The sequence below is a fragment of the Salvia splendens genome, chromosome 9, assembly GCF_004379255.2.
Source record: "Salvia splendens isolate huo1 chromosome 9, SspV2, whole genome shotgun sequence".
Lineage (NCBI taxonomy): Eukaryota > Viridiplantae > Streptophyta > Magnoliopsida > Lamiales > Lamiaceae > Salvia > Salvia splendens.
In genome coordinates this window covers 21,966,157-22,088,052 of record NC_056040.1, presented here as the reverse complement: position 1 = coordinate 22,088,052, position 121,896 = coordinate 21,966,157, and the positions used below count along the sequence as shown (strand labels likewise).

Here is a 121,896-nt window from a genome sequence, read left to right as displayed (position 1 = left end):
CAAATGAGCTTTGATCGTAGTATGAATGAGCAGCGAGATGTTGTAGATGTTGTAGATGTTGCTGATGTTGGGGTTGGATTGAATGATGAGGTTGATGCTGCAGATGATCTTGCTGAGCCAAGGCCACTATCTGAGACAGAGGCAGACCCCGATCTCAGTGATGGTGATGGTGCTGATGATGTCGGTGCTAGTTCTGATGATGAGATAGTACCATGTAAACCTGTTATGCAAGGTGAACAACCACTTCCGGAATACAATCCTAGTGGGTTTAGATTCTTTCGTGAATTACCAAGTCGTCCTTCTGGAGTATCGGATGATGTGGGTGGTAATGAACACAGCCTTTTGTATTGGAATGAGAATGAGCCGCATCGGATTGTGTTGGGAACAAAATTCGATTCCAAGCTACACGTGAAGACTGCTATTACTATGTGGAGTTTGTGGAATGAAAAACAGTTTAAGGTTGTCGAGAGCAAACTAAGAAGGTGGCATGCTGTATGCAAATTTCCAGCAGGAACGACAGTAACAGGGGCAGGCATCATCAGCACCACCGACGCTGAAAAGGCGAGGGAATGTAAGTGGGAGGTTTCGGTTACACAAAGGTCGCATGACGATATGTGGGAAGTTAGGAAGTGGAAGAATCGACATACTTGTATAGGCCATCGTGCTAATAGAGATCATGCTAACTTTTCATCCCCAATGATAGCTCTGTTGATTCGACATCATGTGCGACAATGTGCCGATTTCAAGGTCTTCTCCATAATAGCTGATGTTCAAGACAGATTTGGTGTGTTAATCAGTTATAAGAAGGCGTGGTATGCAAAGAGAAAGGCTATAGAGTTTGTATACGGTGGATGGGAGGAATCGTTTAGGCAGTTGCCAAGCTACATGTTTGAACTCCAGTCACAGAATATGGGCACAATTATTGAGTGGAAGCATAACGATCTGTTGAGTCAGAGGCGTACAATGGTGTTCAACTATGTTTTCTGGGCATTTGGGCCTGCAATACATGCGTTCCAGAAGGCCGCACCGGTTTTAACAGTTGACGGGACTCACCTCCGAGGAAGATTTAAAGGTAAGTTGCTTGTTGCTTGTGGTTTTGATGCTAACAAGACATGCTTGCCTATTGCATATGCGGTGGTGGATGAAGAAACCAATGACAGTTGGTCGTGGTTTATGGATCATGTCAGAACTCATGTGGTGAAATACGAGCGGGAGGTGTGCATTATATCAGATAGGCATAAAGGACTCTTGAATGCAATGGAGTCTGAAATCATGACAAGGGCCCCGCAGATACACCACAAATTTTGTTTGCTTCATGTTAGGGCAAATGTGTTGAAGAAGCACAAGGGTCCCAATGTGAAGGCCATTATATGGAAGTTGGGGGTAAGTTCTCAGGAACGTAAATTTGCCAGAAGACGTCGAGCACTATATGATGTCAACAGTGGTGCGGTTCGAATGTTAAATAGGATTACAAAAGAATGTTGGTCACTGTGCTACGATGGTGGACTTAGGTGGGGGGTGGCCACAACAAACATGTCGGAGTGCTACAATAACGTCTTGAGGGGTGTGAGAGAGTTGCCGATTAGAGCGTTGGTTGATTTGACATTTTGGAGGACGAAATTACTTTCATACATTCCGAAAGAACGAATCACATTCGAACAAATTGTTCAAAACAAATTACTTTCATACATTCCGAAAGAACGAATCACATTCGAAATCTATCTAGATGAAGGCGTGAACTTGGTCGGAGCTTTCCCTTTGTTCTTCCTTGTTGACAATCCCCTTAATACATTGTGCATAGCCCTCCCAATCGCACTTGATGAACTCTTCATAGCTGGTCGTGAGGATCCCTCGGACGTTCGTCGGAATATTACTTCGTCTTCTTCTTCCCCGCCGACTTCTTCTTCTTCCCCGCCCTCTTCTTCTTCTTCTTCCCCGCCCTCTTCTTCCCCCACAGGATCAACAAATTGATAATTTTGAAAGTATGAATCACGCCCTGGTTGAGTTGCACCCCAATCAGACCCACCGCCAAAGAACGAATTACATGATGCCCGTGCTCCCCATTGCGAGGGCTCGTGGCTTGCACCACTCAACTGAGACCATCCTGGGGGATCGTGCTCCGGACTCAAGGGCTCTGGTACCGCATAATCAGGTTGCGGCGGTTGCTGCTGCGACAACCTATGCTGTCGTGTAATCCCGTGTCCTCCCGTCCGGACACCCGGCAGTCCATGACGAAGAGAAGTTGGTGGGCGTGGCGGCATGACCACATTTCGCCGTTGCGATGTTGGATACTCCATCACATCAGTATGGTCCGTCGTACGAAGCGCCTCAGCAGCCATTGCACGAATCTGCCGTAATCGAGGGTCTGTGTCGTGTTCAGAGGTCAAATGCCATATCCCCTGAATGGTCTCGACCTAGATAGCACAAATACAAAATCATTACAATCAATCTATACAAACTTCAAACTAAATACATTATAATATAAAAAAACATAACATACCAATTTCATCATAGAAGATGCTGACTCGTTCATCCCAACCGTTGACTGTGTCGCAGGTTGAACTAGGTACGACACTGTGATCCTATTGAACCACGCCATATAGCCCGGATGAATGCTACCATCCATGGTCATCGTGGCATGATCAAAATTTGCTTGGAACCTGTGGTGTCTCAAATCCCATTCTTCAATGTAGAATTTATGTACCTTAGCCCAATCGGCGCCCTTCCTCCCACGGCGGTGACTTTTAGACAGATGTCCGGCATTATGTAGCATCCTATCACAATACTGAGGAATACGCTGGTAGCGGTTGATTTGTCGGCAAACGCGTCCAGCCTCGTGTGCCTCGACAAATGACCAGCACACCAAATATGTGTCGCACAAGTAGGATGTGGTCGAATCAATGCAGTAATCGGGCAGGATACAATCTGTATATGGTGTCCACAGAAACTACAAAAACATAATATCATTCACACAATTAATTTCATACTAGATTAATTCATTAGCTAAGCTAAGAAAAATAAATTTCACCTGGCCCGGACGAATCAATGATAACTGATCACGATAATGAGCTACTGAATGTTGGGGCGCATTTCCAATTTCAGTAACTCCGTGCCACCTACGCGGAATATTAATATCAAAAGTTACCCAAAAAAATACATAATTAAGTACGTTACTTAAAAAAAATATTACTTGGCTCCACACGGGGTATACGGCGTGTGCGTAGGCGATATCAAGAAGGCTGGCCTCAATGTAGGCATTCTTTCCCACGCCCACAGCTGCAAGAGAACCATAGGGCCACCCACATCTCTTCTCTGTCTGCCTGCAGAAGCTTCGCACAAATAATGATACAGGTATGCTAAAGCAGCACTACCCCAACTGATATTAGCCACGTCTTCCGGATCGTCAAAGGCATTTATCCACATAAAGGGGACCTTGCACCCGGTAGTGTCCGGTAAAATAAGCCCCCCTAACAAGATTAGAGCATGTATACGTGCTCTTTGGACGTATGCATACTCATGCAGCCCATCACCCAACGGCATAGTCGCTTGGTTGATCAGAGACGTCATCAACAACCCACCGTGCTTCGTTTCAGTTTCTGCGTCAGGTATCCATCCCAACACATCTCTACACTTGCTGGGCCAATCTTCATATCCAATAGGGTAGTCACAGCCAGTGAAAACACGACCGGCTGCTCTCAAACCCCACAGGTTTTGCACATCCTGTAAGGTTACGATTACCTCACCAACTGGAAGGTGGAAACAGTGGGTCTCAGGCCTCCATCGCTCGATCAATGCAGTTATTAGGTCATTGTCCATCCTTCTTGGCCTTCCACATTCAATCACACCTCTGAACCCCCAAACATCAAGCCAATGCATCACATCTTCATGTATTGGCAGTGCCCAAACCTTACTCTCCGTCCTACGAACTCTCAACACATTTGTTGTGCCATTCGCCAACAATGAGGCTGAAATATGTTCGTTTTGATGAAACAGTACGGATGGATCCTCAGGTCCATAACATAACTGTTGTTCAGAACTTGCAGATGCCATCTACTTCAAAACATTCACCCAACATATAATAGCATAAGATAACTAAAATTTTCACATTTTTGCACAAGAATATATCTATTTTCTGCACTTTGTGTATATAATTTCAATTGAACCACTTACTTCTACAATTGACCCTAAATTCATGTGAAACACACAAATACGCAACAAAACAACACAAATAAACAACACACTAACAGAAATCGTCCGTAAATTGAGCAATTTCATATAAACCCTAACTTTACTAAATTAGGGAAAACCTCCATAACTTCAGCAATTATTGATTTATGTAGCCAAATGGATGAATAATTACCGAAATATGTTTGGTATTTGGTTGAAATCTGTCGGAAAACGCCTCAAATCGCCGGAAATCGTCGCTGAAATCGCCCCTCCTTCGCTGCACGCTGCGTCGTCTGTCAATTACGAGCATTCTGCCCTCTTAATCCCGATTTAACGACGCACAAATAATATACGTCTTTACTGAAAGACGCATATATATTGTGCGTCTTTTAGAAACGACGCATAACAGTTATGCGTCGTTTATCGACGCATAATCTATATGCGTCGTTTTGTATAGACGCATATTATTTGTGCGTCTTTCAGTAAAGACGCATAACATTTGTGCGTTTCATTAATAACGACGCACAAATGTTATGCGTCACTCACTGTGCGGGAATTCATCTATTGCTCTTCATTAAATTGGAATTAAGTTAACATGCATTCACAAAAATAGAATTTTGCCACTAATACACATACTGATTCATAGTAATCATTAGTCATGAGTTTATTTAAATGGCGATTAAGTAGGAGCCTACGACAAATTTCAGAATTTCATTTGCGTCAGGTTCAATTATATTTTATTTAACTATTAATATTAGTAATAAATTAATGAAATATAAGTAAATTGTTATTTGAAATTATAGTTAGAGAATTAGAGCTTATCAGTTGCAACTGGGAGTCATCAATTCTAGTTATAGTTTATATAACCAAACGTTTATCAAATTCGGAAAGTCACTATATTTAAATTTATTAATCTCAATTATAATATACTAATATTATACAAAATAATTTTGAAAAAATAATTGAAAGTCCCTTTGCATTATTTTAAAATTATTTTTAGTAGTATACTATTAGTATATTATAATTGATGTTTAATAATTTAAAGAATAATTGTCATTTATATTTTAATTTTTGGTCGACTTCTTATTGTTGATCTCATAAATAAAATTGAAATATGAATTATAATTTTTAAATTTTTATTAATTGTCTCACAATGACATAAACTAATTTGACAAAATCAAATATAATAAGATAACATTACGTTGTGTTTTGATAAAATGATGTCATTATATATTTGGAGTGTTAATTAAAATATATTGATATATAAAAAATGATGTGGTTATATTGCTATATCATATTTTTGATTTTGTCATATTACTTTCAAATTTCACCATTATGGGACAATTGAAAAAATTGAAACGTTATTTTCTAGTTTCAAAGTTATGGAAATGGCCAAAATTCAATGAAAAATAATTAATGACAATGAAATTTGAAAACAAAATGAGTTTTCGAATTTGATCATTTATATTCAAAAACAAATTAAACATGAAATTAATACTCCCTATTGCAAATTGCAATGAATAGCTCTAATTATTATTTTTAGTACTCCCTCTGTCTCGGATAATTCGTCTCACTTTGACCGGACACAGGTTTTAAGAAATGTAATGAAAAATGAGTTCAAAAAGTTAGTGGAATGTGAGTCTTACTTTTATATATTAGTTTTATAATAAAATGTGAGTAGGAATGAGTTAATAGAATAAGGGGTCCACTACCAAAAATGGTAAAAGTGAAATGAGACAAATTATGTGGGACATACCGAAATGGAAAAATAGGACAAATTATCCGCGACGGAGGGAGTAATAATCTATTGTTATTACATTAATATATAATAATAATAATAATAATAATAATAATAATAATAATAATAATAATAATAATAATAATAATAATAATAATAATAATAATAATACTAGTTAACATAATTCCAATGATCAAATTTTAATTACTAAAAATTAATATTCAACAAATTATTACTATTACTTATATAAATTAAATCACTATTCAACCAAATTAATAAATAATATGATTTCATGAAAGGTAGTATGGACGGTAGAACTAGTAGTGCAACGTTAACTTAAATCATTGATCAAATAAAACATTGATTGCATCACCAAGTGTAAGATTAATTAAAAAAATTAAGGAAATGCAGTAATAGAAAGAAAACGTCAAACTTTGTCAAAGTTGAGGCAAAAACGGCACCGTTTCATGGCACAGCAGCCGTGCTGTGTTCGCCAATATTAATTAAGTCATACAGTGGGAACAATCCAATCTTGTGGAAGACCATCTGAGTTTGAATATTGAGACTTCAACTTCACCAATAATTTCTGCAATTGATTTATTTGGTAAGATTATTTTGTTGGACAAACAGATGTCTGAAATATTCCTCAGATTTACCCCAAAAAAAAGCAGAAAGTATAAACAAATGCCACTCTATTATTAATCATTTTTTATTGAAACCAAAATATTGTAATCATGACATTCTTCTTGAATATAGAACGTATTAAGTGTATGATGTAAAGTTTATTTTCTATTTCTCCATGTTGTATTCATAGAATAAATTTGCTTAAAAATGATCACTTTCTTCGGTCCAAAGGTCATCAGGTCCAAATTGAATTCGAAAAGGGTTATGCACTTCTTTTTTTATTGATTCCAGTCAAATATCTTATGCAGATATTTCTTGAATGTACACAAAAAGAAAATAAACAATAGTAGTAATATAAGGGCACCCGCGACGCGTAACGCGGGTGGCCCGTATTCCGTCACAAAGGGACGGAATGGCGGTGTGACGCGTTGCAGCACCCCGTCTCGTCCCCAGCCCGTCCCCGGCCCGTTCCGCGTTCCGTCACGCCGTGACGGTTGGCGAGACGTCTCGCCACGCGCCGAGGCGACGTGGCGCGCTCCGGCGCCATGCGTGACGCCCACTCGCTGGCCCGCGAGTGGGCATCGTCACGCTGACTCAATAATTCATTTTTTTTTAAAAAATCGAATTAAATAAAAAAATTTTAAAAAATGAAAAACGGTAATATTACCGTTTTTTCAATTTTTTTTATTTTTTTAAATTTTTTTTACTCTATAAATACTCCTAATTCATCCTCATTTCACACACAAATACACATATATTCTTCCTAAATCATCTCCATTTCCTCTCCAATTTTCATATAACCTCTCATCACAAAATATCCAGCGACGAAAACTCTGGCGGTGGCGGCTCCGGCGGGTTCGACATCAACACGTTCGGCGACTGGGGGCATGTACAATGTCCTCGGTGGTGGTTTCGGTTCGTCGACGCTGGGCACCTAGGGTTTGTCGACGCCGGGGGGTACCAACCACCCATTTTGATGTGGATGCATACTCCCGTCCCCCCGCCCCGAGGTATTCACAGGGATTATCTCATATTCGGGAAGATTATTCCGTTGATCCCACTCCGGAAGAAGGCCGAGGCGGGGGAGGAGGCCGAGGCGGTGGAAGCTCCAGGGCGGAGGCGGAGGCAGACGAGGAGGAGGATCTAGGCCGGCATCCGTACGGCCAGAAAGAAACGCTGGAGGTGTACAACGCCCGGATCAGCATCTCCCCATCGTCTGGAATCAACAACCCCGGAAGTGCTTCTGGGAAAAGGTCACCAAGGCCTACCACGAGATTAAGCCGAAGGGGTCCCGCCGCCGCACATATAAGATGCTCCGCGCTCATTTTGACTGAGTCGACAGAGAGGTCAAACGATTCTACGCCATCCACAAGAATGAAGCGGCTCATTACCAAAGCGGAGCCACGGGAGCCGACATTCTGAGGTCGGCTTTGCGGGTCTACTTCGACGACACCGACAAACAATTCAAATATGTCGATGTTTGGGAGGTCGTCAAGGAGGAGGAAAGGTGGGTCGGCGGTGTCCGGTCCAGCTCGGGCTCGACCTCGAAGCGCACGAAGCACACGGCGGGTGGCCAATACTCGTCTGGTAAGGGCGGTTCGGGCAGCGGGCCACAAGAGTTTGCCTCGCAGGAGGTTGAGGCCCCGGCAGACGATGCCGATGGGTCCTCCCGTGGGCGCCGTCGGCCGCAAGGGAGAAATGCGGCGAAGACGACTAGAGGGAGGAGGAGCCGAGCCGAATCAAGCCAGGTGGGCTCGGCCTCAGGGGGGACCCTCGAACTCCCTTATGTCCATGTACATGACCGCCACAATGGCGGACACTTTCCGCATGACGCCTCCCCAATACCAAGCCTATCTTAACGGAATTGCGTTTATGGCGACACAACTTGACATTCCGCCTACTCACGGCTTCAGTGCACATCCACTGCCTCCGGGGGATGATTCGTCGACGGAGTAGTTTTTTTTATTTTCTACAAAATTGTATTTTAAATTATGTCATTTTTATTTTTTTAGGATTTTAATTATGTATTTTTTTTTATTTTTTTGAATTTTAGGTTGTATTTTTATTTTATGTTGTAATGTTATTTTATTTTTAATGAAGTGTGTTTTTTAATTAAATTTGGTTGGAAATAAAAATAAAAAATGAAATTGAATGAATAGTAATTTAAGGGACGGTTAAGTGATGGTTAAGGGACGGAGGGTTGCAGGTTCGTCCCTAAGTTAAGAGAGGGAGTAAAAAAGTACAATGTGAGCCATAAATATTAATTTAAAGGACGGTTAAGTGAGAGCGTTGCGCATGCCATAAGAAACATTATGTACATACCGTTGTTAGTTGTTACGCTTCTAATTAATACTCCCTCCGTCCGCTATTAGGAGTCTCATTTAAGAGCGACACGGGTTTTAAGAAATGTTAAAAAAAGTGGGTGGAAAAAAGTTAGTAGAATATGTGTCTTACTTGTATATATTAATTTTAAATGAAATATGAGTGGAATGAGTTAGTGGAAGGTAAGACCCTATTACCATTTATAATAAAAAAGAACCAATACTCCTATTCACGGACGAACTAAAATGGAAAAACGAGACTCCTATTCGCTGAGAGAAGGAGTAATGGTTTAAATTAGCATAAAACGTTCAAGAAATTTGGGCTCCTCAGATTTAATTGAGCTGTCTTCTTCTACCCACTCTCCTATCGCCACGTACGCATGCCCACGAAACATCTCGTTGTTTCCTTCTCTTGCACTGTTATCTTTTCTCTCACGATTTTCCCATTTTTGTTCTCTATCCCCACATCAATATTTGCTCTTTTTTTACTTCTTCTCTCTCTCTCTACATTTATTTGTCACAGAACCTTCTGGAATTACCACACAACCTTGGCGCTTTCCCTCTGGAAAATTAGATTTCAACCGAATTAACGCCTGCAAGTATAATACTATCCGGTTTTTGTGATTGATTTAGCTGCGTTGTTTTTGTTGCCTATGAATTGATGATAGGTTTTGGTGCGGTGTAGGTGGGCGGCGTTATGGCTCTGCCACCAGGGGATCGGAGCGGCAGCGGTGAATCGACGGCCGGCGATGCACCGCGCTCTCTTCCGACGCCGTTTCTCACAAAGACGTATCAGCTCGTGGAAGACCAGGCGATCGATGACATCATCTCCTGGAACGAAGACGGATCTGCTTTTATCGTTTGGAATCCCACGGAGTTCGCCAGAGATTTGCTGCCAAAGTATTTCAAGCACAATAATTTCTCCAGTTTTGTTCGCCAGTTGAACACCTACGTAAGCTCGGATAATCTGGATTTGTTGTTCACCTGTGTGTTTTCTGTTGTTGACGATTAAAAAAAATTGTTGAATTTAGGGATTCAGGAAGGTTATGCCGGACCGGTGGGAATTCTCTAACGATTGCTTTCGGAGAGGCGAGAAGAAGCTATTGTGTGATATTCAGCGCCGGAAAATTGCTCAGTCGTCTCCGGCCGTAGTGGCGGCGGTGGCGGCGGTGATACCAACAATATCCGCGCTAAGGACGGTGTCTCCGTCCGATTCCGGTGAGGAGCAGGTGATTTCTTCCTCCAATTCACCGGCGATGGCACGCGAGTTTAGCGGCGGCACGTCGGAGCTGATCGACGAGAACGAGAGGCTGAGGAAGGAGAACTCGCAGCTCAACAAAGAGCTGAGCCTAATGAAGGATTTATGCAACAATATTTTCGCTCTGATGTCGAATTACAACAAGAGCGGCAGTAGCAGCAGCAGCGACCAACAAACGCAGCTTTCCGTGGCTGAGAACTCGATGAAGCCGTTAGATCTGCTTCCGATGACGAAATTCTGCGAGGAGATCCAGACGGTGGTGGCGGCGGCGGCGGACGGCGCGGAGGAGAGCCGTATCAGATCGGCTGCGGAGGAAATAAGCGCGAGATTGTTCGGCGTGCCAATTGGAATGAAGCGCGGGAGGGAGGGGGAGGGGAGTTCGGAGATGGATTTGCAGCTGCAGCAGCCGTTGGGTGATATCAAATCTGAGCCGATGGATGAAGACAGCAGCGGCGATGAACGGAACTCGTCGTGGCTGACACGGAGCAGCTCGCGAAAGAAATCGGAAGCTTCTTAATTGATGCATGCTAGCTGTATGGTGTGCTGCGCCGCAGAGGATTAGATCTTGGTGTAGAGGCGCGTGTATGTATTAGATGAGCCACGTGTGAAACAGACACTCGTGTCTCACTGTGGAAGGACCTCAAACCGGAAGCTTCCTAAAGTAGTCCCTTTTTTTGTATTTTATTTTAATAGGCTACTGTTACTAGGGCTGGCAATTTTCGACACGACACGATAATCTGACACGAATCCGCACGAAATTATTGGGTTATGGTCAAGTCTTATTGGATCCGTGTCCTTATCGGGTTGACCCATTAAGAACCCGATAATTTCGGGTTGGGTTCGGGTCGGATGCGGGTCGGATACGGGTAACCCATTAAGAAATAATATTATTATTTTTATTATTAATTAAAAATATATATATTACTTTAATTTTTTAATTTCTTATAAATTAGGTTTAAATAGTATAAAATGAATTTTAATTGTGTAAATTAGGTTAAAAATTAAGGTTTAATCGTGTAATATTAGGTTTAATCGTGTAATATCAGGTTCGGGTTGTTATCGTGTCGTGTCAACCCATATTATATCGTGTCGATAACGGGTTCGTGTCGGGTGCGGGTCGTGTTCGGATTTGAAGGTAGCAGGTCGGGTTCGTGTTCGGATTTACAGTTTCCTTAACAGGTCGGGTTCAGGTTAGGCCTTATTGGGTTGGGTCATTATCAGGTTGACCCGATAACAACCCAATCCGCACGATTTGCCAGCCCTAACTGTTACTGTACCAGAGTGTCTGATTTAATTTAAATTGTTCATTCATACTGAATATATTTCTTTCTGATTAGTATTTTATTTTTGGTATCTTACCGATAAGATAGTACTCCACTACATTAATAAAATATTCCCTCCATCTCGTTAAATGCCATTTTATTTTTTTAAAATAAAAATAGTATTATCCCTACTTTTTCTTTTATCTTATTTGATTCGTTCTTCAATAATTTACCAAACAACACTATATAAAATAATTTGTCGAAAAACAAAGGTTTACGAAGAGAGTATATTATAAGAAAGTTTATCATCAATTTAATTATGGTATTTTTTGCACGAGATTTAAAGAATTACTCTCTCCTTCCCCAAATAATATGCACTTTAGGTACGACACAAATTTTAATGCAAAATTGGTAAAATAAGAGAGAGATAGAGAGAAAAAGTAATTAAAGTAATTGTTAGTTAAGAATGGTCTCAACTCATTAGAGAGAAAATAGTTTTCAAAATTGAAAAATGTATGTTCTTGTGAGACGGACTAAAAAGGAAAGAGTGCATATTCTTATTGGACGGAGATATGAATATTTTAAGGTAAAATGAAAAGAGAATTAAAAGAAAAAGAAAAAAAAAGAAGTAGAAGAGAGAAAGCAAATAATTTTTTTGCTAGAGAAAGCAAATAAATTTTTTGCTAAACCAAAAAAAGTAATTAATTTAGGACAATCCAACCAGGAATATAGAAATAGTTTGGAATGGATGGTTTATATATATAAATATATTCGATATTCAATATGTATATAGTTTATAAAATGTATAATTAATGATGGTATATATACATGGGATATTCAAGATGTATATAGTTTATAAAATGTATATTAATGATGGTATATACGTGGTATATTATAAATTACGGCACATATCATTTTAGTATGTATGTTGATGTTGGTGTATACACGATATATCATAAATTACTTTATATAGAGTAATCTTTAGTAAATGGAGTATCATATAATTATTCATAAGTTCTACACTTAAGAATGGTTCTATCTTGATCACAATCCTATATATATATATATAAAATTGATATTTTTATTATTTTCTGTTACTATAAATTGGATATAATCAGTGTTTCGATACTTATCACCCTAACCCTGACTTATATAATTTTATGGCTAACCAACCACAACCAGTCCACGGTATTAATTGGTCAAATTTTTAGCACAATATTAAATGCCACATTTAAGACCAGCATATTACGTGCTACTTATTCTCATCTTTCCAGAATTTTCCTAATTAAAGAAACACTGCACTAGATAAACAAATTTTAACTCAAATGTTGATTAGCAAAAACTTAAGACTCAGTCTCTGCTATGACTGGTTGCTATATGGAGTATATTTAATTTGTCTTGGTCCGACCTTAAGGGGTCGTTTGGTTGTACTGATAGGCCATGATAGGGCCGCCTATCGGAGGTATATCAGCCGTTTGGTTGTACTGATACTACTATCTCGCGACCCGGTAAACCAATCAAGATCCGGATGAAATTTAAGATTGCTACCTGCATTTCACCTATAACACTGTCCAGGTCCTCCCCTCCAATATTGCTCAATCTCGCGAAGCCCGTTTGGTGAAATTCGGCCAAGTCACAATTATACTCCTTCACTCCACCGTTTCAAGCCCCAGCTCCTCAAAGAGAGGTCGGCCATCGATTTTAGGGTTTGCATTCAATTTTGTATGAAATTTTGTTAGCCCGTTTGGTAATCATCGTTTTAGGTAATCTGTGAATGATTTGCAGATTCGTCGACCACATTTGGTGATATCGTAACCTGGGCTCGATTTTGAAGCGATTACCCATGGCTAATGAAGAGGAATCGCGCAAGGTACACTAAATTCCCAACTACACAACAATTACATGGATGCTTGAAAATTTAATTCGTCTTCATCGCCGATTTGGATTGTGTTTCAATTGTTTGTGCATGTGTGCTTGGGAATTACATACTTTTCTAGATTGATATGACTTTCTTCCAGATTTGCATTTCTCAATTTGTATGTAGGGCTTGCTAAAATATACTTCCTCCCAGATTTGCATTTCTCAATTTACAATCTGTGTGCAGCTTGGCAAGATTTGTAGTTCTAATGGAAAATTCAGCTGAAATGGTTGTTAGATTAGTTAATGGGATGCACATCTGAGTCAAATTAGTGCTTGTGAGTACTAACATCTACTACTTGAATAAATTAATACGCTAATTACTTAATCAAGACAGAAACATCTAGTTAATGAAATATGTTCTGGGCCCGTTTTAGTAACAGCATAAGTACTCATTTCTGGATTTGAAATATTAGAAAAAAGAGAGCAAGGTAATTTGCTTGTTCTACTTTTTCCATCAAAACATCTTGATTTAGATGCTGATAATTTGTTCTTGAACATCTCCATCTCTCTCTCTCATTCCCCTTATCTACATAATCAGTATGCTTGAACTGCATTTTGGAGATTGCATGTCTCTCTCATTCTTCGAAGTTGTATTATATGGTAAATCTTGATTAACCTATGACTGAATCATTAATGAGGCATGGTGGCTTATTATGCAAATGGATTATTGGATCCAATTACTCTTGAAAGCCTTCTCATTTTAACTAGTTATGAATCCTTTTTGAATACTTTGAGGGCTTAGTTATAATCAATCTAGTTTCGATCTCTACTAAGAGCTTTGTACAATTGTCTTGGTTGTATGGACTTCAAGCTTTTGTCTAAATTTGTGTTTACCACATTGTGAATGAAGGATTTGACTTTGTTTAGTACTAAATTGAGTGGGTGTTGCATTGGTTTCAATTGGAAATAGCACATTCGTGTTGCTGCATTTGCACAGAGTATTTGCTGACCTGAATTTCGTGGAACTGATGTTTGTGAGTCTGTTTGATTGTCTTAGTTAGAGTAACTGGATTTGCGTACAACTATTTGTCTGTGTTCCTTCTCAGGTTGGAAGGAGGCGTGATGAGATGACAACCGTTTTGATTTTACTTGAGGAGTTATTAAGTAATCTTCAAATTAATTTGTTGCTGATATCTCTCATAATCACTCTAATTGGACCAAATACTCGCAAGCGCAAACGTTGGTCCATAGAGGATCCAACCCGAATGCTCGATTCAATTCCTGCTCATGTCAAGCAGTTAGATAGGCTTGTCCGTCTCACAGATCGGTCTTGCGTTGATAATTTACGGATGGATAGAAACACATTTGGCCGACTATGCCGTATACTCCGTGATTGTGCAGGGTTAATTGATCAAAAATTTGTCACTGTTGAAGAACAAGTTGCCATGTTCCTATGTGTTCTATCACACCACAAGAAAACTCGTATAGTTGGATACGACTTCATGCGATCCTCCCACACTGTGTCGAGATATATACATATTGTCATCCGTGCTGTGCTCATGCTTCACAACCTGTTTTTGGTGAAGCCTAGTCCTATAGATGATAGTTGCAATGACCGGCGTTGGAGTTGGTTTAAGGTTAGAATATTAATTCCATTTTCAGTAAGCTCTTCATTAATGCGGTCCTTATTTATATGACCCATTCATTATATTTTCAATACTATTCAGGGATGTCTAGGTGCCTTAGATGACACGTATATCAACGTAAGAGTGTCTGTTGCCGATGCACCACGGTATCGAAACAGGAAAGGCCACATCACAACCAACACTCTAGCTGTATGTGACCCGCATCTTCGTTTTGTTTACATTTTACCAGGATGGGAGGGATCTGCGGGGGATTCCAGGATTTTGCGCGATGCAATAAGCCGACCATTGGGACTCAAAGTGCCAAAAGGTGATTCTCTTATTTAATCTCATAGTTGCTGGTGCATATAGGGTAGGGCGATGTAGTTAACAGTTTGGAAGTGTCATCGTTCACTTGTTCAATCCATTACAGGTTGTTACTATCTTTGTGATAATGCATACCCGAACGCCGAAGGCTTTGTGACGCCATTTAAAGGAGTCCGTTATCATTTGAAGGAATGGGGTCCTGGTACACAAGCACCTCAAACACCCGAGGAGCTGTTTAACTTGAGACACTCCAAGGCTAGAAATGTAATCGAACGATCATTCGCGGTCTTGAAGATGCGATGGGGTATACTCCGTTCCGCAAGTTTCTATCCGATTGAGGTGTAAACAGGCTTGATTATAGCATGTTTCTTACTTCACAATTTCATTCGCGATCAGATGGCGGTCGATCCGGTCGAGGAGGAGTTGGGTAACCACGACGACAATGGGGATGAAATAGATCAAGAGCAAGCGCATGTTGATCATATCAACAGTGTGGAACCTTCAGCTGAGTGGAATAAGAAAAGGGATGATCTGGCAACCGCAATGTGGGTCGAGAGACATATCATGTAACCGAGGATATGCTGATGTTTTCAATGTAATTCTTGCAATTTATGCCGTTGATATTCATACATTTGTGTTGTGTTGTATGTCCAGATATAATGGTTGCTTAACTATGGTGCAACTTGATATTTCCAGCAATTCATTTTCATTTTCACTTACATATGGTACAATGGATATTCATACATTTATGATGAGCTTATTTTCATTTTCTTGTTCGAATAAAACCAATTTCTTTTAAAGATTGGCTTTATTCAGAAGGAGACATTCTGTCAAATTCCATAATACTATATTATTGATGACAAAATGGATTTATCTTCCAAATTACGACAAATTTGAAAGCCCTTGTGATTTTTAATATTCAATTTATCTCCTCAAAGTATCATTTTATGATGCAAAAGTATCATTTTATCATCCAAAAATCTAAAACTATCATTATTAAACAAAAGTATCATTTTATCATTTGAAACTATCATTTTATCCCGTCAAAGTATCATTTTATGATGCAAAGTATCATTTTATCATCCAAAAATCTAAAACTATCATTATTAAACAAAAGTATCGTTTTATCATTTGAAACTATTATTTTATCCCGTCAAAGTATCATTTTATGATGCAAAAGTATCATTTTATCATTCAAAAATCTAAAACTATCATTATTAAATAAAAGTATCATTTTATCCCGTCCAAGTATCATTTTATGATGCAAAAGTATCATTTTATCATCAAAAAATCTAAAAACTATCACTATTACACAAAAGTATCATTTTATCATTTGAAAGTATCATTTTATCCCGTCAAAGTATCATTTTATGATGCAAAAGTATCATTTTATCATCCAAAAATCTAAAACTATAATTATTAAACAAAAGTATCATTTTATCATTTGAAACTATCATTTTATCCCGTCAAAGTATCATTTTATCATCCAAAAATCTAAAACTATCACTATTAAACAAAAGTATCATTTTATCATTTGAAAGTATCATTTTATCCCGTCAAAGTATCATTTTATGATGCAAAAGTATCATTTTATCATCCAAAAATCTAAAACTATAATTATTAAACAAAAGTATCATTTTATCATTTGAAACTATTATTTTATCCCGTCAAAGTATCATTTTATGATGCAAAAGTATCATTTTATCATCCAAAAATCTAAAACTATCATTATTAAACAAAAGTATCATTTTATCATTTGAAACTATCATTGTATCCCGTCAAAGTATCATTTTAAGATGCAAAAGTATCATTTTATCATCCAAAAATCTAAAACTATCATTATTAAACAAAAGTATCATTTTATCATTTGAAACTATCATTTTATCCCGTCAAACTATCATTTTATGATCCAAAAGTATCATTTCATCATTCAAAAATCTAAAACTATCATTATTAAATAAAAGTATCATTTTATCATTTGAAACTATAATTTTATCCCGTCAAAGTATCATTTTATTATGCAAAAGTATCATTTTATCATCCAAAAATCTAAAACTATCATTATTAAACAAAAGTATCATTTTATCATTTGAAACTATCATTTTATCCCGTCAAACTATCATTTTATGATGCAAAAGTATCATTTTATCATCCAAAAGAAACTGTGAAATAAAAATTTAACAAAAGAAACTGTGAAATAAAAATTAACTTTACAAAAGAACAAAAAAGAAAAAAGAAAATTGGAGAAAAGAAGAAAAACAGAAAAATTTAATAAATATGTATGCACTATATTTATTGCTTGCCTCCATCTTTATCAACTACCTCTCTATACCACAGTGAAAAAAAAACCAGGTCGGCGACCCCTAAACATTAGACTTGACGTTTATCTACCGGAGTAATTTCTCAACCAATCCAATTTAATGTCGACGGAGGAAGTAGTGACGGGTGATTGTTGTATATAAGGGGAAGAGTGCGACCATAGCTTCAACACCTTTATCTGAAAAAATGAAGTCTCAAATCCCACCCCAAGCAACGTTCTTCTATCGAGGCAAATGGAATCGAGAGATGGATACTTATTTGCTTTCGATATTGATCGGCATGAGGAACGGCCGGGATTGGGAGGATGCCAATCTGCCAGCCGAAGTGCTGCGCAATGTTCAAGCACTCATTAACGCTCCCTTTGGAACGGATCTCTCGACCGAAGACATAGCTGTCCGTGTGATATAGCTGAAGGGGCGCTACATAGCCTTTAAGAAAGTGTTGGCCACCACCGGTGCTAATTGGAAAATGGAAGACAAGTTCGTGCATGCTGATGACTCTACATGGAAGCTAATTTTCCAGGTTTGTACTAGTGAATATGTCATTCTATCGCAATACTTCAACATTTGTACTACATATCATCACACATGGTCGTTAACGATGTCATTATACAGAGGGATCCATCGGCATGCGCTTACTACCATCGGGACGAGGTGGAATTCTGCCTTCTCGCGAGTTTGTTTGGCTTAACCGACATCAAAGATGAGTACCCTCGCGAGGTGATTACACTTTCCGATACCACTGAGGTCATCGTGCTAACCGAGACCGTGGAACCCAACGCACCAGTTCGCGTGTGTATGTATCAATCCCCTGCCGATTCAGATGAAGTTAACTCACCGATGCCGGGCCCTTCCACACGAGTACGCCGCAAGCTGTTTGAAGTTGGAGCTCCATGCTTCGATGGAACGACATCTTACAAGCCTCCTAATCGCTATAGCCCCGCGAACAAGCATGTCCTCGCATCACCCAAAGCTTCATCGTGCACATCATGGAGTCCATTCCCGGCTTCACGTAAACCAGCCCCGTAGGTTCATGATGTTGTGTGTATGTCGAGGCTCATAGTGTTTTGGTTGTTGTGCACTTTCGTATTTGCTAATATATGAAGGAATTTTAAAAAATATTTTGGCTATGGATGATGCATCAAGTGGGTTAGATGATGTTTTAAGGCACATGTTATGTCACGACATGTAGTTTTAGCAATGTATTAGTCTATGTAATGGTAATTAGTAAGTTTGAAGCTTCAGAGGTCTGATTCAAATTGGAATTTCACTATGAAGATAAAATCCAAATGCACTCCTTAGAAACTATCATTTTATCCAACCAAAGAACTCAAACAATCAATTTATCATGCAAAAGTATCATTTTATCATTTGAAACTATCATTTTATCCCCACAAACTATCATTTTATGATGCAAAAGTATCATTTTATCAGCCAAAAATCTAAAACTATCATTATGAAACAAAAATATAATTTTATCACTGAACCTATCATTTTTACCCACTGAAACTATCATTTTATTCCCCGAAACTATCATTTTATCCAACCAAAGAACTCAAACAATCAATTTATCATGCAAACGTATCATTTTATCATTAGAAACTATCATTTTATCCCCTCAAACTATCATTTTATGATGCAAAAGTATCATTTTATCATCCAAAAATCTAAAACTATCATTATGAAACAAAAATATCATTTTATCACTGAACCTATTGTTTGATTTTGCTTCTTTTTTCACTCTAGTATAAATAAAGACTCCATTGTTTAGCATACCTCAGACAAAGTAAACCCTACTGATTGGAAAGAAATGGGGGAAACATAGTAATGCATAGGAATATGAGAGTGCGCATGAAAATGAACCCACTGATACTGGCAGAGTATTATAAATGATGGGTTGCCAATAAAAGTTTGGGAGGTTAGAGTATATCATACACATTCACATAATACATAAGGTTCGAATGGTTTTAATAGATACAAAAAATGCTACAAAAGAACAGAGTTGTGGTCAAACATATACCATCACCATGTGTAAGTGCTTTGACAACTCTACAATAGTATCATTGATAAAAAAAACTCTCATGTAGTTATCCAAAATACAGTACCCCGTACGAAACCTCCATGCCTTCTTCGACTAAAGCATCCCATCAATCTCCAGTAGGTCAAAGACAAAGGCCCCCCGAGCAATCACTGACAATCCCCGAAAGAGATCCAGAAGCTCCTGCTCCTTCACTAGTTTCTTTGATATATAGAATTGTTGTTTCAAAGTGAGGCCAGTGATGTCTTTCAGTTGATCAAAAACTTCAGTCCGCTTAGTACTAAGATCAAAGTCATAACCAATCCTAGTTGAAATTTCTTTCAAGCGGTCATTTGTGTCAGTGTGGATCTGACTCATCAGTGAAAGGACTCTATCAATCTTATCCTCCATCTTCCTTTTTCCAACAACTTTCTTCTGCACCTTTGGAGCTACCACATTAGCAGCACGTGCCCCTGACCCCGAGCCAGCAATAGCCCCTAAACCCGAGCCAGCGCCAGTAACAGCCCCTGACCCAGAACCTGCCCCAACCCCAGCACCGGATCCTGAACCAGCCCCAGCTCCTGAGTTCGAACCAGCCCCAGCCGCAGCTCCCTCAGTAGTGGACTGGCTCTCGTCTATCATCTCTGCGAGAACACCAGGGGGGAAGGCTTCGTCGGGGAATAGCTCCTCAAAGGTCATGGGATGGGATGTACCAGCCTCATCGGGAATGTCAACTTTATTTCCATAGATTTTTTGAACTGCATCTCCTAGATCTACAACCTTCACACCCTCAGCACGATCATTACCAAATACCTCTTTCCAGTCTTCTATTTGAGGCCAAGCGTTGTTCCTCATGTACCTTGCATTTGAGTCTTTCTGCACAAAGTAATCGTCACAACTATTATAAACATATCTATCAACTGCCTCTTGACAAACAATTACATTCAATCAACAGGACACATTTTCAACCTAATCAGAGATGCATTATTATGTAAACTAAACTAGCACCAACCTTAACGAATTGTGCCCATTGTTCATCGTCACATTCTATCTTGTACTGACCATCCGAATTAAAGCCAATACCACTATGATTAAGCATCATCTTGAAGGAGCCATAGTTTCGCTTCCAAGTAGTCATCTTCGAATAGATGTGGGGGTGAGGGCAGATATCAGTATTTGGGAATTCACGCTTGATCGCCTCTTTGATACGAGTTAAATACCCAGCTCGATATCCATTATCGCACCTCCATCCATTCGCTGTCAACTCCTTCAATGTTGCCATGAGGATCTCCTCCTCGCGCACGGATCAAACGCGCCTCGACCTGTCCGATTTTATGGTCTTGTTTCTACCCAACTCATTGCTACCTGCAACTCATAGTCAGCTTAACAACAAAAAACATATGCCACTCATGTGATGTAATCGTACCCTCTGGTATGGGGATACCTTCATCATCACTACCTCCCATCTGTTGGGATGCCATTTTACACAAGTGGAAGGATCGTTGAAGGGGGACTAATATTGCACCAAAGAATGAATTAGGACGAAAACGAATACGGCAATGAATACAGAAGAAAACGATCTATGTATTATGTATAGCAACTATGCGATGAGCTAATTGTGAATAAGAACTTGAATCATAAATAAATGAGGAAGCTCCAAACAAACTTAACGCAGATTGTGAAATATATTATGTATAACAAGTATGCAATGAGCTAATTTCCCGATTACGCCCGCTTAAACCCACAACAAACACAATAAAATACATTAGTTGAACAAACTATCACACCAAAATGAAGGAAAGTCGACAACAATTACATCGATGTTTCACAAATGTGCCACGATACCAAAAAGAGGAACAACCTAATTTTATATGAAACATTTAACAGCTTTTGTGCGACGAAATCGAAAGAGGCACATCCACATTTTATATGAACCTTCGGGAAGGAGGGTCGAGGGAAGGAGAACAACACAAGACGTACCTGAGTAGGTCACGACGAAACGGCGGATGGTTGTCAATCTTCCCGACACAGTAGCTGCAATCGGCGAAGTGGAATGTTGGAGAGAAGCGCGAAATCAATAGACAGCAGGCGGGCGATTCTGCTGTGCCAAAATTAGAAATAGGGTTTGCAAGGATAAAAAAATCACTACAATAATCTTAGAATGACAAATTTGTCCATTTTTTTTTATCAGCAGTTTCTGCAGTCCAAACCAAACATAATATAAGCTATCATGGGGTTGCTATCGGTACAACCAAACATCAAAGTGAGATACATATCTTACTACACTATCATGTAGAATCAATGTGAGGAGGCTATCTCATATAACCCTGTCAGTGCAACCAAACGAGCCCTAATTATTGGATTGATATGAAATCATCCGCAATTAAATCGATGATTAACTTTCTTATATAAAAAAAATAAATTGCATCTAAAGTCATGAACTTTCAAAATAGTTTGATTTTTCACGTGAACTTTAAATGTTGCATGAAAAGTCATAAACTTTATCGGACTGTGTAAATGTCCCATCCGACCCGACCTGATAGATTTCCATCACAAACTTATCCTATGTGGCGCGCTGTATGCGTGACTTGGCAAATGACAAATTTAGGGTTCAATTCGAATTGTGGAATTAATGTTACTTTTATGCTGAATTCGATATGTGGAATTTGATTTGTATGTTTATATCAATTTGTATGCTAGATTTGATTTGTATGTTTTCATTTGTGCTACTTGTATGTTTGTGATAAGTTCAGAGTCAGAAATTGCAAAGATAGAAGAGAAATGATTAGAATTAGTGGAGTTTTGCCAAGTCACGCCCTCGGCGCCACGTAGGATAAGTTTGTGTCGGAAATCTATCGGGCATGGTCGGATGAGTAATTTACACAATTCGGTATTTTTCATGCAACATTTAAAGTTTACGGTAAAAATCAAACTATTTTGAAAATTAATGACTTTACAGACTAATTTTACATGCCCATTTTCTTGAGAGTGCGAGATTAGATATTGACTTGAACCTGGACAGTTTGATATCTGGTCCAATTCACCAAATTTTATTATTACAAAAGTGTGTAGTTTAAGTGATAAAGTATGATTATAAAACAATTCAAATCGTCAAATAATGAGTTTGCATTTGCTCAACAATAATCGGTTTGCATGATTCCACCCACACATGATTTAATTCGAATTTATCAACCCAAAATTAGGTAGATTATTTATCTTTAATAATAGTTTATCCGTCTGTTAAACATATAAACTTTTGAATCAGCACGAGTTTTAATACAAAACTGGTAAAGTAAGAAAGATAGAAAGAAAAATGTGTTACTGGAACATGAGATCAGCCTCATTAAAGAGAGAAAATTTTACTTAAATAAAAAGTTTCTATTTTTACCGGATAAATCCAAAAAATAAAGAGTTTTTTATTTTTAAAGGAAGAAGTGAGTGCATCAATAGTAGTAATATTTATATTATCTATCAAATCAAACACATCTTTTACCTACAACCAGATCACAACTATTGTCCCTAATACAACAAAGTACAATCATAAGAGCATCCACAATAAAGATAAGTTAGTAATAGTATGGCCAAAAACTTCTTCTATCACATCATCATGCCCTTCTCACAGCCTAGCCACTGCCCTATCCAAGCAACAATCTAGCAATAGGCTAGCAATAGTCAAGCCAACGCCCTAGCCCAGCAAATAAATTGATAAATACGAAATTAAAATTGGACAAAAAATGGAGAAAGTGCAAACATAATTCAATAAAATAAAAATAATAAACACAGTACAATAAAAAAAGTGCAACGAGTCGTATATTTAGAGTTGAAATAGATAAAAATTAATTGCGGGCGTTAGCCGATCGCTCGCCGCTTGCCGTACAATAGGCGGCGAGCGATCGGCTAACGCTCGAAGTGTGCGCCCGCCGCCCGACCTCTCGCTCGTCGCACAATAGTGGACTAACCACTACAAAAAAATCGCTAATTAGTGGAGGAAATATCCGCCACTACATCTCATTTTTCCGCCAGTAAACCAGTTAGTGGCGGAACAAAACCGCAGCAATATCTTCGCCGCTAAAATATGTGGAGAAATATTTTCCTCCATAGAAACGTAGTAGCGAATTACCCACGGAAAATAGTTCGCCACTAAAAATTTAAAATAGTGGCAGATTTTGGGAGCTATATTTAGTGGCGGAACTTGTTTCCGCCAAGTTCCGCCACTGAGAATCCGCCACTATTCCGCCACTACATATAATGTTATTTAGTGGTAGAATGTATCCGCCACTAAAGTTTTGTACAAATTTTGGTAATATTTATTTTATTTTTTATCCACCCTATTAAGATAATTTTTCAACAAATCAATAGATTCATAATAAAAATAACTATAGATACACCAATACTCATATATTACTTAGAACATCAACGTTTAATAATAATAATATGAGCATCAGTGCAATTCTAAAACTTAGTTAATAACAAAATAGCTAAGCATGTAGCTTCTATCTGCCAAAAAAGTGGTGGGACCGTTTTTGGCAAATTTATCATCTACAATCTTGTTCCTTCCTAATATAAGAGCATCAACTACGATGTCCCCCCACCGTCCCTTAAACTACTATTTGAGAGTTCAACTGTACTTTATTCCTCCATCTCTTAACTAAGGGACGGAACCTGCAACACTCTGTCCCTTATTCCGTCCCGTAAATTACTATTCATTAAATGTCATTTTTATTTTTTTTTCCAACCTAATTCAATTAAAACAAACACACTTTATTAAAATTAAAACAACATTAAAATTCAAAAAAATAGAAAATGGACATAAGTAAAATCCTAAAAAAATAAAAATGACATAATTTAATTTTCTCCGCCAAAGTTTTCCCAAATGTGCTCAATTAGATCCTCTTGGAGTTGGGCGTGGGCGCTAGAGTCGCGTGTCCTTGCCCGAATAGACAATCGTTCTTGTATTGACGGATGCGCTCCACTTCGCGTCGATCTTCTTCAAGTGATTGTCCATTAGTTGACGCATTTGCTCAAAAGGATCCATTTGTTTGAGTTGATTTAAGATGAAATTGGAGTGGTTATAGAGAGGATTTGAGAGGAATAGATGTGTGTTTGTGTGTGAAATGAGTATGAAATAGGATTATTTATAGAGTAAATAAATAAAAAATAAAAAATAAAGAAAATAAAAAATTAACGGTAACATTACCGTTTGAAAAATAATTTTTTTTTATTAAAATTCGAATTTAAAAAAATGAATTATTGCGTCATCCGTGACGACGCCCACTCTCGGGCCAACGAGTGGGCGTCACGCATGCATCGGGGGCGCGACACGTCACCCGGGCGCGTGACGGGACGACGCGTCCTTTGTCTCGCGACTACGGGCTGGAGACTGGCTACGGGACAGGACGAACGTTGCAACGCGTCCCGTGGCGGAACCGTCCCTCCGAGACGGAACGCAAGCCGCGCGCGGGACGCTTAGTGGTTGCTCTAATGAACTTGTCTCTTTCCTTTCCAAATCTTGGATCATCTTGTTCATCTTTGAGCCACCTCCTGAAGCCACACACATATACATTAGCATTAAAACAACTTCCCCTAAAATCCTGAAATCAACCAAGTGGATTATCTTCCCACATGAATCATCGATCCCATCTTCAGTTACAATAACAATTAAAGTTATATCAAATGTGATTGTGAACCCATTTCAGTTACAGGTGGCAAACTAGTATTTAAAATAAGTAATATACCACTTTCAAACTGAATAAAGTTTTTAACTACATGCTGCTAGAAGTTACAATATATGTAAGTTCAGCCATAAAACGCTTATCCAAGCCATATACCACTTATAAACTCATATAGCTACAGAATCCTCCATTCACACAAACCACCCATTTCTCAGAAATATTTTTTTAATCCAAAACACAAAGTAACTTTTATCAGACAAATCCAGCAACTAAATCCTAAAACGGAAACAAATTATTCGATTTTTCTCTTCGATTTCATACAGGACAGAAAATTAAATAATTTTCTTCGAGGAAGACCACAAACTCAGTCAAATTTCAACAAACGCAAGCCAAAATGCACTACATTTTAGAGTAGCATGTTGGAATCGTGCTTAGTCAAATATTTTTTTGATTAATAATAAATGTTACAAGACATTTAATTTTGTAAAATTAAATGCAATAGCGTCGATCTACGTTCCGAGTAGATGACCGTAGTATATTTATTTTCTCAAATCCGATTCCCGGTGAGTGAGAAATAATATATTAAAATTGGTCACAATAAAGCTAGAAATGAGCTATGTGAAAAGACTAAGGGATTAATTAACTAGGTGTTAATTATTCCACATCGGGATGATAAACTTCTTTGATGAAGTATTTAATCAGATGAATTATCATGTGTAATAATTATCGTGGAGTAAGACGGTTGAGAGAGCCCACACGCGCGCCGCCGCCGCCCGCCTGCGAGCAGCGCATCGTGCACCGTGACCCGTGCACCGGGTGCCGAGTGCCTTGGATCTTGGTTCTTGGCAATTGGTCTTTGGGTGGTCTTTGGGCTGTACTTTGGAGCTAGTCGTTGAGCGTGGTTCGTGCCCCGCTTGTTCTTTTTAGACCAACCCAAACTCCAGGCTATCCCCGACGGGACCTAGTCCACGTCATGGTCCCGCTGGACCTTAACGCATGACGGGAGACAAAAGGTTCCCGCTGGACCCCGACGCACAACGGGAGACAAAAGGTCCCCTCTAGACCCCGACTTACAACGGGAGTCAAATGGTCCCCGTTGGCATGTCCAGGTGCCTCGTGTCTCTTCAGCTCCCACTGACTAGTGCACCAGTCAGTAACCCCCGGCGGTTACAGTCAAACCATCATGGCACACATGATGGCTGTTGACTCCATCAATGCTCCTGCGGGTGGACTTGGCCTATAAATAGGCTGTCACTTCATGCATTGCACACAATTAGACACACAACACATTTGAATAGCTCTCTCCCTCTTCTGCATTGTCTTCCCGTCGAAGCTCTGCCCTCGCCATCATCTATTTCGCCGGAGCTTGTTCCGTCTGCGGTGCTGCAACGAACAAGACGAAGCCGTTTTATCTTTGGGGACGTCACGCCAAACCGAGAGCACTACCGGGGCGTATCTCGTCTTGCGGAAAGAGGACTCCTCAACTCGGCTTACATCTTTACGGTTTATTATTTCAAATTCTTCTTTGTAATTTCAATTCAGTTTATTCCGTTTAATTTCTCCATTTTTCATTGGGTTGTATTGCCCGGTTAGTGTATCTTTGTATCACAGTTGATCATTTTTCAACCAACAATCGCAAGACGAGATATACTATCCGTTGAAGAAGGAGATGGGACTATAAATTGAATCTAAAACTTTCGAAACTAATACCTTAGCGTGGAGATGGATCCCGTCACTGCGTTCCCCGTCGTCGCTTTCCCCGACTCCAACACCGACGTGCCCACCGTTCCCCGCTGGGTCCTCGTCGGGTCCCCGCCATGACCACGACTTCCGTCGAGTCCACATCATTACCATTGATTACCCAAGTGCCTTGAGCGATTACTAACCCGTTTGGGTTGACAGGTCAATCCACCTTTGGTGGCACCGATGGTTCCTCATTAAGTGGTTCCATGGGATCCTTGATAGGATCGAGTGTTGGACCTTTTGAGGTCAACACGGGTGTTGGGGCCTTCGGTACCAACACGAAGAAAGACGGTTCCACTTTTTGTGGTTCCGCGAGATCCTCCAATGGATCGTGTGTTGAGTCCTTTGGGATCAACACGAGTGTTGGGGCCTTCGGGGCCAACACGCAAACTGACGGTTCCACTATTAGTGGTTTCTTTAGATCCTCTAACGGATCAAGTGTTGAGTCCTTCGGGGCCAACACGAGAACTAGTGGTTCCACGTTTAGTGGCTCTATAGAATCCTCTAATGGATTGACTGTTGGGACAGTCGGGTCCAACACGAGAGTTGATGCCGTTGGGATCAACACGACTGATTCCAATGTGGAGGAGAGACCTCATGAATGGACAATGACAGGGAAATTCTACGGGACGTCTCCCGTTCCCATGGATAGGGTCGTTGGGTGTGTCCCATTGGTCTCAAGGGACGTCTCCCGTTCGTCGGGAGACATGGGAGACGTTTTACTCCCGTCCGTGCCTTAGAAAATGTTGGTACATCGACACGGGCGTCACTGCCCACGTGTGTGCCGATAGAAGTAAGTTCTACACTTACAAGACTGTTGAGGGGAGGAAGCTCAACATAGGAAACCAAGTCTCATCCAAATGTGTCGACTTTGGAGATATGGTCCTCAAGATGACGTCCGACGTGACAATCACTCTAAGGAAGTGCTACATGTCCCGGACATACGCAAGAACATAGTTTCTGGATCAATACTTGTAAATAGGGGTTTTTTAACTTGTATTTGAATCCGATAAGTTCTTTGTGTATAAGTGTAGAAAATCCATCGGAAAATGTTATGTAACCGATGGTCTATTTTAAACTAAGTTTATCGGCTATTCACTGTGTTTGAAAAGCCATTGGTTAATAATGAAAATGCCAATACGTCCTCCTATTTGTAGCACTATAGATTAGGACATGTGAATCCTAATGCTATAAAAGTTTAGTAAACTTGAATTTACTAAATACGAAAGAAGTCAATATCCAAAACAAATGTGAGATTTGTCTTGAGGCGAAAATGGCTAGATTATCGTTTCATTATATTGAACGAAACATGAAACCCTTTGAAAATTCACATTGTTATATGTGATTGAAAATTCGTGCAAACTAGAAGTGGTATAAAGTAATATATCACGTTCATAGATGATTGCACAAGATATTGCTATCTTTATCTTTTAAGAAGTAAAGATGAAGCAATTGAAGTGTTCAAAAAAAATTATAAGAACGAAGTCGAGAATCAACTTGGATTGTAAATCAAAATGATTCGAAGTGATAGAGGTGGCGAATACGTAGCCCTGTTTGACGAATTATGCAACGCATGTGGTATAACTCATCAAATGACTACTCCATATTCACCACAATCTAATCGTGCTGCAGAACGCAAGAATCAAAATCTTAAATAGATGACGAATGCCTTATTGATTAGTTCAGGGATGCCCAGAACATGTGGGTGAAAACTGTTTTGACAGTCATCTACATCCTAAAAAAAATATCACTCAAAAGTAAGGATGTCACTCCTCATGAGTTGTGGAAGAGAAGGAAGTCATCCTACAAATATCTCAAAGTGTGGGGGTGTTTGGTAAAGGTGATGGTTCTTCTGCTCAAAGAAGTTACAATTAGTACTAAAACGATTGATTGAATCTTTATTGGGTATGCACTTAATAGTAGTGCATATCGATTTGTTGTCCACAAGTCTGAAATACCGACTGTGACCGTGGGAACAACAATTGAGTCAAGAAATGTTATATTTCTTGAAAAATATATTTCCTCGCAAAGATAAGGAAAATATTACACCCAATTATGAGACGAGAATTGAGGATGAAGCCACTAGTTCTTAATAAGCAGATGAAGAGCCAGAATCGCACAAGCGAACAAGGCCCGATCCAAACGATACAATGCTAAGACGTGGTAGTAGGGTCAGTACACCAACGACATTTGGTCCTCACTATAATGCTTTTATGTTGGATGAAGAACTAACATTAATAAAAGTAGCCTTTGCTGGCCCAGATAGGCTGCATTAAAGACAAACTGTTCAAAACGAAATTGATTCAATTTTGCTAAACCACACTTGGATGTTGGTTGATCTACCTGAAGGTGCTAAACCTTTAGGATGCAAATGTGTCCTTAAAAGCAAGTTTAAGGCCGTTGGAACAGTTGACAAGTTTAAATAATGATTTAATATGAAATCTATATGGAATAACCTAAAAGTTTTGTAGTACCTGGACAAGAGAGAAAGGTTTGCAAACCGGTTAAATCCCTCTATGGATTGAAACAAGCGTCGTTGCAATGACACTTGAAATTTGATAATGTGATGTTATCAAATGGATTTAAAATCAACAAATGTGACAAATGTGTCTACATTAAGAACACTGATAATGGATACGTTATAGTGTGTCTCTACGTTGACGATATGTTAATCATGGGTAGTAACACCTAAATGATTAACTATACGAAAACCATGTTAAAGAGAAACTTTGACATGAAAGATATGGGTCTAGCCGATGTGATTTTTGGAATGAAAAATTCTAATACAAAGGACTCATCTTGACACGATCTCATTATATTGAGAAAGTACTAAAGAGATTCAACGCCTATGATGGCATCTCGGCTAAGACGCCTATAGAGCTCAAAGTTCACTTGAGCAAGAACAAGGGCAAGCCCGCTGCATAAGAAGATTATGCACGGGGCAATGAGTGCATTATGCATTTGACTAATTGCACTAGACTTGACATTGCTTGCATTGTGAGTCGTTACACGAGCAATCCAAACAAAGAGCATTGGAAAGCTCTTGTAAGAGTTTTGAGATATCTCAAGTATACTCAAAATCATGAGCTACACTTTTCGAGATACCCCCGGTACTTGAAGGGTACTGCGATGCAAATTGGATATCCGATAACAAAGACTCACTTTCAACAATTGGATATGTCTTTACTATTGGGGGTGGTGTTGTCTCATGGAAATCCACGAAACAGACATCTATAGCCCGATCCACTATGGAATCTGAATTCATAGCTTTAGATAAAGCCGCGGAAGAAGCCGAATGGCTTAAAAAACTTCCTTGAAGATATTCCATGTTGGTCAAAGCCCGTGCCTCCAGTGTTAATTCACTGTGATAGCCAAGCCGCTATTGAGAGGGCAAACAGTGGCTTGTACAATGGTAAGTCTCGACACATTCGTCGACGATATAATACCGTGAGACATTTGATCACAACAGGGGTGATTACAATTGACTACGTAAAGTCATTGGATAATCTAGCAGATCCGCTAACTAAAGGGTTAAATCGTGATCAAATGAATAAATTGCTAGAGGGAATGGGTTTGAAATCCACAAACTAAAGAATTGTCATAGTGGTAACCCAACCATGATGACTGGAGATCCCAAGAACTAGGTTCAATGGGAAAACTAAGCTATGAGAGTTCGTGTGAAACACTCATCTATATCTATTCCCTAGAGAGCAATAGAGTGTTGTAAAACTTGCCTAGTGGTGAGGTTCAGTCTATGACTTTTAATGATCCCTAAAGGATCTCGTTGAGAAGAAGTTCTCAAGGAGACTAAGTATGGCAAGATAACGAGGAATCACCTATGTAAGTGTGAAGTGGGGCCGCTTCAAACAATACACTTATGAATCCAAAGTGGTGTCTAAGGCCTTAAATGGACACAAAACGTGAGAACGGATGAGGTTGAGGTGTTTAAGTGTTAACATCATTGTCTCGGTGCACGTCGTGGATGAATAGTTCAAAGCATCGCGCTACTAGTTCGCCTGTGTATCCGATGGTGTTGACTATGTTCAAAGCCAAAAACTACATATCCTTATGCTTACATACCTCTTGAGGGTTGAGCTTGTGTCTGCATACATATGCATTTGGCAATTTCCACTCATGTGGGGGATTGTTGGAATCGTGCTTAGTCAAATATTTTTTTACTAATAATAAATGTTACAAGACATTTAATTTTGTGAAATTAAATGCAATAGCGTCGATCTACGTTCCGAGTAGATGACCGTAGTATATTCATTTTCTCAAATCCGATTCCCGGTGAGTGAGAAATAATATATTAAAGTTGGTCACAACAAAACTAGAAATGAGCTATGTGAAAAGACTAAGGGATTAATTAACTATGTGTTAATTATCCCACATCGAGGATGATAAACTTATTTGATGAAGTATTTAATCAGATGAATTATCATGCGTAATAATTATCGTGGAGTAAGACGGGTGACAGAGCCCACACGCGCGCACACGCGCGGCGCCGCCCGCCCGCGACCCGCTCACCGTGTCCCGTGACCCGTGCACCGGGTGTCGGGTGCCGTGTGCCTTGTGCCTTGGTTCTTGGCAATTGGTATTTGGGTGGTCTTTGGGCTGTTCTTTGGAGCTAGTCGTTGAGCGTGGTTCGTGCCCCGCTTGTTCTTTTTAGACCAACCCAAACTCCACGCTATCCCCGACGGGTCCTAGTCCACGTCATGGTACCGCTGGACCTCGACGCATAATGGGAGACAAAAGGTTCCCACTGGACCCCGACGTATAACGGGAGACAAAAGGTTCCCGCTGGACCCCGACGCACAACGGGAGACAAAAGGTCCCCGCTGGACCCCGACTCACAACGGGAGTCAAAAGGTCCCCGCTAGACCCCGACGGTACATGGTGTATCCCGTTATGTAGCATGTCCAGGTGCATCGTATCTCTTCAGCTCCCACTGGCTAGTGCACCAGTCAGTAACCCCCGGCGGTTACAGTCAAACCATCATGGCACACATGATGGCTGTTGACTCCATCAATGCTCCTGCGGGTGGACTTAACCTATAAATAGGCTGTCACTTCATGCATTGCACACAATTAGACACACAACACATTTGCATAGCTCTCTCCCTCTCTCTGCATTGTCTTCCCGTCGAAGCTCTGCCCTCGCCATCATCTATTTCGTCGGAGCTTGTTCCGTCTGAGGTGCTGCAGCGAACAAGACGAAGCCGTTTTATCTTTGGGGACGACACGCCAAACCGAGAGCACTACCGAGGCGTATCTCGTCTCTCGGAAAGAGGACTCCTCGACTCGGCTTACATCTTTACGATTTATTGTTTCGAATTCTTCTTTGTAATTTCAATTCAGTTTATTCCGTTTAATTTCTCCATTCTTCATTGGGTTGTATTGCCCGATTAGTGTATCTTTGTATCACAGTTGATCAATTTTCAACCAACATAGTCATATAAAGAATGAACAAGAAAAATGGCCATAGATATGCAGATATAAAAATGATTCAAGTAGCAAAATCACAACTAACCTCCGCCACATTCTGCATCCTGTTCACGTCCTCTTCCAACTTCATTCTAAGCTCACGCTCTTCGTTGAGATTTTGTTGCAATTATTTGGCATCCCCTGGCTGTGATTACGACACATATTTGATATATAAAAATAGAAATATTCAAATTGGTGCTGAAATTTGTGATTAATAATACTTGAATCCTGCCATCCAGTTGGTGGCTTTGTGACAGCTACAGCAACGGAGATCCTACAGATTATCTTATTTATGAGAATAATACCTACGGAAACCTATTTCTTTATTACACCAGAATTAGACTAGGCCAAACTAGAATATCTTAGAATTAGCACAGTAAACTAAGTATTTAATACTCAAACACATTACATAATCCATAAAAAGTCCTAACTTTAGGAGGTCCCTTGTGAAATGATTTCAGTAATGTCTACATAAGTAGATGCAAAATGAAAACACTTGGAAATATCATGGCTTTGATAAAGATTGTTCCAATAAAAGATGTAGCATCTCAGACATAATATTTATATAACAAAATCAATTAATGAAAGACTGCATAAAAAACTGTATGATACCCCCTAAAACTCTTAGCTACAACCACACAAGTTCAGGGAAAGGGAGAAAATTTCACACGGATTACTATGCGGAAGAATCACGTTGCACCTGCTTCCACACGAGAACACTTATAATTCTCTTGGCATACCATCAGCGGGTTTATAAAAAACTAATTAATAATGAGTAAATACTAAATAGAATCTTGATTGTAACAAGAAAAATAATGAACTAATTACCTTGTTTCTGAGAGTTTGAGAACAGAATACTTAAGTTTCTATGTTGCTGGAAGTATCATGAAGCAAATTATCTGCCACCTATTCACATGTAGCATGATCATGAAAATTCAGACAAATGCCATTTTTGAACGGGTTTAATTTTTCAGTAAAAAGGACCAGAAAGTCGACTAGTGAGAAACATTGCGGCCTTTGATCTTTTACAGAGGAAATGCTACATTAAGGAGAGGTAGCAAAGAAGTAGAAGGCATAACATTAATTTCACTTTTTCTACTGATACCTCAAGTACTTTGCACCAATAGCTAAGGCATATGGGGCATCTGTTCAAGAAAACACGATCTCAGCTCATAAACACAAGCTTAAAACAGATATGGATTGTCAGAATCACAAGACACCATGTTTAGGAGGATTCTTCTTACCTTGTTGTCGTAAAGAGAGGTGGAAGATGAGGTTGTGCTATGAGAGGGAGCAGGATCTCTTGTTTTGTGTGGATCGGGATAGTGTGAACCAATTCTGTTGAAAATGCTACTTGAGCTGCTGTAAGGACTGTATCGATTGCTGCTGGAGTTGCTGCCACCTCTCGCTGAGGAAGGCGGCCGCAGAGCAAGTCTGCTCGGATCTTGACCTGTCTTCCGGCTGCTCAAAAACAGACAAAACCACTAATTAGTACACTTTCGCTTGAAGGTGAAATTTATCATGATGATCATGTAGGAAAAAAAAATTGATCTAAATTTGGAGTATGCTTTGACAAACACTTAAAGCAACTGAAGTCTACATAAGTGATCAATCAAGTAACAGTTCAACAAGATATTATTGTACCATGCAAATCCCAAGTAAGATCCATTGGCCTCAATTTTCATCTATCTATAAGAATCGGAAGTCTCGGTTCAAGGGTGAAGCAAATACCTTAACTGGATACACAAGAAACTAGAAAACATTTTGAGTTGTGCACCACATTATGAATTTCTAAGGAATCTAAATTACATGACCTCAACTGAAGTTGACAAGAAAATTGCTCAAAGCAATGAATACTTGCATAATGAAACCCAAAAAGATCTCAATCCATTCCTGAAACAGTTTACACATACAACATATTCCATAGAGCAACAGCTTGATATTTAAAGCCAGAATGAATCACACAAAAAGTGGCAAAGTAGAGGCAAATCTATACTCAACAAATTCAAATTGAATTGCATTTTGAAACATTAAATGACAAAATGCAGACACCAAATGCAAACCAATAAACATAACTATGACAATCACTAAACACCAATTGCTTCAACAATCAAATGGCACGGGTTGCATGACTATCCAGCTCAATTTCCACACATAAATTGAAAGAGATTTCAGAGGATTCGTCTGATCAGATCATCAACAAAAAAAGGCAAATATCAAGTAGTATTTGACTAGTAGGTGACCTGAAAAAGGCAAATATTAAGATGTACTTTAAGGTTTAACACAAGTGAACAAGCAATCAGTAATCTTGTCTACAGAATCAGTCCTATGGCCTTGCCTTGCCTAGCCTAATTGCCATGCCCATTGTTCTTTTTATACACTACTGTATTACCTAAAACAGCACAAACACATACCACATTAATTAAACCTTGGATCTCAAACTCTGCAGGGGATAGACACGAAGGAGGAACTCATATACGTAGCATAGCAAAACAGCAGCAATGAAGGGGAGTAAAACAAATAAATTCATAAAAATACATCAGAACTCAAATGTGATATAGAGGATTACAGAAATGCAAATAAAGAACATTGTCGAAGCCTACTTCCAATGGCTAAATTCAAACCTCTAACAAAGGATTACAAAAATAGCGAGAAGAGGCGGGGGTATGGTAAATTGATTACCTGGTGGCGACGGCGGTGGTTGTTGAATGCGAGCGGACGACGGCGACGGAGCTGGAGCGTGAATAGCGAGAATTCCGCCACTATTTATAGTGTTGGATAATCCTGTCAGTACTACTGGCGGAAATAGTCCGCCACTGATTTCCGCCACTAATATAGACTTTTTTTTTGTAGTGAAGTCACGCCTGAACCGCTAGCTGGTGGCTAAGGCGGACGCTGTCCATTATTATGGATGCTCTAACCACCTCAATCTAAATTGCATTTATGGATGCTCTAAGCATCATGCCATGCCTCCTCGAGTTCATCTTCTCATGGAGACATGGACAATCTAATTCCAGCCTATTTATTTACAACGCATTTTCGTCCTGTTTAAACTGACATATTCCTTACTCGTACAAAATCTTAGGAATTGTTGGTTAATGTGTTGAAATAAAGAGAGAAAATATGGTGTAAGTATTAAATGGAGAGAAATAGATAGTTGAAAATTGTAATATAAAAAAGAAAATAGTGATTGAGTGTGTTAATCGAAGATTGAAAGTTATTTTATTATTTTCTAAAATAGAAATTTATCATTTTATTTTACACAAACTATATAAGAAAGCGTATCAGCAAAAAATTCTTTAATTTTGGATTAATATTGTAACTGCAAGGAAAGCTAAATGATTCATTTATATAGTTAACATACAAAAAATCAAAACCGGCCCAAAAAATATGTGATGGCCGTAAAATTAGTGGGTACTAGTTAACCTTTAAACAATTTAAAATACAATTTTACTTAAATCCGTGATCAGATTATACTAGATAATCGATAGTGTTCTTCTAGAGATCATCTAGTTAGCTATACCTAAATTTATGTCTAAAATTTGAATTCTACCAATACTTGTACCATACATTTTTAAGTACAGATTAATTATCATACATCATTTTTTGGTTTGTTAGATAAAATAATCATGAAATATAGTCAACTATTAAGTTGTAAGATTATTTTAGTTGAATGTAATGATTATGACTAATTATCACATGATTATCCACCCAGGATTGAATTGTGAGATTAAATCTCATGAACTATACAATATATATTCAATCATGAGATATAATCTTACAAATTGAACAGTCTCAAAACTCACAATTCAATCTCATGAACTATATACAATATATATTTAATCACGAGATATAATCTTACAAATTGAATAGTCTCAAAGCTAATTAGTATTGTGCATCTCAAGTATTACATAGTATGAATTATAATAAACTGAAACGCTTGTATACTTTGAAATTATAATCCATGTACAACAATACAAGCTCTAAAAAGTTAAATGATTAGAGGAGCTGATCAAACGAAAGCTTGGACGAAATGGGGAATGGTCTTCAAGTTTGGCAGTTTTATCTTTGAGTAGGCTGTCTATTTTTATGCTAGTGTTGGTTTGTTTATTCGCTTTGGTAGATTTGTTGTTGGGGCTTTTTTTTTGGGTGACCTTGTCCTTGTTTTTAGGTTTGGTTTTATTTTAACAGTTTGGCTTTTGGTTCTTTTTATTTTTTATAGCAGTTTTTGGCTTGCCTTTCTTTTAGACTTAGAGCATTTTTATTTTAAAAAAATGTACTACGATAAACTGGTCCGATGGGTTGACATTTCTTTTCTGTTATTGCAGTAAGTATAGAAATGAATTTGACAAGCACTGTTAAGAAGCCTAGAAGGTCATCAAATTAATTAATTATATTTAATGACTTTACATATAGGGTTTGCATTGTTGTGCTATATTCTTTTCCAATTTAAAATTACTAAACAATGTCAACCTTTTGTTAGTCGCCTCTTTAATTAACAATTAGACTACGTATACTTGTACGTTTCGGTTGCTTCCTGTTGACTGCTCTATCTCTTTAACACACGAGTTATTATAATACTATCTATGTGATTAACCATTTTAACTTTTGAACTTACATTGATGTATTTGTTTGGCAGCCATAAGAGTTCACATGTGGCATTTTTTTATGGAATATGCAAATAATATATGCCGCAATCATCGTACGTATTCTCAATTCAGGCATCTAAAAATCCATCTATTTTAATTATCGAACATAAACGCAAATTTTGTTTTTTTTATCTATATTGATTTATATTCTTAAAACCCGAATCATAGCAAAATAAAGAATAATCGAAAATAAATAAAATATTTATTTTATAATAAAATGTGATTGTGATTATTTAGTGGAGTGTGACTGTGTAAGGTCCAACTCACTAGAAAAAACGATGTTTAAATTGGAAATATCTTGAATTGGAAAGAAAGATATTATTTTATGGATGTAAAGAGTAATACTTTATGGACATCAATTTTTATAATTTCTGTTTGGACAGCCTATGGCCTAAATTTCTCAATTGGGCTTTCTTGAACAGGAAATAATTTTTGTGACATCGACAACTTCGGACATTTGTGGCACGTTTGTGGCATTTTTTGTAATGAGAAGTGCATTTCCCTAATTTTTTCAACTCACTTTCTTTTATATTTATAAAATTCGTGTCAAGTCAAGTGAGACTTTAATTCATGGACTGAGGGAGTAATATCGTCATATCGGCATGTTTTTTTTACTCAATTACTTTTTAAACAAACATTTATTACTCAATTACTTTTCAAACAAACACAAATATGGATGATTAATCCACGGGTGCTGTTAATATTTGAGTTCTCTTATAAATTTAATCTTCAAAAATAATTCATGGTGATCTAGTTCAAAGAAATAAATATATATACGGTAGAGTATATAGGTGAAAGGTATTTTGAGTTGAACGTTTAAATGGGAGGAGAAAATTGCTTGTCTGCCAGTCTGAGTATGATGATTTGCTTGTGAAACTACTACTATCTTTGAATTAATCTCCCTTGAAAGTAAATACAGTACAAATGATGTGAGGACTTGGTTTGACGATGAAATTTGGGTGTTTTTTTAAACTTTGTTTTGCAGGTTAATCAACGAAGGGAGATCGATAAATAGCTATATATTTAGAACACCATGGAAATAGGACTCCTATTGGCGGATGGAGGGAGTAAAAGACAACCAATCCCCCCTCTACTAAAAAAGATGGATTAGAAGAAACAACCCTCAAAAGTCATGCAAAACAATGACGATATTCAACTATTCTTTATCTTAACTAAGTCAAATATTTTGTATTATGAAGTGTAACTGTATTCAGGTTTTATTAAATTTATCACGAATTTTAGAAAAAATAGAAAGATATTTCCATAACTTTATTGTTAAGTCCAAACTCCAAAGGATCTAGCCTGCAAAATCCAAATAAAAAGTTGTTAATTGGAATAATTAAAGAGAAATCAATGTCCTACTTTTTATGATTATATAAGATATATTTATATTTTTGTAAAATTTTATGAATGCCTTACTATCAGACAGATCAATATTCATATTCCAATGGTATATTTATAATTTTATTAGCACTTATAATATTAAATATAACACTTAAATGTGTTGCGGATTTGAATACACATGATAAGCCAACGTTGCACAACACAATATTCTTCCTTATGGAGTAATTTAATTGAATCGAATTTAGGCCTGAATAATGTCACACACATTTTTCCTGAAAAAACAGGCCCACAAAATATACTGCCCTTATTCATTACGCACATTCACAAAAACGAAACAAAAAATGAAAAAGGCATATTTCTATTTAATAAAAAATCCATGGTAAAAGTAAATATTTTCCATTAACAGACACATACAATATGCACAAAAAATAATCCAAAGGTCGGTTCCAATGCACACAAAACATACTGTTTAAAGAATAAATTATCAATATATATCTCTACAAGTGGAAACCACATGATTGAAAACCACATGCTCTATTTGATATTTAATTGATCAAAGAATTTCCATAAAATGTATTTTCATTCCAATTCAGGCAAAGCATCCTTGCAAGGATAAGACACTTCTAATCCTTTTTCTTGGAATTAATACACGTCCCAACCTTCGATGATAAGATTTAATTTAATTTAATTTTTCCCCTTCTCATGTGTATTGTATTTACTATTTAGAGAAGCACCTCAAAAGTTGAATTCCCATTTGCTAAAGATATTATATTCTAGTGCCAGAAGTTTTATTCCAGATTCTCCTCCAGCCAATCACCCAGTGACATTTAATATTTTATTAGATTGCTTCAGATGGCAAACTCCCAATTTTAATAGGAAGGTCAAAATATCACTTGCAACAAATCAATAGATGTCACCACTTGGACTACTCAATCACAGGAGCCTATGAAAATTCAAGATTTTGTCACATTAAGTTTGAGTAATAATTAGGCAATCTCTATTCAACTTGTATCCACAATTCTTTGTAAAGAGAAAAATCAAAGTAAAAACTGTTGATGGAATAGAGAGTTGATAAAGAAATTTGTCAATTAATTAAATATCTTAGAGTTCATTCCTTGTAACTAAGAAGTGGAAAAATTGAAGAAATGGTCTATTGCATCTGACCCCATCTCCAAAACTTGATTAATTGGCATCTTAGTAGCAAAGTTCTTTCAGACATGTTTTGTTCAGCACAGACATATCTTTTTTGTTTGCATGCAGAGATTCCTAAGAATTATTTCAACTTCAAATTTTATCCCTCCACTCCACTATAAAAAGGCCCCTCGCAACTTCAACATCCCTCACAACACCAACAACAACAAAAAACAAAAAACAAACTTAGCTTCAGCTACATTTCTGAATTCTTGCATAATGTCGAGGGTGCTCGATTCTCTCTCGGTAGGCAGAGTCGTGGGGGAAGTCGTGGACAGCTTCGTATCTTGTGTGAAGCTGATTGTAACATACAACAGCAACAAGCAAGTCTGCAATGGCCATGAGCTCATGCCTTCTGTCATTGTGTCCAAGCCACGAGTCGATATTGGTGGAGAAGACATGAGGGCTGCTTACACTCTTGTATACCACCAATACCATTACATATCATCACACTTTCTGTGTGTTTGTTTCTCACATTTTTATGCATGTTTGCATGGGTTTTTGTAGGTCATGACTGATCCAGATGTTCCAGGCCCTAGTGATCCATACATGAGGGAACATCTCCACTGGTTTGTATCATTTTTTTTTTGTCAAATGTTTTTATGTTTAATAAAGAATAGTTGCATTTTATGATTTCATTTTCCTTTTACAGGATAGTTACAGATATACCAGGCACTACTGATGCATCTTTTGGTATGAATCAATCTCAAACCTCAAACTGACTTCATTTTTGTAGCATAAAAAAGTTGCATTTCCAAGATTTGTTAATTTGTTACCAGGGAGAGAGATTGTGAGCTATGAGGCTCCAAAGCCAGTAATCGGCATCCATCGCTATGTGTTTGTGTTGTTCAAGCAGAGAGGCAGACACACTGTGAGGCCGCTGGCTTCAAGAGATTACTTCAACACAAGAGGATTTGCATAAGAGAATGGCTTAGGATTGCCTGTTGCTGCTGTCTATTTCAATGCACAAAGAGAGACTGCTTGCAGAAGAAGATGAACCTTAAATCCTTCAATAAACAATCATGGATCAATAACTGTTATTCTCTATGCTTAAATAGTACACACCCATGTTCTGCTTTTAGTATTATATTTTCATGATTTCTGACAATTAAACTAAAAATAAAACCTTTTTGACAAGGTTATTTGGTCCCCACCAACCTTTTTTGATGTGTTTAAGGTTTCTGTTAATCTTCATAAGAATAAGATACACTTGTACAAGACTTATATGTTGTTGTGTAGTGTGGTCCCCCTCATTTCATGACTCACTACTAATGATCTAATGCTATCACTGTTTTGCTTGTCTTTGTTGCTTCTACTAATTCAAAACTCTTTTTACTTTCTTCACATATGACGTGTCATTCTTTCACTCGCCATGTGTATTAACATTTGAAAACAAGAATTTCTGCCCTAAAGCAATGAAACCACTCTGCTGCTGTAATCATATCATTCACCATTTCTTGACATACAGATTTTTTTCAAGCTCCTATGTTTCTAAAGCAGCTATCTGGTCGAGCTTCGATCTCCGTTTGGTAGAGTAGGGTCCGCGGCTCAAATTAAAGGCATGAAACAAGTAGACGTAAGTTGAGATTGGAAACCGCTGCACATTTTGGTTTGCTTCAGATCTTGATAAAATGTTATTGATCTGAGCATTGCACTGATGCTGCAGCTTCTCCTACTCCATCTTCACGTGCTCGTTCTTGGGTATCGTTTTCTCCTTCGTTGAATGTGCACAGAGGCAGAGCAGATGGATACCTTCTGGTGGCAAATATTCGGTTTGTTTGTAACGGAGAAGAAAATACTAACCCCTTAAGCCATATATCCCTCCTTGGAGTGAAAGGGTGAAATGATTTTTTACTAATAAGGATGGAAGAGAATTGAGGAATTTAAATGATGGGCGTATTCCTATCCCTCATTATCCTTTACAACCAAAGTGAACACAATACAAACTACCTACTTATGCAATCACTTGAACATATAAGTTATAGGATAATAATCTAGATTCTACAAATATGAAGATAGAACTATACCACTAAATTTGCTGGCGATGGAAGCTATCCATGCTATGTCTTTCTGAGTAAATGCATAGTCGACTCCAGAAGCCAACAGGACGAAGCCCTTCCTCGCCTCTGTTTGGCTCGAGCTTAATTGACGAGCTTCTCGGATAGGTTGCACAAGGAGAGACCTAGTACCCACAGGAACCATCTCCTTCAGCTCCGAATCTGGATTTGCAGGCATGTCATAAATGTAACTCACTTGACCATTTGTAAACCAGATTCAATGAAGATAAAAATCTCATATATAGAATAAAAATGAACATGTTTAACTGTCCCTATAATTATTATTATTGTTCTTTTATTTTTGAGATTCTCATGGCCCTGCTGAGTGGAAAAACAAAGAAACTGAATGAATATTCAGAGAAGCTCTATCTACATATCATAATAAACATTACAATTCAATGTTTCTCAGCGTATAACAAATTGAAAGGCGGCTAAGAAAGATGATAATAGTAAGCTCGAGTCCTTGACATGATAATGTCTCAATAGGTGCTCGTCACAGATTAATAATTATAACAAAAAACTGCGAGAAATTTTATTTGTTACTTGGTCTTAAATGTGTAATGGGATTCACAACCTAAGATTATTGAATAGTATGAAAGTAAAAAAGAAATAATTTCGATAACAGATAAAATTCTTCATAAGGTTGCCATGAATGCACAGAATCCACAAATGTTTTGCACCAGATATATGGTAAGGATGTTGAAGAGTAAACTCCCTACTCAAACATTGAAATAAGTGAAACATTGAGTTAATCATCTGGTAACTGTGTTCAATGTGAACACATTTGGCCTAACAATACTTCAATAGAATTCCTTGAAATTAGATAGGTGAAATCCCAGGCAACCACTTAACCCTTTTACCGAATATTCATGAGTATGACCTTTTCATGTACCAAATGCAGCAATACGAAACCAAAGAAACTAAACTTCTACCTGCTGACTGTTGGAGATACATGACATCCTTTAACTCAGACAACCCAATCTTTTGTGTCTGCTTCCGGAACCAATCAGGGATGCTTTCTTTAGGCATATCCTTAGGCACACTCCAATAACCACGCACACATAAAGCATCTTCAACTGAAATGAGCTACAACATTTATAGAGTTAGGACCCTTAGAAACGTAGGCGCTCAATGCCTCCAACTTTAGTTTTAATACACTATAGTCAAGGGCTTGAAAGCACACCACTGATATTGAGTTTGTATTACGCAAGAGGACGTATGTTCCCCAAGCCAAATCTTCCCTCAATCCAGGAGCGATATCCCGTGACATGGCAAAGATTTGGTCCACACCCTCAGGTATGCTTTTTTGAGTAGTTGGAGAAGCCCCCTGCATAGCCAAGCTTACACTAGAGCATTATAAATGAGTTCATCACACTCGCAACCACTTCTCTTGATAGATAAGCAAAGTACCATAAACAATAAAGCATTAATACAGCAAACAGGATACTAACAAGTGCTTAATAGCAAAACTATGGCCAATGTGTAGAATTTGCTCATTTCAGACCAGACAAACATCAAAACCAAAAATTCGCGTGATACCTTGAGAAATCTTCCGAGGTACGGGACAAGTGCAGAAAATGATGCAAGAGAAAGTCCTAATGCCTCCGTCCTCTACAAAATACCAAAGAAAAGCAAACACACAATATTAGACCATATAATTACCATGAATATAAATAGGGGGAAAAACAAGAAACACATTTACAAGCTGAGCTGAAGTGATGGATGAAGAATCGGAGCCCAGGAAATGATTCAACGCTAGAAGCGCCCCAAACCCATATCCAATGTATCTGGGCAAGTAAGATTCATCCAATCCAGGTATTCCTTGAAAATAAAACAACAGGAAAATACAATAAAAGAAATGAAGAAAATTAAGAGTGGAAGAGGGAATGGTCATAATTATATACCAAGCGTGAAGCGAAGAACTGAGAGATTAGGCTGCTGTTGATTCTGGGAGCAGCAGATTGATGATGATGATGATGATGGGGTTAAATTTGAAGGGTAGTTGCGTTTGTGAATGACGCGAGATGTTAAGGGATTCAGAGAGAGGGCGGAAGTAGTGCTGCTACTCATTTTTTTTGCTTCTGCTGTTTGAGATGAGACTTGAGAGCAATATGTTTGGAAGGAATAGGATAATTCTTTTATTGACTCAACGGCAATAATACTAAGGGCGTCCACTATGGCACGGACGCCGACCGCCGCGCCGCCCCCCCTTCTCGCACAGCCGCCTCACCGCCGCGGCGCCCGCATCCGCCCCGTTTCCACACTATAGGGCGCCGCGGCCATCGCCCCACCCATTCTTCCTCCATTCACCCCAGCCGCGGGCTCGCCCCGAACGCGGCTATCCCGCGTCCGCCACCCCCACCGCCCCCAAATGTTGTCCGCACACCTTCCCCACTATAGCCGCTCACCCACCGCCCGCCCACCGCCCCAACCCGCGGCTATAGCCGCGGGCGTCCCATAGTGGACACTCTAACAAAATTAAGGGTATTTTCTTGGGGGGGCTGATCGTGTATAAAATAATACATCACGATTAGTATTTCGACAATTGAACTTTGGAATGTTCTTTTGACAAAACAAAATGGCTTATTCATGCCCAAACTATTGCGTTTTGGCATAACACAATTTTGATGTTATATTTCTACAGCTTATATACAAAATCTCTTCTTATCAATTATATTTATGTTTCCCATAAAACTGAAGGATTTTAAGGGTTCACAATCTTAGCTAAGTCAATTGATGATGGGTAGGATTCTCATTACACCGCTAATTGCCATCCAAATTAGAGAGTCAAGATTTCAAAATGCAGGTTTCCCTCTAAATCGGATTAAAGCCGTTAAGATGTTCACTCTGATTAGCAAGATTCATCTATATCACTTCCACTACAGCTCTCATCCTCATCTGAGTAAGAAGCATCCACCACATCATCTAAATCTCTCCCAACATCCCTTGTATGATCATCCAGTCCGTCCCTCCTATAGCTCGCCAACTCAGGCTCCATCCGGGCTTTCCTCGGACTGACAAGCACGAGCTCAGCCAGCTTCCTCCTCGCAAGATACAGCTCATTCGGCTCCACCAGCTCCCCTTTCCTATACGCCTCCTTCAGAAACACCGTGTGCAGCTTCCCGTGGTTCCCTCGCGTCGACAGGTAGAAGATCCCCTGCTGTTGCAGCACAAACTCCTTCAGCTTCTTCGGCAGGTCCATGATCATCCTAAAATGGGCTATCCTCTCCAACGTCATCTTCTTCTCCACCGTCAGCGCCAGCAGCTCGTGGATCATCGCCACCGCCCTCTTCTCCATCCTCCGCTGCGCCTCCAGTGACCGCAGGTCGTACCCGGACACATCCTCGTAAGGCGACCAATACGGCAGCCTCTGCCATTTCCACATCGCGATCTTGTAATACTTCCCAATTTTGAACCCCGGGGGGAAATTCACGAGGAACGAGAACCGGATTTCCTCGGCGTCCACCCCTTTCTCTCGATATTCCCTTTCCCTCACTCGCTCAATTTCACAAACAGTTAGAGTGCAGTCCCTCTCCACCAGCTCAATGTACTTATTCCTAGTCTCATCAGCATCAAACAACCGGAAAAATTGGGGGTGATTTAAAATAACCGACGATTCGAAATCATCCGGCAATCCAAACTCCTTCCGCGCAATGCGGATGTGCTCCATCCTGACGCGGCCTGTTTTCGACAGCATGAGCAGCTTCCTGATCCGGGTGACTGCATCCGGTATCTGGCGGTGGAGGGCGGCTTTTTCGAGCTCGATCTGCGCGGCGGCTTTCCGGGTGAGGCGGCAGTAGAGGATCCGCTGAACCGGGTGCTCGAACACCTCGAAGACGTGGGGGAATTTGAGAACGAAGCGGCCGGATTCGAACTGCTTGAATCCGATTCGGCGAGAGATGCTGTCGAGGCGGGAGGCGGAGATGATGCCGTTGGGCTGCGAGAGAATGAGGTCTTGGAATTTGAGGACTTTGCGGACTTTTTTCTGGATCTCCATATAGTCATCGTAGGCGTGGTCACGAACTCGCACTTGTTTTTTGGGGATGGAGGTCGACTGCGAAAATAATCGGGACGCCGTCGTCTTCGAGGTGAGCTGCTTCACAGATTGCCAAATTATGGATCGCATTTTAGGGATTAGGGTTTTTCTGATGGGGTTTTGAGAGAGGTCGGAAATTCCTTGTATCTGCTGTGGCTGAATATGGTCTTCGCGGCAGCACTGTATGTATGCTGTGTACAAAACGCAAAGTTTTACACATTAAACGACATTTAGACCCATTCACTGCTTTTTTTAAACATATTCATTGGTATACTAAAATATGCTACTCCCTCCGTCCCCTAAAATTCGTCACCATTTGACCCGGTACGGGTTTTAATAAATGTAATAGAAAGTGGGTTGAAAAAGTTGGTGGCATGTGGGTCCTACTTTTATATATTAGTTTTATAATAAAATGTGAGTGTGAATGAGTTAGTGGAATGTAGGGTCCACTACCAAAAATGGTAAAAGTGAAAGGTGACAAATTTTTAGGGACGGACGAAAAAGGAAATTTTCCGGGACAGAGGGAGTACTACTATCTGTCCTTTTCTCATTCTTAGTAGTCGTATTATTTTATTTTTTGTTATAGTGTGTGATATTTAATCTTTATATTCATAACCATTTTTTAGAGTTGATTTTTTTTCTTGGTTTCAGCGTATTTATTTCATCTTTAGGGAATTGTTTGCTAATTATTGCAGTTTTAAGTCATTTTAATAATTACTGCACTCTTAATATAATAAGTCAACAAAAATAATTAAGAACTTAAAATTTAGTACTATAATAAAAATTCTAATAATGAGAAAAGGAGTCGATGGCATTTTTTGGTATACCAAGATAAAATGCAAATGAATTAAAAGTAATAGGTTATGCCAACTGTTTGAATTAAAAGTAATAGGTTTACATTAGAAATATTAAACCTAATTATTAAAATGACAAAAAATCAATAAATACTACTGAACTCAACGAAAAATCAACTCTAAAAACAGATTAAGAATATATATTAAACATAAAATATAACAAAAAAATACTACTACATGAATGAGAAAAGGATTAAATAGCATACAGTATTTTCGTATACCATGACAAAATGATCTATAAACAAAAGAACAATAAAACAAGAAAAGCTTAATGGCGTCGCCCGGACTCGAACCGGAGACCTTCAGTGTGTTAGACTGACGTGATAACCAACTACACCACGACACCAGGTTGTTTTCTACTCTGAGATACATTTCAATACAATATTTTGATTAGGAACTTTTGACCCTCTTAAATTACTCCATTTAATTGAGTTTCAAAACGTCATTTTATTACCGAATTAGATAGAGAAAGTGAAATAAGCTTAGTGGAAGGGGAGGAAACGATTTTATATGTTACCGGACTCCATTGATTACTTTTTATGCTGAATAATATGGTGGTAAGCCTAAAGATTTAAAGTTCCTCCACGTTCAAAGGTATGGATTGATCATCCTCTAACCTCTAACCATATGGAGTAAGTATACTTGTATTGTTTATACAAAACACTAGATAATTTGCTTAAAACTTGTTTCATCTGAAGCGACTCAAATTCATTTCTTTCAATATTGATTAACAAACAAGGCAACCTTTTACGATACTTGCTTCCCTCCGTTACGAAACACCTATTCTGACATCTTTAAGCATAAAAAGACGCTCGAATATGCACAAATTTAGGATAGAGAAATAAATTTGTAGGCAAAAGACACACAATACCTTGTTCTCCAAAAAAAATTAAGATGGTAGTAAATACAAAGAGGCAGTCTGTTTGAGTCAATACTCGAACCACAACCCCACTAATTCTCGACCACATAGGTTCGTTCTTGACTCAAATTCATGCCCCATCACTCCAAATCAGTTGCACTGCAGCCCGCCTTTGATACCCTGGTGTGTTCGAGCGATGAGCGACTTCACCGTGTTCACCGACTCTATCGTCAGCTGCGCCGCAGGCAGGTTGCTTACCAGTATCTGGAACCCGATGCTCAGCAGCGACCCTCCCCCGCTGCTGTTCCCGCTCTCCGGGAAACAATCCGGAAATATCGCGAATCCCGAGGGCAGGATAGGCACCCCAGAAGGGTCCCCACCGCTCATCACCGCGTCCATTTCTGCAGCCGGGACAGCAGCATGAACGACCACCGCTCCCAGCGCGTCTCCGCTAGTTTCTTGCAAGATCAGCACGTTGCTCTGGTTCGCGTCTGCGCTAGCAGCAGCCTGGACATATATACGAGACAAAATGAATATAAAACAGAACGACAAGTGGCGCGGGATGTGTTTTTTCTTTTTTTTTAAAGAAAACTCACACTTGTTTGGAGAATGGAGATGTAGTTGTCGGGATCGTGGCCCTTGGGGAGACGGAGCATGGATCGCATGGGGCCGTCTTGAGATAAAACATCCCAGTGGCTCCTGGTTTTCTCATCCTGTAAGAAATCGAGCAAGTGCTGTGGCGACACGGGCATCCACTCGGTCGTTGAGGCGCTCAATATGACGCCAGGTGGCGCACCACTATTACCAGAGCTCTTCCGCGTCATCAGCTTGGTGTTGTCCACGTCCTGGACCACCTCCCACTCGTCTACAGTAGAACAGATGCCAGAACAGAATCCACGCGTCATTCGTTGCGCCAGCTTTACGATGCCCTTTTTGCCACTAGGAGGGACTACTGCAATGCAAAAACATATGAGCATCCACTTCTCATTCCCTCGTAAAACATCTATTAAAGTCATACCCGAATTATCGCCACCAGACGACATGATGGAAGCAAAAAGTTCGCATTGCCTATGCAGATTGGACAGCCACTTTTGGGCACCAAAGGCGATCCCGGACCTCAGTAATGGCCGGTACAGTTGATGGGTGATGCGCTCGTCGTATTCAGTGTGCTCGATCCACGTCACCTGAATTAGCATTTTCAAATTAAGAAATACTACAATTTTCCATATATTGTAAGTACTCTTCACTGAGGAAACCAATTCCCAAAGGAGATTCCACAAATCTCAGAAAACATAGCTATGTAAATCAGTTGGTTTGTAGTTCCATAAAACCGATATTCGCATCCTTAATTATAGTGCACTTCATCTATATTTACTCAAAAAGGTCTATCACAGAGAGTTATCGATATTAGTTAGAAAAAATCAGATCCGGAAGCAAGACATCGAAGGTTGTAACCCAAATACTCAAACAACTATATACAGTATAGTAGTGAAAGTATGGAAAAACAAGTTATCGACTCGAATTACCTTGGAATAGCCCTTTGGCGTATCTTGCACAATGCAACCGGAAGGGAGTCTGCGGCAATGGACAGGGACATTTCCAGTTATAGCGTGCAGTAAAGAATCGACAGAGATGTCAACCACAGCCCACATGTCCTCTCCATGCTGCTTGCAGAAACGAATGAGCTTCACTTGGCGGATAGGAACCAACGGTGAGGGAATTTGGAACTCGGCTTGCATCTGGAAAACAAACATAGATGTTATTTCTTTTTCCCAATTTGTTTTGCTGGACAGGTAAGGTAAGAATAACAAACCAGTTGCAGCATTCCATTTTTACTTCCAGCCATCCCAGGAGAAATTATGTCAAGAATCGAGGCACTCCCGATGTTCCATGGAAACAATTCTGTCCACTGCTTCTGCACATGGTTAAGCATAGGAAGTAATTAATAAGTAAACATTACTAGGAAAATAGAATGAGACGGCATCAATAATTAAAGAAATTACCGGGTCCATCAATGCCTCCACAAGTTGCATGCTGTTGATCATCACATTACAAGTAGCTCTTGTTGCTTCAGTTACAAAATGGTTGGGCTTTACACCAATGCAAGGAGAAAACATCTTAGAGTACTCCTCAAGATTCAGAGATTCTTCATTTCCTTCCAAGCTTCGGAACCAAAGAGGGCTGTCGAGCTGGGCTAACTTTATCAGCTCATTAATCCCAGCCATTGCAAGCTCTACAAATAACGATTTATCGAAAGGAGCACTTAAGTTGACCATATTCATGGGAGGTCCATTAGGTGGCATGATGGGAAAAGAATTTGACATCCTATTGCCAAAATCAAGTCCTAAAGGAATCCCAGTCCCGGCATCCAAAGAGTTCAATCCACAAAATCCATTTCTGCCAACTGAGAGATCCAAACTTGAGCTGCTCATTAATGGCGGCGGCATGGAACCATTAGTCCTTCCCAAGAACTTGTCTCCTAGGTGGTGCAGTCGGCTGAGTTCATCCTTCAACCTTGCATTCTCAATCATAAGATGGTGCTGCTCGATAGGCACATCTCCAAGAATGGCCGGACTGCCACAGTTCTCACACATCGGGCTTCTCATGGCTTCTTTCATGGCAATGTTCTCGATCCGGAGCTTGTCATTTTCTTGTTTCAGAATTGAATTCTCATGCCGCTCTAATTGAGTCTTAATCATCACAGTTATATCAGTAACGCACATCACTAAGCGATTCTAATAATAAAAACCAACATGCTTAGCATTGAAAAAAAAAGCTGAACATTGGCAAATTACCTTCATTTGTGTTCTTCTGTTCTGAAACCAAAACTTGACCTGCCTGCCCTCCAAACTCAGTCTCTTCCCGAGCTCTAATCTCGCTTTCTCATCAGGATGCGGATTATCCTTAAAAGAACTTTAAGTACAAATCATTCGGAAATTACTAAAATTTTGCATCATACATATACTTGCAATATAATTCAAAGCAAACAATTAGAAAAAGCGAGCTAAGCTTACGCTTCGAGTTCTTGAATTTGGAATGCAGTGTGCCTATGGTATTTTTTCCTTTTGGAAGCTTTATTATGAGTAGGATTGTCATCATCACCCGATGCGCCTTCAAAGTTGTCGCTGCCGGATCTACTCTCGAGCTCATCCTCCCTCATTCTGCCGATCAAACCACCCTCATGACTCTCCCCCAACAAGCCCAACCCCCCAAGATTCTCCATCTTGGGCTGCCTCCACAATAAACATAAACACATCACAACATTAATGAAGTGCAAAAATAAGCATATTAAACATAAAAAATTGATTCTTTCACACACACACAAACACATTGGGAGAGAAAGAGTGCATACAAGGGCAAGAGAGAGGGGAGGAGAGGAAAACATTTGCATAGAATTTGCAGCAGTTGACATAACATTGTATAAAAATAAGCCATCAGCAACCATTTTCTCTCCACTACTCTTACTAGGAAATCCCCCAAAGCTCATCACTACTAAAAATTTCAAAAAAAAAAATGTTTCTCTCTCATACCCTCCTCTCCACCATAAATGAGTTTGTGAGCAGTAAATAGTTATTATAAGACACGCAAAAATCTAACTCCTCAGCACCACAAGCATTCAGTGTTTGCCTACTGAATGGATGAACTTATTCACCAACCAAAACCCCAGAAAATTTAAGAACACCTAAACGGGGTTGGTAGATGACAACGGAGCTTCCTCACACACATAAAGATCAAAACTTTATCTTGAAACCCTAATCAAGTTCACAGTTTCTAGGTTTTTGACTATCTAAATACAGACGAAAGCGAAGTATCAAGGGCCCTCATTTCATTTCACATTTAAAAAATACGGCAGACTTTTCCAATCGAATCTATAAACCCCGTTATCTTTCTTATTTCTAATCAAGCACCACTTTATGAAAAAGCTTTTTCCCCCGATTCTGAAATCTGAAATCTTGGGGGCGAAGTATATTGAACAAGACAAGAAAAGAGAAAAAGTACACATAAAAAGACAACCTTTCGGTTGTGTGAAAACTCCAAACAAGAGAAAAAAGTCCAATTGAGTGCGACTTTCACAGTTGAAGCAAAACAAAGCAATATCAAAATCTATAAAAAACCAGAAAAATACAAATTCTCAGAATCGCTTATTCCTCGAATTGAATAATTTATGTCGATTTAAAAATGGTTTCTTCGCAGGTTGAGAGCTGACTTACAGTCACAGAAGTCGCACAACTTAGTCAATCAACTATTTCTCTCTCTACCTTTTTTTTCTTACATACGAACATATATGAGTGTATATATATATATATATGCTGCCCTTCCCAAGATTGAATTGAATCTGTTGGAGAAATCCAAACACGGTTGCAGAGGAAAAATAGAAATTTTTTTAGTAGAATAAAAGAACGAGAGAAAGGGCCTTGAGATTGAAATTTTGGTAGACCAAATTATTGGAAAATAAATTGGGAGAAAAAATGGAAATGAATTTAAAATAAGGCAATCGCGTATGCAAGATTTCGAGATGGGGCGGGGTGGGGTCCATCTATTACCAATGTACGTGTGGAGTGTCTGAAATTATCTCCCCACGCTCTCGATTTGGCGCGTGACACCCACTCTTTAAAAATTCATAGTATTTCGGCTTAAAATATAGAGTGATGCTAAATAGCCATAATGTGGCAGGCCATAAAGAGTTAATTTAGTCCATTTACATGTATAAAAAAATTAGAATTACCGATATAAACTTATATACGTGTGAATGGACTTGTAAGTTGATACTTATCTTTGAATTCCATTACGTAAAACACATTAATATCACGAATTACTGTATACGTTGAGCAACAATCAAGAAATGACAGTAGTAATAAGTTGAGCAAAAACTATGAAAGAGCAACACTAACATGTTGAGCAACATATAATGAAGATGATATAAAAGTAAAATCAAGTAGTATTAAACCAAAAATTTGAAAAAAAATTAATTTTTTGTTATTTAATTAATTTATGGCTGGTTATAATGTGGCCGCATAGCTTTATTCTAAAATATATCGCCTACATGCATAGAATTGGGGAATAAATGAGTGATTTTCGAGTGTAAAGATTTAGCCGTTTTTGCATCTAGGATAAACAAGGACATGATGTTTTGGGATATTCCTTTTTTTTAATGCACATGGATGTTATATTAGGAGTAACGTAGATCTTGATATCATAATTTAGGAAATGAAATTATGATTACAATTTATTGTTATATGTTCGCAATTATTTTGCATATCTACTCACATTTCATATTTTAAGACCAATATACCCATTTTCAAACTCATACACGAAAAGTACACGATACTGAAATCTCAACATTTTTAAGTATATTTTTAAATTCTAAATATTACTAAAATTTTAACATATTTGTCATGAAATAACAGAAATATATAGTATCTAGCTACGGAATTCACAAACTATTACAAAACTTAAAAATTGTCTTAGATGTTAATTTAGGCAACATTTTTGCATCCATTTGTCATCATGTAAAAGAGAAACAGCACAAAATCTCATTTTTATTAGTATTATAAGTAATATATTACTAATGACGTTTTTTCCCTTAATTTTCATGTACTCAATTGCAATTATATAGTCAAAGCTCATTGATGCTCAACTTAGTTTCCCTTTGTAATTCGGATGATGCATCATCCCTTTCTTACTTTTTTTTTTGAAAATGCAGTGATAATAGCTTTGTTATTTGCCAATCATACACCAAAACTATAGCAATGATCTGCGCATTTTGCTTCTTGGACCTTTTCCCATATAAATTCATTTTTCTTACCTCAATCGAAGTTATAAATAAAATACATTGTACTAGAATAAAGATTCTAAGACTAAAAAAATTAGGTATTTAATTTATCAAAAGCTAATAATGAAATACAATATGGATATGCGGAAATTGAATCTTAGTTAATTTGATCATCAATATTTGTATAATTAAAAATGTGTTTGGTTTTCAATGCTATAAGATAGGAGTACTTACTTATGTTAATTGCACACTTACTAGTACATTCCTATAATGCATCTCCTATAAAAAAATGCCTAAATATATGTTAGTTTAGAAATTTAATTACTCTGGAAATGAACATTGGATTCTTTGGATTTTTCAACACCAATTAAATTGAGGTCATTTGTTAAAAAAATGGAAAATTGTAATAATGTTATTTTTCTTTTCTGGGTGTGCTTCCAATCTAATGAGTTAGTCCATCAAGTCATCAACACGTATTCCTAACTCCTAACTTCTAACTTCGAATCTGCATAGCAAAAAAGGAAAGTCTCAATTTCAATGACTCAAGACTTTTGTGTCATTTAAGAAATAAATTATTTAGAAAACATACATACATGCATTCATAGTTTTTGTATAAATCCATATTTACTGAGATCAATATTCACTCCTAAGGGCAGCCAATCATATCTTGAAATTTTTTTCTTAAATCAACACATCAAAGTTCCGACATATTCTGAAATTTTACTTGGACTTTGTTGAACTAACCAGTCATTAAGTTCTGATTCGATCTTAATGAATGCTCTTACAAATTCGTAGTATTAAATATAAGAAATATTATATTTCTAAAATATGATTTCCAATTTATTAAAATATTTTTTATTTTTAGTTTATTAATATAAACTTTAAAGTAGTATTTAATCATATTTGAGTTAAAACATATGTACTATCTTAAAATTATCATAATTAAATGTTTTACATCCTATAAATAAGACTAATTTTCATCAATATGTATTGGATTAATCATATAATTATATCGATAATATCCCGATTAGCCTGTGGGACTAGCATGAAATCCGAACATTTTGAGTTAAGATTAAAAATTTATAACCCGATAAAATCACAAACCTGATTAGCCCACACTCAATTAATCCATAACCTGAGGGGTTTGGCCAGAAATCCGTTTGGCTGATTCGATTGACATCCTTGTATATAGTAAAAAGAGTACAACTTCTTTTTTGTCCAAAACATATGGTCAAATTACGAATTTTGTCCATAACATTCATTTTCAGGTTTTCGGGTTCATTACATACGAAAATCGCTCTCGGTTAGGTCCTTTTTGGACGGCTCCGTTAAAATACGCAAGTCAACCGTTACTTAGCAAAAGTTTGACTAAATTAAATAAAAAACTAGATTATTAGTGACTAAATAATTTGCTCATTATTTTCTTAAAAAACACCAATTATCTTTTTTTCTTTAAAACCAATTATCTGCCTTTAACTCTCATTTTCAAAAGAAGAAGGCAAAGCATCGTTCTCACTTTCAGGGCGATACATTCCAACTCTTAGGCGATCTTCCGGTGATTCGAGGCGATATACCATTGTTCCAGCCATGAGTTGGGAATCGGCGTCGCGAAACCCACCTGAACCTGAGAATGAAGGCGAGAAGGGTCATGGTTCGTGTGTAGCTAACCCTAGTCCCGAATGTGGGTTGGCATCGTCGAACCTTAGCCCCGTCGCGGAAGTCGAAGTGGAGCTACATTCCGGTAACGACGGGTCTATGTCAAACCCTAATTCTTCGAAGGCTGACCGACGACCTCCGACTGACGCCGATTTTCCCAAAGTAGAGAGGAGGACGAAGATGAGACTCGACCGCTCGGTTTCTCTTAAGCCGCCACTTCCTCCGAAAGAGAAGGCTGCTGCTTCTTCTTCGAAATCCAATTTGAGTTCACCAGTTGAAATCCTCAGAGATAAGCCGCCATTTGAAATTCCAGTTCCACGCCCTCGAAATCCACTTCGAGAAGGTTAGTTTCGAACTGAGCATATGAGTTATTCGTGGCATGTAAAAAACTAGGGTTTGCAATAATTGGAATAGATTGAATTGTGGTCCCATAGAATATGTATGTAAGTGTGGTCCCACCGAATATAGATTGAATTGGTGGTGGGGAAAACAAGTGGATGGTCTGGTTGTAGGGAAACCATACGACAAGGATGAATTTTTTTGTCTTGATATGTGTTGGACTAATAGGGTTTGTTGTGTATAAATGTTGGACCACTTTATGTTTTTATTGTTTACTTATGGTTGATACCTTTGCTTACAGATGATACATTCACTACAAGGATCCATTACAATGGTGTTATGGAGACATTGGAAGGGGGTGGAAAGCGGTATGTAAATGGTGAGTGTGATTACATTCATAAATGCGATATGGACAAGTGGTCAAAACTGGAGGTTGATGATGCTCTGGAGAAACGGGGGGTAGATGTCAGTGGTTTGGAGTACTTCTACCTGTGGCCAAGGATGACCTTGGAGAATGGATTGGTGCGGCTGTTTGACAACCAGTCTGCAATTGACATGGCAAATTTAGGAGTCAAATATGGAGTCGTTGATGTTTATGCAATTCAGGTTGGGGGTATGGTGATTGATGCTCCTGAGGGGCCAGAGATGCCTATGAGTCAGTTAACACAAGAGAAAGTGCAAAATGAAATGGAAGAGGATAGATGGGACTACAAAGAGAATTTGAGTCCGGTTAGGGTTACAGGAACAGGAGCAAGAATGGAAGACGAAGAGTTTGATGATGAGGTTGTGGCCACAAAGAAGGGAAAAAGAAAGGTTGATGATGTTGACAGCCATTGGATTAGACCCGAACGATCAGATATTTCCCATTGCATTTGCCGTTGTAGCCGTCGAGAGTACAAAGACGTGGAGTTGGTTCCTGGAATTTTTAGTCAAAGATTTGGAAATCAATGACTCAAGAAAGTGGACATTTATATCGGATAGACAAAAGAATTTTTAGTCAAAGATTTGGAAATCAATGACTCAAGAAAGTGGACATTTATATCGGATAGACAAAAGGTATATATACTCTGAAAGTTATCATAATCACAGTTGCTAATTATGGACTTATGCATAATTTACTATGTTGGCAGGGGTTGATCAATGCGGTACGGAGTTGCTGCCATATGGCCGAGCACCGCTTCTGTGTTTGGCATATACATAATAACTTCCGGAAGGTGTTCACCTCGACACCGTTGAAGGACAAGATTTGGGAAGCTGCTCGTGCGACGACTGAATATGCCTTCGATAGGGTCATGGATGAAATCAAGCAAATAAACTCTGGAGCACACACGTGGCTGACCACACATACTTCGAAGGAGCACTGGAGCCGAGCCTTCTTCGGTTTTGAGGCCAAATGTGATATACTCGTGAATAATATTTAGAAGACTACCAGGACGGCCTAAGGGATCAAGGATGAAGTCGGTTCAAGAGCAGGCCGAGATACGCAAAGCCAAAGCAAAGACAACACGATTAGCCCGTCGCCTTGTTGAATTCCGAGAGGAGGATGATGGGGGGAAGAAAATGTCTAAGAAGGGCCTGATGGCAGATTACAGTTGCCGTCTTTGTGGTGAAAAAGGACACAACAAGAGGAGATGTCCCCAAGCCACTGATGCTGCCGATGTGCCTAATGGTATTTCACTAACATTGACTCTTCTTGAATTCTGAGTTTTTTATTTGTTGTGCTATAATCTGTTCACAAAATTAGTTTGATTCATTGATTATTGTTTTGTAGAGCCAACTGTGAGAAAGAAGCGGAATCGTGTTGAGGAACAACCAAAGTGCAGTTTGTGCCGCCAGCCGGGACACAATAGGGCACGTTGTCAAAGTACGATCGCGAACATGCTTCACGAAGGCGGTGCCTCGTCCTCTAACCCTCTCAACAAGAAACGTGGTTCATCCTCACTCACTCGGAAGAAGAAAGGAGGGAAGAAACAGATTGATGAAGAAAACAGATTGATTTAGTGTGATCGGTTTTTTGTCATGTAACATATATATTGAATACTTGCTGGTTTTCTTGCCTGTTGCTGGATTGTTGGTTTTTGGATTTAAGTGTTGTTTTGTTTTGGTATGTGAAGATGTAACCAGCTGCAAGTGTAACGTAACGTTTGTTTAGGACTAGTTTGAAGTACTTTATGAATATGAAGGATGGCTTTCGCATGTATATTTTTTGCATATTTATGCCCCAAATTACAAACCCAATTTCGAACAAGAACATGTTCGAATGCCAAAGAAGAAGAAGCAAGCAAGCTAGCTCGCAAATGCATCGAACTCAAAATACAAAATTCAGACAAAACTTGGATTTTCATCAAATTAATTCACCATACAAAATAACCCAACAATAACTACAAAACATAGAGCATATACAACAACATACACTAATTTCTCCAATTTTGCCTTCATTTCTGCTTTAATTTTATCCAACATCAACTCTACAGCCTCAATGTTTTCATTAATTTCTGCTAAAACCAACCCTAAATCAAAAGCAACAACTGAGGTTGACAAAGAAGAGGCTTCGGCTTGATTAATGTCGCTACTGACGATTCGGAGTGCCGCTACCTCCTTACAAAAGCAGCGCAGGGTCCTAAATCGAAGGTCGCGCCAACCGCCGTTGTCGCCGGAATTGCCGCTGGAAGTCGACCGATGCATTTCAAACGGTTTGTCGGTGTGTTGCAGGGATGGGGGAAACCAGATGAAGAATTAGGTTCTTCGCTGATTGTGTGGGGAAGAAAGAGAGTAAGAGTAATACAAGAACAAAATGTTACTGTTTTTTTATTTTTTAATACAATTAATAAATGTTAGTGTTTTTTAAGAAAAAAAGATAATTGGTGTTTTTTAAGAAAATAATTAGCAATTATTTAGTCACTAATAATCTAGTTCTTTGTTTAATTTAGTTAAACTTTTGCTAAGTAACGGTTGACTTGCGTATTTTAACGGAGCCGTCCAAAAAGGACCTAATCGAGAGCGATTTTAGTATGTTATGGACCCGAAAACCTGAAAATGAATATTATGGACAAAATTCGTAATTTGACCATATGTTTTGGACCAAAAAGGAGTTGTACTCATAGTAAAAAAATGTGTCGTGTGTAATAAATTCATTTAATTCTGCCAAGTTTAAACAAAGTGATCTTGTGTTTCTAACATGTATTGTCCTCCAACAAGAATATGAGCAATATTAAACTAATAATAAACAAGAACAAAGTTTTTTCAACAAAAATCGACACTGCCCATTTGCTATATATATATTCAAAGTTTCCAACACAACAAACGTTAGAAAAAGAAATAGATAGAATTAAGTAGGAGTATATACATAAAACTAAAAAATAAACTGAAATAAATTACTCACTAAATGTTTGCAACTGGATTATACTAGTAATTAGTAGGAACGAGCCAATGCGTTTTAAAACATCAATGAAATACTCAGTTAATTTCGATTTTACCTGATTAACGATTTCTCACGACTGCTAAGAATTGAAATCGAATCAATAACAGCAAAATATACCTAACCCTTAATACAACAAACAAATGAAAATACGAATTAACTAAATGAATGCGTAATTGGCATCTCTCAACATCAAATATAACCTGAACAAGATTATATTATAATAATGTATAAATTCGTTCATATTGATACGCAGATCCCATATTTTAAAAAATAAATAATCTATTAGACTCTCTGTTGAAAATCACCACATCTTTCCGTGCATTGTTTATTTTTTTAGTTAAGAGCATCTCCAATAGCTTAGGACGTCAAATAGCCCTCAAATAGCCTTCACACTGCCACATCATCAGCACTACAATTCTCCTGCCACATCAACTGGACATCAAATAGCCCTCACATAGCCTTCACACTACCTATCCACATCACTAATAACAATTATATAATTTAATTTACAATCGTAGCAACATACAGAATTTAATTTACGAGACAAATACGGGAAAATTGAATAATACTATTAAAATTTTTCATTTCGTTTTTAAATCAACAGAATTGAAATAATTATAATCAATACTCTTAATTAATTCAAAAGGGTATCAGCCCAACCCTTCTGGGCCCAAAACAAATAATTAAGATTGGCCCAATTGCTTTAAAACAAAAATCAGCCCCAACACCTTTAAAAAAATCCTTCCATTCTCGGTCAACTCCTTCTTCTCCACATTTCCACTTCCATTCTCCATTAAAAAAAGTCGAAAAATAAAAAAAAAATAAAATAAAATCGGACGCTGTCGGCGTGGGCACGCCGATTGTGACGCCTATTTAGCCGACGCCGATTTCGCCGACGCCCAATGGTTCGGCGTCAGACCGGCGTCGGCGAAAAATCGGCGTCGCGGTGGTGACGCCGGTTATTGGAGATGCTCTAAATGAATCAAATAAAACTGCACGTGCACCTGAAATTGAATAACGAAAGATTAGGTTGAGGCAAGTCAATGGCAAGATTCAAAATCCGATTAACAAAAATGACATTGAGAATCCATCCAAAATCCAAAACGTTTTAATCATTAGAGAACTATTTCATATACTTTTTTTTATTTCTTCTTTTTGATATGTAAATAGTTAATTAAGAATCCCATGCACTAAGTGACATGTACTTAGTGATATGGAGTAATATATTGATAGAAAATATTTTACTTAATTTTAAGTTTGTTTATAGGAACAAACTAATCTTATTCTTCAATTACTATACTAAACATAAACCTATAAGAGGTATAGAAACCAAAAGCTCAATTTAAATTTAAAGATACGTTACCTCTTGTATACGTGAAATGAACGTATAAGTTATAAGAGACTTGCTTAGTCAATAGTTCTTAAGGCCATTCTAAATAAGGCTGGATATTCTGTTTGTCGAATTTTCGGCCTTATTGCAAGTCTCAATTGTTAGTGAACCACTGATGAATTTAGTTGATGCGGCGTCTTTTTACGGCGCTATTGCGGGGCATATCTACTGCAGAATCGGTCGAAAATCTCCAAAAAAAAAAAAATTCATTTATATTTAATGCGATTGCTACTCTATAAATATCTCTACTTCACATGTCAGACAATATTAATTTGATATTGTCCGATTTGGACCAAACCAACACAGATTTGTTTTTTAAGTCACTCCCAAAAGGCCTCAAACTAATTGAGATTGGACAGGAATTATATACACCTTCAACTTCCCTCAGATTTCCGAGGTGGGATAGATTTGTACTCAACATCACACTTCATAAATTATCTATCTACACTCACAAAAAAAAATCCTGACGGGTTGTCAATGTTCCCCGGCTGTCCCAAAATGCATTTTTTTTCTTTCTATATTCTCTTTTTTATGCATTTTAAATATTATGTAGGTTTTAGTATTGTGCTTTCAAATTTTGTTATTTTATCATTTTATTTTATTTGTGAACTCTAAAACATGAAAAAGGGTAAAAATTGGTGAAACAAGTTGAGGCTGATTTTGGACTGATTTATTATAGGCATTGGGCTAAAATTAACAGGTGAAAAATGAATTAGTGCTGATTTTTGGGATATTAGGATGGCCTAACAAGATTAAGAGATTAGAGATGGTTATAGAAAAAATCGCTGTTGCTGCTTCAATAGTTGTCAAAGTTGGGCCAAAATGTGCCATCAATGCATGGGCCTGTACAGCTAATATACTAATTTTAGCTCCCTTGCCTATTATTCTTTTTTCATGCAATGCCGGCCCATTAATTAAATCTTTGATAAAGAATAACAAAACAAATCATAACACTTACTCAGAAAAAAAAACAAATATTACTTCCTTTTCATTAAAAAAATTTGGAACGAATCAAAAAATGTTAGGGCTTATTTCACAATGAGTGATAAGGAGAGGTTATGGTTGTTTGCTTGCAAGTTTTAAAAACAGTATACCTTATTTGGTAATAATAAATGGCTTGGTTCAAAAAGAAAAATTTTCACACAAAGTTAATCCGATTATACTTACAATAATTTTATCCTATGTATTTGAACCACATTTTCAATCATTGGCCTATAAATTGAAAAGAAAAAGGAGATTTTGGTATCATCCAATCGAAAGTAATCAGTTCAAATGTGAATTATTTTGGTCTCTACTGAATTATGATTATATCAACTACCACAAAACGGATTTTGCCGCATGTATATTTACCAACGGCCGAGATATTTCAGGTGCATGTTAGCACCGGGCCTACCCAAACTTACACGTCATCACATTTAGAATATTTCTACTACCTTCTTTTATATCTCCATCAATATCGACATATACCTTTTATTTGGTAGTAAATTAATTCCATTTACTCATTAAACCTTTTATTTGGTAGTAAATTAATTCCATTTACTCATTAAACTTTAAATAGTAAAGGCCAAAATTGGTCCTGAACATATAGTCATTTTACGATTTTGGTCCTAAACATTATCTTTTAGATTTTTTTGGTCCTGCACATATGGACATTTGATCATTTTGGTCCTGCACATATGGAAATTTGATCATTTTGGTCCTCCGTCAACATTTTCGTTAAAAACTAACGGTCAACATTATCTTTTGGATTTTTTGGTCCTGCACATATGGATATTTGATCATTTTGGTCCTGCACATATGAAATTTTGATCATTTTGGTCCTCCGTCAACATTTTCGTTAAAAACTAACGGTCAACGGCCGATTTTTGACTAAAACAATGGGTTGGGTCGGGTTTGGGTTACACGTTAAGAAAAAAAATAATTATTTTTTATTAATTAAAAAATTATAAAACTTTAATTTTTAGTTATTTTTGTTGATTAAAAATATTATAACGACTAAAACATGATGTTATTATACGATTTAAACATGATATTACACGACAAAATAAAAAATTACCAAATTAAAATAATCATTTTTTAATCAAAATAATAAAATTAAAGTATACTAATATTAAATCTATATAATAAAATTAAATAATTAAAAAATTATTTTTAATAAAATCTATACTTTAATTTTATTAATTAAAAAATATTAATTAATTTTTAAGAATATTATGCTTAGATTTTAACGAAAATATTATGCTTAGATTTTAAGAAAATATTATTTTTTTCTTAACGTGTAACCCAAACCCGACCCAAACACGACCCGACCCAACCCATTGTTTTAGTAAAAAATCGGCCGTTGACCGTTAGTTTTTAACGAAAATGTTGACGGAGGACCAAAATGATCAAAATTCCATATGTGCAGGACCAAAATGATCAAATGTCCATATGTCCAGGACCAGAAAATCCAAAAGATAATGTTGACCGTTAGTTTTTAACGGAAATGTTGACGGAGGACCAAAATGATCAAATGTCCATATGTGCAGGACCAGAAAATCCAAAAGATAATGTTTAGGACCAAAATCGTAAAATGACTATATGTTCAGGACCAATTTTGGCCTTTACTCAACTTTAAAATATAGGACGATTCTTATTGCTAAAGTGAAGTTTATTATGTGAAATTAGAAGGATGGCTTTAAGTTGCGTTGGTGTGAAGGTCATGGATAATAATGAGAGAAGTGTTAAGTTTGCTTATTGTTAATTTGATATGCATGATGGTTATTTCAATTGCTATGTTTTATGGTCATTTTGTTAAATATTTTTTCGTCAACTCGTTCCTTTTGGGTTCTATTGTGTATGAAGGATTTAAGCTTGTTGAAATTTGATATCATTTCCTGTTTTTAATCATATCAAGCTTGTCAATTGAGGATGAATTCTTGGGTGATATAATGGAACACATGCACCACATTAGTATGCCAATTATATGCCAATTTGCTTCTTCGTAATCATATGATTATTTGGTTTTATTTTATTGAGACGAGGATGGAAAGAAACATGTGTCTGAACTACTTTTGTTGGGGTTGTGCAGCTAAAATACGCGAATTACAAATCGATATATTTATGTCATTATGAGATTAATTTATTATTAATAATAATTTAATTATTTTTTTATTTTGTTTATTCTTATGTTACCAATTATGTATTGAAATATGTGCTTTTCAAAAGCCTGTATATTAGTAGAAACGAAGAGAATATTATTTATAGAGATTAGAGGATGAAATATTTAAAACAAGAATTTAAAAAATTCGAATAATCTCGAATATTTCGTTATCACTATTCAAAACTATGATTAAAGAGTAGCTTTGGAAAATATAACCACACTAGTATAGAGATACCTCCAAATCTCGGCCGTTTTGTTCCCATCACATTCTAATAGACTGGGCAATAAAATTCAGCCACGTCATCAAGTATACCAGAGTATGATGAATCAATACATAGGTGATCGACACCTCATACACAGCAATGGCACAGTCCACGTTCTCTCTCCCTCTCTCAAATGTTTAAAACCCACTAATCCCACTTCACTGCTCAAATTTAACACGATTACTACCCAAATTTAACGCCAATAAATCCCACAGTTTCACTTTCATAATTCAATTAGTACTTGCTCCTTATTATAGAGAGAGAGAGAGAAACAGAGGAAGCTGAAACAGAAGGTCTGAGAATGAGCGCGCAGGACATCGAGGGGAAGGGCTCAGCAGCAGAAACCTCGTACGCGGTCGAAGAGAGGGAGAGGAGCTGGATATCATGGCTGATTCCGGTCTTCGTGCTTGCCAACGTCGCCATGTTTGTCCTCCTCATGTATTTCAACAACTGCCCCAAGCATATCAGGAGAGACGACGGCAAGTGCGTCGCCCGCTTCCTTTCCCGCTTCTCCTTTCAGCCTCTCTCGCAGAACCCTCTGTTCGGCCCTTCTTCTTCCACGTAACTCTCTCTCTCTCTCTCTCTCTCTCTTTCAATTACTATTGCTTTTCTGTTTCTGCTGTCAATTCTTCTTTCCTGGGTCGATTAAAGATCAAATTTTTAATGTTTTGTGATAACATTTTCTCCATTTTTGGAGGGAAATTTGTGAAACAGTTGATTATTGATGGCTTCATCACCTTTAAATGCTGTGTGGTTTTGTTGGGTGAAGAGGTTGGGCGTCCCTTTCCTTTAATAAGAAAATAGAAATCAACAACTCTGTTGTCACTTTGCCCAACCACTGTTTCCTCCTCACTAACTTTTTTTGGTTGCTACTGCTCATATGATTGTAGCTTCAATTATTTCATAACCTATGTTTGAAGATGAAAAAAGTTGAAACTTTATTCAATAATTGATGATGCTAGTCTAAAGTAATAATGTTGTCATGCTTATACTATTGGTATTGATGAAGGTTGGAGAGATTGGGGGGTCTTAGCTGGGAGAAGGTGGTGCATCAGCATCAAGGCTGGAGGCTTATCTCATGTATCTGGCTACATGCTGGTCTATTGCATTTGCTTGCCAATATGCTCAGCCTCGTCTTCATCGGCATACGCCTCGAGCAGAACTTCGGATTTGGTAACTTATGTTTATCTATTGTTTCTATATCTGATCATCTGAAAACTAAGAAATCTTGTATTTGTCTTTTTAGTACGAATTGGCACAATCTATCTGTTATCTGGATTTGGTGGGAGTGTGCTTTCTGCTCTCTTCATAAGGAACAGTATCTCTGTTGGTGCATCTGGTGCACTTTTTGGGCTTCTCGGGGCAATGCTTTCCGAGCTCATCACAAACTGGTCTATATATACCAACAAGGTCGGTCGGGCAATCTTCATGTTTTTCTTGGTTATAGTGCTCATGTTTGTCGATTTTTGCAGGTTGCAGCACTGTTGACTCTTATAGTGATAGTGGTGATCAATCTAGGCCTTGGGATTCTTCCTCACGTCGATAACTTTGCTCATATCGGTGGATTCCTGACGGGCATTCTCCTTGGATTCATCCTCCTTCCTCGTCCTCAGTTCGCGTGGCTGGAACGCCACAATCCTGCTGCTGGGATTCGTGGCGTGGCGCCCAAATATAAGGGGTACCAGTACGTGCTGCTCGTTGTGTCTGTGGGGCTACTGATCGTGGGGTGAGTATCGACTACTCTAGCTAGTCTCATTTTTTGCCTTGGAATATCGCAGGCATTGTATTGATGCGTGTGGTGTTTAAAATTGCTCAGGTTTAGTGTTGGAGTGGTGATGCTGTTCCGAGGGGTGAATGCGTACGAGCGATGCCATTGGTGCCGGTACTTGAGCTGCGTCCCAACCTCGAAATGGAAGTGCGACGGCATTTGATGTAGTGATTGTAGATGGGGACATGTGTGCTATGCTGTTTCTAATTGTTAGTTTGTTTTGCATATTTGTTTCCCAGCCTTTTGTTTTTCCTACAGACATGGATTATAGCATGCTCTCTTGTGTTAATTAATTCATTTTAGTTACTCCTTCACATTCATATGGCTGGATCTTTTATCTTTACCATTTCTTTAATCCAATCTCTAATTTCATGATCAATCACAGTCCTATATAAATTAGAAAGTACGGAGTGTAACTTTTTAACTATCTACAAGAATTGTCATGATCATTTTTAGTTGCATCTCGTTTGTATTATTTAAATTATAATTAGTTAGGGATGTCAATCGAGTTCAAACCAATCTGTTTGGATTGTGAGTTATTTGTTAGATGTCATTCGAGTTATAATTTTTTTCAGTTATAAATTGCCATTCCTAACTCCATCGAGTTTAAGGCTAACCCAACGTGCCAATCAAGCTCGAAATTCTTTTTTCTAATACTATTGATTAATTATATCTAAAATAAGTTAATTATACTTACAAATGAGTGTTGTTTTGCTTCGAAAGTAATGTGTATCTTATAGAGTAACAAATATACATTTTATTTTTTAAATTTTTATATACTCCCTCCGCTACAACAAAAAGATCGGATAAAGGCACTTTTAATGCTATTAAAGATGCTAATTTGTGAGTCTAATTATACCACTAATACTTCATAAATTGTCCTTATTGTTGGTGTCCCAACTAAAATTAAGGAATACAAATAGAAGCGTCCTAAAAAAGCAAAAAGATTAAGATAATTTGTCATCAACTTAGATACCCTTTCTTTTGCGTCCTAAATTAGGCTTATTTTTAAAAAATTCTAAACGCTAGTAATTACGTCTCAATTTTGTATTCTTAAAAGATTAAGTTTTTTGCAGTGCTTCGCCGTAAGAGTAGGAGTAAATCAAAATATGTTGTTATGTACATTTGAAAAAAAAAGTATAGCATATACTAACCTTTTAAGGTTTGGAAAGTAATGAACAAATACTGGCCAATCTATGGGACTCCGGTTATTTTGGACTATTTGGTTTATGGTCATTCGGATTGTAATTCTTTTTTCTCCCAACCCTATAAAATTATTGAGTTAATCAAGCCAATTTGTATTTTTTGAATTGAATTGACATCCTTAGACAAAACTGCCCATGCATAAAAAATACGTAGAAACAAGTCATTATTTAACATTTTAACCGTAGGTCAGTATTAAAGATCAAACTCAGAAATAATCTAATTAAATAATTTATGTAGTTTAATATGTGAATTTCACCACAGTTACAGTTAATTTAATTTGATATAGTATGTCAGTTTCACCACAGTCAAACAGCTTTGGATCAAATCAAGTGAACCCTATATATTTAATACATTATCGCACTACACTACAAAGAACCAAATCCGACATCAAACCGTAAAACATTAGACAATACAAGTTGAGTGCAAAGCAAAAACTGAACAATTCTATTTCAGTTGTAAATAAAGAAAAAGACACAACAAATGAAGTAAATAATCATGTAAGAAAGTATAGATCAGAGTTGAACTAAGAGGCTTTAGATCAAAGTTCAACTCTGAGCTGGGGCTGTCCAATACAACTTCACTCCAAACAGAAGCTTCTCTCTCTCCAATGGCCCATCTTCATGATCCACAATCCTACTATCCCAACTCAATGCATCTGCAATCCTCTTCACCTTCAACAACACATCCACATCGTCTCGAATGATCAAGCCTCCTTCTGGTCTCAATATCCGATCCATTTCCAACATTATATCTTCTATTTCGCACCTAATAACATCAATTGCACTTCTTTTTTAATAACAAAACATGACTTAAGAAGTAGCTTGCTCAAGAACATAAATGCTATACTTACCTATCTTGGTAGAGGCTGAAAACCGAATCAGCATGAATGAGATCGTACGTTCTGGGATAAGTTGACATGGCTTCACACCTAAACCAAAAAAAAATCGAAAAAATCTCACACAATGTGGAATGGGAAATACTATGAATGAGATAGATCACTTGTGCATATACACATACCAGCTCTGGTAAGTCCCAACCAGTCCTCGCTCGTAGATGGCGCCTAGCGTGTTGGCCTTAGCCTCGACTGGAACAATGTTCATCACCCAAAGTGGATCTTGGACCAAACTAGCAGCGAATCCACCCAAGAAGGCGTTCATGTCAAGGACGTTACGGTATCTCCCAGCCTTCCCAAGCTGGTTGTTGATGTTCTTGTAATAAGCAACTCGCTTACGCCATAGCTCTGTATCCTTGTGGAAGATCTCAGGTGTAACTCCATCAACACTCCCCCTGCTAATCCTGGGAGGCACAGCCCTCAATCTACGCGGCCATTTCTCCACCTCGCCTCCTGCTACTTCCCCTGCATCGGACACCTCAGGCAACGGGGTCAGGCACGTCTCCAAGGCCGTATACCTGCAGACATTTCATTCAGACAAACATTAATTCAAGGCCTTGAATAAGAGCAGAGGTGTATGTGGATGAGATGACGAACCAGGCTTTGTCCGGATCCTGTACAGGGCAAAACAAAGAGCTCTTCTTGGATTTCTTGCAACTCAAATGATTGAGAGGCTTTTGCCATATGGAGATGTCACTTCTCTCAACCAATTTATTCCAGCATAAACTCCTTGTAACATTCTCAATCTGCATCTGCTCCGCATTGAGATCATCCATTGTCCTCTCCCACCCTCTCCAGTATTTCTTCCAGTTGATTGGTGGGCCCGAGAGGATCCAGTATCCACCCGGCCTCAAAACCCTGTCTACCTCCATCAAGTATGCCCCATCTATTGCAGAAAGCAAATGAGATTGAAGTTGAAGTAGACTACTAAAGAGAGAATGATGTACTACCATGTTGGCCCCATGGGATGAGGCAGCGCGAGCAATGAGCCATGTCGAAGGCTCGTGAGGGGTAAGGGAGCCTCTTGGAGGCAATGACACCAATCAGAGCAGGAACCCCGCGCTCCAGAGCAAACTGCACCTGTGCTTCATGGGTATCCCTCGGTGCAAACGACATCGTCACCACGTTCCGTGATAGAAGATACGCTCCCCAGCTTGCAACCTGCAGTCATAAACCATACATCATCGCTATCACATGATTATTCAAATCTAGTTAATTAGTTGTGATTGTTTTTGATAGATACATGAAACAAACAATTGATGTGTCTAAATAGAGGTGCCTGGACAAAATTGCAGAGGCAAATCAAAAACCCAAAAATGTATTCAAAAGTTCGTTATGTATTTACTGTCCACCTCATCCACACCATTCTTTTGCTGCCAAATTTACTCCAATTGATAATCACAAAATCTCACCACATAAAAACCAGAATAATTTTACAGATAAACTAGACTTTATTATACGAAATCAAAGCAATAAATGTAATATATAATGCCAGTATGTAAAGCTGGTTTTCCCATCCATTTTCAGCAAAAAGCATTTCATCACGTAACACAATTCCGGGTGCCAAATTTCAAAGAAAATCCCCAAGTCAAAATCAATCGCAAACGTCAAAACTTGGTATCAAAGAAAAGCATCCAAATAAAAAAAATAATGATAAAATGAAAATATTACCCCGCAGCCAGTGTCGATAGCGGTCCGGATGGAGCCGTCTCTAAGATTGATGAGCTTCCCGATGTCGTCAATGTAGGCATCCGCGCCGTTGGGGAACATGGTGCCGCCGCCGGGGAAGCGGAAGCGGTCGCCCTCGAAGCGGATCCAGTTCTGGACGGCCTTCTCGACGGTGAGCTCCTTGTGCGGGACGTTGGCGTACCAGGCGAGGTCGCGGCTGAGCGGCCACTTGAACGGGTTCTGATAGCCGTGCGGCGCCGGGATGCGGCACTTCAGGAGCTCCTTCTTCTCCGGGCAGTGCCGCTCCCGGTATATCAGCCTGCTCCGGTCGAACCTCAGCGACCTCTCCTGGTCCTCGCACGGCGTGTACTCGGTGTATTTAAAATCGCATGGCGGGAACGCCTTGACGACGTCGCCGCTCAAAGCGACGTCGTTTTCAGCCGTGTGGTGTGTGGTGAAGTCGAGCTTTTGTGGTACATTGGATTGGTTGGGTTCTGGTTCGGGCTCAACGGTGGTGGCGTTCGAGGTGAAGCAGTTGACGGTGGGGCTGGCGTTGTGCCAGGCGCCGAAGAGGTACGAGAGGGAGCAGAGGATGGTGAGGAGGGCGAGAGGGTATAGTTTGGATCGCTTGATTCCGCCGGTGGTTACAGTTGTTTTTGAGAGAGGGGTGTAGTGTGGGCTAGAACCCCCCATTGTTATGTTTTTGTTTTTCCAATCTCCCTTGTTGATATCAAGTGAGTTTATATGGAGTAGTAGTAGAAATAAGATGGGTTTGCTTGTTAGGGAGACAAGTTAAGAATCAAGTGGGCCCTGAGAGAGAGGGAATGTGCATGTCTTCTATCATACTTATGGGGGATTGGTAGAACACACTTTTGTTGATAACACTACTCTGAATAATGAATAAAATTGTAAAATAAGGATATAAGAAAAAAAATTTAATATGACAATGAAAGATGTTATTGTGTGCTATGTTTTATATAGGTTGAAAAGAGTGAATTAAATCAGTATTAACACAAACCATGTTTTCCGTTGGAGTAATTTTGACCATGTAAAATGGAAAATAAATCTAGCCTTTTTTGGTAATTTATTGATGCGGCATTCGCAAAATCAAATTAATAGCTGTCTGCTTTCTGATCTTTATAATTTTAATAACACTAATGTGCATTTTATTTGAATATGACATTATATTAATGAAATCTGAATCACATATGAAAAATCATTAAAATACTAGTACCATAATTAGGTGTGGAGAGAGAGGGAGATTCTACCTTTGACAAAAAAATGAAGTTTGTATACAGGGGCGACGCTACTTGGGAGGGTAAGGGGCAAATGCTCCTCCCTAATATATTTTTTTATATCATTTTGTTCTTTCATTTTTTTATTTTTTCAATTTTCTTTATAAATGTCCCATCTCGAACTATTAAAATTTCTTTATAAAAATATATTTTCCCCTTCTGAGTTTTGTATAGGATATATGATGAATAGAAATGAAAAGGAAGAATATGTCATAACGTCAACGAATGCAATTGAAATTAATTTTAAGAGAATTAATTAGAACAAATTTGTATTCAGGTAACCGGAAAAATTGATGACCGGGAAAGAGGTGTGGGCCCTACCTCACCTCCGCTTACATATAATGGAACCTTTTCATTCCCAAACTAGTCTATGTAAGAGCATCAGCAATGGCACGGAATTCCCCATGGATTTTTTTTTAAATTAACTTCTATATAAGGGATGAAATTACAAATAAACTCATATACTATAGATAAGAAGAAATTAAAACTGATGTCAAGAGGGCTCGAACTCGGCACCTCATGCAATAATGTCTAAGCTCCTTGCTACTAGAACAAAGGCTCTGGACGTCATACGGACTTCCCATTGCACTGCCACGTCATAAGGACTTTCCACTGCATAGTGGCGGACATCCCGAATAGGACTGGCAATTTTTGATACGACACGATAACACGACACGGACCGGCACGAAATTAACACGACACGAACAAGCACGTTCAGAATTTGGGTCCTTATAGGGTCGACCCAATAAGAACACGAAGATAACGGGTTGGGTCGGGTCGGGTTTGGGTTATACGTTTAAGAAAAAAAATTATTTTTTATTAATTAAAAAATTATTAAACTTTAATTTTTAGTTATTTTTGTTGATTAAAAATATCATACTTTAATGTTAATTAATTAAAAAATATTATACTTTAATTTTAATTAATTAAAAATACTATACTTTAATTTTATTAATTAAAAAAATATTAATTAAAAATTTTAAATTATTTAATTTTATTATATAGATTTAATATTACTATACTTTAATTTTATTATTTTGATTAAGAAAACAATTATTTTAATTTGGTAATTTTTTATTTTATCGTGTAATATCATGTTTAAATCGTATAATAACATCATGTTTTAGTCGTTATCGTGTCGTGTCAAGCTAACTTACTATAAGAACCAGACACGATAACAGAGAATTGACTTTTTTTCTGGGTACACGATAACACGCACGAACCCGACACGAACCCGTTGGGTTGGGACACGATAAGAACCCGATGATTTCGGGTTGGGTTGGGTTGGGACACGATTAGGTTGGGTCGATAATGGGTTGATACGATAACGACCCAACCCGCATGATTTGACAGCCCTAATCTTGAAGGACTTCCCATAGGACTTCCCACAATTAAAAAAACCACAAATTCACAAATTAAACAATTTCCGGAATTAAACAATTTACGGAATTAAAATTTCGACACAAATAGGGAAAAAAATTCCATTAAATAAAAGAAAAAAAGTACATTTCACCAAATTTTAAAAAAAACATTTTAATAGTTAAAAACTATATCAACGGGTACCTCTCCGCTGCCATACTTCTTCAATAATATCGTTATGGAGCCGAACATGAGCTTGTCTTTGGCGCATGTCGGCAAATGCACGGACTCGATCGACATCATCATGGGGTATCCCCATGCGTACATTGCCAGTGGCCACGCCGTGGCTTGGACCCGCAGCACCAGCATCATCATTGGTCCAATCAGTCAGTGCTGGAGCTTCATCTTCGACAATCATGTTGAGCATGATAATACATGCGTACATGATGTCGGTGATGCTGTCAACATACCACAGCTGTGTTGGACCCTTCACTGTCGCCCATCGAGCCTAGAGCACACCAAATGCCAACTCCACATCGTTGTGCGCTGCCTCCTGGCGACCCGCAAAATATATCTTCTTTTCACCTGCTGGGCATCTGATCGTCTTCACAAAGACGGGCAACATAGGGTATATCCCATCCGCCAAATAATAGCCCATATTGTGCTGGTTACCGTTGGCGACTAAGTTGACGGCTGGACCAACGCCCATGCACTGCTCGTTGAAAAGTGGCGAAGACTGGAGGACGTTGATGTCGTTGTTAGACCCGGCTACTCCAAAATAGGCATGTCAAATCCACAGCCGGTAGTCAGCTGCCGCTTCAAGGATCATCGTGAGATTCTTGGCCTTGAAACCAGTAGCGTACATCCCTTTCCAGGCAGCGGGGCAGTTCTTCCATTCCCATTGCATACTCTATGCTGCCTAACATCCCTGGAAACCCGTGCTAATTCCCGTGCATATCCAGCAGAGCCTGACAATCTTCGGGGGTAGGCCTCCGAAGATACCTATCCCCGAATATCTCCCTAACGCCCTGACAAAAATACTTCAGGCAATCGCGGGCAGTCGTCTCGCCGATGTGGAGGTACTCGTCGAACATGTCGGTCGCGCCTCCGTATGCCAGCTGTCTGATTGCGACAGTGCACTTCTGAATTAGCGTGTGGCCGGGTTTACCAGCCGCATCCTCCCGCACCCTGAAATACCCGTATCGACGCTCCAAAGCACCCACGATACGCAGAAAGAGCGGACAATGCATCCTAAACCGTCGCCGGAATAGGTTCTCCCCAAACCGTGGCTGCGGCGCAAAGTACTCCTCATACAACCGAGCGTGGGCAGCGAGGTGGTCCCGGGGTATTATAGTTCGACGATGGATGGGTCGAGGTACCGCCGGCGCCAAGGCCGCTTGTTCCTCCATCTCCGCTGATTCCCGCACACGTGCATGAATCAGACTCATCATGTGTTCATAATGCCTACCATTACCACTACCAGCCATTCCGGATATATAAAAGAAATGTAGAGAGAGAAACTTGTTAAAACAAGTGGTGCGAATGAAATGCAGTTCAACGAGCCGTATATATAGAAATTAAAAAAAAATTTAATGCAATAAACGGGAATTCTGCACGGACGTCCGTGGGAGTCAACGCAACGGCGGACGTCCGCACGCCCGTTGCGACGGAATTCCACGTAACGCCGCGGAACTGCGGTGTCATCAGAGGAATTTCGTATCTGTGCATACCATGCACAATGGCGGACGCCCGCCGCGGAATTCCGGCACGGCGGTCGAAATTTCGCCGGGACGGGCACCATTGTTGATGCTCTAATGTTTGAATTTTTGGTGCGAAATTTATTGGCGAACATTCAAATTAATTTAACTTAGTTTTCATTTTTCTTGCAAAATTACGTTTCTCATTGTGTTTTTGCATTACTCAATATACATCTATATCTATACTAATATAAGGGAGACTTGTTTGGAAAATTTACTGGGCTCACATTTAAGCGGGAAATGTCCTGAAATATTGCCACCATCTTAGCTTATTTTTTATTATCTTATTGTAAAAGTCACTTTGTTTAATGTGAATCTTATGTGTGATTAATTATGTGTGGACCGATCACTCCATGTAGGGTTGCAGCCTACATATTTATGTTAGCCTTCCATAGGCTTGATATAAAATACCACCTATTTCTGTTAGCCTTCCATAGGCTTGATATAAAATACCACTATTTTATTACAATATATCTATTTTTTCTTCTTCCAAAGCTGTGACTGATTCACTGTTAGTTTCCCATGACTTTTGTCTGTGAAAAAGAAAAATTTGATATGTTAAATACATATTCAAAACCTTTCATTCTTATGAATCAAAAGACATGTCAGAAATTTATTTTTTAAATGAAATCCAGAAACTGTAAAAGTATTAATTACCTTGACGCAATTGTGAAAAAATACTGTTTGTCATCCAAGATTTACTTCCCATTGCAATTTGTCCCTGAAAAAAATTCTGTAGTGTCAAGATGTGTCAACACTAAATTTAGATATATAAAATTGCATACGGTAGGCAATATATTGATCCCTAACTTTCATTTCTCTGGGTCCACCATTAAATTTGAAAGGATTTCAAATTCTTTTCTGCAATGAAAATTCAATTTGTTTGTATCATATAAAATATGATAAGCTTTCTAGTTACCACCAAAGATTAACATCTTTAGAGTTGTTTTTATTGTTTTGTATTCGTAATGAGTCCTAAAAAGTGGCACACCATTGTTAAGTAATTATGATGAGTAGTATTCAAAATTTTACTCAATTTAAGTGATCAGCTTTTGAACCATTTGTCAGCTTACTGCATTTGTAATATTGAACACAATACATTGATCATGATTATGAGGAAAACTCTGAGTAATTATAAGTTCGAATTTATTGGAATTTATTGAATAATGAATATGAAGGGTATGTGTGATAGAATTAGATGCACTTATAAAGGAAAGATGTCATACCTTTTTTTATCGTCTTCTCTCTCTTTAATCCTACTCCTTTCTGTTATAATCATAGTGTAGACTTCAAGCTCCCATGCGTGCTATGTAACCTATGTTCATCTATAATCATTTTGTAGATTCTGCTCTTTCATCTTCCTAGGTTGCTTCTCTCCTTTTCTGCACATATAGGCGACTGATATAGTATTATATTTGTCTAGGATTTGGTTTTGTTTTATTTTCAGTAAATAAGCCACATTTACGTAGTATATCTGCACATGTTCATAATATGACAAGTTCTGTGGGCCTTAAATGAAGATTAATAGTTATAAACTTATGTAATTAAATGGGTCTGCTTTGACCAATTTTAATAATAGAACTGTGTATACTAAAAAATTGGCTGATTTATGTGGTACATACTATTTTATTATATTCTGGAAACTAAATTGTTTTTAGTGATATATTTTTATTTTGCTATATATTAATGATTGTGTTTTCTAGGGAACCTACAATAGTTTCTTTGATATATTTTAAAGAGTAAAGGCCAAAATTGGTCATGAACATATGTCCATTTTATCATTTTGGTCCTAAACATTATCTTTTGAATTTTTTAGTCCTGGACATTTCAAATCGGATCACAATTGGTCCCCCGTTAACAATTCCGTTAATATTTAACGGTCAACGATTTTAATCACAATTTTGACCAACTTAAACAATTTTTAATTATTTAATCATCAAAAATATTTTTTTAAATAAAATCATAAATAATTTGATTATTTAAAAATTGTTTAAGTTGTAATAAATAATTTATGATTTTTTTATGATAAACACAATTTTGACCAACTTAAAATATTTTTAATTATTTAATCATCAAAATTATTATTTTTAAATAAAATCATAAATAATTTAATTATTTAAAAATTGTTTAAGTTGTAATAAATAATTTATGATTTTTTTATGATAAACATTATTTTGACAAACATAAATAATTTTTAATTATCTAATCACCAAAATTATTTTTTTAAATAAAATCATAAATAATTTTGTTATTTAAAAATTGTTTAAGTTGGAATAAATAATTTAATTATTTAAAAATTATTTAATTATTTCTAATAAATAATTTATGATTTTATTTTAAAAATTTTTGATGATTAAATAATTAAAAATTGTTTAAGTTGGTCAAAATTATGATTAAAATCGTTGACTGTTAAATATTAACGGAATTGTTGACGGATGACCAATTGTGATCCGATTTGAAATGTCCAGGACCAAAAAATTCAAAAGGTAAAGTTTATGACCAAAATAATAAAATGGGCATATGTTCAGGACCAATTTTGGCCTTTACTCTATTTTAAAATGGCATGCACGACTCTTTTTTACCCTATATATACCCTTCCTAAACACTTCTACAATCATTCATCTACCTTTAGTCCTTTACTACTTCAGATATCTTAGTATCATCAACTGTAACTAATTCTCTCACAATTTAGGTAGTTCTTTTTCTATCTAAACTACTCCACTATACTTTTAATCATAAACTGACTGTTGTTTAGTACCTTATTCATGTTTTCTCAGCAAGCTGACTTCTATTTTCAGTAATGAGATTGTTGTTTACCTTCTTTGACAGTTCGTATTGCAGTGAAGTCCTGTCTTGCTACTTGATTTTTCAAATTTTGTACCTTGATACCTGCATAACATACGGTAATGAGTGAATTATACCTTTTAGAACTAGGTCAAGCGGAAACCCTTTACATTTATCCGTTTTTGTATCAGTTTTGAACTACGGTTTGAGCTTTTTCCGTTTTCGAGACTGTGGATGTCGCGAACCATGGATTTGTTTATGAAATTAGGAGCGAAAACCATTGTTAACTGAAATAGAAAATTGTAATAACAAAAAATGAAGAATCTATCTGGAATTCATGAATTTGTGTCGAATAATTAAACTAAAGTGAAGATTTGTTACCTTTCTCGCACGATTCCGGTGAGCGAGGCAGTTTCTTCCGATTTTCCGTAAGGTTTGACGAAATCAATGTCGCCCACCCCGCCGCCTTATTCACCGTGTCAATGCTTCATTCACCGCGTCGCAGATTTCGTCGTCGGCGTGTGGGAGTGTGATGCGATCGTGGAGTCGCCGTTTGTGTTCGTCGGTGAAGGAAGAGTTAGGGTTTGCTGTTGGTGGCGGCGGATGAAATGAGAGAAAATCAATTTATATGGTCTATCATAGGGGTTAACTATTCCTAATGATTTAATTATCAGATACTCCCTCCGTCCCGGACTACTCGCACATTTCCTTTTCGGCACGAAGATTAAGGAATGAGTGTATAGCAAAGTCAACAATTGCGGCTGTAGGTGATAATTTTTACTAAAAATGGAAAGAGTGCAAATAACTTGGGATACTCAGAAAAGAAATAAGTGCAAGTAGTCCGGGACGGAGGGAGTATAAGTTAAATAGTTTAATCATAAGTTAGTCATATTAATTTGTAATCATTTTATGAGGCCAATTCGAATTTATTAGGTAATGACTTACTTTTATATTTTCTTGGGCCATTTTCATTGAACAGTTTACAAAATTAATTTATTTTGTAAACTTTTAATTATTAGTTTTAGGCTTACAATTATTTTCTGTTGAACTATTTTATTGAACAAAAACATTGTCAGGCCTGTAGTAATATCTGTATGAATATGGGCCAGATTTTCAGTTTATTTTTGGCCTATTATTGTTATATCTAATAATCATATTTTTTTGCTATTGTAATTTTGTTTAATATAATTTCTTTGTAACTTTTTCAATTTATACTTATTTTAATTTGTTCCTATTTTAATTGAATTTTTTTTCTGTTCTAATAATATTTAATTTTATTTTGTGTAGCTAATGTGGATGGATCAATTGAGAGTCTCATAGTTATAGTTGGAGACGTCGTTGAGCAACATATTTCATGTAATTTGAGTGAGTAATGGATTGTGCAATGACACTCTATTGATAATTTGAAGATTAGGTGACTATGTTTTTTGAAAGCAGAAGTTTTGGATGGTCATTATATTGGTCATAAAGTGTTAGTTCCTCGAATGTCTTTGATATCATCTGATCCAAGGTTGTCAATCAAATTTCAATAGCGGCAGTTTGCCTTGGTTGTGTCATATGCAACGATGATTAATAAAACTCAAGGTCAATCTGCAACGCATCACTTTTTGAACCCTAATTTTCGAACCCTAAAATTTTTGCATTAAATGTTTTAATGCCGTGAAGTATGTGGATTAATTGACGAGTGAATTAATTGCTTAATTTTTATGTGACCTAATTGTGCTTTGGAGTTGAGTTTTGGTTTGAATAGTCAACATAGTTGGAAAAATGACGTGGCCGTTGAATGGTCAATATCGTTGAAGACGTGACGAGAATGTGGAATAGTCAATCTTGTTTAATTATGACGTGACTGTTTGAATATTTGATGCGGGGTAAGATATATTGTGGTGAATTATTTTTCTAAGGGTGGGTGAGATTAAATAGGATCATCAATAATTACCTTGCCCTTTTTATTTGAAACTTTCGACCCCTACCTTATTCCTAGGGAGATTTCGAAAATTCCCTAATTTAAGGGAAGAAGGAATTGTTTATTATATATTTTCATCCCTTATTTATTCCCTTCCATGAATAAATATAAAAATTCTAACAACTCTTACCATAACTAAGGAGATCTTGCCATATCCTATTTTTATTAGGATTTGAATTTAATTCCTTGTGGGAGAAGGAATAAAAAAAATCGCCTACTCCATATATTATTGGGAGGATTATTATTTTTATTATGCTCCGTATTATTTTATTCTACTCCGTGAAATACCAAATTAAATCATAGGCTAATTAAATAGCCTAGATTTCGAATTCCTCCTTATTCCTCTCCAAAAATCACGCCAACTACACTCTGCCATATCTTTCAAATCTTTAATTTATTTAATTAAAGATATTATGTTTTGCACTCTACAAATACATGAGAAACCCTAAACCTAGGAATTAAAAAAAAGTCTCCCTCCCTTCCTTCTCTCTCCCACACGATTATTCTCCTCCCTCTCTCATTCTCCACCCATTCTTCACCAATCCCTTGTTCTTGCATCATTTTGGAGTTGGAGATTTCAGATTTATTGAAGAATCGAGCCACATTTCGCTTCTATCGATTGTTTTCGCAAGGGAAAGGTATACTTGAATCATCTTTCTCACCCTTACCTTTGAATCCATGTTTCTTGATTCCCTCATGCATATAATGAGTGTAGGAATCGTAGATCTAAGAATTTAATCGGGTGGGAAGAATGATTTCATGAGAAAAGTGTGGATATGCGTTTAGGTATGTGTATGTGTAAGATGGTGGATGGCTTGTTGGTGAATGATATGTGAATGTATGAGAACATGGTTGTGAGATCCTTTTGAAGCATGAATATATGTGTTTGAGTGAATGATAGATAAACCCTAATTCGAAATAGTGAAGCATGAAAACTGTGGTGTTTGGACAGTAGATTCCGATGTATGTTTGACTGACCAAACGATCTTATTTTGGCACGAATTTTTAACTGAGTAAAATTTGAGATGTCCTCTGTGTCGTGTATAAATTTCAGCCTCTTTTGACGAAAGGTGAATTTTTAATGAAATTTTGAAGTCAACTGCACAGTTCTGTCAGAATTTATATTCTCGACCAGTGAGTTTCGTTTTTGATTTGACCGACCTAAACATGTGATTTTGATGTGAAATTTTAACTGGATGACCTTTGATGTGTATACTGGGTTTTGGTAAAATTTCAGCCCCAACGGAGGTCGGATGGATTTTTAATAATTTTTACAAAACGACTGCGCAGTTCTGCCAGATTTCTGTTATGTTTAAATAATACTTGTTGTCAAGTTTGAATGAAATACTTGATGCATATGTGTCTAAGGAACGTATCTTATGGCGAGGTTATGTGTTATACGTGGAGGTATACTATGGTGTGTTTTCTTATATTGGTAAACGTTTGGGATGGGTGATTTAAGAAAACGATGAAAGGAGCGATAGGACATGCATGTTTTTGAGTCAATGATTGAGACTGAATTGTGTTACACATAATTTAAAGGTGATAACTCGCGTTCTCAGCGTGATAGCAAAGGGAAGGAAGTACTTGACATCTAAGCAGACGAGGTGGACTCTCTTTTAAATAAGGACGAGGTCCTAAATATTTTTTAAGCGATGGGAATGAAATTGTGTTTATCATGCCTTATTTGAATTTTTTAACGTACCTATCTGATATGGCTTTATGCCATTATTATCTAAATCGAATTCGGGTCCTCGTAGGGCCGCAAACCTACTTGGACTAGTGTACACCTATGGTAGACTGTGTGCTGGCGTACGGGCTAGTCGGTCTAGTGACTTGGTTTGTGGCCACATTCCATGTCATGTATTGGCAGATATGGCTAACGTCTATGGGAAAATGACTGATCAGTCGACTTTTACAATGAGAAATGATTTTGGTACCTCTGGCCTTTCTAAAAATAAAACTCCGATGGATACTTGAAAAAGGCATGATAAATAAATATTCTTTTGATTAACTGTTTTCGGCGTTAAGTCCACTGAGTATTATTATAGTACTCAGCCCTGCATGTGTTTTCCTTATGTGCAGGTTGAGCGGCGACGAGCGGTTGACTGTGTTGAGTAAATTAATTAAATTGATATAATTGACTTGAAACTCCTAGTGTCGTCGTGTCTTCACACATGACTTCACTTCTCTCTTGGATGATTCCGCTAAAATATGATTTTCTTATCTTTTGGTTGATACTGAAACTATTGGATTACTGTTTTGGATTATTTTGAACCTTGCCCTTTTGACCTAAATTATGATAGTCACTCTTCATTGTTTTTTTTTTTGTTTTTCTTTCTTCATTGCTAAAGCGCGACCTTCTTTTCTTATACTTAATTGTTCATTAAATACTTTGGTCAAACCTCTTGATGAAACCCTAACCTATTGTCCTTGTTGTATTTAAGTCCGTTTAAGTCGCGATCGCCGCATTTATTCTACCCTAGAAGGGCGGTCGTGACAGTTTGGTATCAGAGCCTCAGTTCTTTCCGCTCTGGACCCAAGAGTCTTGTTGAGTCAAAGTCTTTTCATGTGTAAATTGATAAATTGATAATCGTCGAAGGCTCAACACCACGACTCGTCTCCGTCCAACCACGAAGAAAGAGGTAAAAATATTTTGTGAATTTTCGATTGAATTACAGAAGTTTGGAATTTTCGATGAGAATTGAAGCTAATATGACATTTTAGAAATTTTGCTTGGAATATGAAATAATGAATATGCATGGATATGAAATTGTTATGTACGTCTATGCAAAAAAAATGATGAATGCTGTTATGCAAATGAACTTGTATTTTATTCGATAAAGAAAATTGGCAAATATGTGTTAAACCTATATGAGTTGGATGAATGAAGTTTTATATGATTGTGATTATTCGATTGCATTATGAGACAATATCTATGAGAGTGAACTTGAGCATGCTGCTATACCTAATTGTAAATCGTGTGTGAATGAAATTTTTATTTGGGATTGCATAATTCGCGTGAGATGGTGAAACGCGAAGTGTGATTGCTATTATTGGACTACACTATGAAACAACTCATATTGGAAACGTTTTTCTCTTGCAACCTTACATAATTACAAATAGTGCGATGAATGTAAAACTTTATGATAATAATGAACGTGGAGGTGTGAAATGCCTAATGCGAGGCGAGCAACCTATGGGGAGGTCGGCGTACTGCGATTCAACGAAACGCGAAAACACACGAACCTTTTTTCCTCGAAAATGAAATTTCATTCATTCTTGATATGATACTATCCTCAGGTTTAGGGTTTAGACCTCCGCTTCATCCACCTGCGCATAAGATCCCGCCGGGTCAAGCCCGCCGGTGGAAGTACGTTATGATGAAGAGCCGCATGTCGCTCACGTTCCTAGGAAACCAAGGCTTAGGGCACGTACGTCTAACCCATTGGTCATACACGGAAATGTAGAGGATAGGCGCGCGATAACCCCTTCACCCCCACATGCTGGAGGAGTGGACGAGGAAGGGTATGAATTGGATATGGAAAGTGTTGGAGAATCCGAGGACCCGGAAGAAAACATGAATGGAGTTGACTAAAGATGATAGTCGTGGAATACATTGTTTTGCTTCCCCCATGTTTTAATTGTTTTATTCGACTTTCACCATTTTCGCCATATTTGTTTTGCTACCCTTCTACCGTTTTGCGTTTGATACTAAGACCTTGTTGAGGCAACATTTTGATTTGATATGCCATGGGGAATTTTCATCTTTTACCACCTTATGGTGCAATAACCTCTCATTATGTCTTTTTCATTGCCATTGTGAAATTTGTCTTTGCTATCTTATCCTATCATCACATTACGTCATCCTATTATACAACCATCTTTCAATGCCTTCTTGCGCCTTATAATTCGCTACTCAGTAGCACAACTGTCTTTGTGACATTAATGTACAATTGTCTCTTTTGCTAATGAGCAATGACCCTTTTGTCATCCTATGGCGCAACCGATCTTTGATATGATAAAACTTTGACACTGCTCTCTTGTTATCCTTCTATGCGATGGACTTTTGATATCTTGTGTTGCGAGAGCATTCCATCTTCCTTCTATACAATTGTTCCATGGACATTGGTTGTCAACTGCCACATGACTATTGCAAATTTGGAAAATAATTCATGTTATGATAATTCGGAATGCCGCCAGGGTGCAATAACCGAGAACCGACACCTCAGCCAACGAATGAGGAAAACGTGACGCAACCGATTCCGCCGCCACCACCTCCCCCACCCCCAGTCGATCGGGAAATAGTAAAGCTTTTCCTAGAACAGAAGCCCGTTTTCGATGGAATGGGAGAACCGGCCAAGGCCGAATCATGGATACGCGCACTGGAGCGAATTTCTGCAATCCCAGGATGCAATGATCGAGAACAGTTAAGTTGTGTGAACTATCAACTAACCGACGCTGCTGACTTTTGGTGGGACACCAGGATGAAGACAATGCCCCGAGACCAAGCAGAAGGAATGACTTAAGGCTTCAAGGCGGAAGTGTATAGCAAGTACGTGCCGAAGAGCTACCAGAAGGCGAAGGCGTCTGAATTCTACAATCTAACCCAAGGACGTATGACCGTGCACTCAACAGCATGACACGATACGCACCTGATCAAGTCGATACTGACGAGAAGCTGTCTGATAAGTTCCGCGAGGGACTAAGGCACGAGATAAAGATGTCGTTGGCTAGTCGTGGGAGACTCACCTACACGGAAGCATTAGCCCCTGCACTAGATATTGAGGCAGCTATGCCCAAGGAGAGGGTGAAGGATAACACTACTTTGGCACTACCTCCACCACACCACTCTCGAGAGAAGAGGAAGTGGGAGGGGAATAGGACCCCATACGACAACAAGAGGTACCAGCCCACCCAGAACCAACCACAGTACGGGGGAGGGCAAAACTCATCTTACAGAGAGGTGACTTCCGACCCAAGCCACCCCAATGCAATGTGTGCTCCAAGTACCATTTTGGAGAGTGTAGAATTCAGAACACCACTAAGTGCTTTAACTGTGGGAGAAACGACCACTTCTCTAGAGAGTGTCCGAACAAGAATGTGTCAATGGGGTCGAGGCAGAACACTCAAGGATCCCGCCAGCAGCCAAGGGCACCGCAAACGGAATCAAGGGGAAATCACGATCAACCTCCGCAGCAACAACAACCTTACCGCCCAAGACTTATTCCACAGGCTAGAGCATATGTCTTTAGTCAGAAACAACCCAAGATTGAACAAGGGAGTCACGAGAATGGAAACCTGGCAGGTATGGGAAAAATCCTCGACACAGCCATTGTTGTATTGTTTGATACGGGCCCATCGCATTCTTTCATATCTAATTATGTGTGGACACTTTAAGTTTGCCTGCTTACAAATCTAAACATAAAATGATGATGACCTCACCCGTGAGAGGGGTAATAGAGATTTCTCGAATATGCTCGAACGTAGAAATGGTTATGGGAGAACTTAAGTTAGTCTCCCACAACCTACAAGTCATGGCAATGGGGGATTTTGACATATTTTTGGGAATGGATTGGTTAGCTGCGAATTTTGCTACTATTCGTTGCAAGGAGAGACAAATATCTCTGCAAGCCCCGGGGAAGGAACCCACCATTACTATGGAATCTCGATGAACCGACGAACATCTATCATCTCCGCGCTTCAAACTAGTACGATGGTGAGAAAAGGGCGTCCTGCTTATCTTATCTAGCTACAAGGGGAGGAGAAAGGAGAAAGGAAAGTGGAAGATGTCGCCTTCGTATGAGAATTTCCAGACGTTTTCCCCGAAACTTTGCCTGGACCACCGCCAGATCGACAATTGGAGTTCACAATCGACCTAGAGCCAGGGTCGACGCCCGTGTCCAAGGTACCTTACCGAATGGCACCTAAAGAGTTAGAGGAACTCAAGATACAACTTCAGGAGCTTATGGACCTGGGTTTCATAAGACCCAGTGTCTCACCGTGGGGCGCTCCTGTGCTTTTTGTCAAGAAGAAGGATGGGTCGATGAGGATGTGTATCGACTATAGAGAGTTGAACAAAATGACCCTAAAAAACAAGTATCCACTGTCGAGGATAGATGACCTATTCGATCAACTCCGGGGAGCCGGTGTGTTCTCAAAGATGGACTTGAGGTCCGGGTACCACCAATTGAAGGTCCGAAGGGAAGACTTACCGAAGACCGCTTTCCGCACAAGATATGGTCATTATGAGTTCGTTGTAATGCCGTTCGGATTGACGAATGCACCCGTAGTATCCATGGATTTGATGAACCGAGTATTCCACCCATACTTGGATAAATTCGTCTTGGTCTTCATAGATGACGTACTTGTCTACTCAAAGAATGAGAAAGAGCACGAGGAGCATCTGCGAATCACCTTGGAGACGTTGAGGACCGAGAAGCTATACACCAAATTCAGCAAGTGTGAGTTTTGGCTGAAAGAAGTCAACTTTCTTGGTCACATTGTGTCGGCAGAAGGAATCCGAGTGGATCCCGCCAAGGTTGAGGCGGTACAACAGTGGAAGGCCGAATTGCCACCTTGGTGGTTGAACCTAATCTAAGAATGAGAATCGTTGTAGCACAACGGATGGATACGGAACTTGGAGAAATTCGAACTAAAGTGAGAACTGGCAAATCTAGAAGCTTTAGTGAGGAGTTCGACAACGCTCTCATTTTTGAAGGGAGACTGTGCGTACCAAACGACGTGGAACTCAAGAACGAGATCATGAGTGAAGCTCATGAGACTCCATACACCGCTCACCCGGGAAGCACGAAGATGTATCAAGACTTGAAAAAGTCCTTTTGGTGGAATGGCATGCAGAGAGACATAGCGGCATTTATGGAGCGCTGCTTAGCCTGCCAGCAAGTGAAGGCTCTACATCAATGACCGTACGGAAAGTTGCGACCACTAGAATTTTTGGAGTGGAAATGGGAGCACATCGCCATGGATTTTGTGACGGCATTGCCAAAGACGCAAAAAGGAAACACTGCCATATGTGTAATTATAGACCGACTCACCAAGTGTGCGCATTTAATACCGATTCCCGTAACGCATGGATCGAGCAAGCTAGCTCAGATCTACATAACGGAAATAGTGTGACTGTATGGAGTCCCAGTGACATTCACGTCTGACCGTGACCCGAAATTCACTTCAATATTTTGGATGAGTCTGCAACGCGAGCTTGGAACTCGATTGATTTTTTTTAGCACGACGTTTTACCCGCAGACCGATGGACAATCCGAGGGGACGATCCAAACTCTGGAGGACATGTTGAGAGCCGTGGTGCTCGACCGCGGAGGAAGTTGGGAATCGGTGCTATCGCTGATCGAATTCGCTTACAACAACAGTTTCCAAGCAACGATAAACATGGCGCCGTACGAAGCCTTGTATGGAAGAAAGTGTAGATCGCCGCTCTATTGGGACGAAGTTGGCGAACGAAGAGTACTTGGACCTGATGCAGTTGAAGAAATGATTAAAATTGTTCGACAAATTCGTGAAAAGATCAAAGAAGCTCAGGACAGACAAAAGTCGTACGCGGATGTCCGACGAACCGACTTGCAATTCCAAGCCTGCGATAAAGTTTTCCTCAAAGTATCTCCATCGAGAGGGATAACGCGTTTTGGTGTTAAGGGAAAGTTGAAACCGCGATTTATCGGACCTTATGAAATTCTAGAAGGAGTAGGACCCGTTGCGTACCGACTGGCGCTACCGCCAAGTCTCGGAAATGTTCATAACGTCTTTCACGTATCACAGTTGCGGAAATACGTGTTCGACCCAAAGCATGTGATTCATTACGAAGAAGTTGCGTTGAATTCCGACTTGAGCTACGAGGAGAGACCTCAAATGATCCTGGACCGAAAGGTTCAGAATTTGAGAAAATAAATCGAATGCTAGCATAAAAGTGTTGTGGAGAAACCACGGGCACGAAGAGGCCATGTGGGGAGCTTGAGGACAAGATGATAGAATTGTACCCTGAACTCTTCTCATGAAGGTACCAAATTTTGGGACGAAATTTCTTTTAAGAGTGGTAGGATGTAACGCCCCACTTTTTGAACCCTAATTTTCGAACCCTAAAATTTTTGTATTAAATGTTTTAATGTCGTGAAGTATGTGGATTAATTGACGAGTGAATTAATTGCTTGATTTCTGTGTGACCTAATTGTGCTTTGGAGTTGAGTTTTGGTTTGAATAGTCAACATTGTTGGAAAAATGACGTGGCCGTTGAATGGTCAATATCGTTGAAGATGTGACGAGAATGTGGAATAGTCAATCTTGTTGAATTATGACGTGATTGTTTGAATATTTGATGCGGGGTGAGATATATTGTGGTGAATTATTTTTCTAAGAGTGAGTGAGATTAAACAGGATCATCAATAATTACCTTGTCCTTTTTATTTGAAACTTTCGACCCCTACCTTATTCCTATGGAGATTTCGAAAATTCCCTTATTTAAGGGAAGAAGGAATTGTTTATTATATATTCTGATCCCTTATTTATTCCCTTCCATGAATAAATATAAAAATTCTAGCAAATCTTACCATACCTAAGGAGATCTTGCCATATCCTATTTTTATTACGATTTGAATTTAATTCCTTGTTGGAGAAGGAATAAAAAAAATCACCTACTCCATATATTATTGGGAGGATTATTATTTTTATTATGCTCCGTATTATTTTATTCTACTCCGTGAAATACCAAATTAAATCATAGGCTAATTAAATAGCCTAGATTTCGAATTCCTCCTTATTCCTCTCCAAAAACACGCCAACTACACTCCACCATATCTTTCAAATCATTAATTTATTTAATTAAAGATATTATGTTTTGCACTCTACAAATACATGAGAAACCCTAAACCTAGGAATAAAAAAAAAACGCCTCCCTCCCTTCCCTCTCTCTCCCACACGATTATTCTCCTCCCTCTCTTCTTCTCCACCAATTCTTCACCAATCCCTTGTTCTTGCATCATTTTGGAGTTGGAGATTTCAGATTTATTGAAGAACCGAGCCACTTTTCGCTTCTACCGATTGTTTTCGCAAGGGAAAGGTATACTTGAATCATCTTTCTCACCCTTACCTTTGAATCCATGTTTCTTGATTCCCTCATGCATATAATGAGTGTAGGAATCGTAGATCTAAGAATTTAATCGGGTGGGAAGAATGATTTCATGAGAAAAGTGTGGATATGCGTTTAGGTATGTGTATGTGTAAGATGGTGGATGACTTGTTGGTGAATGACATGTGAATGTATGAGAACATGGTTGTGAGATCCTTTTGAAGCATGAATATATGTGTTTGGGTGAATGATAGATAAACCCTAATTTGAAATTGTGAAGCATGAAAACTGTGGTGTTTGGACAGTAGATTCCGATGTATGTTTGACCGACCAAACGATCTTATTTTGGCACGAATTTCTAACTGAGTAAAATTTGAGATGTCCTCTGTGTTGTGTATAAATTTCAGTCTCTTTTGACGAAAGGTGAATTTTTAATGAAATTTTGAAGTCAACTGCGCAGTTCTGTCAGAATTTGTATTTTCAACCAGTGAGTTTCGTTTTTGATTTGACCGACCTAAACATGTAATTTTGATGTGAAATTTTAAATGGATGACCTTTGATGTGTATACTGGGTTTTGGTAAAATTTCAACCCCAACGGAGGTCGGATGGAGTTTTAATGATTTTTACAAAACAACTCCGCAGTTCTGCCAGATTTCTGTTATGTTTAAATAATACTTGTTGTCAAGTTTGAATGAAATACTTGATGCATATGTGTCTAAGGAACGTATCTTATGGCGAGGTTATGTGTTATACGTGGAGGTATACTATGGTGTGTTTCCTATTGTTGGTAAACGTTTGGGATGGGTGATTTAAGAAAACGATGAAAGGAACGATAGGACATGCATGTTTTTGAGTCAATGATTGAGACTGAATTGTGTTACACTTAATTTAAAGGTGATAACTCGCGCTCTCAGCGTGATAGCAAAGGGAAGGAAGTACTTGAGATCTAAGCAGACGAGGTGGGTTCTCTTTTAAATAAGGACGAGGTCCTAAATATTTTTTTTATCGATGGGAATGAAATTGTGTTTATCATGCCTTATTTGATTTTTTTAACGTGCCTATCTGATATGGCTTTATGCCATTATTATCTAAATCGAATTCGGGTCCTCGTAGGGCCGCAAACCCTACTTGGACTAGTGTACACCTATGGTAGACCGTGTGCTAGCGTACGGGCTAGTCGGTCTAGTGACTTGGTTTGTGGCCACATTCCATGTGATGTATTGGCAGATATGGCTAACGTCTATGGGAAAATGACTGACCAGTCGACTTTTACAATGGGAAATGATTTTGGTACCTCGGGCCTTTCTAAAAATAAAACTCTGATGGATATTTGAAAAAGGAATGATAAATAAATATTCTTTTGATGAACTGTTTTCGGCGTTAAGTCCACTGAGTATTATTATAGTACTCAGCCCTGCATATGTTTTCCTTATGTGCAGGTTGAGCGGCGACGAGCGGTTGGCGGTGTTGAGCAAATTAATTAAATTGATATAATTGACTTGAAACTCCTAGTGTCGTCGTGTCTTCACACATGACTTCACTTTTCTCTTGGATGCTTCCGCTAAAACATGATTTTCTTATCTTTTGGTTGATACTGAAACTATTGGATTACTGTTTTGGATTATTTTGAACCTTGCCCTTTTGACCTAAATTATGATAATCACTCTTCATTGTTTTTTTATTGTTTTTTTTCTTCATTGCTAAAGCGTGACCTTCTTTTCTTATACTTAATTGTTCATTAAATACTTTGGTCAAACCTCTTGATGAAACCCTAACCTATTGTCCTTGTTGCATTTATGTCCATTTAAGTCGCGATCGCCGCAATTATTCTACCCTAAAAGGGCGGTCGTGACACTATCTCTGTCACATGTTAGATTATTTTAAAGAAAACCAGTCTTCAATCATGGACAATTGTATGTTGCTATATCTCGAGTTACGAGTCACGGAGGTCTGAAGATTTTAGTTTGTAAATATTAAAATGATAGTAGTGGTGATTCTACTATAATGTTGTTTACAAAGAAGTGTTTCAAAACTTGTGAACTACTGGATTGTTGTTGTTTATCTAAGTTTAGGTTCCTATATTTGAATATTTATATTTTGTTGATCACATTTGTTGAGCTCTTTGTTTATTCCAATTATATGGTTTTTACTTTTTGATCTTTACTCACAAGTGTTTTCTTTATTTGTATATCTTAATCTAATTAACTCATACTCTTTTATCATTAGTCACACATCTTCTTTTAATAATTTATTTTAGTTTTTTACTCCACTTATATCATAAATTAAAATTGTATAAATTATCAGTATAATTTGAACTGTTTCATTCACTAGGAAATAGTAAATTCTTCATTTAAAATGAGACAATATAAGTATATTTTTGTTTTTGTAAATCTTCACATTGTTTCAAGTTCTTATTTTCTATAAGTTCGTTAAAAATTGTATACATTTTCTGAACTCTTATGTCCCGTGCTTATTCCAATTATATGATTTTTTACTTTTTGATCTTTACTCACACGTGTTTTCTTTATTTGTATATCTTAATCTAATTAACCCATACTCTTTTTTATCATTAGTCACACATCTTCTTTTTATCATTTATTTTATTTTTTTTACTCCACTTATATCATAAATTAAAATTGTATAAATTATCAGTATAATTTGATCTGTTCCATTCACTAGGAAAAAGTAAATTCTTCATTTAAAATGAGACAATATAAGTATATTTTTGTTTTTGTAAATCTTCACATTGTTTCAAGTTCTTATTTTCTATAAGGTCTTTAAAAATTGTATACATTTTTTAAAACTCTTATGTCCCGTGCATAGCACGGGTATTAATATTAGTATATTAGGGGGCTGTAACATAATTTTTAGTGTTGTGATAATGATCAAGTAAAACTAATACAACGTATTTGGGGTTGTAATGTTTTTGGATGTGGAATTTGTGATTGCAATTGACTCGATTAATCCTATACTCTATAACCGGCAAGAAGAAAATAGCTGGAACGCTTATCTTGACAATAGATAATGTTAAGTTGGTACCCACTCTATCAACAATCTTTATAATTAGAGATAACTATATTTTATCCTAAAATTTGCTATACTATCATTTGTATAGTCACATAGTAGTATCTCAAAACTTTAATTTAAAATTACTAGAAAAACTTTTGCATTTTTTAGACTTTTTTATAACCAAAAATGCCATTTAGCTAGCTCTTAAGGCTATTTTTGGGCAATTTGATTCTGATCCATCTTCTTTATTTTTTAGAATAAATAATCTGAAAGATAACAAATAATTACATATACTCACTTTGTCCCTAATAATGATACCTTTTTTTTTTTGCTATTTTAGTCTGTTCCACAAAATTAATTAACTTTCTTATTTAAAAACTTCATATTACCCATTTACTCTACTAATAAAGTGGGACCCACTTTATTAGTAGAGTAAATGGGTAATATGAAGTTTTTAAATAAGAAAGTTAATTAATTTTGTGGAACAGACTAAAATAGCAAAAAAAAAAAGGTATCATTATTAGGGACAAAGTGAGTATATGTAATTATTTGTTATCTTTCAGATTATTTATTCTGAAACAACGTACAGTTACTTTCTTTTCCTCTTACAAATTTGGCTATAAAATTTGTACTGCTCAAAATGCATATTTTTAAGGGACGAAAGAAGTATTAATTTATTAATTTGGATGAATATATCACACATTATATATTATCCTCTATTATTCTTCACTTTGCATGTGTTGCAAATAACCAATTACTACATATTAATATAATAATTAAGTCAACAAATGGACACATATTGTTGAGAGAGAACAAAATGAGAGAACCATCAAAATAAAATGATGATTCAGATAAATCTGAATAATAAAGAAGAGAGATTAGAGAAGAGATAAGAAAGTAAAAATTGACAAAAAAGTCCTTAAACACATTTAGTTAAAAGGTCTAAAAAGTGTAGAAATCATTTTAACTATTTTACTTCAAAGTTAAAAGATATACGAGATTATATTTTAAAAAATAGAGGCAGCAAAAGATTTACTTAAATATCAAGAATTAAAAATTTAATTATGGAATCATAACTAATTCCAAAATTAATTTTATGGAAATTTAAATTAAAAATGAATTCAGAAATTTTTTTTTCCGTGGGCGGCATACGTAAGACAGTGTGATTGGTTAGTCAATAAGTCCAGATAATGTCACATTTAATTGATGGTTTCCTATGTTAGTATTGTATAAGTGGAAGATACAAAATATGTTTGGCATATAGTATAGGTTAAAGAATTGAAAGTTACATTAAATATGTATAAAAACATTTGAAAATCACGATTTAAATGATACTAGTAACTAATAATTCTTCGTATCAATATGACTGCCTTTTAAATGTTCTACTATTTCTTTTGGAGTTAAACTATTGAATAGTTTTTTGTAATATATTTTTAAATTAGGTAAGCTTTTAAAATAGCTTTAAAGATAAAACATCAATAAAAGATTATCGCAAATATATATCAACAAATAGAATAACAAGTGAAGGTTAAAAAAAATACTTCTTTTGTCGAAGAGGTTTGGACGCGGAGGGGTTGACGTTGATGTTATTACTTTTTTTTTTGTTTTATTACTATGTAATATTTTTTTTCAAATCATGTATGTTTTTTTAATGAAGTTGATAATTTTTCCCGTTCGTATTCGTGTTGAAATTTTATTTCCGTAAACGTAAATTATTTTATTTGTGAATTTGTGATTTTTTTTATTGCGGGAAGTCCTAGTGGGAAGCGCGATGGGAAGGGCGGATTGTGCAGGGGATGTCCTAGTGACGTGGCAGTGGGATGGGAAGTCCTAGTGACGTGGCGGGAGGTGTTTTCGGGATTTCCTAGTGGATGTCCGAGTGGGACATCCGCCCACTGGAGATGCTCTTATGCATGCTTTTTTTAAAATTAGGTCATCAACACTGAAGTTCGCAAAAGATATTCAGCAAGAAATATTCAAAACAAAATTTGAGTGCTACGCTTATATTTTTCTGAAAATCTGGTTGTCGTCACTCGTCAACTCTCAAAATGCTTCAATGTTCTGGCAAAAAATTCTCGAACAATGCAATGAGTTGCATGATAATGGTGCAGTTGAGATCATTGGTCTTATGCTCGAAACTCACTTTGAGAGGGTCAGACCATAAGAGCATGAATAACGCTTGGGGCCGGGCCGCATCTCGCGAGTCCCGGCCCGTCCCACGCGTTGGAGGAGGAGGCGGCACGGCCTGGGCCGGTCCCCGTGCCGCGATCGCGGCCTGGTGCCCGTCCCGCGGCCCGGCCTGGGACGGCGTTATTCGGGAGCCGGGCCGCATCCCCGAGTCCCGGCGCAGCGTTACACGCTTCTCGGGCCGGGCCACAACCGATTTTTATTTTATTTTTTTAAATTCGAAATTTTTTTTATAAATACTACTCCATTTTCATACACATTCAACTTCAAATCTCTTCTTATAATTCCAAAAAATGCCTCCTCGTCAAAGAATATTCGAAGATCAATTGACCCGGGTGTTAGGCGAGGCGCTGCCGGCAATCCAAGAAGAAATGAACAACGAAGTTGAACGCTTCCAAGCTTGGAACGAAGAACAAACCCGGGTACCACGTTCCCGGATGTATATTCACCGGATCTAATCAAAGAAATTTGGACTCGCACCAACGTTTTCCAGCATTGACGTTATGTTTTTATGTATTTTATTTTCAGTTTTAAAATTTATATGTTGTAATTTTGCAGTATTCGGCGAAATTAAATTTTCCGTGTTATAAATTTCTGGCGTTTTTTATTTTATGTTTAAAATAGGTTGGAGTTGTGAATAGTGTCATTTATTAGTTGCGGCCCGAGTTGCGACCTGCAGGGTTAGAGGCTTCTCAAGCCGGGCCGCAACTGTAGATGAATGATGACGTGGAGGGGACTTGGGGCCGGAACTTGGGACGGGGTTATTTATGCTCTAAGTCTCAAAGTCCTACGCAATCGACAACCAACTTAACGTGGACGACATGAAATTTAATTTAAAATTGGCAAAGTAAGTGAGACAAATAAATAAGATGGCTAAAATAGAAGAGTATTAAATTATTATTTTTAATGGTATAAATTGTAAATAAAATAATGTATAAGAGTGATATGTTGTTCAAAGTTTTTAAAATTAGATTTGCATAATATTAAAGGATAAACCAAAATAACAATTAATAGTACTTAGCTATTTTTGAAAGGCAAGATGATGACAGTTTCTCTTTCTATGTAGTGCTTCGTTTGAATTTTACAATTATTAATTAAAATTCACAAATTCATATAGATTAATATAATGTTTTCATATTTAATTTACAATACTTTATAAATTATGTTATAATTAAATTAATAACGTTAATCACAATATGGACTAGATAAATTCATTCTCCGAAGAAAAGGGCGAAGAGAAAGTAAGTATATAGTATTTTTTTTTATGATAAGTGTATTACTAAGTGTTATCATCGTTATCGTAACGGAGAGTCGCAATAATAGATTATTATTTAGATGTAAAATTAATTAGGAATGAGATTTAGGATAGCGACGAAGACTTGAGTTTTGGGATCTCAATACTTTAGTTAATTGTTTCCTCGAAAAATGGTTTATTGCAAATTGCATTCTACTAATAAAGACTGCTCAACCATGGAGTGCAAGTGCAACAACATTAAATTTCATTAATTCTTTGATATTTTTTTTGCTAAACTGAATTACATGGTAAAACATAGAGAGCCTTCTTTCTTTTTTATCTTTATTTTAACGTTTCTCAAGTAATGTTGACCTCATTGGAAACAATTTCAAATAAAACAATAAAAAGACCACTTGCGATTGATAGCTAGCTCAGTGTTAATCTAAAAGCACCAAAGTTAAAATTGAAAATTAAGGCAAAACACGCAACTTTCATCCAACTAAGTACATAGTAGGATTGAGTATAATACAACAAATTTAACAAAAAATAGCTATTAATTATAGTGAGACAAAATTATACGTACATTTACTAAATTTATATTGATGATAGGATGTACAAATATACAAATAAAAACAATTCAGTGCTGCGTCACTGTAACTATCCTCTTAAATAGCCAATTTTATTCACATTGAACTACAACACCATATATCTCGTCTTAAATATCGTTCTAGTACCACAATTATTCAAAAGAAATTCTTCTAAAAGAAAATTTTCTTCTTCCTTAGGCATGCCTGATTAATTAGGTACTACGGAGTACTACTGTATTTTATAGTATTTTTTAATTTTCTTTTATTTTCCTTCTCTTTTTCTGGGTGATGAATGCGTAAAACAATGTATGCACCAAGTTCAACATAAACCAGTATAATAAGAAGATTTTTTCGGATCTTGCATTGTTAAATTTTTTATATTAGTAGATCTTGGATCATGGATTAATGCTTACACATTCCATTGAATGCAGAAATATACACACAAAGCTGACAGCCTGCCATCTAGGAATTTTACTAAGAGCATCCACAATAGCGTCTAGCGCACCGCCTAGCCGAGTGCCGGTGCTAGGCGGTGCGCTAGGCGAACTATTGCAGCCGCCTAGCCGATTTCGGGGAAAAAAACCGCCTAGCGCTCGGCGGTTCCGCGGCGCTAGGCGGTGCGCTAGGCGATCCGCTAGGGGCTATTGCAGCGTCCGGATCGCCTAGCGCACCGCCTAGCGCGAATTTTTAATTTTTTTTTTGGTTTCCGAAACACTATATATACGCGACTTGCCCGTCATTTTCATTCGCACCACTTGTATTAACGAGTACTCTCTTTATACATGATTGTCGAAGATGAAGGTGGACAACTGACTGATTGGGCCAACGACGATAATGAAGCTGGTCCAAGCCACGGCGTAGCCGTCCCTAACGTACGGAGTGGGGTACCCCACGATGAAGACGGCCGCCTCCAAGCACATGCCGACATGCGCCAAACGGAGGCTCATATTCGACTCCAAAAGGATTTAATTGAAGAGTTATGGGCGCGGAGGACTGCACGACGTTAGTTTTTTTTTTAATTATGTAATTTTTTTTAATTAATGTACTTTTTAAATTTTATTAATATTAGTGAATTTTCTCATTTTTGTGGCGTAAATTTAATTCCGTATATTGTGTGATTGTTAATTATTTCATTTTGTATATATTTGTTAATAGTGATGTGGATAGTATTATTAATGTTTCCCGTATATGTCTCGTAAATTAAATTCCGTATATTGTGTGATTGTTAATTATGTCATTTTATATAATTGTTATTAGTGATGTGGCTATTGATGTGGCTGGGCTATTTATGATGTGGCTAGGCTATGGCTGGGCTATTTATGATGTGGCAGTAGGATTTTTAGTGCTGATGATGTGGCAGTGGCTAGGCTATAGGCCAGCAATAGCCCAGCCATAGCCTAGCCACTGCCACATCATCAGCACTAAAAATCCTACTGCCACATCATAAATAGCCCAGCCATAGCCTAGCCACATCATAAATAGCCCAGCCACATCAATAGCCACATCACTAATAACAATTATATAAAATGACATAATTAACAATCACACAATATACGGAATTTAATTTACGAGACATATACGGGAAAAGTTTAATAATACTATTAAAATTTAAAAAAGTACAATAATTTTAAAAAAGTACATTAATTTTTTTAAAAAATACATTAATAAAAAAGAGTGACAATTCACTCCTCGTCTCCGTCGTCGTCGCCTCCGTCGCTGTCGCCTCCGTCGCCACCATCGCCGCCGCCACCATCGCCGTCGCCTCCGCCGCCTACGCCGCTGCCGCCGCCACCGGTCTCCCTCCGTATAGCCTCCAACTCGTCCTGCAGGCTCATGAGCAAGGTTTGAAGCACGCTCTTCTCCACGGGATCCGTCGCCACCCGCCATTCGGCCATCGTCTTGATCAACTGAGCGCGCGTTTGGGCGCGAGCGAAGAATTTGAGCTCCTGGGTGGATTGGCCAAGGGGGGATGCCGACTAGACCTCCTGGGAAGCCCCGGCGTTCCCTCTCGCCGCCTGCTGAGCGCGCTTGCGCCCAATCGGGTGAGGTCGGCCACCGACCGAACGCGGCGTGGGGAATTCCTGCGTCGTCTCGGGGAGGTCGTGGGAACCTCCGCTGCTGCCGCTGTAATCGCCGGTGTAGTTCAGTCGTTGCTTCTTCGGCCAGCCAGAGTCGACACCTACTCAGAACTTCTCGGACTCGCTCAGTACAAGATAGCAGTTCCAGTAGGTGAAGTCCTTGTATAAACCCTTCAGTGGGAAGGCTTTCTCCGCTATTCTCCTGCAGTCATCCTCCGTTTGGCCACTGCTCATCATGCGGAGTGCGTTGGTGTACAAACCCGAAAATCGGGAGACCGCCGCCCTGATTCGGTTCCAGCCCTTCCGGCAATCCTCCCCGTTGCGGGGCCTCCCCTCCGGGCAAAATCTCTGGTAGGCTGCTGCTATCTTGCCCCACATGTTGACGATCCTTTGCTCGTTCGAAACGAGAGGATCGTCGCAAACACTCACCCACGCCTTGCTGAGCGCGACGTTCTCGTCGTCCGTCCACCTCCTCCGTACCTCCTCCTCACCCGGCTGCGACGACTCGCCGACCTTCTTCTTGCCCTTCTTCTTTGGGGCGCCACGCCCCGGCACTGCCCCCCCTTGAACTAGAGTCTCCGTAGCTCCGAGAGTATCAAACCCCAACTCATCTAAGGAGAAACTATCAAACCCCAAGGGTGTTTGGGTCGATGTGTGCGAAGACCCAGTCGAAAAATCAAAACTGGGGCGATAGACATCCCCCGCCGTCGCCGGGGACCCCCCAGGAGTCCCCTGTGTAGCCGGTACGACCCCCAGAGTCCACTGTGTCGCCGGTACGACCCCCGGAGTCCACTGTGTCGCCGGTGCTCCCCCGGGCATCATCTGCATCCCGGGTACCCACCCCGGTATCGGCGGAAACCCCCCCGGCGGACTCCCCCCCATTGGGGCCCCGGGCATCATCTGCTGCCACGGGTACATGTTGTAGTACCCGGGCACCTGACCCCATCCACTTCCCACAGGGATCGTCGGAGTTTGTGACCCGCTACTCCCGGAACTAGGCTCGTTGTTGAGATCCATTTCCCGTTGTTGATCTTGAACAGAAATTAAGATAGAGAGAGTACTCGTTAAAACAAGTGGTGCGAATGAAAATGACGAGCAAAGCGCGTATATATAGTGTTTCGGAAAAAACAAATTTATTTTCGCGCTAGGCGGTGCACTGGGCGATCCGGGAGCTGCAATAGCGCCGAACGGACCGCCCAGCCGACCGCCCAGCGCCACATAACCGCCCAGCGCTGCGCGGTTTCTCTCTCCACTCAGCCGCTGGGCGGCTGCAATAGACCGCCCAGCGAACCGCCCAGCGCCGGCGCTCGGCTGGGCGGTCGCTGGGCGCCTATTGTGGATATCATTTTCCTTAAAGGTGCGTTGACAATTGACATGATTTTATACCTATTTAAGTCACAAGTTTTGTCACGCGAATGAACCTTATTTCAGTTCAACTTTTGTATATTAGCAACAATTCAATTTTTACATTTCAGTATGATGTTTGTAAATTAATAGAGTCTGTATTCCTTTTTAGGTTGTCCCAAGTTACTTGAGTCATTTCTTTTTTTGGCTAAAAACAAAACATATAATTTCACCTACTACTTTATTCTTTCTTTTACTTTACTTTGTCTTCTTTCTCTTACTTTATTCTCTCATCTATTTTATTTAACTCACTAAACACAACTTTCTTAAATCTCGTGCCGAAAAGAAATGTCTCAAGTAACGTGGGATGGAGGGAGTACTTAGTATAAAATTACAATAATTTAAATCTAAAAACTAATACTCCATAATGCAAATAAAAAAGTACTCCAACGATGCCTAAACTCTAATTTTTAAGATCAATGTATCATGGCGCTAGCGCTCAATTCCAACAATGTTGACGTGACCTTGAAAGTTGAAAATCACTCAATTGTACGTACTCCATTTGTGCCATAAGCGAGAGACTTCTATTATGCACATGATTTAAGAAATTGATATTTAAAGAGTTAAATGGAGATAGTAGAATATGATAGAGAATAAAAGAGGGATGTGAAAGAGGGAATAAATTAAGTGAGAGAATAAATAAGAGAGAGAAAAGTATTAATTTTTGCTAAAAAGGTCAACAACGCATTTTGGGTGAGATGTCCTAAAAATGAAAGTGACTCGTTTATGGTGGAAACTGGAATGGATGAAGTATTAAGCAACATCGCATTGGTAAGAAGGGTAAAGATGAGATCCACTTCAACTTCAATAGATTTTGGAGGGAAGTTGCATCGACATTGGTCGTTTGAGATATTGTGGCAAGTACATTGGTAGATTGCAATGCTCTCGAAAGTAACCTGAGTATTTATATCGATAGCAAAAAGTTTTGAGAAAAAGAGAGATTAAGATTTTGTGCACATTTGGTTGGGCACAACATTTAATGTAATTTTCTTTTTTTAAATTAGAAAGTGCATACTTATGTGGAACGGACTAAAAATAAAAGAGTACACACTCTAATCTTGTGGGACATAGGTAGTAGTATTTAAGATAAAATTTTGTTAAATAAAAATCTACTATGCCATCCTTACCTCTCGATACCAACCCCACCCCAAGAAGGTTGACGCACCCATCGATGTGCATTGACTGACCAATAAAACAAGACTATATTAAAAATAGTAGCGGAGTAAAAATTTAATTATATTAGAAAAAATAGTAGAAAGGTGCAGCCGTCGCGAAGCAAGTCGGCCGCAAAACTGCCACATTGTTGGGCGATCCCATGCAAGGAAGGTTGTTTTTTCGGCCACAACATGGTTTTCTTCGTGGCAATAGAGCTGCAAATGCAACTGTCCATGATGGCCACTAGTTGTGTGGATGCCCTTATTCACTATGTATCATGGTAAGTCATTTGCTATGGATTGTCACATCTTAATATCTCTTATTCACTTCATAACACCAGTTTATTGATACAAAGGTTGAGTACATATGTTACACATATTTATTTTATTAATATTTATTATCAACATAAGAAAAATAAGTCGGGCATACAGTAACTTAACTAATAGTACTACAATTATGTCCAGAGCCTTTGTCCTAGCCCCAAAGAGCTTAGACATTATTGCATCAGGTGCCGAGTTCGAGCTGATATCAGTTGTAATTTCCTCCTATCTATAGTATATGCTATAATAAAATTCTATGTAAATAATAAAGAAAGAAAATATAAAAGTACTTGCACAAATAATACATAATATTAAAAATAAATAAAAAGGGTATGCGCATGTTTTTGGAGAAAGTAAGTAAAACAAAAATTAAATAAAAATGATATATAAACAAAAAATAATGTCAAGTAAAACTAAATCTATATCTATAGTTATATAAAAGGATAGTTTTGCAGATATTTATAAGAAATCTGTTTTAATAAAAAATTATTTATTTAACAAAATGCATCTGGAGCAGTGCGTGTTAATCCACAAGAATACAGAGCTGGTTGAAACATGAATCATAAGCAGAAACACAAAAAATCGAGGACTGTCTTTATTTCTCAATGTGAAGAGGCAGATCATTGTTAGATTCCTAAAACATTCCTTGAATCCAAGAATTACACAAACATAATAAAGCTGGTATGTTTGATTTATTTAAACGGGTAAATTGTCTATAAAGTCATAAACTTTCAAAATAGTTTGGTTTTTCCCGTGAACTTTAAATGTATGAAAAGTCATGAACTTTACTGGACTATGTAAATTTCTCATCAGACCCGATAGATTTCCAAAACAAACTTATCCTACGTTGCGCGCCAGAGGTGTGACTTGGCAAAACTCCACTAATTCTGATTGTTTCTCTTCTATCTTTGCAATATATGACCTGGACTTATCACAAGCACAAATGAAAACATATAAATCGAATTCAGCATAAAAAAAGTAGCATTAATTCCACAATTCGAATAGAACCCTAAATTTGTCATTTGCCAAGTCACGCCTCCGGCGTGCCACGTTGGATAAGTTGGTGTTGGAAATCTATCGAATCGGGTCGGGTCGGATGGGAAATACACACAGTCCGATAAAATTCATGACTTTTCATACAACATTTAAAGTTCATGGAAAAAGCCAAACTATTTTCAAAGTTCATGACTTTATAAGCAAATAACATATTTAAACACACAATTAGCCTTTCGATGATGTTTATTTGATATGTAAAGATAAATGCACCTACAGGCAAGTTTCAGATAACAAAACCTCTAGTACCTCTAAGTATTACTCATTAGTATCAAGTAGGTTTTATTATTCATCACATATATATTTCTTATATTAAAAAAAATTAGAATTTAAACATAACCATATCATTCTATTTATGCGCCCCTCTCCTTTCTAAAATACTAAGTTGTGAAGTGTGGTATCAGGGTTCCATTTTATTGATATTGGGCTCAATTATTGGGCCGCCTAGTTTTAATTAATAATCATGGATCCAGGTCTTGAAGAAACATGTCTGATCTGTGGAACTAAGAAATCGCTTTGGATACATCCAAAATTATATTGCAAACAAAATATTAGTACTATAATTTAATTCAATAACAACAAATTTACATCCGATTTTACATTTTTAATCTGAAGTGATAAATCAATATAGTTGTATATGTATCATTGTGATAATTTTATTATTTTAATTCATTTCCAAAGTTTAGATATTAATTTGATTTACTATTTTTTTTATATATATTTATCCTATTTACCGTGACTAATGAAAGTGGATATTTCCAATTCCATAGATCTTTTTCTTTCATCGATAGAAAGATACTTATTTATTTTCACTGATTAAAATTAATAATTTTTATAAATTTCAATTTATATAATTTTATTATTAGAATTTTCAAAAACTTCTTCTTCTTAATATTAGTATAACTACACAATATTTTTCAATTCCTTGATGCATGACAATTAGATATTATACACATCTTCTTCAAAAAAAAATTAATGTGTCGTGCATAGCATGAGTGAGATACAAGTGAAAATAAAACAAAAAAAAGATACACATGTTTTAGGGATAAAAAAGTCAACAAAAAATACGCATTTTTTTAAAGAAGGAAGTGAGATAGAAAACAAATATAATGATATAGAAACAGAAAATAAATCTAACAAAAAAATGATTTACTACATGTTTGCGGGATACATTTTTTAGAGAAGGAAGTGAGAAGTAAGATAGAAAACAGATATAATGAGTTTCAAAAATTTAAGATACAATAGGATTCTTCTCTAATTGTATTAAAATAAATAAAGTGTATCCTTAGAAACTAAATTAAAAGTCTAACACATTTTCGTTTGTGTTGAATTGACATGAGATTTCTTAATGCAGTCTAAATATTAAAATAAATAAAGTGTATCCTTAGAAACTAAATTAAAAGTCCAACACATTTTCGTTTGTGTTGAATTGACATGAGATTTCTTAATGCAGTCTAAATTGTGAGCGATCTGATTATATATATAGAGCGTTATTCTTCTATTCATCCCTTAGATCTTTTATTCTTTTTAATATGGGCCGTTAGATATCATTCATCAACGGTCCAGATGATCTGCATTATTACACTATAATGGTGCATCATTAGTCGGTGTGCATTATTCAACTGAAAATCTGCATTATTAAATGACACGTGGCACCAATCTAACCGTCGGATGACAAATACGTGGGGCTGAGATTAAAAAGAACAAAGAACAAAAGATACAAAAAGGAAATGAATAATGCAGATTTTCAGTTGAATAATGCAGATTTTCAGTTGAATAATGCACACCGACTAATAATGCACCATTATAATGTAATAATGCAGATCATCTGGACCGTTGATGAATGAGGTCTAACGACCCATATTAAGAAGAATAAAGGATCTAAGGGATGAATAGGAGAATAACGTTCCCCATATATATATATATATATATATATATATATATATATATATATATATATATATAGTCACATTATTCACAAATCTAGTCTTAAAAACCGAACTAGAGACCAAATTAGGGCCCTTAGATCTAGATTTTAATGGATGAGATTAAACCATGTCTCATGAATTTCGCTACTTCATTATATAAGCAATATACTTCAAATTAGGGGTATTTCAGTCAAATTACATCTAGGGTAAAAAAAATCACCCCTGCTTCTCCTCATTCACGCCGCTCCTCTTCATTCTCATCTCTCCCGCTCTTTTCTTCTTCAAATCGAAGAATACTTCTCCAAATCGAAGAATTCTTCTACTAATCGACGAATTTTCTACAACAAAGCGACGAATCTTCTTCTACAAAGCGACGCTCATCTTCTACTCCAAATCGACTCTCATTTCTACTGCAAATCGACGCTCAAACGTTGTTTCTCTGCCAAAATTGACGACTCCACAACTTCCTCTTCAAAATGGTTGATACTCGAAAATCTTCGACGGAAAATTCTGCCCACCAGTTGCGTTCCGGCCGAACTTCTGGTGAAGGTAATACAACTTTGAAGCTTTTCAAAGATCTTACACTTAATTTACTTCATCTAATTCCTAACTTTGATTCTGATTTTTGTCAAAATAGCACAACAATATACTCGCAAGCATCCGGCTAAATCAAAGACGGTCAAACAAGCAACTCACAAGCTCGATGCAGATCCTGGAAACAAAATTCCAGATCCAGAAGGTAAAACCTGGGATTTAAATTTGTAAAAATAAAGTAATAAAACATTATAATGAAGTAACAGACTCTAATTATGAACTACCTATTTCATGTATTGCATAGTTTTAGGATTTTTGGATTAATCTAAACTGCTGTGTTCTTTCGATATTAATATGAACTACATATTCTTTTTAATGAAGTAGTAAATTGATAAGATGAAGTAATAAATTATGATGATGAAGTAATATAAATGCTCTGTTTAAACAGTAGGATTTATGACTGAAATGCAGTAATAAAACATTATAATGAAGTAAGTGACTCTAAAATTGAAGTAATAACAATTAATAATGAAGTAACATAGTATTCCAAGTGAACTAAGTGGATGATATGTTGTACATTAATTTCTGTGTTTGTTATGTATAGGTGAAACTTCCGCTGCACCCAAGAAGAATGCAAGTAGTGCTCCTCAAGTCCCTACTGAAATCCATGCTACCAAAAGTACAAAATGAATTTATATTTAATGTGCACTTAATGAAGTAACATAGTATTTCAAGTGAACTATCTATGATTGTGGATGATATGTTGTATATTAATTTGTGTGTTTGTTATGTATAGGTACAACTTCCTCTGCACCCAAGAAGAATGGAAGTAGTGCTCCTGAAATCCCTCACAGCGAAGGTAAAAAAGTCTCCTTAAAGCATAGATGCATGATATATTGAATTCACATGATTAAGTTAACTGCATATTAACTTATTTCAAATGAACTACATATTCTATTTAGTGAAGTAATAAATTTGTAAAATGAAGTAATGAAACATTATAATGAAGTAACTGACTCTAATTATGAACTACTTATTTATTGTGTTGTATAGGTTGAGGGTTTTAGGATTGAACTTGACTTTTGTGTTGTTTGCACATACAAATGAACTACATATTCTTTTCAATGAAGTAGTAAATTGATAAGATGAAGTAATAAATTATGATGATGAAGTAATATAAATGCTCTGTTTAAACAGTAGGGTTTATGACTGAAATGAAGTAATAAAACATTATAATGAAGTAACAAACTATAAAAATGAAGTAATAATGTTTTTGAATGAAGTAAAATCCTACTGGAATGAAGTAAATATCTATTCATTTTCTTTATTACATACTAGAATGATTTGTGTTTGTTATGATTTTTGACTAACCACAATTAGTTTTTATGTTTCATAACAGTATCTTGTTTTATTTGTCAAATAAAATATATGTCCAAGCCTAGTCGTAGATATGCTAAATGAAGAAATAAAGGATTTGTCCAAGCTTGGTCGTAGATGTGCCAAATGCCACGTGGTTGGTCAGCATGATTCAAGGAATTGCAACAAAACAGATGAGAAGAAGCAAATATAAGTGATGAGCTATTTTATTGATATTCTTTTGTTAGCATTTTGATTTATGAAAATGTTGTGATACATTTATTTGTTTGTAATTTATTACTTCATTCCAGTAGTTAACTACTTCATTTCAGTACTTTATTACTTCATTCAAAGAGTATATCAATTCATCACAATAGCGTTTTACTTCATCGAACTTCAAGTGGGTTATCACTTCAGTTCACCACCTTATTAAATAAGATGATAACTTCATCAGTTAGGTTATTTAGTTCAATACAGGTACAAGTCCAACTGCACACTTATACATAAACGCAATTCAGTTCATATTACTTTATTACATGTGGTTATAACATTATCGAGTATGTTATTTAGTTCATTACAATTATAATTCTTCGCAAACTATGCATACACTACAGTTGAGTTCATATTACTTCATTACTTAAGGTTATAACTTCATCAAGTGCGTTATTTAGTTCATTACAACTATAATTCTTCGTAAACTATGCATACAATACAGTTTGGTTCATATTACTTCATTATTTGAGGTTATAACTTCATCACGTGTGTTATTTAATTCATTACAATATTAATTCTTCGCACTATACATACAAAACAGTTCTCCATTCGTTTTTCTCCACTCTGAAAAATTCCTTCAATCTACTGCGACGATTTCCACCAGAAATCCTTCAAAATCAAACCGGATGACTATAAATTGTTCTTGAAGCTTCTCTTGCCCGAATCAAGCAATATATACATTTCTTTTTCGAGCAATTCTCCCAAGTTGTATTTTATTTTCCACTATATACATTTACCAGTAATCTGCATAAAAACTAAACAATACGAAACAAGAAAGAATAAGAAACACGATTAACACAACCAATCATGAATACTATGGATTTGACAACCAATCATGAATTAACACACAAAGATTAACACAACCAATTATTTTCTCACTTTTATTCAATTCAGTCAAATATATCAAGCTTCCTCGTGATGGCAATTTTCCAATGCTAAATTGGATAAACTAATTCAGGCTAAAAGCTTCTAAAGTAGGATATTCTTTCTTTCGGTTAATCGGAATTTTACTTATATGCATAGCTCAAAACAACAACCGATTATATAATGAAGTAATAACCTAGTTGAATGAACTAATAATCTAACTGAATGAAGTTATAGACTAGTTGAATGAAGTAAATTCGAAATCTAAATAATGACGATTTCCACACTGCTCTGCAGTTTCTTCCTCTTCTCCTCCACCAACGGCAACTCGTCCAATATCCTCTCCAGCCCGTTCCCCTGTGTCCCACAACCTCATCAATTATCTCCTTCTACATCTCCTTATTCACCACTTTCCTTATGCTCAATATCAAGTGCAACACCATGTTGTCCACCATTCTCCTTGTCACCACCTCCTAATACGCCTCCATCCTCACCTTCAGATTACGAAACCGACACCATATTCGCGTTCACACCCTACAGATGTGTGATGTTGATCTCCCTGAACCCGCTCACTGCTGCTAGCAGTAAATTGCCACGAATCTGCTCCATGAATCTGTTCTGCATCAGCTTGTTCTACGATGTCGTGCATGCCCCATTGCACGTGTAGTCGGAGAGCTTCTCCATCTCCACCAGATCGAAGATCCACTCCGCAGAATGGTGCTTCTTTCTCGACTCTGATGCAGTGGGGCGGGGGAGGCAGGGTGATGGATGTAGTTGGCGTGGGGGATGAGTGAGAATTGTAGAGAGAGAGAGAAGTGGGCTAGGTTTGAAAAGATAGGAAGAGATGCAGATACGATAATCAGAGAGCTTCTCCATCTCCATCAGATTGGAGATCCACTGCTCAGAGTGGTGCTTCTTCCTCGACTCTGATGCGGTGCGGTGGGGGAGGCCGCGCGACGGAGGTAGTTGGCGTGGGGGATGAGTGAGAATTGTAGAGAGAGAGAAGTGGGTTGGGTTTGGGAATATAGGAAGAAATGCATATACTCCATAATATTTGATCTTCCTAAATTACCCTTTTGTCAATAAAAAAATCAAATCTGTAATTATTAATAACCATTAGATGTGATTAATGGGTGGATGAGATTTGGTCTCTAGTTCGGTCTTTAAAATTGGTTCGACATCGATCACAACTCTCTCTCTCTCTCTATATATATGTATGTATATATATAGAGGGATGCATTCATTTCCTTTTTGTATCTTTTGTTCTATTATTTTTTTAATCTCAGCCCCACGATTTTGTCATCCGACGGTTAGATTGATGCCACGTGTCATTTAATTAAGCAGATTTTCAGTTGAATAATGCACACTGACTAATAATGCACCATTATAGTGTAATAATGCAGATTTTCAGTTGAATAATGCACACCGACTAATAATACAAAATGTTCATCAAATAATGCAGATCATCACAACCATCTAATTCAAGGATCCAAGGGCTGTGATTAAAAAGAACATTGGACTGAAAAGCTGCGAAGGACCTTAACACACCCCTATTATTTGCTGGTGATTTGATAATTGTATAGTTTCGATTTGATACATCCTCGTCCTGGAATAGAAGTCTTATTTAATTATGACACGAGTTTGTCCTGGAATAGAAGTCTTATTTAATTATGACACGAGTTTTAAGAAATGTGAAAAAAGTGAATTGAATAAGTTAGTGAAATATGAATCTCACTTATATATATTAGGTTTATAACAAAATGTGAGTGTAATAAGTTAGTGGAATGTGAGGCATATACCATTTATGATAAAAGTGAAATAAAACTCTTACAGTGGGATGGATCTAAATGGCAAAACAAGAAGGAGTACATCGCAGGAACTTTACAGAGAAGGAATATATTATTGAAATAATATTAGTTGTGTCAGTTCATACTAGTACATGTTAGAAATAATGGGAAGAAATTCCCAAGCCGTGTACAGGCGGTACTCTAACTATTACGATCGAAAGGAAACTTTGCAACAAAAGGAGGAAGGAAAATTACAATGGAAATAAGCAAACCAAATTTATAAGTCGAGTCGAGGAAAGCCCTCTTTCCGCAAGACAAATTACGCCCCGACTAGTGCTCACGGAATGTCGTATTGCCTCCAAAGATAAAACGACTTCCTCCTAGCATGTAGAAGCACCTCAAACCCGCTAGGCACCGGCGAACTTGATGGAGTTCCGAGAATCGAGCTATGCAATGCTCCTAAAATGCATACTATGATGTAGAGAGAGAGTAGAGAGAATATTTTTGTGGTGTTCGTGGTGTATTCTACTCTCCCAAGCTCCACCAATTTATAGGATGGGGAAGGCCACCTCAAAGGTCTTGGCATTAAGGGACACCATAAACCAAAATGAGGTGAAAAGCCAAAGGACTTGGAAATGAAAGGCTAAAAGCCATTCTATTTCACACGTTTTCAACAATCCCCCACATTGGTTAGAGCGTTGCAAGCTCAAACCAACACCAGACACAAATGCATGTATGCAGACTCTTTGCTCAATTCTCGAGAAATAATATTGCATTTGGAATAGTAGCTTGGGGCTTTGAACTTTCCATAGTCAACACTATCGGGCATACCGGCGGCCTGGTGGACGTGATGCCTTGAACCATTCCTCCTTGGTGTATACCGAGACAATAATATTGACACAATATTATTTACAAACTCATCAGTTCTCACGTTTGTGTCCTTTACTGGCCATGGAACACCACTTTGGACTCATAAGTGATTCACATGTTGAAGCGGCCCACACTTCTTCACTTACATAGGTGATTCTTTTCTAGGTATCCTGCAATACCCACCTCCTCGAGGTTTCTAAGAATCATTAAAAGTCAAAACTTAGCCTCTTACCACATGCAGGTTACAACACTCAATGCTTTCTAAAGAATGGGCGAAGATTGAAAATCTTCCGAGTGTTACAACTAGATTCATATAGCTTCGTTTTCCCATTGAACCAAGCCCATGGGATCTCCAATCGTATGGTTGGGTTACCACTATAATCATCTTTTAAGATGTGGTTTTCAGTCCCATTCTTTTTAGCAATTTATGCATTTGATCACGGTTTAAACCTTTTGTTAACGGATCCGCTAAGTTATCAACTGACCTTACATAGTCAACTGTGATAACACCACTTGTGATCAATTGCCTGACGGTATTATGTCGCCGATGAATATGTCGAGACTTACCGTTGTATAAGCCACTATGTGCTCTCCCTATAGCTGCTTGGCTATCACATTATATCACTACTGTCGGCACTGGCTTCTTCCAACATGGAATACATGCTGGGGTTTGGAGCCCCTTGCACAGCGGAAGTCATGCATTCACAAATAAATCAGATCTACGGATCTATTTGACCGATTATGGGATTAATTAACTACATGTTAAACACAGAATTGCATCCAAGAACGCACATAATTCATGTAAAAGGAATTAAAACCTAAAACATGAATTCTTACGGTTTAGAATTACCGATCTGATTCTCCAAAGAATCGACGATTGCTTGCGCCTTCTCCACGTGATGTTCTTCGTACTCAACCACGAATCTTCTAATCTGTATCCCGAACTCAGAATCTGACCTTTGGGTGGGCAAAGCTTATCAGAATCGAAAAGGGCTTGATTAGAAAGAAGACAGAATATCAGTTTTCTCAAAAACCGATTTTTCGTTCACTCCCACAGGGGAGCACGAAAATTAATGATTAATTCACTAATAATCTCCTTTATAATCTCCTTTTATATTGAGTTATAATGGGCCAGATTAGGGATCCATGGAGGTTGGACTTGGGCCAAACCTGTTGGACTTTTACTAATTAAATTGAGCCCCAATTTAATTTAAATCCAAACAGAATATTATTATCATCCACTATAGTATAATAATATTGACTGCCCGTCCAATCCCAAATTACGAGTAATCCGGGCTTTACCTCTTTAATTTATTATTTCCCGTGTTTAAGATATAAATATCCATTAATGAATTTAAGCATGCTATTTGACTTTAATTAATTAATATCTTTTTCCAAGAGTTGTCTAGTTCAAAATCTTTATTTATTATTCTGGAATAAATTCCAACCGGCCGGGTTTCTGAATAATAAAACCTTTTTCGAACACCTCTTGAGGATATTATCAAACTGGACTCACCCAGCACACGATTCATTGCAATAACAATACTAGCACCTCTAGACATTAATCACCACTACCCAAGATATCAGGATTCTTGGATTGCGAAAAATCCGCACCATTTGATAAATCAAAGTAGTGCATAATCAATATCGTATGCTCAATGTTATATCAACAATGATTAAGAAATAACAATCACCGAGACCCTCGTCTTTCAGTAAATAGCAAGAAAGACTTATCTCAACTGTTAGATCCTTCAGTGCTATACCACACCAGTGTCGTTTATTTCCTAAGGTAAGGAAACATGCGGACTGACACTGCAACCTTTCACGATAGGTAGCCAAAGCCTATCTAGGTTGTGAAATTCTATTTCTCTTCTACAAAGGACCGACTGCGTCACCTTCTGTGAACGTCGTTCACGACCAGTCTACTATGCAGAAGAATTAGGCTTATTTGCTTCTTATACATTTAAATGTTTGAGATACATCTTATAAATGCACAAGCAAACATCAATGCGACAAAATTACTTCTTCTCGCCTTGGGATAAAAGTGGATTGTAGAGTTTATTGTATACAAGCAATTCTATTCGTGCAACATGCTCGAAATATGCTTTTCAGTATACCAATTCTAACAATCTCCCACTTATACTCAAAATCATGCTTTCGAGTATACCCACTGCCAAAAACTCTCCCACTTATACTCTAAGCAGGTCTCGGGCCATGATACATCGAACTACCGTACTTTTCACCTCATGTGTAAAACATGTTGCCATATAGGCTTTTTGTGAAAAGTTCTGCCAGGTTGTTCTCTGATGATATCTTGGAAACCATAACGTCTTGTTGCGCACTTAATCCTTAATTAATTTCATACTTCATCTCTATGTGATTGCTTAGCTTTATCAGATCGTGTTTCCCTCGAGTTAGACATATGACTAGAGTAATTATAACAAAATATAATACTCATACACATACTTGGAATCACGGTCAAAGCTATTAGGAAGTTACTGAGATTAACAACTACCTTAGTAGTTTCCGATGAAACCACACTTGTAATTTTCATGATGGAGTCTATGATTTGATCCACACTCCTTCATGCCTCAGTATTCAACTCCTAAAGTGAACACATAGTCAGAGGATGACTCGATCACCGATCAATTATAAAATCGAGTCGATGTAACCTAAAGGACATATCATGGATGTCTGGTAAACTAGAGCATACCGTTTAGTCTTTTTCAAGTACTATAGTATATTCTTTACCAATCCAATGTCCTTGGCCATGGTTAAAATGATATCATGCTTTTATGACAACGGCAAAGCTAATATCTAACTTAATACACATCATAGCATATATGAGACTTCCAATTATGGAACTTGTCTAATTCTTCTTGATCTCATTCAATGTCGAAAAACATGACTAGAGACAACATAATTCCGTCTAGAAAAAAGAAAAACCTTTTCTTGGAATTTTCAATGCTAAAGTGTCTAAGTATTGTGTAGATGTAGGATTCTTAAAGAAAACATACATTCTTTTTCTAGCAATCTAATGACACAGATGCTTAGAATGTAACTAGATTATCTTAAATCCATCATCCTTAAACTGGGTAGACGACCAGTTTCCTACGCTAGATAACCCTCTTAGTTGTTTATCAACTTTTATAGATGTCGTCATCGTAGAGTACCATGAATACCAAATATAGGGCACTTTCAACTTTCTTGCCATGTATTACATAACCATTAAGATGTTCCATGCAGATGATCTCCTCAAGACTTCTACTTAAAGAAAACTGTCTTGACAATCATAGTACATACATCCTAATTTATGTAGGCTACAATAGACAATATACAGATCGTCTTAGGCAAAAATGGCAGGCGATAATATAATTCTCTCTGGGTATAACCCTTTGCCATTATTCTAGCCTTTTGAGATCCATGCTTACACTTGCAGGTCCACTAGCTCCCACTGACTGAAATAGTCTATGGGTAGTATCGCAAGTCTTGCAAACATTCTTGTCTATTTAAGATTGTTATTCAGAATCTATCATCTTATCAAGAATGTTTATCTGAATAAGTCATTGCGTCCTTGTAGTTACAGGGATTATGTTCAAGTTGATCTAAGACCGAGTCTTAAGACTCTTTTAGACCCATGAACTTATTATGTTCGCTAAGAACACTCCCACTACGACACGACTCTTACAATCTTAGGTACAAACGTTGATTTTCGTAGTGCATAAGTTTCTAATGGTATGACTTCTTGGTTAAGATGGAAAATAGATATTCTCATTATCTTGAGAATTATCATGTTTGTTAAGCTTGTAGTTCTCCTCATAATCTTCATCAAAGAATCTAGTATTCGTGTAAACAAACACATATCTTGACGTGAAGATTATAGAACTTGTACCTTTTCTATCATTGGGACAACCTTAAAACATACCTCAGTACACAACTCCAATTACTTGGATACCTTTTCCAAAACATGTCTTGGAATAACTCCACACCTTGAGATGTGCTGGACTAAACTTACCTCTAGTCCACAACTCGTGTGTTGTAGAAGGTACTGATGTTATGGTAGTTTCTTTAAGGTATAACTCGTTGTTTCCAACGTATATCCCATCAATGATAAGGTGTTATTGAGTAAAATTGTTCACTTATCGAACTTGTCTTTGCGAGACTTCGATATCTTCTTATATGACTATCTCAATCTTTAGAAGAATGCTTGGAGTAGTCAACTAGGATTTAACTCCTACCACTGATCTTAACTCATTTGCTCGTCTCCTATGGTGTAAACCATTGAGACTTACTAGTCTTTCTATGTTGCATCCCTATAAGTATTCTGAATCCCTTGAACCACCAAATGATTCTAACTTATAGTGCATAAACCAGACTTACTTGATCTTCAAGCTATTTAACAAACAAGTTGTTAAAATCTCGATAGTCACTTGAGTTAGACAAAATCAGTTTGAACAATTACTAAGTACTTTCTTGGCCTTATGTTTAAGTACCATAAATACTTTATCATTCATTGTTTAAGAAGTTGAACTGTCGTGTTAAACTCAATCTTTTTGCAATTATATTGTTTAGATACTATGATGTATAATTTGTTTTTCTATGGTACTATGATAGATATTCGATCCACATTTCTCAATAATGCAAGCATTATAAAATGAAATTGAACATCGCAGAATCATAAATGAGTTTATAAACTGAATATAAATTCATTCTAAACAAGACTGTACCAATAAAACAAAATCTCTAACATCAAAACAAAACAATAAAGTGAGCATTAATAAATAGCTCCCACTGCAACAACTGCCCAGCTGGATTTAGATCTCTCTTTAGAAGTTGCATTATTATCTAAGTCATTGTCCTTTATATAAGAGGTCAATCTGACTTACAATGTATCTTCTCTTTGCCTTTTCACCATAATATTTCTTGCCTTTATAGCTTTCATTGATGACAATTCAGCTCTTCCCTCTTTCCATTGCTAGTCTTCTGTTCGATTGAACTAAGACATAGGAAAGATGCAGCCTTAATGAATTCGTCAACTATCATGTTATCTTCCTCCAAAAGTAATAAAGTGAATACAATGCCGAAGGTTTCCAACTTTTCAGTAACAACCTTCAAATAATCACTTCCTATTACATTTGGCGATGAACTGAGTGTAGAAACTATTTGAGTAACTGAATCAGAAGATTCATCAAAACATTCTATCTCTTTTGGATGTTCCAATAGAATCTGAACAACGTCCTCATTGGATATCCCTTTATCATCGGTATAAACCAAGACGTGTCTTACTACTTAAAAGAAAGTAGTTTGACCTTCTATCTCAAAGAACTTGTCAAGTACATGTATGAAATGCATTCTTGGATTTTCTTTATAGAATTTTGTCAAGGAAATGGAGGACATGAATTGGTGAGTACAAACTTTAATTTTTCAGCAATGAGAATCTCATCCATTTTATATTTCCAGTCTACATAATTTTGGCCTTCGAGTTTGATTTCTTTAAGGTTCGCAGACATTATTAAGAATTTGGCTGAGAAGAAATAAAACTATTTATCGCATACTATGCTTGATACATAATTGCAAACAACCACAAAACAATTTATGTATCTCGCACCCGTGAAAACCAAAATAAGTACGCCTCTAGGGAGGTCATACAAATTCGGATTCCAACAATTTCCTGGTCACAATACCGATGGATAGTCCAGAGACCACTAAGGTGGCATGGCCGCCAAATATTGCCTAAGCTTTTACCCTAAATATTAGCATCTAGGAATTTCATTTCTGTTTTGATACTCCTTCTAGGGAAGGTCATACGCCACTAACAAAATTCCATAGCTATCTTATAAATATGTTTAAACACATGAACTTGCAATTTCACAGGATTATGGCTCCCACTAGGGTGGGTCGCGATAATATTAGAAACTCGCTTCTAGTTTAAACAATTTACTATTAAGAAGTCTAATCTTATGAACTTGCCATTTCGTAGGATTATTGCTCCCACTAAGGTGGGTCGCGATAATATTAGAAACGACTTCATATATATAGACCAATTTATGGAGACCATATACAACGCACGGTTGTAATTATCGCTTAGTCATTTTAAACATGGTTTTTGCATAATTATCACATAAGCAGAAAAGACAGATAATCCACCTAAACCAGATTAATACCAAATAAACAGATAAATCTATTTACTTCATGGTAATTAATCACACTGGATAATTATTGAAATTATTTAATAAATCTAGGGAGATTTAATTAAATAATTAATTCCTTATCTTATCCAAAATAGCTTATCCAAAATAGGAATTTCAGATTTGATACGATTTATTTGGATAATGACTATCCAAACTAATTTAGGATTTATCTAGATAGAATGGAATCTATCTAAATCCTCTTAGGATTATTCTAGATTATACATGGATAAAATCAAATCCTAAAATTCAAGATAAAACTGACCTTGGATTATCATTATCTAAATCTTACCAGGATATTTCAGGATAAAAACAAATTTCTCCAAATCCATAAGACGAAGATAAAATCCAATCACTCTAAGATTTAAGAAAATCTTAAATTATTTAGAATAAGAAACTAGAATATATCATATCTATTAGGATTTATTCTAGATAAAATTAACTTTATCAAAATCCAATTAGATTAGGATTATCTTGTATTATCTTTATCCAAATTTATCTAGGATATTATCTAAATAGAAATAAATCTATTTATATCCATAAAATTAGGATAAACTAGAATTAATATTAATTAATTCAACTAGGATTTAACTAGATAGAACTAAATCTATCTTAAATCCAAAAGATAATTACAATACTGGATTAACAATTATCTAAATCTTCTAAGATATATTCTAGATAGATATAAATCTATCAATATCTATAAGATAGAGATACATTTAATTATCTAAATCTACTAGGATATTTTCTAAATAGAATTGATTCTATAAATATCCACAAGAGAAAGATAAACATGGATATTAATTATCCAAATCTACTAAGATATATTCTAGATAGATATAGATCTATCAATATCTACAAGATATGAATAATATTAATTAATATTTATCTTAGTCAATAAAGGATTCAATAAGATAGAATAAAATCTATCTAAATCCATATGACAGAAATAAATTTAATTATTCATCCAAATTTATCTAGGATTTCTCTAGATATAATTAAATATATCTAAATCCATTAAATAAGGATAAAATCCAATGTAATTAATTATTTATCTAGTCTAGCTAGGATTTATTCATATAGAATTAAATCTAAATAAATCCATAAGACAAAATAAAATAAGATTAATTATTATCCTAATTTATCTAGAATTTGTCTAGATAGAATTTAATCTATCCAAATTCATAAAATAAAGATAAATATTCAATTAATCCATGATTTAATCAAAATTAAATTGTAGATAATCCTACTAAAGATAGATTCAAATTTTATTCAAAATTAATCTTGAATTTATCCAAAATTAGTTTCTAGGATTGGGGAAACCCTAACTAATTTGGAAAGCTGCGCTGCCACACGAGCCCGGAAATGCCACCAACGAGCTCCCACTCGGACTGCAGCCGCTGCTGCCCCGTCTCTGCCGCACAAACGCCGCCGTTGGAGCTGTGCACACTGACTGCTGCACGAGGTTGCCCAGCCACCCGTTGTGAGCTGTTCAATGTCTCGCAGCTGATCTGGTCAGCCACTGTACCGCATCAAGGATAGCTGCTGCAGCTGCATTACCTCAGCCGCTACTGCCCTCGATGTGAACCAACAACACGATTGCGACTCGTCCTCACATATCGCAACGATATCATAATTGTAATTCAATTCACCACAATCACGTACAAACACGAATTGAGAATTAAATCACGCTCCATGTAATTCCCCAATATAATCATTATTATTCCATGTAATCATTACTACTTTATAAATATAAAGTGATTCAAGTAACAAAAACATATAATAAGGATTCATATACTTGTTTCCGTGAGAAGTCAATCAAAACGAGAGCGCTCAATTGTTAATTGTTCTTCGTGTTCGTACATTCGAAGCCAAATTAAACACGAACCAAACAATGAACCAAACAATAAACATGAGCAATTCACATGAAATTAATCCACATAATCAGAGCCAAAAATTGGCTCTGATACCAATTGCTGGGGGAAATCATGCATTCACAAATAAATCAGATCTACGGATCTATTTGACCGATTATGAGATTAATTAACTACATGTTAAACACAGAATTGCATCCAAGAACGCACATAATTCATGTAAAAGGAATTAAAACCTAAAACATGAATTCCTACGGTTTAGAATTACCGATCTGATTCTCCAAAGAATCGACGATTGCTTGCGCCTTCTCCACGTGATGTTCTTCGTACTCAACCACGAATCTTCTAATCTGTATCCCGAACTCAGAATCTGACCTTTGGGTGGGCAAAGCTTATCAGAATCGAAAAGGGCTTGATTAGAAAGAAGACAGAATATCAGTTTTCTCAAAAACCGATTTTCGTCCACTCCCGCAGGGGAGCACGAAAATTAATGATTAATTCACTAATAATCTCCTTTTATATTGAGTTATAATGGGCCAGATTAGGGATCCATGGAGGTTGGACTTGGGCCAAACCTGTTGGACTTTTACTAATTAAATTGAGCCCCAATTTAATTTAAATCCAAACAGAATATTATTATCATCCACTATAGTACAATAATATTGACTGCCCGTCCAATCCCAAATTACGAGTAATCCGGGCTTTACCTCTTTAATTTATTATTTCCCGTGTTTAAGATATAAATATCCATTAATGAATTTAAGCATGCTATTTGACTTTAATTAATTAATATCTTTTTCCAAGAGTTGTCTAGTTCAAAATCTTTATTTATTATTCTGGAATAAATTCCAACCGGCCGGGTTTCTGAATAATAAAACCTTTTTCGAACACCTCTTGAGGATATTATCAAACTGGACTCACCCAGCACACGATTCATTGCAATAACAATACTAGCACCTCTAGACATTAATCACCACTACCCAAGATATCAGGATTCTTGGATTGCGAAAAATCCGCACCATTTGATAAATCAAAGTAGTGCATAATCAATATCGTATGCTCAATGTTATATCAACAATGATTAAGAAATAACAATCACCGAGACCTCGTCTTTCAGTAAATAGCAAGAAAGACTTATCTCAACTGTTAGATCCTTCAGTGCTATACCACACCAGTGTCGTTTATTTCCTAAGGTAAGGAAACATGCGGACTGACACTGCAACCTTTCACGATAGGTAGCCAAAGCCTATCTAGGTTGTGAAATTCTATTTCTCTTCTACAAAGGACCGACTGCGTCACCTTCTGTGAACGTCGTTCACGACCAGTCTACTATGCAGAAGAATTAGGCTTATTTGCTTCTTATACATTTAAATGTTTGAGATACATCTTATAAATGCACAAGCAAACATCAATGCGACAAAATTACTTCTTCTCGCCTTGGGATAAAAGTGGATTGTAGAGTTTATTGTATACAAGCAATTCTATTCGTGCAACATGCTCGAAATATGCTTTTCAGTATACCAATTCTAACAATACATTCTAGGAAATTTCTGAGCCACTCGGCTTCTTCCCCTGCTTTATCCAATGCAATAAACTCAGATTCCATGGTGGAACGAGCAATACACGTCTGTTTCGTTGATTTCCACGAAACAGCACCACCCCCAACAATGAACACATAACCACTCGTTGAGAACGAGTCTTTTGAATCAGAGATCCAATTTGCATCACAATACCCTTCAAGTACTTGGGGATATCTTGTGTACTGCAGCTCAAAGTTAAGAGTATACTTCAAGTATCTCAAAACCCTACGCAGAGCTTTCCAATGTTCCTTGCTTGGGTTGCTCGTAAATCGGCTCAGCTTATTCACCGTACACGCAAGATCTGGTCGGGTGCAGTTTGTGATAAACATCAAACTCCCTATGATCCTTGCATATTCTTCTTGAGCTACAGGCTCACCCGTGTGCTTACTCAAATGCACGTTGGGTTCCAATGGAGTCTTAGCTGGCTCACAATTGAACGAGTGAAATTTCTTTAGCACTTTCTCAATATAATGAGATTGTGTCAGAGCAATTCCCTCATGATTCCTTTTAATTTTGATTCCGAGAATCACATCAGCTAAACCCATATCTTTCATGTCGAAATTTCTCTTCAACATATTTTTGGTTTCATTGATAATGGCACTATTGCTGCCCATAATTAACATATCATCTACATAAAGACACACAATAACAAAACCGTTATCTGTGTTCTTAATGTAAACACACTTATCACACTCATTGATAGAGAATCCATTTGCCAACATCACGTTGTCAAATTTTAAATGCCATTGTAATGGTGCTTGCTTCAACCCATATAATGACTTTACCAGTTTGCACACTTTACGCTCTTGCCCAGGCACAACAAACCCTTCGGGTTGTTCCATATATATTTCTTCTTCCAGATCACCATTCAGAAACGCAGTTTTCACATCCATTTGGTGAATCTCAAGATTGTGCAAAGCAGCAATCGCAAGAAGCACCCGAATGGAAGTGATTCTCGTAACAGGTGAATAGGTATCAAAAAAGTCATGCCCTTCTTTCTGCTTAAAGCCTTGGACAAATAGGCGAGCTTTGTACTTTTCTATAGTACCATCGGGCTTATATTTTCTTTTCAGAATCCACTTGCACCCTAAAGCCTTACAGCGTTCAGGCAAATCTACTAACACCCAAGTGTTATTTCTCATGATGGATTCAATTTCACTGTTGATAGCTTCTTGCCACCACGCCGCGTATGGGCCAGATAGAGCTTCCGCCAATGACTTTGGTTCGTCATCCAACATAAAAGTTATGAAGTCGGGACCAAATGTTTTAGCAACTTTAACTCTTTTACCGCGTCTTGGTTCAACATCCTCAGGACTTGATCTCATCCTTTTTGGAGGATTAGAACTAGTGGACTCATCCATAATTCTTTCACTAGAACGATCCTCTTGCCTCTTGCAAGGGTAAACATTATCAAAGAATATAGCATTCCTTGACTCAATCGTTGTTCCTTCAGCCACGCCAGGCACAGCTGACCTATGGACTAGGAAACGATATGCACTACTATTAAGTGCATGGCCAATAAAGATGCAATCTACTGTTTTAGGGCCTATTGCAACTTGTTTCGGAGGAGGCACTTCTACCTTCGCTAAGCACCCCCACACTTTGAGGTATGAATACGAAGGTTTCTTCCCTTTCCACAACTCATAAGGAGTCACATCCCTATTTTTTAGTGGAATTTTGTTCAGGATATGATTCGCTGTTAACACGGCCTCCCCCCACATGTTCTGGGGTAATCCCGAATTAATCAACAAAGCATTCATCATCTCTTTTAGTGTTCGATTTTTGTGTTCAGCAACACCATTTGATTGAGGAGAATATGGAGCTGTGGTTTGGTGAATTATACCACTTGCATGACATAATTCTGCAAACGGAGCTACATACTCACCACCTCTATCACTTCGAACACACTTAATTCGACAATTAAATTGATTTTCAGCTTCATTTTTGAAGTCTTTGAACGCTTCAATTGCCTCATCTTTACTTCTTATTAAGTAAATGTAACAATACCTTGTGCAATCATCTATAAACGTGATGAAATACTTTTTACCACCTCTTGTTTGCACAAATTTCAAATCACATACGTCTGTATGAATCAATTCAAGAGGTTTTGTGCTTCGCTCTACCGAATGGAACGGCAGTTTAGCCATTTTGGCTTCAACACACACTTCACATCTTTCTTGTGAGTTAAACTTATCTACTTTTAGTAAATTAAGATTTACTAATCTTTTTATAGCATTTAGATTTACATGTCCCAATCTATTGTGCCATAAATCAGAGCTTTCAAGCAAATAAGAGGATGTGTCATCTTCCTTATTGCTTATTCCTTTTCCACGGTGAATGACCGTAACATTCAGCTCAAAAAGCCCATTCACTAGGTGGCCTTCACCTATGAACTTTTCATACTTGGTCAATATAACCTTTTCACACTCAAATTCTAGTGAAAATCCATGATTTACTAGAAGTGAGCCTGACACCAAATTATTTCGGATGTCTGGGACATGCAGTACATCCCTAAGGGTAAGAACTTTTCCAGATCCTAATTTTAGGAACACATTACCCACACCAACCACCTTAGAAGAGGCTTGGTTTCCCATACGTACTTTTCTACCTCCAACAGATTTGTAGGTAGAAAAAACGCTTCTTTCAGAGCACACATGACATGTGGCACCTGTATCAACAAACCATTCATTTGGATTGTTACCATGGTCCACGTCGGAGACCATTGCGACCACCTCGTGATCTTTATTGTTTATAACAACACGTTCAAATAATTAGCACAATATTGTCTCCATCAATAAGTACACAATTATATTGAACCATATGTGCATTGGTATATTCAACAACCCATGCTTCCCAATTACTACTACCAAGTCTAAATTGGTCTTGCTTGTCAAATGACAAACGATAAACACAATTCTCAAGAGAGTTGATCTCAAGGAATTAACCATTTCGTAGCCCATGAACATTGGTACTGTTTGTTTCTTCATTCCAGATTTGGAGCTCATGTTTCCTCCAACTTCAATTGGTATAATCCTGTCTTAGAAGAGTACACTAATTTGTCTTGCGATTGTTAGAAATAATGGGAAGAAATTCCCAAGCCGTGTACATGCGGTACTCTAACTATTACGATCGAAAGGAAACTTTGCAACAAAAGGAGGAAGGAAAATTACAATGGAAATAAGCAAACCAAATTTATAAGTCGAGTCGAGGAAAGCCCTCTTTCCGCAAGACAAATTACGCCCCGGCTAGTGCTCACGGAATGGCGTATTGCCTCCAAAGATAAAACGACTTCCTCCTAGCATGTAGAAGCACCTCAAACCCGCTAGGCACCGGCGAACTTGATGGAGTTCCGAGAATCGAGCTATGCAATGCTCCTAAAATGCATACTATGATGTAGAGATTAGAGCTAGTAGAGAGAATATTTTTGTGGTGTTCGTGGTGTATTCTAATCTCCCAAGCTCCACCAATTTATAGGATGGGGAAGGCCACCTCAAAGGTCTTGGCATTAAGGGACATCATAAACCAAAATGAGGTGAAAAGCCAAAGGACTTGGAAATGAAAGGCTAAAAGCCATTCTATTTCACACGTTTCCAACAGTACATAATAGGAATAGTACCCCACGCTTCAAATTAGCTTTGTATGCTACATATGTAGTTTACAGGAAAATCAGAGTATTTGAAAAGTTCATGACTTTTAAAACAGTTGACCCTAAATCGGTCAAAGCTACATGTGCTTTCTAGCTAAATTTTTTTGGCGTTTCAATGTAGAAATTCAGACTAGCCATGTCTGCATAATTTTACCGGAAAATATCAGAGTCGGGTCGGATGATAGATATGCACAGTTAAGATTAGTTGATGACTTTGTATGCGTAGTTGATGGGAAAAACCGAAAAATCAGAAAAGTTTATGACTTTTAAGGCAGTTTGCTCAAATTCAATTCCAAATCCAAATTTTTTGTGATACCATACGTTGGATTTAAAATTGAATGATACTCCACACCTCCAATTCTATATACCTAGCGAAACCTGTGGTATCTACACTTATTTTCATAACAAATTAAATACTACAATTTAGCCCAAACTTTAATCTATAATTGTGATTAATTGGATGCGCAAATTCAAAATCAAGATGCAAGAAATGTAAAGCACACAAGTGGTTCGGATGAATCCTACGTCCACGGGAAACTCAAGCTCCGATTTATTCAATGTTGATACAGATACGAGATGGAAACATTCCAGCAAGAATCACTACAATTACAACACTCCACAATCCAGCTAAAAAACGCGATTGAACTATCACAAACTAACCGCACATCCGCGGCTATTCCACCTCTGATCTCGATTGGACAGATTCAAGAACCCAGCTCAAACACAACCTTCTTCTTCTGATTTCTTCCGAGAGAGAGAGAGTTTTCAGGGAGTATAATTTCTGTTACTT

General features: G+C 37.5%; 9 protein-coding genes, 1 long non-coding RNA gene and 1 other non-coding gene across 16 annotated transcripts; 4 read left to right on the top strand and 7 right to left on the bottom strand.

The window, feature by feature from the left end:
* Positions 1–1,718: 1,718 nt before the first annotated feature.
* On the bottom strand, positions 1,719–4,533 carry LOC121749306 (protein MAIN-LIKE 1-like). The gene is made up of 5 exons (XM_042143886.1): positions 4,361–4,533; positions 3,191–4,050; positions 3,029–3,116; positions 2,501–2,947; positions 1,719–2,414 (listed from the first exon to the last, which is right to left on the bottom strand). The coding sequence occupies exons 1-5, from the start codon at positions 4,475–4,477 to the stop codon at positions 1,719–1,721; spliced, it is 2,208 nt and encodes a 735-aa protein (XP_041999820.1). The 5' UTR covers positions 4,478–4,533.
* Positions 4,534–9,179: 4,646 nt separating this feature from the next.
* On the top strand, positions 9,180–10,877 carry LOC121748870 (heat stress transcription factor B-2b-like). The gene is made up of 3 exons (XM_042143423.1): positions 9,180–9,449; positions 9,536–9,802; positions 9,882–10,877. The coding sequence occupies exons 2-3, from the start codon at positions 9,548–9,550 to the stop codon at positions 10,623–10,625; spliced, it is 999 nt and encodes a 332-aa protein (XP_041999357.1). The 5' UTR covers positions 9,180–9,449; positions 9,536–9,547; the 3' UTR covers positions 10,626–10,877.
* Positions 10,878–17,684: 6,807 nt separating this feature from the next.
* Positions 17,685–18,618, top strand: LOC121747560. The gene is made up of 2 exons (XM_042141613.1): positions 17,685–18,020; positions 18,113–18,618. Exons 1-2 carry the CDS (start codon positions 17,967–17,969, stop codon positions 18,524–18,526), a joined length of 468 nt encoding a protein of 155 aa, XP_041997547.1. The 5' UTR covers positions 17,685–17,966; the 3' UTR covers positions 18,527–18,618.
* A 4,421-nt stretch (positions 18,619–23,039) lies between these two features.
* LOC121747087 lies at positions 23,040–35,199 on the bottom strand. Of its 4 annotated transcripts, none has more exons than XR_006039126.1 (6): positions 35,095–35,199; positions 33,657–33,873; positions 33,518–33,557; positions 33,241–33,318; positions 32,459–32,557; positions 23,040–23,199 (listed from the first exon to the last, which is right to left on the bottom strand). It is a non-coding gene; the product is annotated as an uncharacterized LOC121747087 (long non-coding RNA). The 4 variants fall into 4 exon arrangements; XR_006039125.1 differs by lacking the exon at positions 23,040–23,199 and adding an exon at positions 24,717–25,055 and having other exon boundaries at positions 32,459–33,112; XR_006039124.1 differs by lacking the exon at positions 23,040–23,199 and adding an exon at positions 24,717–25,055.
* Positions 35,200–39,769: 4,570 nt separating this feature from the next.
* Positions 39,770–40,736, top strand: LOC121747453 (CEN-like protein 1). The gene is made up of 4 exons (XM_042141489.1): positions 39,770–40,016; positions 40,104–40,165; positions 40,249–40,289; positions 40,376–40,736. Exons 1-4 carry the CDS (start codon positions 39,816–39,818, stop codon positions 40,516–40,518), a joined length of 447 nt encoding a protein of 148 aa, XP_041997423.1. The 5' UTR covers positions 39,770–39,815; the 3' UTR covers positions 40,519–40,736.
* A 691-nt stretch (positions 40,737–41,427) lies between these two features.
* On the bottom strand, positions 41,428–43,889 carry LOC121746934 (protein COFACTOR ASSEMBLY OF COMPLEX C SUBUNIT B CCB2, chloroplastic-like). The gene is made up of 6 exons (XM_042140893.1): positions 43,558–43,889; positions 43,356–43,474; positions 43,193–43,264; positions 42,837–42,980; positions 42,586–42,739; positions 41,428–41,815 (listed from the first exon to the last, which is right to left on the bottom strand). The coding sequence occupies exons 1-6, from the start codon at positions 43,721–43,723 to the stop codon at positions 41,598–41,600; spliced, it is 873 nt and encodes a 290-aa protein (XP_041996827.1). The 5' UTR covers positions 43,724–43,889; the 3' UTR covers positions 41,428–41,597.
* Positions 43,890–44,317: 428 nt separating this feature from the next.
* LOC121746933 (protein ROOT PRIMORDIUM DEFECTIVE 1-like) lies at positions 44,318–45,879 on the bottom strand. The gene has a single exon (XM_042140891.1). The coding sequence runs from the start codon at positions 45,777–45,779 to the stop codon at positions 44,505–44,507; it is 1,275 nt and encodes a 424-aa protein (XP_041996825.1). The 5' UTR covers positions 45,780–45,879; the 3' UTR covers positions 44,318–44,504.
* Positions 45,880–46,815: 936 nt separating this feature from the next.
* On the bottom strand, positions 46,816–46,889 carry TRNAV-AAC. The gene has a single exon. It is a non-coding gene; the product is annotated as a tRNA-Val (tRNA).
* A 500-nt stretch (positions 46,890–47,389) lies between these two features.
* Positions 47,390–51,840, bottom strand: LOC121746730 (homeobox-leucine zipper protein ANTHOCYANINLESS 2-like). Of its 3 annotated transcripts, none has more exons than XM_042140653.1 (9): positions 51,662–51,840; positions 50,417–50,631; positions 50,198–50,315; positions 49,406–50,092; positions 49,216–49,317; positions 48,929–49,141; positions 48,421–48,586; positions 47,999–48,354; positions 47,390–47,909 (listed from the first exon to the last, which is right to left on the bottom strand). In XM_042140653.1, exons 1-9 carry the CDS (start codon positions 51,683–51,685, stop codon positions 47,553–47,555), a joined length of 2,238 nt encoding a protein of 745 aa, XP_041996587.1. In that variant the 5' UTR covers positions 51,686–51,840; the 3' UTR covers positions 47,390–47,552. The 3 variants fall into 3 exon arrangements, with proteins under 3 accessions (XP_041996587.1, XP_041996588.1, XP_041996586.1); XM_042140654.1 differs by having other exon boundaries at positions 51,614–51,831; XM_042140652.1 differs by lacking the exon at positions 51,662–51,840 and adding an exon at positions 50,755–51,584.
* Positions 51,841–63,529: 11,689 nt separating this feature from the next.
* LOC121746590 (RHOMBOID-like protein 2) lies at positions 63,530–65,474 on the top strand. The gene is made up of 5 exons (XM_042140481.1): positions 63,530–63,947; positions 64,396–64,559; positions 64,633–64,796; positions 64,859–65,112; positions 65,203–65,474. Exons 1-5 carry the CDS (start codon positions 63,688–63,690, stop codon positions 65,315–65,317), a joined length of 957 nt encoding a protein of 318 aa, XP_041996415.1. The 5' UTR covers positions 63,530–63,687; the 3' UTR covers positions 65,318–65,474.
* A 1,200-nt stretch (positions 65,475–66,674) lies between these two features.
* On the bottom strand, positions 66,675–69,674 carry LOC121746598 (probable methyltransferase PMT16). The gene is made up of 6 exons (XM_042140489.1): positions 68,924–69,674; positions 68,203–68,413; positions 67,850–68,138; positions 67,378–67,770; positions 67,211–67,288; positions 66,675–67,125 (listed from the first exon to the last, which is right to left on the bottom strand). The coding sequence occupies exons 1-6, from the start codon at positions 69,611–69,613 to the stop codon at positions 66,906–66,908; spliced, it is 1,881 nt and encodes a 626-aa protein (XP_041996423.1). The 5' UTR covers positions 69,614–69,674; the 3' UTR covers positions 66,675–66,905.
* Between the last annotated feature and the right edge of the window lie 52,222 nt (positions 69,675–121,896).

Excerpts from the sequence above, each read along its gene's own strand:
- LOC121746730 (XM_042140652.1), bottom strand. The coding sequence starts at position 50,889 with ATGAGCTTTGGGGGATTTCCTAGTAAGAGTAGTGGAGAGAAAATGGTT. Across the intron at positions 50,316-50,416 it reads CAAATTCAAGAACTCGAAGC|TTCTTTTAAGGATAATCCGC; the intron begins GTAAGCTTAGCT and ends TTGTACTTAAAG. Across the intron at positions 50,093-50,197 it reads ACAGAAGAACACAAATGAAG|ACTCAATTAGAGCGGCATGA; the intron begins GTAATTTGCCAA and ends GTGATGATTAAG.
- LOC121748870 (XM_042143423.1), top strand. The coding sequence starts at position 9,548 with ATGGCTCTGCCACCAGGGGATCGGAGCGGCAGCGGTGAATCGACGGCC. Across the intron at positions 9,803-9,881 it reads TTCGCCAGTTGAACACCTAC|GGATTCAGGAAGGTTATGCC; the intron begins GTAAGCTCGGAT and ends TGTTGAATTTAG.
- LOC121749306 (XM_042143886.1), bottom strand. The coding sequence starts at position 4,477 with ATGCTCGTAATTGACAGACGACGCAGCGTGCAGCGAAGGAGGGGCGAT. Across the intron at positions 3,117-3,190 it reads TATACCCCGTGTGGAGCCAA|GTGGCACGGAGTTACTGAAA; the intron begins GTAATATTTTTT and ends TATTCCGCGTAG. Across the intron at positions 2,415-2,500 it reads CATCTTCTATGATGAAATTG|GTCGAGACCATTCAGGGGAT; the intron begins GTATGTTATGTT and ends TGTGCTATCTAG.
- LOC121746934 (XM_042140893.1), bottom strand. The coding sequence starts at position 43,723 with ATGAGTAGCAGCACTACTTCCGCCCTCTCTCTGAATCCCTTAACATCT. Across the intron at positions 43,265-43,355 it reads CCATCACTTCAGCTCAGCTT|AGGACGGAGGCATTAGGACT; the intron begins GTAAATGTGTTT and ends GGTATTTTGTAG. Across the intron at positions 42,740-42,836 it reads ATACAAACTCAATATCAGTG|CTCATTTCAGTTGAAGATGC; the intron begins GTGTGCTTTCAA and ends TAAATGTTGTAG.
- LOC121746933 (XM_042140891.1), bottom strand. The coding sequence starts at position 45,779 with ATGCGATCCATAATTTGGCAATCTGTGAAGCAGCTCACCTCGAAGACG.
- LOC121747453 (XM_042141489.1), top strand. The coding sequence starts at position 39,816 with ATGTCGAGGGTGCTCGATTCTCTCTCGGTAGGCAGAGTCGTGGGGGAA. Across the intron at positions 40,017-40,103 it reads TGAGGGCTGCTTACACTCTT|GTCATGACTGATCCAGATGT; the intron begins GTATACCACCAA and ends GGGTTTTTGTAG. Across the intron at positions 40,290-40,375 it reads CACTACTGATGCATCTTTTG|GGAGAGAGATTGTGAGCTAT; the intron begins GTATGAATCAAT and ends ATTTGTTACCAG.
- LOC121746598 (XM_042140489.1), bottom strand. The coding sequence starts at position 69,613 with ATGGGGGGTTCTAGCCCACACTACACCCCTCTCTCAAAAACAACTGTA. Across the intron at positions 68,139-68,202 it reads CATCCCATGGGGCCAACATG|ATGGGGCATACTTGATGGAG; the intron begins GTAGTACATCAT and ends TTTCTGCAATAG. Across the intron at positions 67,126-67,210 it reads TTCAGCCTCTACCAAGATAG|GTGCGAAATAGAAGATATAA; the intron begins GTAAGTATAGCA and ends TGATGTTATTAG.
- LOC121747560 (XM_042141613.1), top strand. The coding sequence starts at position 17,967 with ATGGAAGACAAGTTCGTGCATGCTGATGACTCTACATGGAAGCTAATT. Across the intron at positions 18,021-18,112 it reads CATGGAAGCTAATTTTCCAG|AGGGATCCATCGGCATGCGC; the intron begins GTTTGTACTAGT and ends GTCATTATACAG.
- LOC121746590 (XM_042140481.1), top strand. The coding sequence starts at position 63,688 with ATGAGCGCGCAGGACATCGAGGGGAAGGGCTCAGCAGCAGAAACCTCG. Across the intron at positions 64,560-64,632 it reads CGAGCAGAACTTCGGATTTG|TACGAATTGGCACAATCTAT; the intron begins GTAACTTATGTT and ends TTGTCTTTTTAG. Across the intron at positions 64,797-64,858 it reads GGTCTATATATACCAACAAG|GTTGCAGCACTGTTGACTCT; the intron begins GTCGGTCGGGCA and ends CGATTTTTGCAG.